At 44.0% G+C, this 125,598-nt stretch overlaps 7 protein-coding genes across 7 annotated transcripts; 5 read left to right on the top strand and 2 right to left on the bottom strand.

Annotated features, from left to right (window-relative positions):
* The first annotated feature begins 28,288 nt into the window (after nt 1–28,288).
* On the top strand, nt 28,289–30,870 carry LOC146614835 (cadherin-like and PC-esterase domain-containing protein 1). The gene is made up of 7 exons (XM_085375838.1): nt 28,289–28,479; nt 28,587–28,723; nt 28,830–29,050; nt 29,139–29,240; nt 29,499–29,586; nt 29,661–29,807; nt 29,879–30,870. Exons 1-7 carry the CDS (start codon nt 28,365–28,367, stop codon nt 30,098–30,100), a joined length of 1,032 nt encoding a protein of 343 aa, XP_085231964.1. The 5' UTR covers nt 28,289–28,364; the 3' UTR covers nt 30,101–30,870.
* A 971-nt stretch (nt 30,871–31,841) lies between these two features.
* wnt16 (wingless-type MMTV integration site family, member 16) lies at nt 31,842–37,472 on the top strand. The gene is made up of 4 exons (XM_085375666.1): nt 31,842–31,933; nt 32,873–33,099; nt 36,646–36,935; nt 37,014–37,472. Exons 1-4 carry the CDS (start codon nt 31,842–31,844, stop codon nt 37,470–37,472), a joined length of 1,068 nt encoding a protein of 355 aa, XP_085231792.1.
* A 3,317-nt stretch (nt 37,473–40,789) lies between these two features.
* On the top strand, nt 40,790–77,383 carry stab2 (stabilin 2). Its single transcript, XM_085376695.1, has 69 exons — nt 40,790–40,879; nt 42,192–42,316; nt 42,719–42,834; nt 44,644–44,729; nt 45,543–45,609; nt 45,693–45,788; nt 45,979–46,101; nt 46,253–46,449; nt 46,577–46,704; nt 46,814–46,947; nt 47,519–47,598; nt 47,805–47,954; nt 48,479–48,622; nt 48,732–48,794; nt 49,323–49,439; nt 49,518–49,571; nt 49,653–49,733; nt 50,345–50,497; nt 52,407–52,466; nt 52,563–52,664; nt 52,781–52,867; nt 53,060–53,171; nt 53,246–53,426; nt 53,530–53,623; nt 53,709–53,867; nt 54,758–54,853; nt 55,249–55,341; nt 55,416–55,463; nt 55,892–56,025; nt 56,124–56,226; nt 56,644–56,721; nt 56,811–56,900; nt 56,985–57,092; nt 57,378–57,509; nt 57,604–57,732; nt 57,848–57,910; nt 59,682–59,783; nt 59,856–60,051; nt 60,129–60,224; nt 60,347–60,404; nt 60,493–60,566; nt 60,679–60,804; nt 61,462–61,535; nt 61,623–61,694; nt 62,292–62,411; nt 62,478–62,522; nt 62,588–62,674; nt 62,799–62,939; nt 63,088–63,216; nt 63,586–63,657; nt 69,147–69,323; nt 69,537–69,626; nt 69,711–69,857; nt 70,290–70,349; nt 70,430–70,553; nt 72,956–73,105; nt 73,181–73,285; nt 73,459–73,566; nt 73,931–74,124; nt 74,226–74,367; nt 74,955–75,088; nt 75,179–75,344; nt 75,630–75,736; nt 75,811–75,930; nt 76,008–76,154; nt 76,483–76,593; nt 76,670–76,801; nt 76,948–77,058; nt 77,244–77,383. Exons 1-69 carry the CDS (start codon nt 40,790–40,792, stop codon nt 77,301–77,303), a joined length of 7,650 nt encoding a protein of 2,549 aa, XP_085232821.1. The 3' UTR covers nt 77,304–77,383.
* Nucleotides 71,235–72,104, bottom strand: LOC146614833 (zinc finger BED domain-containing protein 4-like). Its single transcript, XM_085376585.1, has 2 exons — nt 72,013–72,104; nt 71,235–71,757 (listed from the first exon to the last, which is right to left on the bottom strand). Exons 1-2 carry the CDS (start codon nt 72,102–72,104, stop codon nt 71,235–71,237), a joined length of 615 nt encoding a protein of 204 aa, XP_085232711.1.
* Nucleotides 77,384–85,277: 7,894 nt separating the features above from the next.
* ovch1 (ovochymase 1) lies at nt 85,278–91,962 on the bottom strand. The gene is made up of 13 exons (XM_085376344.1): nt 91,923–91,962; nt 91,603–91,698; nt 90,433–90,616; nt 88,806–88,881; nt 88,197–88,386; nt 87,976–88,115; nt 87,694–87,844; nt 87,576–87,617; nt 87,226–87,445; nt 86,946–87,103; nt 86,761–86,859; nt 86,486–86,619; nt 85,278–85,439 (listed from the first exon to the last, which is right to left on the bottom strand). Exons 1-13 carry the CDS (start codon nt 91,960–91,962, stop codon nt 85,278–85,280), a joined length of 1,692 nt encoding a protein of 563 aa, XP_085232470.1.
* Nucleotides 91,963–94,901: 2,939 nt separating this feature from the next.
* parp12b (poly (ADP-ribose) polymerase family, member 12b) lies at nt 94,902–109,425 on the top strand. The gene is made up of 8 exons (XM_085376396.1): nt 94,902–95,249; nt 105,062–105,197; nt 106,741–107,005; nt 107,450–107,521; nt 108,164–108,290; nt 108,365–108,533; nt 108,640–108,760; nt 109,084–109,425. The coding sequence occupies exons 1-8, from the start codon at nt 94,915–94,917 to the stop codon at nt 109,191–109,193; spliced, it is 1,335 nt and encodes a 444-aa protein (XP_085232522.1). The 5' UTR covers nt 94,902–94,914; the 3' UTR covers nt 109,194–109,425.
* A 3,823-nt stretch (nt 109,426–113,248) lies between these two features.
* LOC146614829 (UPF0606 protein KIAA1549) lies at nt 113,249–125,387 on the top strand. Its single transcript, XM_085376150.1, has 20 exons — nt 113,249–113,396; nt 116,226–117,497; nt 117,591–117,673; nt 118,434–118,733; nt 118,806–118,992; nt 119,082–119,141; nt 119,252–119,403; nt 119,501–119,678; nt 119,771–119,955; nt 120,108–120,313; nt 120,615–120,742; nt 120,864–120,878; nt 121,779–121,987; nt 122,074–122,309; nt 123,222–123,393; nt 123,631–123,915; nt 124,004–124,056; nt 124,138–124,265; nt 124,922–125,076; nt 125,163–125,387. The coding sequence occupies exons 1-20, from the start codon at nt 113,249–113,251 to the stop codon at nt 125,385–125,387; spliced, it is 4,377 nt and encodes a 1,458-aa protein (XP_085232276.1).
* Nucleotides 125,388–125,598: the final 211 nt, after the last annotated feature.

Below are 125,598 nucleotides of genomic sequence, written 5' to 3'. Positions count from 1 at the left end.
GACATTTAACGGAGTTAGAAGTTAGCAGGGAGTTAGCTTGCTAGCTTCTATCTAAATACAATATAGCATGTCCTGACTGCGGGGTTTTGGAAACAAATTAAAACGTACAGCTCTGTTATCACTTCCAGCATAAATGAAGACAGAAAACTAAAAAGCAGTGACTGAAGTTTGGCTAGGTGGTATATAATGATGTGCTACGTGACCGCTAGCGACACAGCTATGTTAGCATAATATAAACAAGCTAACTTTTTTCCAACTCGATAAAAGTTAACGTGAGTGTTCTCGGTGGTCAGGAACAAATGTAATCACATGGCAGGATGCTGTAAAAGGACCAAACTTCAGCCAGGAGAACAACTGAGATAATCCATCCACAATACGAGGTTAGTCATTCATATACTGCTGCATGGGCTGGGCTGTAGTTACATAGTAAGGTTTTAAAAACTGAGCTTAAATAAATGATTAGCGGTAATAAAAGCCGAGGGAGGTCAACAATGATCACTGACTGTTTTAGGAGCTTTTTGAGATTAAATAGAAGAAAATACAAAGCATTAAACATGTTAACAACACAAAAGCCATATTAAACGCAAACTACTTTAGACCCGGAAGTAGGATTCGTCACGTCATCACTGAACAACCGGATAGATGTATTATATATAAGAGACAAATATTGTTCTTTTAATATGTTGGCATTACTAAATTTGGCTCAATGCTTACATATATGTGTAAAAAGAAAATGTACAAGCTGTGATAACTGTTTCTGATAAAATGAAGAGTAGACTGATATATGAAATATTCCTTTATTGGGTGAGAAAATCAGATCATGTCATAACTGCTTTAAGTCATACAGAATAGATATCAGAGCCTTAAACAGGCTGACTTCTGCTAAATGGGTCAAACTGGGCAGAAAGTCTACAAACACATAACATCCTTATAGAATATGGTGTAACACTATAGATCAACTTACCTCAGAATATATAAAGCATATAAACAATTACAGCAATATGATGCAACAAACACAGCAGTGCTACTAATCCAAAATACTCAAAGCTTCATAGAACTGGAACAAACATTTATTTTTAGCTCCATTCTGCTGCTGATACAGACTTTAGGTTTCTGAACATTAAAGTCGTTGCTGCCTTTCATAGTGTGTAACTTTAAGGCCCTGAGTACTTTCTCCCACACTGAAAACACTGGAATGATAATATTATTTGAACATTACCTAATAAGACTGATTCAGGACAGACAATTAGTTATTTTAAACTTTCCTAGCAGTCCTTCACAAACAGGGAACAGTCTGTCTATTCTCTCCATCTGTCAGCTGCTGCTGGCTCTTCCTTCTCCTCTTCCTCACACACTGCTGAGTTTGTCCTGGTGGATCATCAGGGGTGCAAAGCCTCACAGATGATGTGCAGCAGTGGGTCCCTCAGTCTGTCCTCACTCTGGACATTTGCAGTTGTCACACATGGAAATCAAATGTGTGATAAGCTGCAGGATTCAAACACAAGTGTAACTTATAAACACATGTTCATACTTTTATTACACAATCAGAGAGAAAGAAACAGAGAGAGAGTGCAGGACAGACAGACAGGTGACAGTCTCAGGTGTATACACTGCTACAAACAGGAGGATTTAGTGTTTGTGTTATTACAAGTGCTAAACAAGAAGAGTTCCCAGATGGTACAGTGGACACATGTGTGACTCCTGTGATTAAAGCATCTTTCTTCCAGCTTAACGAGTGAACCGTCAGCTCGTTCAAACACACGTTAAAGTCCGTTTGGCTCGACACCACCGAACAGAGGCAGCAATATAACATAGCTAACATTAACAGTGCAGTGAATCCTGCTTGTGCCATGATATTCAGGACTGCAAACCGAGCAGCATCACTGACTTTCAGCCTGTTGTGTTTGTGGATATATGACTGACTTTAATTATCCATAGAATCATCACATTCTCTGTAGGATTAAGGTCAACTATTGAACGGCATATAAAGTAAAGGCTTTAAAACAAAGTTAACCCAAAGTACAAACATCGCTAATGTCACATAACTTTGCCGGCATGTGGCCAACAGCAATGTTTTAATGTTCTTCATTATTAAACATTTGCACATAAATAAGTGACATAATATTCAGAACTTACTTTTGAAAGTTTACTCTTTGGCCGCTCCGCTTCCACTTCTTTGAAGTGTCTCCCTGTCCCAGTGCACTTGTTAGCATGTTTTGGTTCGTGCAACTGGTCCGTCCGCTTATTGTGTCCCCAGAAACATTTCCGTTGTGTTGTGTGTGCTTTTGCAGCATTTTTCTTTTTGCACCATTTTTCTTTTTGCACCATTTTTCTTTTTGGAGGTGTTTTTTTCTTTTTGCAGCATTTTTCTTTTTGCAAGTGTTTTCTGAAGTTGCAGTCCGTTTGGCCTCTCACGGCCACCGTAAAGAAAAGCTAAATTTGAGTGAACAAACTTCATTGCTGCGTGCAAAAAATGTATTTCAGTGTTTGCTATTATCCATACACACACACAATAGCAGCCCCTCTCGCTCAGGTTTTGCATTTGCGCTCGCTCGCAATGTGTCAGCAATGTGTTGCTTGCGCTCTCAACATTTCTGCCCATGCACGCTCAACTCTTTCTGTCTTACTTCCAATAGTGTTAACATACTACAAAGGTCATGAACAAGATTTTTTTTTAATATTTTCATTGTAAGTGGGCTAAAGCAGTTAATTAAAAGTAGTCTAACATAAATGTAAATGCTGTAATTTGATTATTTTAATAAACCATGTAACTTGGATGGATTCGATGCTGGTGTGACCACAGTGCACACGCCTGCTGTTGCTCACAGTGCTTCAAGGGACCGCTCAGGGAGTTTGTGTGTTCGCTCAGACACATGAAAAATTAGAGGGAACATTGGTTATATCATCAGTCTGATCAGGTCTGCTGAAGCTGCTCTCGTCACGTTAGTCACCAAAGATGAAGCTAACAGAGGACACAGAGGACTTCCTGTTTCAGAATCCCGGAAGAGCCCCGAAATGTTACGTTACCCTGAAAAATCCAGACGATAACAATAAGGCCTAATTCCCACCTGGCTTCCCACTCTGTGATAGTTTGATTGAATAATCCCTGAAAGCTAAATGGTGAGAAACACAGCAGCAAGCTCTTCGATGCCGTTGATGGAAATGGAAACAACCAATCAGGAAATTTCAGAGAGCTTTGAGAGAGTTAATACCCTACAGCTTATGACAAAATTTGATCCGAAGTGATTGATGGCCCTAATCACGACCTTTTGACCTCCCGCCCCTCCCCCCCCCCCCCCGGAAGCGTGTAATGAGCGTGACGAATCGCATCCGGAGAAGGGGGGTGGGAAACCCCCCGCGTGACGAATCGCATCCGGAGAAGGGGGGGTGAACCCCGGAAGCGCGCCATCTGTTGCTAACCGTGTCGAATTGCATCCTGAGAAGGGAGGGGGGAAACCTCCGGAAGCGCGTCATCTGTTGTTGGAAAAAAAGTTTTTAGAGGGAGGGGGAAACCTCCGGAAGCGCGCCATCTGTTGGAGGAGAATAAAAAAAGCAGAGAGGAGGAGTCCGTCACAATTTCTAAGTCACAGACACACAAGATGGATTTCCTTCTGCAGCCCAGCAGCGTTCCTGTGTCCGATGAGATCTGCTCTCCCAAAGAAGAAGGCTTTGAATATGACATATTCAAATACAGCATATTTACTATGGAAGGCCTCGATCCGGACCTTATGACCCTACCGGAAATACTCCGGAAGTGTCTAGTCATTTTCAGACCTGATGCGTCATGTTCCCTAAGCACAGCGGTGATGCAGCAGATGATTCTGTGATGTATAGAGAGACAGAGCGGATGTAATTTTACTTTCTTAAGCTGCACCGGCGTTTGTAATGGAAATAAAGAGTGACTTCCTGTAGAGATTTCAATAGTATTTTATTTTCCTATAATACAGACGCTGTAAAAAACCTTTAAGATACACCATAGCTTGTGATGAAAAGAAGAACTTTCTATCCGCTTGTAACCTACAGGCTGTCTATGTGTAAAAAATGAATAAATATCCCTTAGTGAATACTACTTTTCCTTTTGAGAGACTGAAAAACAAACCATAATTGCCGTGACAGGCGATCTTGTTTCACGCACACACCGCGGGTCAAGGAGGAATGAGACGGCGGAAGAGTTTTTTTCTTCATTACTTTTACAATGGGTTTTCTCAATAGACAGAAAATGATGATGCTGAGGAGTCAACAGCCGATATTATCATTGCTTGTAACCCGGTAAATAATTTCGTACATCTCCCAATAAAATAAGTCTTAGTGGAAAAAAGATCATATTCGAATAAGTTTATTAAAGCACCCCCCTCTGTGGGAAAGAGTTTTTTTTCTCAGAGTCAAGTTTAAACCATGAGGAGAGTTTTGTCAACAGGAGACGGGTTTTGTCCATTTGGTAAAACAAATATCCGCCTCAAAGTCGTATTTTACCGTTGCAGAATGTGGAAAACAGACGGCGTTCGCAAGAAGGCAATCAAAAAAAAAAAAAAAAAAAAAAAAGGAAATTGGATACCTCCAACTCTCCCGACTGCGCGCGCGCACACACACACACACACACACACACACACACACACACACACACACACACACACACGCTTGCATAGATAAACTCTGAATATAGTAGTGGGACTTCAGCTGTTTATGTAACTTACTATCTTAAGACTTTTGTGTCTACAATAATTAGTTTCCTTGGAACCAGATCCCTACCTGTTAATAATTCTCCACTGTACCCATGGTTCAGAAAATTACAGTCAGCCTGCCAGGGACACGTCACTCAGAGATAGCTGTCAATGTGGGATTTTTTTCTCCCCTTTTGTTCAGTTAAAGCTGCCTTTCATTCTTCAACACAGCTTAAACTCTAATAGGTAAACTTTCTTGTAATTTCTTAGTTCTGCAGGCTTCTTGAAAGACATCCGAGACTCTTCTTTGGATGCTGGCTGCCTTTTGTTTTGTTTTCTGTCAAGATGATCCCACACCGCTTCGATTATCTTGAGGTTCGAACCCTGGAGAGATCAATCCATGACTGATGCGTTGTTTCATCCAGGCATACTTTGACTACATTGGCAGTATGTTTGCGATCATTGTCGTACTGAAAAATGAAGTTGCTGCCAATCAGACACTACGTGGTAATACATGGTCGATCAAAATCTGGTGGAACTTTTCTACATTCATAATTTGATTAATTTGGATAAGAGCTCCAACAACACTGGCTGAAATCCAGCCTCAAAGCACGGTAGAGTATCCACGCTGTGTTAAAGACGGCTATAGACATTCACTGTTGTATCTCTCTTCGGACCTCTTCCGTGCATATTTCAAATTTGGATTCATTACTCCATAAGCCATATTACAGCTGATTTCTTTTTCCAGTCAATTTCTTGTGTAATTTGGCACACCTCAGCCTTATTTTTCTCTGTTCTCCTTCCTTAAGAATGGCTTATTAACAGTCACCCTTCCAACTCAGATAACTTTTGATGAGGTTTCATGAAATGTTTACAGCACTTGAGTTACTCGCCACGGCCATCCTAAATGCTAAGAACACTAAACTTTAATTCTAAATTACGTAATTAACGTTAACCAGAAAAAACAAGCCAAAGTCGAAATGTTGCTGAGCTGACCTGTGGTATGCTATGTCTTCTAAAGCACGTATAATGTAAACAGAACTGGTCTTTGCACAGAAGCCTGTGGAGCTTCATAATTAACCTCAGTGTGTGAAGAGGACTCTCCATTTAATAATAGCTGTAATAAAATGTTCTGGCCGACGGTGTTAAACGCTGCACTTGGGTCTAGCAGGGAAGATTTCAACTTTTCAATACGAATGAAGGCTGAAAACTGATTAGATTAATGTCTGATGATCTTTTCTGTGCTTCTTCAAGTTTGTAACACCAAACATATTAAAGGATGATGTAAGGCTCACAGGAAGAGTTTAATTAGACACACATTTACTATTTTTCTTTATACTCTTTCTTTCTTGACATGTTTAATATGCTTACTATCAGAGGAGAAAATAACCCTTGTGTAGTTTAAAAACTTTTTATTTAATCAAACTGTAATGTTGTTGAACTCTGACGGACGTGTCTTTTAATCTTGTCAACAAATCCTTAATCATCTAAATCTGCCATTTATCATCTAGTAAAATGTTCCCTCTGCTTCTGTTGCACATCTCCCCGGACACTCTCTGCTTCACCTGTCCTGTGCAGCTGGTTCAACCCCTGCCTGCCTCCTTAAACTGGGGTGTTTAAATCTCTTTACCTCTGTTGTGAACTTCACACAAAGTTTGTGGTAACAAAATCAAACTGACGAGGATCTCGTTTGAAAAACACACACTCACGAGACAAAATAAAAACAGACTGCTCAAAGCAAAAGCAGAGCCCTCACAGCTGGTAGTACAAACATAGTGACAACATGCGTATCAGATACCCTCAGTGCCAAAAGCATAAATATGAAAAAATGTGATCACCAAGAATATCCTAACAACGGCATTGAGGTGGGTGTTACAGTAAAAAAAAAAAAAAAAAAAAAAAAAGCAGCCAAATTTTCATCTGAAAATGTTGAATTTTAGTAAAAACAATGCTCTGTAGTTTGATACTGTCGTTACAGACTAAGCAGATGTTTAAAGCCTTTGGACGCACATTTGAAACGCACTCATTCTCCTTATCAGCTGGAAACATTAAAGCCGTAAAATGACTTTTTCAAACGGATAAAAACTATTGAACAGCAGCAATGTTGAGCCTGTTCCAAAATTTGAATGTACATGTGTTGAAGGTGCGGGTCTTGTTGAATTATTAAACATACATTCTTTAATTTTTCGAGCCACAAAAACAACAACTTTTAATTTTCTTCTGCTTGAGTATCGGCCTCGGGTAGCTCTACTTATCATTGCTCAGTCAGTCGTCTGTTTGTGCTACTTTTTTTTCAAGGAGCAGTGGATTATTGGTAAGGGTGACTTTATGTGTTTAGTTACTTAAGTGGAAGTACTGTGGATAGTTTTACCTTACATACATAGATCTACCAATACAGCTTCTGAGGTAACTGTTTACAAAATGTTATAATCTATTCAAAGGTTCTTTGCAATTTTACATTGATAAACATTATCCTTAACACATTTGGCCCACATAAAGTACTATGGCCATCACACTGTCATTTAGAATTGTTTAAATAACTCGTGTCTTAAGTCCTTCCATCAAACAGAAAATTAAAAAAAAAAAAAAAAAACATGGTTCGCTTTTACATCACAAAATGTTAGAAATATAAGTCGTTCATAACAAACTGAAAGGTTGGGAGTTTAAAAATGCAAACCGATGGAAGAATCAGAATCAGAATACTTTATTGATCCCTGGGGGAAATTATTTTTTGTTACAGTGCTCCATTTTAAACCAACATTAAGACAAGACAGACAATACACTAACTAAGAATAGTACAATATATACATACGTCACTCATAAATAAATAGCTGGAAAGAAACATGTGTAGTTGTAGCAGCAAACAGTGTGTTAAGTGGATGCGTTGTACAGGGAGCCACAGGCAGGAATGATTTCCTGTGTCGTTCAGTGGTGCTTTTTGGTAATCTCAGTCTCTCACTGAACGAGCTCCTGTGACTGACCAGCATGTCATGGAGTGGGTGGAAGGTGTTATCCAACATTGTCTTTATCTTGGACAGCATCCGCCTCTCCGACACCACCTTGAGGGAGTCCAGCTCCATCCCCACAACATTGCTGGCCTTACGGATCAGTTTATTAAGTCTGTTGGCATCTGCGACCCTCAGCCTGCTCCCCCAGCATGCAACAGCATAGAGGATCGCACTGGCCACAACAGACTCATAGAAAACTCATAGAAAATAGGAAGCAGAAGTAGAAGACTATAACGTCTCAGAGCACACGGTGTCTATTATTGTGTAGACATGTATAAATAAGAGCTTAATAAAGATGCTTAATTTCTTAAGAAATAAACAGGTGGAGGGATCTTTATCAAAAGTGGATGTTGCATCTGTGGCTAAACCACTGTACCCAAAAACTTTAAAAATCTACTGTGTGTGAGGCTGTGTAAGTAAAGCTTGCCCTTCACACCCGCGTGTAACAAACCATTTGTTGGGGGTTGTGGATTTGGCACCTCAGCATTGTGAAAGTGGGGAAACATGTTTCTGACTGTGCATAAGATTCCTCCTTACAACTTAGAATCTCAGTTCTAAATGAAATTCAGATGTTTTTTTAAGTATGGCTAATGTATTATTTGACTTCTAAGGCGCGCACACACACACACACACACACACACACACACACACACACACACACACACACACACACACACACACACACAAGAACAACACAGAGAAGAAGAAGAGGGGGTCGTTTTACTACGCATCATAAAAACTCAATCATTCATCTTCCAACTGTATCTTTCTGTTCTGGCTTTAGAATCATCGGTTGTTTACTGAGCCGTACTTTGGGAGTCATACTGTTGTGATACTGGGGAGAAAAGGGTAAGGTTTGATAGACTAAACCCTTACACACAAAACTTGAATAACCTAAAGAGTGTGTGAGACTGCTAGCTGTGTTGTTCAGCAATAAACTCATCTACAAATGTGTTAGTAAAGAGCGACTTGTACTTCTGTCCCATTAAGCAACGGTTTAACAAATTTCACTGCAAACTATAAAAGGAATCTGGATTTATATAGAACATAGTAGTGATGGATTAAGTGCAGGAAACACTAGTATAAGGTGTCTATGGAACAAATCTCCTTCAGCGTTCGAAATGACCAAAGTGAGGACCACAGGCGTTTCTCTCAGTTGGTTGTGTTTAGGGAAAAAGCAGCTAAATACACTGAGATTGCTCCACATTGTTAGTGAGTTAACTCTGGATATCTGTAGGTTTTGTCAAACTTGGAGTGAACAAAAGCAGAAAAACAGTAAAAGATGCAGACGGTGAAAGTCTGGTTTATTTCATGAACACAATGAAACATTTTACAGTCCACAGAGCAAAGTAGCATACATGATAAATAGATACACATAACACGGACAGTGAGAAGTAAAACTCGTCGTCTTACCACATGTTATATTCTGTAAACTTAAAATAACCACAGAAATTAGAGTTTAGTGTTTTAAAGTCATTATTAAAAACATGAGTCAACATTACTGAAGTGACGCTTTAACGATGCGTCTTATCACCGTGTTTATGATGATAAAACATGTTCTCTCGTTAGTAGATGTCTGCGCTGTCACTTGTCATGAAAATGTCCAGAGCCAGGGTTCCTCTTTAATCACCATTGATCATTAATAGGGTCACAAAAGATTTGTCACATTATCCCCATAAACAAAATGCTTTTATAGAAATCATTGTGATACAAATATTTAGATTCTTGATTCACAATGTGCACGAACTCAAAATCTTTAGAGGTTCATATTTATAAAGTATCGCAAATAATACATTTATACCATTGTATGAGCTACTTCTTGTAAAAACTGATTGAAAAAAGCTCCTGTCGTGACCTTCCTTCTGTGAGGACACACACACACACAGAGAGAGAGAGAGGGGGAAGATCATTAGGATTGGAGGCGTTTTTGGATTTTCACTTATTGTTGGCTTTACAGTCACATAAAATTCATTCCAATTTTTTTGCCTTTGCTTCAATTAAGGTGTTTCTTTAAATCTACAGCAGCTTCCTTTTCAAAAAGTTTACTGACATAGTAAGGAAGTAGCTAGGGAACTCAGTAAGTATGAGCAACAACAGCTTAGGGACTGTTTCTACAATAAAGAGGAATTCATCATCATCTGCAGTTCATCAAAAAAAAAAAAAGTGCCATTAAAAACAATTCAGCAGATCCTCAAAGTATGGATACAATCTGTTTTCAGCTGTAGAGGTACGCTTCATGTACTTATCAACATGCAGTTTAGAGGCTTGCATTAGAGTGCTTTGGTACTTGGGCCTCTTTTATTTAGCACGGTTATACCATTGTGTATTTAGCTATATAAATATGCTCAAGAGTCTATTGTATGTTTGTCATGCAATTAAAAATTCAAAAATATAATTTTTAAATCAGTAACTTTGCAAATTTAGCGCGGACCCTCACCCCTCCCTCCGGCTCCCACGGCCCCGCTGTCACCGTAAGACTCATACTCTTCCCCCACGTATGCTGCTATTTCCCCGCGCCCCAATAATTCTTGTCCTTTTTCTGTTGCAGCCTCCCACAGTCCCGTTTTCGGCGTTCCTGCGCGACTCATCTCCCGGTCCCTTGGTTTCTCGAGTTTCACGCAACAGTTAGACAGAGTTGGTTTCAGTTAGGCCCTCAACAGTCAGCAAAACAAGTCATAAAACAATAAAAGAGGCTCCCTTATCAAGAGCATCCCAGCACTGTAGTTCCATTACAATCAGTTTCCTTTATTTTATCTTATCATGTCAGAGGCCAACTGAAACCAACTCTGTCTAACTGTTGCAGAGTTAAGAATCTGTAGTTTTTAGAAGTAACACAAGAAAAGTTTATTTCTAAAGGAATACCTGTTGTTTGTGGTGCTCTATTTAAAACTATTAGTGTCATGAACCAAAGTTCAGCGCACAAGCTGGACCCAGAAGCAGAGCCAACACACACAGGAGTACGAGAAAATAAACTTTATTTTAACTGAAGGTGTCCCGGGAGGGTAGAAGGAAAACACGCGTGAAACTCGAGAAACCAAGGGACCGGGAGATGAGTCGCGCAGGAACGCCGAAAACGGGACTGTGGGAGGCTGCAACAGAAAAAGGACAAGAATTATTGGGGCACGGGGAAATAGCAGCATACGTGGGGGAAGAGTATGAGTCTTACGGTGACAGCGGGGCCGTGGGAGCCGGAGGGAGGGGTGAGGGTCCGCGCTAAATTTGCAAAGTTACTGATTTAAAAATTATATTTTTGAATTTTTAATTGCATGACAAACATACAATAGACTCTTGAGCATATTTATATAGCTAAATACACAATGGTATAACCGTGCTAAATAAAAGAGGCCCAAGTACCAAAGCACTCTAATGCAAGCCTCTAAACTGCATGTTGATAAGTACATGAAGCGTACCTCTACAGCTGAAAACAGATTGTATCCATACTTTGAGGATCTGCTGAATTGTTTTTAATGGCACTTTTTTTTTTTTTGATGAACTGCAGATGATGATGAATTCCTCTTTATTGTAGAAACAGTCCCTAAGCTGTTGTTGCTCATACTTACTGAGTTCCCTAGCTACTTCCTTACTATGTCAGTAAACTTTTTGAAAAGGAAGCTGCTGTAGATTTAAAGAAACACCTTAATTGAAGCAAAGGCAAAAAAATTGGAATGAATTTTATGTGACTGTAAAGCCAACAATAAGTGAAAATCCAAAAACGCCTCCAATCCTAATGATCTTCCCCCTCTCTCTCTCTCTGTGTGTGTGTGTGTCCTCACAGAAGGAAGGTCACGACAGGAGCTTTTTTCAATCAGTTTTTACAAGAAGTAGCTCATACAATGGTATAAATGTATTATTTGCGATACTTTATAAATATGAACCTCTAAAGATTTTGAGTTCGTGCACATTGTGAATCAAGAATCTAAATATTTGTATCACAATGATTTCTATAAAAGCATTTTGTTTATGGGGATAATGTGACAAATCTTTTGTGACCCTATTAATGATCAATGGTGATTAAAGAGGAACCCTGGCTCTGGACATTTTCATGACAAGTGACAGCGCAGACAACTACTAACGAGAGAACATGTTTTATCATCATAAACACGGTGATAAGACGCATCGTTAAAGCGTCACTTCAGTAATGTTGACTCATGTTTTTAATAATGACTTTAAAACACTAAACTCTAATTTCTGTGGTTATTTTAAGTTTACAGAATATAACATGTGGTAAGACGACGAGTTTTACTTCTCACTGTCCGTGTTATGTGTATCTATTTATCATGTATGCTACTTTGCTCTGTGGACTGTAAAATGTTTCATTGTGTTCATGAAATAAACCAGACTTTCACTGTCTGCATCTTTTACTGTTTTTCTGCTTTTGTTCACTCCAAGTTTGACAAAACCTACAGATATCCAGAGTTAACTCACTAACAATGTGGAGCAATCTCAGTGTATTTAGCTGCTTTTTCCCTAAACACAACCAACTGAGAGAAACGCCTGTGGTCCTCACTTTGGTCATTTCGAACGCTGAAGGAGATTTGTTCCATAGACACCTTATACTAGTGTTTCCTGCACTTAATCCATCACTACTATGTTCTATATAAATCCAGATTCCTTTTATAGTTTGCAGTGAAATTTGTTAAACCGTTGCTTAATGGGACAGAAGTACAAGTCGCTCTTTACTAACACATTTGTAGATGAGTTTATTGCTGAACAACACAGCTAGCAGTCTCACACACTCTTTAGGTTATTCAAGTTTTGTGTGTAAGGGTTTAAACCTTACCCTTTTCTCCCCAGTATCACAACAGTATGACTCCCAAAGTACGGCTCAGTAAACAACCGATGATTCTAAAGCCAGAACAGAAAGATACAGTTGGAAGATGAATGATTGAGTTTTTATGATGCGTAGTAAAACGACCCCCTCTTCTTCTTCTCTGTGTTGTTCTTGTGTGTGTGTGTGTGTGTGTGTGTGTGTGTGTGTGTGTGTGTGTGTGCGCGCCTTAGAAGTCAAATAATACATTAGCCATACTTAAAAAAACATCTGAATTTCATTTAGAACTGAGATTCTAAGTTGTAAGGAGGAATCTTATGCACAGTCAGAAACATGTTTCCCCACTTTCACAATGCTGAGGTGTCAAATCCACAACCCCCAACAAATGGTTTGTTACACGCGGGTGTGAAGGGCAAGCTTTACTTACACAGCCTCACACACAGTAGATTTTTAAAGTTTTTGGGTACAGTGGTTTAGCCACAGATGCAACATCCACTTTTGATAAAGATCCCTCCACCTGTTTATTTCTTAAGAAATTAAGCATCTTTATTAAGCTCTTATTTATACATGTCTACACAATAATAGACACCGTGTGCTCTGAGACGTTATAGTCTTCTACTTCTGCTTCCTATTTTCTATGAGTTTTCTATGAGTCTGTTGTGGCCAGTGCGATCCTCTATGCTGTTGCATGCTGGGGGAGCAGGCTGAGGGTCGCAGATGCCAACAGACTTAATAAACTGATCCGTAAGGCCAGCAATGTTGTGGGGATGGAGCTGGACTCCCTCAAGGTGGTGTCGGAGAGGCGGATGCTGTCCAAGATAAAGACAATGTTGGATAACACCTCCCACCCACTCCATGACATGTTGGTCAGTCACAGGAGCTCGTTCAGTGAGAGACTGAGATTACCAAAAAGCACCACTGAACGACACAGGAAATCATTCCTGCCTGTGGCTCCCTGTACAACGCATCCACTTAACACACTGTTTGCTGCTACAACTACACATGTTTCTTTCCAGCTATTTATTTATGAGTGACGTATGTATATATTGTACTATTCTTAGTTAGTGTATTGTCTGTCTTGTCTTAATGTTGGTTTAAAATGGAGCACTGTAACAAAAAATAATTTCCCCCAGGGATCAATAAAGTATTCTGATTCTGATTCTTCCATCGGTTTGCATTTTTAAACTCCCAACCTTTCAGTTTGTTATGAACGACTTATATTTCTAACATTTTGTGATGTAAAAGCGAACCATGTTTTTTTTTTTTTTTTTTAATTTTCTGTTTGATGGAAGGACTTAAGACACGAGTTATTTAAACAATTCTAAATGACCGTGTGATGGCCATAGTACTTTATGTGGGCCAAATGTGTTAAGGATAATGTTTATCAATGTAAAATTGCAAAGAACCTTTGAATAGATTATAACATTTTGTAAACAGTTACCTCAGAAGCTGTATTGGTAGATCTATGTATGTAAGGTAAAACTATCCACAGTACTTCCACTTAAGTAACTAAACACATAAAGTCACCCTTACCAATAATCCACTGCTCCTTGAAAAAAAAGTAGCACAAACAGACAACTGACTGAGCAATGATAAGTAGAGCTACCCGAGGCCGATACTCAAGCAGAAGAAAATTAAAAGTTGTTGTTTTTGTGGCTCGAAAAATTAAAGAATGTATGTTTAATAATTCAACAAGACCCGCACCTTCAACACATGTACATTCAAATTTTGGAACAGGCTCAACATTGCTGCTGTTCAATAGTTTTTATCCGTTTGAAAAAGTCATTTTACGGCTTTAATGTTTCCAGCTGATAAGGAGAATGAGTGCGTTTCAAATGTGCGTCCAAAGGCTTTAAACATCTGCTTAGTCTGTAACGACAGTATCAAACTACAGAGCATTGTTTTTACTAAAATTCAACATTTTCAGATGAAAATTTGGCTGCTTTTTTTTTTTTTTTTTTTTTTACTGTAACACCCACCTCAATGCCGTTGTTAGGATATTCTTGGTGATCACATTTTTTCATATTTATGCTTTTGGCACTGAGGGTATCTAATACGCATGTTGTCACTATGTTTGTACTACCAGCTGTGAGGGCTCTGCTTTTGCTTTGAGCAGTCTGTTTTTATTTTGTCTCGTGAGTGTGTGTGTTTTTCAAACGAGATCCTCGTCAGTTTGATTTTGTTACCACAAACTTTGTGTGAAGTTCACAACAGAGGTAAAGAGATTTAAACACCCCAGTTTAAGGAGGCAGGCAAGGGTTGAACCAGCTGCACAGGACAGGTGAAGCAGAGAGTGTCCGGGGAGATGTGCAACAGAAGCAGAGGGAACATTTTACTAGATGATAAATGGCAGATTTAGATGATTAAGGATTTGTTGACAAGATTAAAAGACACGTCCGTCAGAGTTCAACAACATTACAGTTTGATTAAATAAAAAGTTTTTAAACTACACAAGGGTTATTTTCTCCTCTGATAGTAAGCATATTAAACATGTCAAGAAAGAAAGAGTATAAAGAAAAATAGTAAATGTGTGTCTAATTAAACTCTTCCTGTGAGCCTTACATCATCCTTTAATATGTTTGGTGTTACAAACTTGAAGAAGCATAGAAAAGATCATCAGACATTAATCTAATCAGTTTTCAGCCTTCATTCGTATTGAAAAGTTGAAATCTTCCCTGCTAGACCCAAGTGCAGCGTTTAACACCGTCGGCCAGAACATTTTATTACAGCTATTATTAAATGGAGAGTCCTCTTCACACACTGAGGTTAATTATGAAGCTCCACAGGCTTCTGTGCAAAGACCAGTTCTGTTTACATTATACGTGCTTTAGAAGACATAGCATACCACAGGTCAGCTCAGCAACATTTCGACTTTGGCTTGTTTTTTCTGGTTAACGTTAATTACGTAATTTAGAATTAAAGTTTAGTGTTCTTAGCATTTAGGATGGCCGTGGCGAGTAACTCAAGTGCTGTAAACATTTCATGAAACCTCATCAAAAGTTATCTGAGTTGGAAGGGTGACTGTTAATAAGCCATTCTTAAGGAAGGAGAACAGAGAAAAATAAGGCTGAGGTGTGCCAAATTACACAAGAAATTGACTGGAAAAAGAAATCAGCTGTAATATGTCTTATGGAGTAATGAATCCAAATTTGAAATATGCACGGAAGAGGTCCGAAGAGAGATACAACAGTGAATGTCTATAGCTGTCTTTAACACAGCGTGGATACTCTACCGTGCTTTGAGGCTGGATTTCAGCCAGTGTTGTTGGAGCTCTTATCCAAATTAATCAAATTATGAATGTAGAAAAGTTCCACCAGATTTTGATCGACCATGTATTACCACGTAGTGTCTGATTGGCAGCAACTTCATTTTTCAGTACGACAATGATCGCAAACATACTGCCAATGTAGTCAAAGTATGCCTGGATGAAACAACGCATCAGTCATGGATTGATCTCTCCAGGGTTCGAACCTCAAGATAATCGAAGCGGTGTGGGATCATCTTGACAGAAAACAAAACAAAAGGCAGCCAGCATCCAAAGAAGAGTCTCGGATGTCTTTCAAGAAGCCTGCAGAACTAAGAAATTACAAGAAAGCTTACCTATTAGAGTTTAAGCTGTGTTGAAGAATGAAAGGCAGCTTTAACTGAACAAAAGGGGAGAAAAAAATCCCACATTGACAGCTATCTCTGAGTGACGTGTCCCTGGCAGGCTGACTGTAATTTTCTGAACCATGGGTACAGTGGAGAATTATTAACAGGTAGGGATCTGGTTCCAAGGAAACTAATTATTGTAGACACAAAAGTCTTAAGATAGTAAGTTACATAAACAGCTGAAGTCCCACTACTATATTCAGAGTTTATCTATGCAAGCGTGTGTGTGTGTGTGTGTGTGTGTGTGTGTGTGTGTGTGTGTGTGTGTGTGTGTGCAGTCGGGAGAGTTGGAGGTATCCAATTTCCTTTTTTTTTTTTTTTTTTTTTTTTTGATTGCCTTCTTGCGAACGCCGTCTGTTTTCCACATTCTGCAACGGTAAAATACGACTTTGAGGCGGATATTTGTTTTACCAAATGGACAAAACCCGTCTCCTGTTGACAAAACTCTCCTCATGGTTTAAACTTGACTCTGAGAAAAAAAACTCTTTCCCACAGAGGGGGGTGCTTTAATAAACTTATTCGAATATGAGCTTTTTTCCACTAAGACTTATTTTATTGGGAGATGTACGAAATTATTTACCGGGTTACAAGCAATGATAATATCGGCTGTTGACTCCTCAGCATCATCATTTTCTGTCTATTGAGAAAACCCATTGTAAAAGTAATGAAGAAAAAAACTCTTCCGCCGTCTCATTCCTCCTTGACCCGCGGTGTGTGCGTGAAACAAGATCGCCTGTCACGGCAATTATGGTTTGTTTTTCAGTCTCTCAAAAGGAAAAGTAGTATTCACTAAGGGATATTTATTCATTTTTTACACATAGACAGCCTGTAGGTTACAAGCGGATAGAAAGTTCTTCTTTTCATCACAAGCTATGGTGTATCTTAAAGGTTTTTTACAGCGTCTGTATTATAGGAAAATAAAATACTATTGAAATCTCTACAGGAAGTCACTCTTTATTTCCATTACAAACGCCGGTGCAGCTTAAGAAAGTAAAATTACATCCGCTCTGTCTCTCTATACATCACAGAATCATCTGCTGCATCACCGCTGTGCTTAGGGAACATGACGCATCAGGTCTGAAAATGACTAGACACTTCCGGAGTATTTCCGGTAGGGTCATAAGGTCCGGATCGAGGCCTTCCATAGTAAATATGCTGTATTTGAATATGTCATATTCAAAGCCTTCTTCTTTGGGAGAGCAGATCTCATCGGACACAGGAACGCTGCTGGGCTGCAGAAGGAAATCCATCTTGTGTGTCTGTGACTTAGAAATTGTGACGGACTCCTCCTCTCTGCTTTTTTTATTCTCCTCCAACAGATGGCGCGCTTCCGGAGGTTTCCCCCTCCCTCTAAAAACTTTTTTTCCAACAACAGATGACGCGCTTCCGGAGGTTTCCCCCCTCCCTTCTCAGGATGCAATTCGACACGCTTAGCAACAGATGACGCGCTTCCGGAGGTTTCCCCCCTCCCTTCTCAGGATGCAATTCGACACGGTTAGCAACAGATGGCGCACTTCCGGGGTTCACCCCCCCTTCTCCGGATGCGATTCGTCACGCGGGGGGTTTCCCACCCCCCTTCTCCGGATGCGATTCGTCACGCTCATTACACGCTTCCGGGGGGGGCGGGAGGTCAAAAGGTCGTGATTAGGGCCATCAATCACTTCGGATCAAATTTTGTCATAAGCTGTAGGGTATTAACTCTCTGCTTTGTTATCAGGATGTTCATCATTTACAGCAAAATGCACAAATTCTGGTCCAATTACAGCAACGTTTTGCCACAGTCTGGCTGAAGCAGACTGTGTGGAGTGAGGAGGTGGACCCAAGTGCAGAGAACACAAAGCGTGGAGACAAACTTGATATTTACTGAACACGAGCCGTTTGTTAAAGGCTGGTTTTAAAAATACCAAACAAGGGGCAAAGGCAAAACTAAACACTAACCTAAACTGGGTGAACTAAGGCTAAACATTAAACAACTCTGAACATAAACAGGAAACCCTGATATGAAAAACCTTAAACGCAACAACTTGGCATGTAGACCTGGGAACATGGCATGACAGCAGACGATCAGATGAGGAATGAATGAAAACACACACACTAAATGCACACAGGAGGTTATCAGGGGAAGTGGAAACAGATGGGGAAACAGCTGACTGGAATGAACATAATGACAACTAGGGATGGGTACCAGTATGTTCTGACATAAGCGGTAGTAACCAGACCGAAAAGCAGCGCACATTTCGGTGCTTTTTTCCTGAGATGTCATACACTTTGGATTCTAGCCAATCATTTTACCTTTCCCAGGATAGTAGGCAGGCCCAGGTACGTACGTTCTTTTAGAGCAGAGCTACGGATTAAACATGCTCAAGGCGAAGCAGTCAAAAGTCTGGCTGTACTTCACAGCAAAAGATGCAAACTCAGCAGCCTGCAACAAGTGCTTTAAGGTGATACTGTGCAAAGGAGGTAACACCTCGAATCTGATGAAACACCTGGCGTAGCATAGCGTTTTTTTCCCAATATTTTATTTTAATTTTTTCAGCATAGAAAACCCCATCAACAAACAAATACAGCTCAGGCGCTGAGATGATAGGGCAAGAAATAGCACAATAATAATAATCTATAGAGAAAGACAAAAGAAAAAGAAAGAAAACATTAAAATTAGAAACTACCAGTATCCATAATGAATTAAATGTCATGAATATGTAATAAACAGGGAAATTGCAGTGCCATGGTACATGTTTATACAACGTGAGCTTTCTCAAGGTGAGTACAAAACGGAGTCCAGGATTTTGAGAAAACATTTGCTGCAGGTGTTTGTAGGTATCAAACTTTTTCCAGCTGAATGACTGATAACATGTCATTGAGCCAGACACTGAAGGAGGGAGGAGCAGCAGACTTCCATTCCTTTAGAAAAAGTCTTTTCGCAATCATCATTCCAAGGTCGATTGGCACCCGCACAGTCGCAGGGATAGTTCTGGAACGTACACAGCCAAAAACTGCAATTTCTGGATTGGGTGAGATGGAAATCCCATAAGCTTTAGAGTACCAATTAAATATTTTGGACCAAAAATTGATCAATGAGGGGCAATGCCAGAAAGCGTGAGCCAATGTGCTCTCTGATGTTTTACATCTGTCACATATGGGGGAAGTTGAAGGATAAATTTTGTGTATCCGAACCTTGGAATAATGTAGCCGATGGACAATTTTAAATTGTATTAATTGATGTCTGCTGTTAACAGAGCAGGAATGAATTTTTGATAGGCATTTGTCCTACATTGACTCTGATATTTCCATGCCCAATTCCTCCCTCCAAGCATCTCTTATCCTCGTAGTCTGCACTTCAATGCTGGAGCATTGAAGTGCACTTCAAACAAATGTACAATTGTAGAAATCAAATGTTTGGAGTAAGGAGGGCTCAGGAACACCTTAAAAAGGTTATGTTCGTGTGGAATATCTTGGTAATTCTTCATATTGGATTGCATAAAATGACTTGTAGGTAACAGTAAAAATGTGAATGCGGTAAATCGAACTTTTGCTTAAACTGATTAAATGATGCAAATTTTCCATCTATATAAAGATCTTTGAATTTTATTAAACCCTTCTCCTTCCAAACATAGTAGGATTTATCATCCCAAGGAGGCAAAAAGGCATGGTTATCACATATTGGTGCCTGCACAGAGGAGTTTGGCAGTTCAAAAAAACCTCTAATTTGGTTTAAAATCTGCACAGATTGTTTCAGAACAAACCCCAGTTTCTTAAGACTCTCAGCCCTCCCTACTTTTGAGAAAAGCAGGGCCTTTAGAGAGGAGTCCCTTACAATGTCAGCCTCCATTTTAACCCAAAAGGGGATGTTGAAATCACCAAGAACTGGGGATGTCTGTTGCCAGAAGGTCAAGGCTCTTAGATTTGCAGCCCAGTAATAATGTTTAAATATTGGTAAACTCAGACCTCCCTCCAATTTGGATTTTTGTAGATGTAGTTTTTAAATCCTAGGATTCTTGTTGTTTCATATGTAAGAAGTAATAATTGAGTCCAACTCCTTAAAGAAAGAGGAAGTAAGATAAATAGGAAGATTTTGGCAAAGATACAGAAATCTAGGAAGAGAGACCATTTTTATGGAATTTATACGACCGACCATAGATAGGGGAAGAATTTTCCATGACTCGATGTTATGCTTTAATGTTGATAAGAATTCAGCAAAGTTCAAGCTAAAAATTAATTTGGGATCTTTAGGAACAGTTAATCCAAGGTATGTGAGATGGTCGTTAACTATTTTGAATGGAACATTACAAAGAAAACTTGGCAAACCGGTTTTAGATAAAGGCACAAGTTCACTTTTAACCCAGTTAATTGTATATCCTGAAATTTTGCTAAATGAGGTGACCAGATTAAGAAGGGATGGTACAGATTCTTCTGCATTACGCAGGTATAATAGTACATCGTCTGCGTACAAACTAATAACAGTTTCAACCCCTCCGACCAAGAGCCCTTGTATTTTTGGATGTGCTCTTATCTTAATCGCAAGGGGCTCTAATGCCAGAGCAAATAGAGCAGGGGACAGGGGGTAGCCCTGCTGAACAGAGCGCTGCAAAGGAAATGGCACGGACCTCTCTCCATTTGTGAGAACTGAACAGATTGAATTTGCGTATACTAATTTTACCCAAGATATAAATATTTCACCAAACCCAAACTTCCGTAATGACTCGAACATATAAAACCACTCAACCTGATCAAAGGCTTTGTATGCATCAAGAGCTAAAATTGCTGCTCCTCTTGAATTACCATGGTCAGAATAGATGGTGTTGAGAAGACATAGCGTTTTTTTTAAAAACCGAGAAATGCACCATATTTGATAGCTTGCTGCAAGACCTCACACCGAGCACGTCTACTGCGGGTGTGGTGCTTGTTATCGGACCTGGTGTTAGCAACATCCCCCAAGAACCCGAAGAGTAGAGTCCTGGCCCCTAGCCCTGCCAGTGTAGCAGAAATGATGACGGATGATGATGGCAGCAGCAGCCCGTTTAAGCACCGGCACCGTTTCAAAAGTACCGGTTTGGCACCGGTATCAGATAAAACCCATCCCTAATGACAACACAGGGGAAGTGAAACTAAACACAATGAACATGGGACACCAGACCTCTTCGAAATAAAACAGGAAACATAATGAGACACAGACACAACACAAGCTTGGACACACAGACATGAAACACAAAGGGCGAGGGAAATGTAAACACACCAGGTGAAGACACTAGGGTAATCTAATAAACAATGAACAATAACAGCCACCTAGGCATAATAAAAATGAACTTATATAACCTAATGAACTTAAACATAAACCATAAACATCAAAATATATTAAAACTCAAAATGCTGAGTCAAATGACCCAGGATAGGGGCACATGTATTTGTTGTTTATTATTTTGTGTTGATTATTACATCAGTTTCACAGGCATACAGAATTCACTGTTATTTTTATAATAATTATTTTATTTCATTCTGCCTTCCTTGATGCTTCACCCCTCCATTATAAGAATTATATGACTTGGGGGTTTGTCCGGGATTTTGTAAAACAAGGTTGGAACAGGTGTATTTTGTGTGTTACGTCTGATTTCAAACCTTCTGCTTACTCCAGTTAGACAAAGTGAGTTGTTGCCTGGATGTTTGAGCCCTTTTTGAGTTTCCAGTGTTTGCAAAGGTAGGACAGGTGAGTGTCTGCCTGAGCTCTGTTGGGTTGTTTTTTGGCTCTTTTTGTTATCTTTTATCTGGTTTTTAGAGTAAGTCAGGGTACAGATAAGGTGAAGAGATGAGTTTGGCAGGATCTGCTGGTCATTTATTGTAACTATGATTGTCAGAGAGCAACACAGCAGAGCAGGCCTGGCACAGAAAACTCTGTCTGTCTTGACATCTGTTTCCTTCACACTTTACTGCTTCAGTAAATCTGATTGAATCTGATCAGCCTGATAAAAAAGCTCTGGGCTTTGCTCCAGGTCTCAGTAAACCATCTCGACGTGACCTCGACACTCTGAGAAGAATTAAATGTTGGCTCCGTTTGTTTCTGCCTTTAAATTCCTCTCACATCCCTTTGCGGCGCTAACAGCTCGACGCCCGCGGCGAAGCGTGAGCAAGCATTCGCAAAGCTGATGCTTCTCCAACATCTGCACTCATTTCCATCAACTTCTCCTCTGTGACCTCAGATGGATGTTTCTCAGGACTGCACAAGAACATCTGCAGAATGAAGCGAAGTGTGTGAGGAGCTGCTGGTGTTCGGCTCAGGGTGTAGAGGATTCAGGTTTTCTGTCTCTAACGTTCAGATGATGTTCTTCAGGTAACCTGTAAGTCTTTTCTGTCACAGTTAAATCTCCAGTGAGCAAACAGCTCCCAGCTTTCAGTCTGTTCAGGAAGAAGACGGTAATCTGCTTTAATCTGGATCAGTTTCAGGTCCTGAACAGGTGATCTTACCTGATGCAGGTTAAAGCTGTGTGGGGCCCCACGTAGCCCCAATCCCTCTCAGATTCATGTTTTCATCTCCCTCCAGCTGCCCCCCTCTCATCCACCTTTGATCCACCTGTGAGCCTCAATTAGAGCTAAAGAGGGCGGAGTTCAGCGGGCTTGGTTGGCCCCTGAGAACACAGCGCTCATTGATGCTCAACCAGCAGGCTCATCAGGTCACCAGTAACTTATCCAGGATCAGTAGTCAGAGTCAGAGTCAGTGTAGATGTTTGCTGATATGTGCATGAATGTGAGCTTGTGTTTAGCATGTGTTTTCTATGCATCACACACTCAAAGACTAATAACTAAACTCAGACAGGAAGACATAACGGGAGAAATACTGAAGTGTGATGACTCTGTGGAGTGCTCAGGAGTGGGCGTTGGCTGCTTCTCTCTGCAGACAATCTGCAGCTCCAGCAGGTGGGAGCAGAGTCACACTGGAATCAAACCTGTACTCACATTTAAAAGTAAAACGTCGAGTCTGCTGACGAGAACTAAAGATAACACTGCATCAAAGCAAAAACATAAAAACAACAACAATAAAAATAACAAAATTAATAATTATTTTTATTTTTATTACAATAAGAGTTTTGAGGCCTCGGGAGTTTCTGCAGGTTAAACTGAGTGAAGACAAAGACTCACTATAAACACTCCTGCGTATGTGTGTGTGTGAGTGTATCATGTTACAATCATGTCTTCATTGGTTATCTGATGGAGCTGCTGAGCTTAATCTTTGTGTCTGTGCTCACCTGAAGACATGTGACCCTGGATCCTAAGCTGCTGCCAATCAGAGTCCAGAGACGTGTGCTGATTGTGAGGATTGTAGTTGTTGTTTGAAGCTCATTGTGAGTCTGAATAAATCACTTCTAGCTGGTCCCCCCACCCACCCACTCCTTCAGCTCCTCTGTGAGAGCAGTAGCTCAGTCCAGATGTGTCATCCAGATGTTTCATTGTTGCAGATGTTCATGTCCTGATTGGTCAGCTAAAGACAGACGAACACTGGCCGGCTCAGAGACATACAGTGTTTGTGATGCTGGAGCTCTGTGAGGACATCTCACCTGTGAATCTCTCTGAGAACACCTGTGCACACCAGCACGTCTCAGACCTCCGGCCTGTCTCTGCAGGCGGGTGAGCCAGAGCTGATGGATCAGTATCAGAAACATCATGCTCTGGAGGCTCTGCCTCCTCCCTCTCTGGACTGTGTGGGATGTGGAGTGGTAGCGTGAAGCAGCTTTTCATTCGTAACCTAAACAGAACAAAATGTTTTGGCTGCAACTCTCTGACCTTTGACCTCGTGTCTGCAGCATGATCCCATTAGGCCTGTTTGTTTCTGTGGAAATGCAGAGCAGCAGCTTATTTATCAACTTTCAGATGATGCTGAGCTCAGAGAACGACCACAAAGCCACTCCCAAGCCCTGAGCTGCACCCAGCTCCGCGCTTGCCCTCCGCCCTCACCTGTCATGATCCTGGGTTTTGTACCTGGATTTTTTCTCTTTTGGATTTTTGATTTTGGTTTATATAATATTCTGAGGTGAAGGTCCTTGCTTTGGTTATACTTTTGATATCTGTTTGTATCCCCAGATCTCAGCTTGTTATCGGAGGTTTTCTTTTTTCATTCCCCGTCCTCTTGTGTCTAGTTTCCTGTCCCAGTGTCCTTCTTTGAACTCAGTCTTTTCTCCATGTTAAGTTGTCTGTTTCCCTGTTATTTCACTGTGTAGCCCAACATGTCTGGTAATTTATGTTTGTCTTTCTCTCCTCCCCTCACACTGTCTCTCCATCCCTCGCTCTCTCTCTCTGTCCCTCGCTCTTACCTTGGTTTTTACTTTGATAGTCTCCTGGCCTGTGTGCAGGATGTTGTGTTTGGCTTCCCTGTCTTATTAGTTAGACTATGTTTAGCTGTGCTCTGTTCCCTCATTTGCCTTGTGTATTTAAAGTCTGCATCTTCCACTGCTCGTTGTCGTGATCTTCCTCAATGCCGTGTTCTGCTATTGCCCTCCGCCCTCCACCCGCCTCAGAGCTGATGAGGCTTTTGAAGCGCTGGTCTGAGTCCAGCTGTCTCCACCCACTCATGTCCACCTCTGCTCCAGCTCTGGGTTACAGGCCTGCATGAGCCTCCCCACTGCATGTGCACTAATGGTTCAGTCCAAGCATCTTGTGTGAATGCCTCCACACCTCCACTTCTCCAGTTATGAACCCCATCAGCAGGCAGATGTTGCTGCAGATGTTTCTTTGAATGTATTTGGACTGCTGCGTGTGTGTTTGATTCTTCTCAATTGGTTTGGTCAGACCTCCTCCTCTCCCATCTCCACCCACTGCTCCGTTTGGAGGTCTGAGTTTCCCACAGGAGGCGGCGGCGGCTCAGATGATCTAATGAGCGCTGATCCGGATTTACCAAGATTCTCAGACCTGAGATCAGTTCTGCAATCACATGGGAGGATTATCGGAGTGTTTCTGCTCCTCTATGATGGATTCCAGCTGACACCACACAAACAGCCCACCCCACCCACACCTCATTCCTGCAGGCGGAGAAAAAACTCAGAATCCTCTTTTCATGTTCAGCAGTTTGTCTTTTTCTCTTTTATTTATTCACACTCACACACACACATTCTCACATGGTTAATACGCGGCATTCCTTTGTTACAACACTACCAGCGTTAGCTGTTAAATAAAAGAAGCAAAAACAGAGAACATGGTGTTGAACTACGACTCAAACACACCGCTGTGTGTAAATTAGTGTACGGTACTAGAACAAACTTTCGTGACAGTATGAATGCTTAAGGAACAGTTACCGTGTGAAAAGCATTTAGGTCTGAAAGCTTTTTTATTATGTGTATAAAAATCAGTGCCAGTGTGTGTGTGTACATTCTTAATCCCTTTCACAGTTATGATAAATGGATGTTGGTTGTCCTGAAGTGCAAATCGGTGCCATGTTATAACAAGTTGTCTCAGCAGCGTTAGAGTTCGACACTTCTGTGGCAGGTTTTTTTTTCTTTTGCTTCTCTTTGCCTTCATTCCTCACTGACATATTCTTTCTTGCATTTTTGCTTCTCCTTCCTCGTCTGTCTTTTGAACCTGAAACAAAGAAAGAATAGCACTTAATGTACCTTGACACAAAAAGCTTTTCTGTTGCTGAGGCAGCTATGCTAGTATTCTCTGCCTTGTCATCTTGCCTGACGTGGAGTCAGTCCATGACACGGGTCTGCTGCTTGGCTGGTTCTCCTGTGCTTCACAGAAAACTTTATTGCTGCTCCTGTAACCAGTACGGGGAAGATTGTTGGGCCGCTGTTGTGTCAGCGTTTGCAATGATTTGCAGTATCAGCTCATTGTGTTCCTTCATCACTGATCTGACTGAAGAGTGAGTCAGTCAAATATCAGCAGGTACACCTCTCGGTCCATGTTTCCATGTTACAATCCACCCCACCCCTGTCAGTCATTGTTTAGTTAATTGTATTAGCATAGTGGTTTGAAACTAGCAAGTGCTTCACTAAGTACTAATGTACTCTAAGTCATATCATATTTAATCTTCAGCTGTGTGAAAAAATTATTTTCCTGTTCTTGTTTTCTCAGTAATATCCGCATATGCCTGTGACAACCCCCATTTAAAATCAGGGATAGAAGTGGGTGAACCCTGATGTCTCATCCCTAATCGGTGCAACTCCTGCTGCTGCAACTCTTCCCATGTTATAACCACACCTGGTCTCCCCTGTTTCTATTCTTGTTTTATTAGAAATTATTTAAAAGTAAATAATGTACATCATAAACATCTAGTGTATGTGAAATGAACTATAGTGTGATCATTAAAAAATCAAATATTTATTTACTAAAAATAAAAACTGCACTGATTTCCAAAATGAAGGAAAATATTGTTTACAAACTGATGAAATATCCAAAAAATTAACCTGTTCAGGAATAATAATAAGGTTTAAGCATGAAACAGCACGTCACATTCATTATCAGCAGGAAATTACGGCACTCTGACACATTAAACACATTCATTTACAAATTCATTTAGTTTTTAATGTTTGACGAGTGTTTCAGACCTGTGATCTGGCGTTTGCTCTGTGGCACTCTATCAGCTCTGTCCTATCCTGTGGACACGAGATTTGAAAATGATTTATTATATTTGCATATTTAAACTCCCAGTTGATAATAAATAAAAAAATAAAATACAGTTTTCTTTTATCATCCAGGCAAAAAGCAAAAAGCCCTGCCTCTGAAGTTATAAAAATGATTCTGACAAAGAAAATCATTTTTTACTGCACATCATATCTGACATCATCAGGCTTCAGTAGCTGCTTTTACACAAAAGCTGACGCCATGGTTAAACTGACATTTGTGCTCTCTCGTCGCGTTGTGATAGAGTTTGAAGCAGAAATTAAATTCTGATCAGAAGGAAAGGCTCACATCTCTCTCAGTTTTAAAAGCTGTAGTTCTTGTTGCTGTTCTGAGTCCGAGTGAGGAAGAGGAGCGCGTGGCCGCGGCCTCGATGAAGTCAGAGTTGGGGGCGACGTGGCGGCGGCGAGGCCTCAAACGGTCCGCTGCTGCTGGAGGCGGTGTGTTTGGAGATGATCTCGGAGCAGCGTGTACACTGAGCACAGGTACGAACAAGAAAATCCCTGTTAAGTTTTCTTGTCGCACTTTGTTGCGAGCTGTGCCGCTGACGTGAGGAATGTGACGCCGCCACGACGAAACCTGCAACAGCAGCAGAAGAAGAAGAGCCAGCGTTTGTGATGGCGGTGGCTGTGAAGTCTGCGCCAGACCTGGAGGCTCCCACGGGGACTCTGAGGTGAGCGTGGATCGCTTTGCTTGACTCCTGACCTCTGAGCAGAGGAGGACGGGGACGGATCCACAGAGGAGGATGAAAGAGAAGCTCTGAGGGAGGAAGCAGCGAGCACATGAAGAAGAAGACGTGGTGTTTGACAGCGAGAAGCTTCAGATCTCAAACAGCAGATTTACTTTCAGAGGCCAAAGCTCACTGGGATGGACACGACCTCTGACCCTGCAGGGAATCAAACTCAGTGATTAAAACTAAAGATGGTGCAGTCATGTGTTTAAGTTTTTCATGTGTAATTTTCTATGAGTAGAAAACAGAATCTATTCGATTTACCAATGTAACCAGCTGTAAAGTGTTTATTAAACAAAATAGTAAAAACTCGTTTCAGTTTCAGGTTTTAAAGGAAACTTCAGACTGACGCTTCCTCTGAGGGTTCCTTTGTTTCCTCTTCATCTGTGTCCAGAACATCTCAATTCCTCCACTATTACTGTTCTGGGTGGTAAAGTGTGTTATTTGGGGTGGCTGTAGCTCAGGTGGTAGAGCAGATCACCTACTTATCAGTAGGTGGTTTGATCCCCATCTGCTTTAGTCTGTGTGCTCTTCGATGCATCCATCGGAGTTTGAATGCGTATGAATGTTAGATAGAAAGTACTTACACGAAAGGGCATCGAAAAAAGTGCTTGTGATTAAGGCAATTTGTGTAAAATGCTTTGAGTGCTCAGATACAGAAGAAAAATGCTATATAAGAAGTTAATAAAATGTATCTATATAGCGCTTTTCACAGATAAAATTCTGTGAAATAAAAATCATAAAGTGCTTAATTTTCACAAAATTAAAAAGAATAAAAATACAACAAATAACAATATAAAACAATAAAATAAAGTATAAAAAAGACCCAGTCCATTTGCCATTTTATATTTACAGTTTGTAGTATTTGCAGAGTACTGCAGTCAGAAATCGCACACAGGAGGTTCAGAACTTCCTGGAAGTGCTGATTGCAAATTTGTCACAGTTTGATGTCTGTTGTTCAGGACTGCGGTCTGCTGGTCCAGCCAGATCGCTCCTGCGGTCTTCAGCCCCACAGCGAATCCCAGAGTCAACGTAATGCCTGCAGCTCGGGACACGTGTCAGGTCTGAGGTCCTGCCGGTGGACTGCTTCCTTAAGATAATACATCAAATTTAAGTCAAGTGACTTTTTGTTCTCGCCACCTCACCTGTGTGTCTCACCTGCCTGACAGGACGCTGGGTTGTTCCATGCCTCAGTTGTTCTGACAACAGGACGTGCGACTGGAGGGAAGTTTCCTGGCAGGCAGATGGTTGTTATCACCCAATAGTGGACCACCCACTGCTGCAGGACTGTATGAAGGACAGAAAGGTAAGGTCACCTGATCAGCTGATTTGAACCAGTCCATCTCAGATGTCTCAGTTTGTGGCAGTCGTCCTGATGGAGGTACATCACCAGCTCTCTCATTGCTCCTCAGCTGTTGTTTATCGGGGACTCAACAAATCGTGGGATGATGTACTTCCTGATGGAGAGGGTGAACTCCACCCTGGAGGACTGGGACAAAGCTCACGACACGCTGGTCTACAGGAACCTGAACAGAGGACGGACTCTGGTCAGCTACTCGTACTATCCTCAGTTCTGGCTGGAGAAGAAGCAGCGACCCACGTTCAGGGAGGCTCTGCAGCAGCTGCTCAACAGGTGAGGTCCTAACAATCCACTTTTGAGGCATGTTACATGAAGCCGTGAGATGTTTAACAGGTGACTTTTCTTGTTCTTGTCTGTTAAGGTCTCAGCCTCTGGTGAACTCTAACCAAACAGTTCTGGTTGTGGGAGGAGTCCAGTGGCTCAACACCAATCACCTGAGGACAGTCAGTGAAGTGCTGGACAAGTGAGGAGACACAGTGTAACACCACCTACATACAGTATAAACCACAGTGTTATCTCCATATGGGCTTACACTGATCTAAAGAACAGAGGACCTAACGCTGATCCCTGAGGTTCACCTGTACTCCAGTCCTGCATTTCCTGTAACATGAGAAACCCTTTCAGTAAAGACAGTAACCCGGGGTTTAGCGTTCGGGATTAGCAATGTTATTGAGGACTCTGGTTTCTATGGTAACGTGAGGTTACTTCTGTCCCTCCTCAGTAAATCTCTCAGTAACATCCTGGTGGTGGTGAAGTCTTTAGGGATGGGCTTCCATCTGCCTGTGGACGGGATCAGGTCTCTCAGTCTGGTAGGTTCCTGTTCCTGCTGTCATTCATACCCCTCTATGGGAATTAAAGCTGCTTTCTTTGATCAATATTTCAGACAGAGATACAGGACCTGTACAGGGAGAACGACGACATCATCACCACCGCCAAGCATCATGGGTACGAAGTGATTGACACGTTCAGCATCACGATGGGTCGATACAAAGAGTTCCTGCAGGGACGCTGTGCCTGTCACTTTCACGAGGTAACACAACTTGTGCTTCCAGTGGTCAGGGCTGCAGTCCTCACAGCTGATGTTCTGCTCTGTTTTCTCAGGTGGAGAAGTTTTGGTCCACAAAACTTTCCAGTGACAGAACGTCCACCGCGAACACGACCAGAACAGAGAGAACTGTACATACACTCGGCAGCCAATCAACCCTGCCAGACACGGAGCAGGAGGCGGGGTCTCAACCCACAACCTATCGTGTTAGAGGACCAGTGAACCAAGTATACTCTGAGATCCTTCTGAGCCGCCTGTGTCCCATTACCCGAAACTGAACACCTAGGAGGGGCCAGGTGAATCCTTCGGGAGAGTCACCTGGCCCCCTCCAGGACGTGGACTTCAGAGAGGGGTGGGGGACTCAATGGTGGAGGTGGATTATTCAGAATGAACAGAAGCCTCACTGTGCAGCTCAGGAGCACCAATCCGACGAGACGCTGAGGGTCTCAGACTCAGCTGCTGGCTTCTAATAAGCAGAGGTTACTCGAGATATCGCTCAGCTGGTTCCTGCTGCTCGCAGATGTTTAAAGTTTTCAGCATTTCAGTCCCAGCAGCAGGACTGTTAATCTCTGACCTTCTGCTGGGATTTTCCATTTCAGAACCAGAAAAATCCTCTACCATAATTCTGCTGACTGCACCAGCTGCTTCTCGCTGGCCCGTGTGTTTAACAGTGATATGAGTTAGCGTGGATTCAAGCAGCTGCTTCCTGATTCAGACTTAGCCTCAGGCCTCACTGATTGATCGATTCTGTATGTCAGACCAGTTTTAACTCCAAAGACTTGATGAAAGCTCTTCATCACGTGACAGAAGCATCTTTTATGACTCTGCTTATATTTCTATATTTTTCTACAGATGTATAATGTGTCTTTTTATAAGCTGAAAACAGAAGAAATTAATATTTGTTATGACTGTGCTCATTCTGCTCTTCATACAAAAAACAAAAAGTCAAACAAAAGTTTTTAATCCTGAACTGTGAACACATTCACAACCACAACCACTCAGTCTTTTAAACACCGTCTCACTTATGGCTTTATAACATTTAATAAAACACCAGTGGACAAAACTCATCTTTTTCTCTTTATTATTATTATTATTATTATTATTATTGTTATTATCATCTCTAGCTTCATCAGGACAGATTTTAGGTTGTTGAATAACTTTTGGAGGTCCACAGAGGAGGCTGAAAGCTCCAGAATTAGGAAATAAATTGTTTTTTATTTATTGCATTTTTTGGTCATATTGACAAAAGTTGCTTTAAGAAAATTTTCTTTACGTTTTTTTGACAAGCATTCTTCAAAAAAAAAAATCCAACAACAGAGTTATTGTTTCCTAAATATTGTTTATTTTTTATTTCATTTAGACTTTTTCGTTTTAGTTCAGTTTAGTTTCCAGGGAGAATTTACTCCTTTAGTTTTCATTATTTCAAAAATGTTTCGTTTTTAATAGTTTCGGTGTTATTAGTTAGTTTTAATCTTTATTAAGTACAGGCACTACAATATAAACTCTGAACTTTCTGAAAGCAGTGACTCTCAGCAAACACGTTTTCTCATCAGTTGTAATGAAATCTGATCTCAGATATTAAAAGCATATTTCCTCCGTATCGTTTTTGCATTTTGGTTTGCTTTCTAAGTTCACAAAATCGTTTCAGTTTTAATCTTTTAAAGTTTTATTTTTACATAACTAAATGTTTTCACCAAACCTCATTCAAAAATCAGCCACTTTTAGATTTTTTTTTCTACTGTGTTCCGTCGTTTATTTGCTTTTCGGGGATCAGATGTCAGCACGAAGTTTTTTTTTATCATGAAGCCTCTCACCCATCCAGCCAGTTATAGCCCAGCTCTGACGTCAGCTGCTGAGTCCTGAGTTAGTCCAATGAGAACCGTCCGGGACTGGGACTGGTCCAAGGTGCTTCTCCTCTCCTGCAGATCGAGGAAAGCACAGTAGCGAAAGGACTCCTTCAGCGGGATTCAGGAGCCTGCTCCGGGCCGGGTCGCTGTCAGCATGCGGAGCTGAGCAGGGATGGAGGCGCGGAACTGCGGAGTACGACACATGAACGCTCTGAGTCTGCTGCTGGTGTGCGTGTGCCCGCTGTGCTGCAGGGGCAGCTGGATGTAAGTATGTTACAAAATACACACACACACACACACACACACACACACACACACACACACACACACACACACGCTAAATAAAAGCCCAAAAGTTTTCTTCAGCTGTCTCGTGCCAAAGCGCGCGCTGGCACGGAGCCGTCAGAGTCATGCGTGAAGACGTTTATGGAGATGAAGCTCCCGGAGGAGCACACGGAGCCAGCTGGCTGTGAGCTGCAGGGCAGCGGAGAACTTGAGTGCAGAGTCCGCCTGGAAAACAGCGAATTCACCGGCTCAGCCTACAGGAGCATTAACGGTGTCGTTAAAGAGCGCCTCTTCTTTCGTGCTCATTAAAAGCTTCTCGCGCTCACAGAAATGCGCGCAGACTCGGTGTGACCTCTCTGTGACCCTCACACACTCAGCTGATGAGGTTTGGATCTCGTTTTTGGCTGAAACGCGCGGATTTTCCACGGTAATGTCCAAGAATCCGAATTTTGCGCGTGCACAGACCGTTTCTAATCCGCAGCAGCAGCGCACGCGCGCAAGAGACCTGCTCTACGCCAAGAGCCTGATAAAAGGCGCAGATGAGCGCCGAGCCGGGGGGGTTGGGCTCGGAAATCAGATGGGGGGCACACATACACAGCGACCACTTTCTCTAATATGTGTTTTATTTTAGTATAAATACAGCAAGTATTTACACGTTTCATATAAGCACACTCTCGAAGTTTCTTATCGATTTCGGCCCGAATAACGGAACATCTCAGGTACATACAAGCGTTCATTTAGATGTTACGCTGTATGATAAGCAACCCCGCAGCCAGGAACGCTGCACAACGTGACGTCAGAGTTAGTGCTTCACTTCACACCTGTGCAGGATGGACAGGTAATAAATGAATAAATCAGAGGTGTGCTGTCTGAACTTTTCCTTATTTTAAATAAAGTTTTGCTGATTTCTGTCGACAGGTGGCTCGGTGTGACGTCACCGGGGTTGGTGGAGAAGCTGGGGTGTTCCAACCTGTCTCTGAGCCCCCGGCAGCGCGAGCTGTGCAGCAGGAAGTCCATCCTGCTGCCGGGAGTCCGGGAGGGCGCGCGCCTCGGGGTGGCCGAGTGTCAGAGACAGTTCAGGCACGAGCGCTGGAACTGTTCCACCAATCAGAAGGTGCCCGTGTTCGGGCACGAGCTCACGAGCGGTGAGTAAGATCACTTAACTGGGGTGGGGACTCCTCCCTCTGATTCACCTGGAAGCGTGACTGCTCAGGTGAAGCAGGACCGTCATGGAGCAAATACAGGCTTCACTCATCGACAGAGATGGGCAGTTACGCGCGTTCCGATTACTTTTTTCAAGTAATGATTATAGTAAAGGATTACTATTGTAAAAATGCAATTAGATTAGTGTTACTTTCCCGTAAGAACGCTGTATTCAGTAGCGGTTTTTAATACGGGCGACACGGGCGACATCGTGGTGGGGGGCGGCATCAGGGGCATCGGCAAAAAAATAAAATAAAAAATTGCTCGTACTCATGCTGCCCCCACATCAGCCAGCGCATATTGGGAATGGCATAGGCACCGATCGGTTTTCTATCGCCCATTTGCTGGGAGTAAGGGCGCCCTCCGTTTGCGAGGTGCGCCTGCTGCTTGCGGCACAGGGAGGAGAGGGCGGGGCGGCGGGGGATTCACTGACTGGCTGGAGCAGCATCTAATAACCAACTCGCAGAATAAAACAAAACAAAAACAAACCAACAAACACGAAAACACCAGACATTATGATACAGACTTATAATTTGCACCGATGTTTTTCCTCGGTGCACCTGCTCGCTGCTGAAGTCAAAGTAAACTTTATTGTCATCTCCGCTACATACAGTCCAGTATATAGAGAGACGAGACGACGAGGCTCCAGTTACAGCAGTGCAAGTAAACAAACAATAAATATAAGAAGAGTAAGAAAATAAATATACACTTTAGGACCAGGGGTAAAGGGACCAATAACAATTTAAAATTTATAATTTATAGTTTGATGATTTAAAGTCTCACACACAACCCGTCGAAAAGGGAGGGGCCGGCTGCTTCCAAATAGTGCACATTTCATTCATAATGATGTAAATCCAAGCCCATTATGTATTCATGATTTGAATCCTGGGTTGTGTGAAATCCCAGAAATAAACCCTAGACAAAGTGAATCTGTGAACTAAGGTGTAGGTGTGTTAGATCATGTTGTGGTGATCCTCGAGCTGGGGGATATGTGTTCATACTGGAGTGCAAAATTAAAACCAACGTAAGATGGACAAGAAAAGTTCAAAGTCATCAGGTGCTCAGTTTAGAAAAAATAGAAAAGAAGAGGAAGAGAAACGAGCAAAACATACAGGTAAGCAGATGTGTCATTGGATAATGGCAGGTCATCCTGAAACAATCAGAATCAGTATACTTTATTAATCCCTAAGGAAATTATGTGCGTTACAGTTGCTCCAAGAAGAAATGGTAAAAATAGTAACAGTAACAGACTAAACTCCAAACAATACATTATGTTACAGATTTTAATATTAATTAGTCTTTGTCAGTTGTTGATTCATCCTGTTCTCATTGTATGACGAATTATGATGGCTGCTGCGCCCGGGGCGCCAAACAGGCTAGGACCGCCACTGGCTGTATTACTGGGTTACTAAACCCTGATTTTGTTTGTCAGTGTCTTATGACAGTGACGTAATAGCATGCGACGTCCGTGGCAGCAACAGACGTGTGCAGATCAACAGTGCGGGAGAGAGTGCGACCGTGCGGTGTTTAAAGCTTGGAAGTACTTACCTTACTTTGAGTTTGATTCTGTAAGAAGTGTCTGCTGTACACTCTGCGTGTGAAAAAAACTTCTTTCTACAGCAAAAAATTAAACTACAAATCATAGCAAGCACCCAGCACGCTGCCACAGGAATGTGAAATTCACAGAGAAATCCCCAGATCCTCCCCATTGACATGACTGCTGCAGCACTGGGAAAACCTGCGACGGCCCCACTCCTGCGAAACTGGTGAAAATAAGATTTAAGAGCGACAGGGCTAAGTGATGCTGAATCTTCGATTTTATTCATTTTTTGCTGTGTTTAACTTGCATTTATTTGAAAGAGTGATTGTAAACACAAAAAATAATTTATTTTATATGCTGGAATATGCAGATTGGTTTAAATCTGGTTTTCAAATCTGGTTTAAATGTAAAAAGAAATTCTTCTAGTCAGAGACAGTTGAATATAATTTAGTTTTTGCTTGATGAAATGTGCACAAAGTTAAAAGATTAAAACTAATAAAACAAGTTTTAAAAAGAGAATTTTCAATATTATATGATGGATTATGCAGAAAAAAATAGAATTAGGCTGAAAGGTCTATTGCTTTATTACATATTCAGGTTGTTTATCATGTTTTTAAAAAGTAACTAAGTAATAAAGTAACTAATTACTTTTGAAAATAAGTAATCACTAAAGTAAAGGGATTCGGAGAAATAAAGTGATTTGGAGAAGTAACTAATTACTGTTTTTAAGTAACTTGACCACCACTGCTCACTGAAACTTTATTTGTTCCAAAGCTCTCCAAAAGCAGCCACAGAATCCTACTGAACAGTGGCCGTTTTAGCTTGCTTCTGATTGGCTGAAATGAATCTGACTGAAACCATGTATTTTTTTCCACTCAGGCGTGTGTTAGCTCAGCTTCTCTGAGAATAGATTCGATTTTTGTATAATGTGCGCCAGGTGAGTTTAATTAGGGGACAAACTCCAGAGCCAACCAGTCGAGAGACAGTAAAAGAGGAAACAAAATAAGTCTGGTTAGGTGAGGCAGAGTGAGGAAAAGGGTAAATAGAGTAGGAATTTTTACAACAACAAGGCATTCAGTAACACCATCAAGGGTCACAGTGTGAGAGGTCAGAGGTCGCTGAGAGTAAAATCAGCTTTTACAGTCTGAGGAAAAACACTGGTTAACAAACTTATGTATATCTGTGATGGTCAGAGTGCACATAAACCCATAATGTAGTCACATGACCTCATTTCATTCAATGACTTGTAAATTAAATTCATCAAAGAGAGAAATTTTCTCCTTCAGTTAAATTTTCAGACTTCAAAGCAGAAAATTCAGGTTTCAGAAATCGTTTAAATCTTTTTCTGCAGTTCCTGTCTCTGCCTGTAGAGGGCAGCGCTCCCTTTAGCACCAATACCAGTCTTAGCGATAAATGATTTCTTCACTTCCTCAATGTGACCAGAATACTTCAGACAGCGCGTCTGAATATGAGACTTTACAGAGACTACAGACTGTGAAACTCACAGAGACTGCACCTCAGTCTGAAAAACCCTCCATCCATATATCCATCCATTTTCTTCTGATGATGAAAATGTATGTGAAGTGATGATATGAAATTAAAATAAGCATAAATATTAAAACATTTACACAGACTTTAAATATTTTATTTTAATACACTTTTAAATATAAAATCTATTAATTATATATTAAATTATTAGATAGCCAGTGAATTTTAACTGACAGGACTTTGCCTGTGTGCTAACACTGACTGCTTTTAGTTTTGGACTGAAAGATAAAAGCAGCTGGAGTGTGACCAGTACAGAGTGGTTCTGCCTTCATTTCTGAGGGGTACTCTGAATCAGGTGAAGATTGTTAACCAATGAGCAAAGAAGCATCTGAGACGATGAAAGTATACCTCATGAAACCTCCTGAAATAAGTGTCATGTCTGCCCATTCTGTCACTGCAGGAACCAAAGAGACAGCGTTCATCTATGCGGTGATGGCAGCAGGGCTCGTCCATGCCGTCACGCGCTCCTGCAGCCAGGGCAACATGACGGAGTGCGGCTGCGATGCTCGGCTGCGGGGCGGCGGCTCAGCAGCAGAGGGCTGGCACTGGGGCGGCTGCTCAGATCACATCCAGTACGGGATGTGGTTCAGCCGCAAGTTCATGGACCACACCTTGAAGAACATGTCGACGAGCCGCAGCAGCTACACGCTGAGCACCATGAACCAGCACAACAGCGAGGCCGGGCGACAGGTGAACGTCGACGACTCAAACTAAAGCTGAAAGTCTAAAGGTCCAAGGTGTGATTAACTTTCTGTTTGCATCCTGCAGGCGATCAACAGGACGATGTCCACAGACTGTCGTTGTCACGGTGTTTCTGGCTCCTGCGCGGTGAAGACATGCTGGAGGACGATGGCGCCGTTTCAGCGGGTCGGGACGTATCTGAAGGACAGATACGAGCACAGCATGCAGGTGACGGAGCGATCCAAGAGGAAGATGAAGTGGAAGGACCAGCGGCGTCTCCATGTGGACAAACACCAGCTCATCTTCCTCAACAAGTCTCCAAACTACTGTCTGGAGGACAGGCGGCGGGGCATCGCGGGCACCAGAGGGCGCCGGTGCAACCGGACATCCACGGGGCCGGACAGCTGTAACCTGCTGTGCTGCGGCAGAGGATACAACACACACGTGGTCAGACACGTCCAGCGCTGCGAGTGCAAGTTTGTGTGGTGCTGCTACGTCCATTGCAGGCGCTGCGAGAGCATGAACGACATGCACACCTGTAAGTAACACACCTGGAAACAGAAACACGTGGAACACGTAGCTTACCTTCATTCACCTCAGCATGATACCTGGTAATAGAAGAACACCTGGAATAAAAGAAGGATTTGTGGGAAGAGACAAATTGGACATCTGGATCTGAAAGAGTGTAAACATAAGAAGGACTGAACCTCTCAGGTGAAGACAGATCCTCCTTGGACCAATCTGAGGTCAGCAGTACTTGGTACATTTACAGCAGCACATGGCACAGCTTCACCTTCTCTCTTGATAACATCACCATTAGAGTAAACCTGCAGAAGAGTCACAGAAGAAATGGGTGAGCAGCTGCCTGAGGGCCGAGCAGTGAAGGTGAAGCCTTAAGTTTACCTGTCGATGTGGCGAGGAGCTCAGAGCGGAGCTGCTGCTCCATGTGGAAAGATCCAGGTGAGCCACGTGACAGCCTCCTGCATGCCTCCTGTGTGAGCTGTTTCATGTTCACCTGTGAGCAGCAGACCCAGGACAGGACTTTACTGCCTGAACGTTTAAATGTTTCAGACTGGACAGACTTCTCCAACGTGATGTTTCTGAAGCATTCAGAGTGCCACCAGGAGGAGGATCAGTGCTGCTGCACACTCAATCTGAAGATCTAAATGACTGAAGCACACCAGATGGACTCCTGATCAGTCTCACCAGTTCTGCAGCCCACAGACTGATTTCATATTTTAAAATAAAGATATTTATGTGTAAATAATTTTTAAAAGTTGATTATTTGGTATGGAATCATATTTTTATAATTTCTGTCCAAAAAGAATCAAACTGACATCAGAAGGTGAAATGATCCCGTAAATGTGGACGTGAAGAGTTCCTTGTTCAATTTCTGTTGGCAAACTTTATTAACAAAAACATGAAAACAACAGAACAAAAAGCTGTGAGTCTGTTTAAAGGTTCCACACAAATACGGTTTATTATACTTTGACTAATAAAAAATAAAATGCCTGGTAGAGAAAATGTTAGAGGAGATTTGGTTCAGTTTGTCTTTAACAAACCATAAAACTCCTCACAAGATATTCCAGAAACATTCCCAAAAAGGCATCCTGAAAGAAGGAAACCTTGTGAATAATCCAGAAACAGGAAATACTACATTCCAGCTGGAAGTACAGCAGTATAGCTGTACAGGCAGCTGATGATGTAGAGTAAAAGTACTTCATTACATCTGATCACAGAAGGCCCTGCCTATTCTGCCTCCACCTCACCCAAGAAGAGTCTTCTTTTTGATTTTTGAATAAAAGAATGATTAAAGACATCAGAAAGATGTAAATATAACAAGCATATAAAACATATTAAGCCTGCACAGCTTTGTTCACATGGATGTGTTTAAATAAAGTTAGGAGAAAGTATCCTGTCTGTCAGTTGGTGATGAACGCATCCATCACTTCTTTCATTTGACAGTTTAAACAGCAGGAACAAAAGAACAGCTGATGAAACATCAGACCGTAGAAACAATTTGAGAAACATTCAAACTGATCTGAACTGTGCACAGCTCTCTGAGCTCTGCAGCAGCTCGATTCTTTTCTGTTTCAGCCGTTCAGTTGCAAATTTGCTGCTGTGCTTGGATCTTTGTCCTGCTGATGACCCAGGTTGGTCCCAACTTTATCTGTGGGACAGATGGCCTCACACTGAAGAACCACAAAAGAAGTTCAAGGTGCACTTAGATCATCATCCCTTCTCCACCGTGCTGACACTTGATCCAAGCTGTTTGCTGTGCGTGATGGACAAACATCTACATTTGGTCTCATCTGTCAAAGGATGTTGTTCCTGAAGTCTTTGTTCAGATGCAGCTTTACAAACCCGATCCCTGCTGTTATGTCCTCTTACTGAGAAGAGGCTTTCTCCTCCAGCCCCTCTGAACAGCCATTCCTGTTCTGCCTTTTTCTAACCATGCTGTCATGAACTCTAACCTTTAACCTGCTAACTGAAGCCTGTAGAGTCTGAGATGTAGCTCTTGGAATGTAGTTTTTTATTTTTTTGATCAGTCTAACCCTGTAAATAATTTACTGTAACATAAACGCCTGAATGGACCACACCTTCAAACTGCTAAAATGTGTCCTTTGGTAGAGGAGCTCAGACCGACGATGACGATCAGTTAATCAGTGCATTGATCATCAGCACATGGATGCAGTAAGGCTGGACTCTGCAACAGACAGACACCACAGTGCCCTGAGTTTTAGGATCTGTGCATTCCCAGAGTGTAAATTAGGGGTGTAAATGAGGGGTGTAACGTCTGTAACATCAAAAAAATGATCGTCCTGCTCAGCTGATCTCTGAGCTCAGTGAACTTTCTCCTGACCAATTTCAGTTCTGACTGAATCCAACATGGAGTTCATTTTGTTCGAGTAGCACAGCAAGGACTGATCGTGTGTACCTCAGATAAACTATTTAAACTTTGTACTTATTCATTATTCTTATATTCAGGCCTTCAAACCTTCAGGCATAGTTGCAGGGTTCAGGTTTGGGTTGAGGCCGCGGTCTCGTTGCATGTTGCTGAGTCAGAGAGGGTCCTCACAAAGACAGGAGTGTGTGTTATCAGCAGTGTATGATGATGAGGCAGAAAGATTTGGGGAAAAAGTGAAAACATGTTCTTATTTACACTCCAGGATTTCCTGCCATTCTTACTGCACATTACTGAACAGGGTATGCCAGGCACAGATCCAGGGGCCCACAGGGTCAGGGGTCACACCCAGGCTCCTGTGTGTGATCATCTGCTGCCCTCAGCTTCTCCTCAGAAATCAAACATCTGCATTCCTGCGTGTTCACATTCACACATTCATACACACAGAAACTTTATAGCGAGCATGTCGACCGCGGCACTGCCGTCGGTGTGAGGTCAACGCAGGAGTGACGATTATGGCAACCTGAGACCAACTGAACTGTGTATGTGTGTGTGTGTGTGCGTGCGCCGGTGTGTTTGTGTGTGAGTGTGTTTCTGTATATGTGTTTGTGTATGTGGGAGTGTATCTGTGTGTCTCTGTGTATGTGTGTGTGTGTGTGTGTGTGTGTGTGTGTGTGTGTGTGTGTCTCTGTTTTTAAGGTCTGAAACACAGACACACAGAGTGTTGATTTTGTGTGTGTGTGTGTGTGTGTGTGTGTGTGTGTGTGTGTGTGTGTGTGTGTGTGTGTGTGTGTGTGTGTGTGTGTGCATGTATGGGTCAGTGTGTACCTCGGACTCGGCAGTTTCCTTTGAGTTTGGTTTTTCAGGAAACACATGAGGGATGATAAAGGAGGAGGAGGCGGCTCAGAGGCGCAGGAGCTGAAAAGAGTTGGCGGGGATAAGTTGGAGGGCAGAAGAGATGGAGGTCCTGCAGAGCGTCCGGCTGCTGTGTGTCTCTCTGATGATGATGATGATGATGAGTGAGCTGAAGATGTCAGCTGCTGCACAGGTAAGCTCGTCCGCCTGTTTTTATTCATGGAGTTCGTTCAGCTTCAAACTCAAAAACTGAACTCGGCGGTTCAGATGTAAAAATCTACATGAGCTTCAGGATGTAAAAGTTTGGACACTGGTTGTCGTGCGTCAGCGTCTCTGTGAAACTTTGAGTAGATGAATCTGAGAGCCCTTCCTCACATCAGCTCAGAAAGAGCTCCATTTATTTTAGTTGTGCTGTCCTGTTTGAAGCTTCATCTGTGATAACTTCTGGTTTTCTGATATCTTACATAGCGATGTGTTCTCTGACTGAAATATTATGAGCTGCAGACTGAAGCACTGCTCACATCATTTGCTCTGACGTTCACTTTCTGGGGAGGGGGAGTCACCTGAGAGTGTGGACGCAGTGGGAATAGCCCCAACCCTCATTCAAGAAGCTTTACATTCACATAAACAATGTGAGAAATAACTAGTGTGGGGTACTCAAGCAGAATGTTGCCATGGTTACAGGCAGTACTGTGTAGTATTATGTGCTCTGTATAAACAGATCTTCAGTCTGATATGTGCTGGTGCAGCCAACAGCTGGAGTATGAGGTACCTGCAGCAGCCTGCTCAGGTCTGCAGAGCTGCAAACAAAGAAACACAGCAGAGACTGCAGGAAGAAGCCGCACATGCCAAAGACTAAAGCTCCGCCCACACAGGAATAGCTGTGCAGCAATGCGATGACTGTTGAACTTCAGTGAAGTTGGCGACTTATAGAGATGACACAGAGCGGATCGATTAGTGGAAGCCGCGTGTTTAGATAAGCTGATACTGGAAACTGAGCGGGAATCACATCAGAGGTTATCTCAACAGCCAGAGCCCGCTGACAAGCAACTGTCACCGAGCAAAGGCAAAAAGGAACCAGTTTATCTGTCAGCAGCTGATTCCCATCTGAACCTGCAGGCTGTAACAGGAAGTCATCATCGGCCCAGGAACTCCGTGTCCTGTTTGCCTCCTTTGACCGTTTCCTGGGTGGAGCTGATGGAGCAGATAACCACAGCTGCTATTACAGTTATTACACTTACTTCCTGTTCCAGTCGAGCCACCAGCAGCAGTCTTTGGTTTTCAGGTCCAGAGGAGGAGGTTTAATAGTTTTACAAAGTGATGAGTTGAACTTTTCCACACTGCTACCTTCTAGTTTACCTGCACGCTGACAGTGTGTGGAGCACTGAGCTCCTGATTGGTTGGAAATCGTCCTGCTAAGAGCTGCAGCCACACACTGCCAGCACAGTTTCACTCACACAGCGTAGACATTGATGAAAGACACTTTTCTTTTCTTTTTTTTTCAGAACTTTTGCTCCAACTCGACAGTGCTCCGCACTCGCACGATGTGCCACTCCTGCACCATCAGCCAGCTGATCCTATGCCCATCAGGATTCAAACCCACGCCCAGATCCAACGCCCAGGACTGCAAGTGAGCACCACATAGCACAGGTCCACTCAAAGTCCTCATTGTGGTTCAACTGATGGTTGAAACAATAAACTGTGATTAGCTTCTTTGCACAAATTCAAATACCTCCACAATTTCACATCAAACATCACAACTCACACAAGAAACTTTAAAAGATCTCCACATCACCTCTTTAATAATTTTCTATTGAATTTACAGTTAACAGTTCTGCTGTCGAGTCAGGGTTCAAAACAGTCCTTCTGCGTATCACACTGAGCCACAGAGCAGCCTCTCCGTCTGAATCATGCTATATAAGGACCCCTCCCCTCCCTCACCCACCTCCACCTCTAAGAGGAGAGAGCCTTGCTGTCCTGGATCCCAACATCAGCAGCCACTTTACCTCCAGTCTGTCTGTCTGTTCTGCAGGTACTACATCAACACTCCCAGCATGAAGCTGCCCCTCAGTGGTTGCTCCTTCGAGTGCTACAAGGAGGTGGAAATAAAGAGCTGCTGTCCAGGTTACTGGGGCCCCGACTGCATCGGTCAGTACCGACACACCAGCTCGTCCTCAAAGAGCCAAAAAGCTTTTATTTAATCATTATGTTATATTCAAAAGAGGCTGTATGAATGTGTGAGAAGCATGTTGTATAAAGTGATTTGAGTGCTCATAGTAGAAAGGTGCTGTACAAGAATCAGTCCGTTTACCACATATAATGTTAAAAGGCTGCAAAATAACAGGCCTAACATTTGTAGTGGGGAGTCTATTGTATTAAAGAATGGAAAAATGATCCTGTTACCACAGGTGTGTAAAGTCCAGCACCGCAACGCAGTCTGCCTTTACAAATGTGTGAGAGAGAGCAGGTGTGGATGTTGCTGTGAGGCAGGCTGTGAACTTTCTTCAGCTTTCAGGCGCCTCAGCGGCTCAGACAAGAAGTAAAGGAGCATGCGAAGTTACAGAGCGGTGCCATCGAGTGCGTAAAAGTTGTGAGTGTAAAAGTCCTGCTGACTCAGGAGCTGCTGAGCTTCAAACCTCCTCCAGCGTTAACATCAGCACAGAGACTTCACAGCCGAGCAGCTTCTGTAAGGGTGATGTGAGGGTGGACGGGCGCTTTGGTCCATGTGCTACATTTAATTCAATACGTTTAAATTTAAAGAAGTTTAAAATGTAAATTTGTGACTGTGATAATTTTTGTATTCACTCATTGGTCATAGCATGCTAGCAGCAGCACACTCGGTCTGTCCAGAAATTCACTACAAGACTTCTCGGTGGTCTAAAGAAACTGAGCTCTGGCTTCCAGGTGACTTGTGTCACATTTTCAGTTCTGTAGGAACCAGATCGTCCTGCAGGAACCAGAAACTTCCTCCCCATTTCCTCTGGTCAGACGCTGTCAGCAGGACTGGAATCTGCTTACTCAGTGGACACCCCCCCCCCCCCCCCCCCCCCCCTCCATGCGTCTCATGCCTGCTTTATCTGTTCAAAGCAGAAAAGTAATGCTCAGTTTTTTCTGCTCCTGAGAGCTGACACACCTGAACCTGGGGTCTTCTAGGACTTTGCTTGTCCTCCATCCACCCCCAGCTCCACCTTCACTGAAGACTCTGCCACTAGAAACGCAAAAAAGAAAAAAAAATCACTGAAACTCTTACAAAGTTTTCACAGAAAACCCCAAAGCAATCCTCCAACAAGTGGAGGAAGTCGTTGTTACGTAAAAGTACCTTTAAAAGTAAAAGTCCTGATACTCATGTGAAAGTATGAGTAATATCATAAAAAATACTTAATTATAACAAGTAAAATGTCTCCTGAGTATGAGAACCAGTATATATTTGATGGTCATCGCTGTGCAGTCATGTGAAAACAGATTTTTTTTTTAAACTATGTTCACTTTCAAATGTTTGGTATCAAACAGAAGTTATTTTCATTATGAACTGTTGATCATTTCTCTGGTCCAGCTCCGACCTTCTGGTCCTAAGTGACGCTGCCATAAACTGACTTAGCATCAAAGTAATGATAAAATAATACAGGCACATGTTCAAATACTTAAAAATATAAGAAGGATTTCTTCATAACTTTCAAAGAGGAAAAAAAACACCCAGGAATGAACGATCCTGGTATCCGTGCTTCCTGCGATGCTATCCTGTGATGCTGTGGTGGTTATTTGTTCTGTGAGCGGAAGAGGGGAAGGGAAACAGATGATGGTGATGTGATGACATGAAGGAGGATGGCAGGAAGTGTGTGTGTGTGTGTGTGTGTGTGTGTGGGGGGGGTCTGTTTCCTCATAGAAAACACAACAGCAGCGCTCCACAATCATGAAGCGTCAGCTTCCTGTTCACACCATGTGCCCGTTCTCTTTCAGAGTGTCCTGACCAGGCCGCCAGACCCTGCAGCGGCAGAGGCATCTGCTCTGCTGGACTGGGAGGGAATGGGACCTGCAGCTGCCAGGTGACCTCACACACCTGTTCTCACCTTACACACCTGCTCTAACTGTACATCACACTCCTGCTCTCACACACCTGCTCTCATAGAATAGATGTTTATTTTCGCTGTTACAAGAACAATGAAAGACAGTGTCACCTCACACACCTGCTCTCACATCACGTCACACACCTGGTGACAAAAATCAGCTGATTTGCAGGTAAATTGGAGTGAGAAAGCAAAGCTGATTGGAACACAGACAAACCAAAAAATAAAACAAACTACAATAACGTGAAAGCAGACTGACACAATCACTGTAATCTGCAGTCTTCACGTGAGTTTGTGTCCATATAAATGTATATTTAGGACGTAATCATATATCTGGGTTTATTGTCATAAAGAAGGCATAATATTAGAACCTTGAACAACACTCACTGTCCACAGAACCAACAGTAAATGACCTCAGAGCTTCTAGATTCTAGAGCCCTTTAGAACCTTAGATCTCAGACTGTTACAGGAACCCAAGAACCCTGTGAATAATCAAACCCCATAAATGTCTGTGTTGCATCGGTGGTTGGCTGAAAGGTTTAAATAATTAATGACCGTAAAAGCAGAACCCCTCCACCTTTGAAAAATACATCGGTATACAGGTTCCTGTAACAGGACCCAGCAGCAAACTGTTTGCATTACAAATCTGTCTCTCTACAGGCCAGAACCACGGCTCTCTTAAAGTTTACCCATGATGTCACATCCTGTTTATCATTGTTTTTAATTGTGTGTGTGTGTGTGTGTGTGTGTGTGTGTGTGTGTGTGTGTGTGTGTGTGTGTGTGTGTGTCCAGGAGGGCTTTGCAGGAACTGCCTGTGAGGACTGTGCACCTGGACGGTACAGCCCCACCTGTAGCTCAGGTAACGTCATCTCCAGCTGTGACAGATGCACTGAGTTCTCAGGAACCTCTGACCCACCGTAATTCTGTTTACACTGTTTGCAGTCTGCTCCTGTGTCCACGGCCTCTGTGCTTCTGGAATAGTGGGCGACGGCCGATGCACCTGTTTCTCTGGATACACGGGTCCCAACTGTGACCAAGGTCAGTCCTCCTGCTGGTACCTTTACATTCACAGGTAACTCCACCTGCAGCAGGTGTCCCGCTGTGTTGTCTGGTCCTTCTCCTGATTTGGTAACATGTCAGCTTATCTTTTCCTGTTTCCTGTTACCTATACAGTTTCTGCATTTGCCTGCACCCTGTCACCTGTGCTAACACCTGTATTGTGTTTCAGAGTTACCAGAGTGTGCAGCTCTCAGCTGTCAGCAGAACTCTCGCTGTATTGAAGAAGCTCTGACGGGGCAGTTAGTGTGCCAGTGTCTACCCGGCTACCAGAGAGCAGGAGCCAAGTGTTTATGTGAGCTTATATGTACCCCCTTGGTGCTCTCTCTCTCTCTCTCACACCTCTAGTTCTCTCTCCCGTCTGTGGTCAGTGTAAATGTCACAGTCTTTGAGTCTCTGTGTGCTCCAGCTTTGTCTTTCTCACTTTGTCACTTTGTCTTTCTCAGCCATAAATCCGTGTCTGCAGCGGGTGTGTCACGCTCAGGCCTCCTGTGTCCACACTGGACCAAACCAGCACCTGTGTACCTGCAATGAGGGCTACAGCGGGGACGGGCGGGTCTGCATGGCCATTGACCCGTGTCAGACCGATCGTGGCGGCTGCGCCGCTGAGTCTGCCCGCTGTGTGTACGATGGACCGGGCAGGGTAAAACATTTTGGCTGACCTTTCACATCATGTGTGTAACGAGCTGTGGCCCACAGGGGGCAGCGGCTTGCTGTCAGATGACCTTGTCAGTGACCTCTGAATCTGCTGTGCTCTGTGCTCTGTTCAGTCCCACTGTGAGTGCCTCTCTGGGTTTGACACTCTGTCGGGCGGTGGCTGCAGCCTAAAGAACTCCTGCACACCTGATTCCTGCCACCGGAACGCCAACTGCAGCACCGTGGGACCTGGACAAGTTGAGTCAGTCACTTTACTTTACTGAATGTCTGCATGGACCAATACCTGAATCTGCAGGCAGCAAGTAGCAGAGCTGCAGAACTGAGCCGTCACTTGCTGCTCTGTCCCTCAGGTGCGCCTGTCTCCAGGGCTACATTGGTAATGGTAAAGTCTGCATTGGGAACATCATGGAGCGTCTGAATGACCTGAACACAGAACCAGGAGGCCAGTGGACGGGTCAGCTGAGCAATGCCATCACTCTGTTTGGTATGTGGATTCAGTTTGAGGTGATTTGGTCCATAAAAAGCAGAAAACTTTCACTTCCTCAGCTTTAGCTCTCTGTGCAGGGACACATGTAAGCTTTTCCCTCTGGCCTACGGTGTTCTGGTGTGACCTGCCCAGTGACAGATATATTAAATAAAACTCAGTAAATAAACTAGCATTCATAAAAATTAAACTGATACAGAAAAATTATTTCAAGTTTCTCCTTTAAGCACTTTTATTTACCACATCCAGGACTTTTTTTTATAAGTGAGTTTTAAAATGTTTAATCTGGGTTCTGCACGGTCGCCCCTAAAGTAGCCTTCCTGTTCGATCCTGCTCTGTTTATTCTCCAGAACACATGACATAACCGACGTATCCCATGGTAAAACATAGGAGCGATGCTCAATTACTGCTCCGCTTTATTGGCAATGACAAGTCGTCAGCTGATGCACAACTTGTTTTTTGGAGGTATTCAGATGCGATCTGTGTAGTGAGACATTTTACAGATGGTCAATGAAGTCGTCTCACATGAAAAGAACTAATGTTGATGATTGTGTTTGTGTGTGTTTTGCAGGATCTTTGTCGTGGCCGCTGCAGAATTTGGGTCCGTTCACCGTTTTCATCCCGATAAATAAAGGCTTCAAGGGAACGCCGGTACGAATCCCTTCAAATAAACTGATCCACTTTTATCAGCAGCTAGTTTTAGCTTCCTTTTAACTTTAGAGCCACTTTTATGTTTCTTTCACACCCTGGCTTTGTTTTGGGAGCTCATCGTTCTTTGAGCTCCAGAGGAAAAAACACAATTCAATCAAAACGGGTTCAGTCAGGATTCAAACATCTGCCTTTACTCCTCTTACTAGGTGAGGACTCTGATAGCGGACAGGTCCAAAGCTACATACCTGTGTAAGATGCATCTGGTCGCTGGGATGATGCAGTTTGACACACTGAAGAAAACTGATGTCTTCTACACACTGACGGGAAAATCAGCAGAGACGGACACATCAGAGGGGGTGAGAGGCTTCATCACCAGCAGATTGATACAACATGAAGTGTAAACATGTCAGGGCACGAAGCAAAAAAATTAGGAAATATAAAAAAGATTTGAAACAATTTGAGGAAAGTGAGTGATGACTTGTTTTTTCACATAAGAAACAAACCAACCCAAAGCAAAATGCTAACCCAGAACCCGAACTAGAACCTGACCGAGACCCAAACTCAGACCCTTTCCCTAAGCAATTAAACAAATAACTTGACTGAATCCTGTTTTTAAACCCTTGGAAACACAATAAAGATGACAATAAATAGAGCATTCACAGACTTGGCTTACATCTGTTTATTGTAAGAATGAATTAAGATTTATAATCAAATAAGTGATGCACACAGTGGACACCAAGTCCAGTCTTAAGTACTTCAGAGACTTTTGATAACATGTGAAACTGTTACGGTCTTCACACTTCCAAATGTTAAAGTGGTAAGCCTCCAATGGCTTTGATAGAATTTTGTATTGTCAGATCTTCCTCTGGTTTCATTCCAGGACGCTCAAACCAAAATCCGTATCCATGGCGGCAGGAAGAAAGGTGTAATCATCCAGTCTAATGTTGTTGCATCTAATGGGATCATCCATATCATCAATAGGCTGATGGAAAGCGTGCCTCCCATCGTAGAAAGCAACACTGAGGTGGCAAGACTGAAAGATTTTAGTTTGGGTGTAAATGTGCTCAGCAAAGATAAACCTGTTCATTATGTCTCCATTCATCTCATTACATGAACACTTTGTTGTTCCACAGGAGAACCTGATGAAGATCGTTTCTGACTATGGCAAGTTTCAGACTTTCACCAGTTTATTACAGGTATAGACTTCTTTTCTTCAATACCAGGAACATCAGGCCATGAATACATGCAGACGCCAACTTTTTTATTCTCAGTTTAGAAGTTAATCACATCCTGTAACTTCCTGTATTGAGTCAATAACAAGTTGAACACTGGAAGACATTTTATTGCATGTCCCAATGTCCCAGTCACATTCCTGCCCACCAGAGGATGGGATCATTACATTATTACACTGGATCAGGGCTTTGTGTCAACACTGACACAGAAGATGTTTGGAGTGTGATATTTCTATGATCAGTTTTAGGTTCTGAACACAGATTAAATAGGAAATATTGCACTGATTTGTGGTCCTGCAGGATTAGACGTCTCTGATGTTCATGCTGCAGGAAGAAATGTGTAAATATTAGCAGAGTCAGGACCGAGAGTCGCCTGAATCCCACCTCAAACACGGTGCATGAGCATTTATCTTAGTAACACATTCGGGTGCATGAGGACCTGGTTCTTAAGTTTCTAAATTGATCAAACTGGACAATTTGTGCTCACTGCAGAAAACTCCTCTGGCATCTTTGCTGGACCAGCCGGGACCAATCACTGTGCTTGCACCCACCACTGCAGCATTTGATGCAATGATAGAAGAACATCTGAAGTATCTCATCAGCCCTGACGTAAGGATGGACACAAAAACTGACAAATTTGTAGTCTGTCATGAATAATTCACCAGACGATTGGTTCTGAATCCTCAGGGTCACAGCAAACTGCTGGAGTTTCTCAGGAACCACATTATTCCGGCCACTGCGGTGAGAGCGACAGTCCGCTGACTCGTTAATAATTCACGTTTGTTCCCTCTGACAGTTTTTTTTTATCTCCCTGTTATGCAGCTGGAGATCTACAATGCTGTGTCAACCCCAAGATACGTGACAATGGCCAATCAGGTTCTGACAATCACCGTGATGGAAAATGTAAGTGTGGATTTCCACCATCTGTAACCCCCAACATCACCCCAAATCTCTGTCACAGTCACTGTTGAATACTTAAATAATATCATGAATCTTATAAAATAACAAAGGAGGGTGGAAAGTGTTTGGTTCTAAGTATGCTATAATACTGACATTATTGTTCCAATATCCTTTCTGTGTGTGTGTGTTAGTGCTGTTCATGCAGATTTAGTCTCTTTAATAAGCTTGCAGATCTTTTTAAATATTGCTGAAATTTATTTCACTTTCAACTTGAACATTTGAAATCTTGACATTAATAGAGTTTATTAATATTATTAATAGAGTTTAAAATACAATCCAGATAACAAAAATCCCTAAAAGTGCAGCGTTTTTATTTCTGTAATCATTTTCTGGAGAAATGAGTGTAATCAGTAAATATTCACCATGGATCCTGTAAGGAATACAGCCGTGTGACTTAAAGCTGACTGAACATCAGCTCCTGGTTTCTGTGTCAAACCTTCATCATCTAAAGAAAAGTTGAATTCACTCCTATTATCCGCATTTTAGTAAGACTGTTTTCCACACTTTCAACATGAGCTCAGGATTTCTGTCCGGTCGTCGTTTCACTGTTTCAGGGCCAGATCTTGGTTAATGGTGCAGCCGTGTTGGAGGCAGCTGTGGAGGCAAAAAATGGACGTCTTTATGTGATGGATGGAGTTTTGACTCCGCCCTCCATCGAACCTGTGTTGCCCAGTAGATGTGACATCACAGAGACTAAAATCATCATGGTGAGTTTAACGTCTAATGACATGATCGATTGACCCTAAATGTATACAGTGGGGCAAAAAAGTATTTAGTCAGCCACCGATTGTGCAAGTTCCCCCACCTAAAATGATGACAGAGGTCAGTAATTTGCACCAGAGGTACACTTCAACTGTGAGAGACAGAATGTGAAAAAAAAAAATCCATGAATTCACATGGTAGGATTTGTAAAGAATTTATTCGTAAATCAGGGTGGAAAATAAGTATTTGGTCAATAACAAAAATACAACTCAATACTTTGTAACATAACCTTTGTTGGCAATAACAGAGGTCAAACGTTTACTATAGGTCTTTACCAGGTTTGCACACACAGTAGCTGGTATTTTGGCCCATTCCTCCATGCAGATCTTCTCGAGAGCAGTGATGTTTTGGGGCTGTCGCCGAGCAACACGGACTTTCAACTCCCGCCACAGATTTTCTGGAGACTGGAGACTGGCTAGGCCACTCCAGGACTTTCAAATGCTTCTTACGGAGCCACTCCTTTGTTGCCCGGGCGGTGTGTTTTGGATCATTGTCATGTTGGAAGACCCAGCCTCGTTTCCTCTTCAAAGTTCTCACTGATGGAAGGAGGTTTTGGCTCAAAATCTCACGATACATGGCCCCATTCATTCTGTCCTTAACACGGATCAGTCGTCCTGTCCCCTTGGCAGACAAACAGCCCCATAGCATGATGTTTCCACCCCCATGCTTCACAGTAGGTATGGTGTTCTTGGGATGCAACTCAGTATTCTTCTTCCTCCAAACACGACGAGTTGAGTTTATACCAAAAAGTTCTACTTTGGTTTCATCTGACCACATGACATTCTCCCAATCCTCTGCTGTATCATCCATGTGCTCTCTGGCAAACTTCAGACGGGCCTGGACATGCACTGGCTTCAGCAGCGGAACACGTCTGGCACTGCGGGATTTGATTCCCTGCCGTTGTAGTGTGTTACTGATGGTGACCTTTGTTACTTTGGTCCCAGCTCTCTGCAGGTCATTCACCAGGTCCCCCCGTGTGGTTCTGGGATCTTTGCTCACCGTTCTCATGATCATTTTGACCCCACGGGATGAGATCTTGCGTGGAGCCCCAGATCGAGGGAGATTATCAGTGGTCTTGTATGTCTTCCATTTTCTGATGATTGCTCCCACAGTTGATTTTTTCACACCAAGCTGCTTGCCTATTGTAGATTCACTCTTCCCAGTCTGGTGCAGGTCTACAATACTTTTCCTGGTGTCCTTCGAAAGCTCTTTGGTCTTGGCCATGGCGGAGTTTGGAGTCTGACTGTTTGAGGCTGTGGACAGGTGTCTTTTATACAGATGATGAGTTCAAACAGGTGCCATTCATACAGGTAACGAGTGGGGGACAGAAAAGCTTCTTACAGAAGACGTTACAGGTCTGTGAGAGCCAGAGATTTTCCTTGTTTGAGGTGACCAAATACTTATTTTCCACCCTGATTTACGAATAAATTCTTTACAAATCCTACCATGTGAATTCATGGATTTTTTTTTCACATTCGGTCTCTCACAGTTGAAGTGTACCTCTGGTGCAAATTACTGACCTCTGTCATCATTTTAAGTGGGGGAACTTGCACAATCGGTGGCTGACTAAATACTTTTTTGCCCCACTGTATGTGCAGCGTATGAGGCTCAGTGTGAAAACAAAAGGCACTGAGCTCATGGAGCTCACATAGTTGGATCATCACACCATGCTACACTGTTGGACTCTGCCTCCATTGGATGAGTAAATGTATTTGATCAGTGAGGTGACTTTATCCCAGGAACAGAAACACGAGGACACTGCGAGATTCTGCCCCTTCACCTTTGAGCCCGCCCTAAAACACTGAAGCCCTTTGAGTGTGTTTGAGATATTTGATCAACTCATGTGTTTTTCAGGGTGAATGTGTCGCGTGTTCAAAGCTAATAATGACCCAATGCTCTTCTGGAGTTTTTACAGTAAGACTGAACTCACTGTGAAGCATCTGGATATTTATTCACTTCCCTTTCTTACTTTGAGCTGATTTAAAATATGATTATGCTGTCTTTATCCAGGGCTCTTCCACATTTGGATGTTCTTATATTTTCACCAAGGGCAACCCATCTGTTAAAGTCCCAGTGAAAGGCTGCTCTGCACACTGCAACTCAACGGTCACGGTACACACTTTAGTAAAACCGGGCAGTTTACTTCATGTTGGAACAGAAAGACACTGAAGCCTAGAAGATGTAACTTTGTAGAGGCCGTCAGAATAACCTCGTGTATATCCGTTCAGATTCCAGCGTGCTGTAAAGGTTTCTACGGTCCAGACTGCAGACCATGTCCAGGTGGATACCAGACGCCCTGCTCTGGACACGGGCAGGTCAGACATTCCCATAATTCCTTAATTACTTTATTTGGAAGAAGCTTTAGTGCTTTCTGTTCTTTGAACAGACTTTTTCCTGTTTGCAGTCCAGCGGTGACGGAAGAAAACTGAAATGTTTCAGTGTTTGCAGGGAAAGTGAGGTGTTTGGTTTATGGAGGAGGAACCTAAAGTGTGTTTTGTGCTTTTCAGTGTTCGGAGGGGGTTTCAAGAAATGGAACATGCAGCTGTGAACCGAACTTCAGCGGCTCACGCTGTCAGTACTGCTCCTCCTCCAACAAATATGGACCAAACTGTGACAGAAGTAAGTCTGACTCATACTTTGTGACGTCACACAGGCAGACATGATGTAAAGATGATGTACTTGTCTATCCTCAGCCTGCCCCTGTATCCACGGGCAGTGTGATAACCGTCCGGATTCAGACGGTCGGTGTAAAGTGGACTCGTGTCAGCAGGGTTACACCGGTCCTTTGTGTGATCGACAGACGGCCGCCTGCGGCGCTCAGGCTCAGTTTTGCCACGCACATGCTGACTGTGACTTCAGCCAGGGAACAGTCAAGTGAGTTTACCTGGATGGAGTCTGAGCTTTAACCCTGAGTCAGACGTCTGTAGTGAACAGTTATCTCGTACCACACATTATTCTGTACTGTGTCTTATTTTAGGTGTATTTGTAAAACTGGTTTCCAAGGTGATGGGATCACCTGTGTGGCATCTGACCCGTGTGCTCCACCCCACCGAGGTGGCTGCAGCCTGAACGTAAGTCTCCAGTTTTTATAGTGTAACTGTAAAAAACGCAGTCTGTTTCCTCACTGCTGCCCGTGCTGCATTCTGCCCCTTGCAGGCTAAATGTATAAAGACAGGCCCTGGGACTCACGTCTGTCAGTGTCTGACTGGATGGAGGGAGGATGGGGATGAGTGTCAACCAATCAACAACTGCAACAGTCCTGACAGAGGCGGCTGCCACCCCAACGCCACCTGTGTCTATGTGGGACCCGGACAGGTAAGGACACTGATATCAGCTGAGACGTGAATGTGGAGATGTCACTGACGGATGGTTTATCTCATTAATGTGCTCTTACCCTGGGAATGCACCACTTCAGTCCGTCCTTAGGGTGGCAGTAAGGAGTGCAGTATTATTAAAACATGAGAGGGCCAGAAAATGTGAATCCTGAAATGTGGTTGATTATTCAAACTTACACTGGCCTATTTAAACTGGGGCCGTGCGGACCTCGGGGGGAATATTTCTTTTATCTCAGTTTTTTAACACGTTGTCGGTCAGTTTGTTCTTAATGATGTCACATCATTGTTTTTGGGAACCCCCCAGTCAAAAGCACCCAATTTTGCAGTTTCAATAAATGGAACTATTTATTCAGTTAATGTTTGCCACGTGGCAGTTTGTTAGTCTCAGGATCTTGCTGCTTCCTTTTGTAGATGATGTGGTTCTGTCAGCTTTATTTGCCTTCTGTAAAGATCTGGCACCTCTAATTCTGAGCCCATGGTTCATGGTTCCTCAGAAAAAAGTGGGGTGCCCACTTCAGACTGGAATTTTGTCCTGCTAGACCTCAGTGGAGTGTTCAATACTGTTGATCATAATATTCTATTAGAGCGACTAGAGCATGCTGTAGGTGTTACAGGTACGGTGCTGCAGTGGTTCGTATCATACCTCTCTGATAGACTCCAGTTTGTTCATGTAAATGGAGAGTCCTCTTCACACACTAAGATTAATTATGAAGTTCCACAGGGCTCTGTGCTAAGATCAATTCTGTTTACATTATACATGCCGCCTTTAGGCAGTATCATCAGAAGTGATTTGTGATCTGGTCCACCAGCACCAAAGAGTGAAGCTGTCTCCGCAGCAGTAATGTCCTGTTGTTATCTGCTCCTGTTCAGAGTGACTGCACCTGTAAGGCCGGTTACCAGGGCAGCGGGCAGGACTGTGAACCTGTGAACCAGTGTGTGACTGCAGACGGAGGCTGTCACTACTTTGTGAGTAGCAAAAACCAAGCAAATCCACTGAAAGCATCTTTTCTGCTAAAATCATTATGGGTCATACCAACAGCAACATAAAACAGGTCTTTTGCTTTGATGTCATTTGCCTGCAGCGCTGTGATCAGGGTGTCAAAGCCAGATTTGACTCCTTTAACTATATCTTCAATTTGACCATACCTGGTCAAACTGGTCTGTAGATTCACTCCTAGTAACTAAACCAGCCAATCATCGTTCCTCAGAGCCAATCAGAGGCTCTGCAGAGCTTCACTGAATTCCTTTAATTTTTTCAAAGTAAAAGACGTCTTGTGCATGATGTCTGTCTTGTACTGATAAAAATGACCGAAGCTAGGCCCTCGGTGACCGTGTCCCTGTTTAACTGTTTGTGTGTGCAGGCCAGCTGTCTCCTGCTGTCCTCTCAGTGGACGTGTGTCTGCGATGAAGGATATGTTGGAAATGGACACGTGTGTTACGGTACAGTTGAACAGGTGAGTGATGGCCAGGTTCAGTCGGCAGGATCGTGTCTTTGCTTCCAGCTGACTTTGTTTCCTGGTGATTTCAGGAGCTCAGCATCCTGCCTGAGGCCTCAGACTTCTTCACATGGATGACTGTGAGTATGTCACGTTTTACAGATGCATTATGTGCAGATTGTCATCACTTTGATTATTATACAATAAATGAAACGTGCAGTATATCACAAACTAACTCACACGTTTAGCACATGCTTCACATGCAGACTAGGCACCGTAATTATGCCACTGTAAACACAGTGTATCATATTCACTGATATTCATTCATACCACATGAAAACCCAATTAGAGCACATAAATATGGGTACAGAAAAATTATACATTTATGAATACTCTTAGCAATGTTAAGCTCACACTGTGGGGGTTATCGGTTCGTGCCACCATGCTTCATTTTTTAATAACCATGCAGTTTACAAGACTGACTTCCCCTGTGGTCTTTCATGTACCAGCAGCTATTTTTAATACCAACCTGAGCAAAGATTGTGTTTGTGTTCATACGCTCTGTTAGGATTCGGATCTGTCTCCGTCTCTGTTGGATCAGAACCTCACCCTCCTGGTTCCATCCTCAGCAGCCATCAGCAAAATGTCCTCAGAAGACAAAAACTTCTGGACGTTGAGGGGAAACCTGCCGAGTCTCATCAGGTTACAGCTCCGCAGGATTTAAAGTGACATCATTTTATTTTGGGGCTTTTATATGAATATATGTAACAGCTGTGCTGCGATCTGTCCCCTTCTAACAGAAATCACATGATCGCTGGTGACTACCCCTTATCTAGCCTCTGGAACATGTCGTCTGTGACGTCCCTTCTGGGAACAACACTTCGTGTTTCTACAAACGACGAGGTAACGCTTTCTGTGTGAGGATTTCTGCACACAGAGAGAATTTTGATCTTTCATTGAGCCCGTGCAGCTCAGGTGTTTCACATAAACTCCACACGGCCATCGCTGCTCATCCTCGGGCTGATCTAACTGCCTTTTGGCTGGCTCTCATCTTTCTGAGGTTCTGTCAAATGCTTATAAAGTTACAGGTTGTTAAAATAACCTTATCTGGTATCAGGCACATAAATGTATAATCTCTGTGAGCCAAAATATTGCTCTTAAAAAAAAAAAAAAAAAAAAAAGTTTGGACTGAATCATGTGAGCATACTTGAGTGGAGTCCCAGAATAAAAATGTGGACTTTCGTCCACTTTCAGTATATGGCTGTAAACTTGGTGCTTTTCTCTAATTTTACTTAAAAAATAAAATGGTTGTTTGTGCAGATCACTTCTGTTGGTGGAGCTCTCATCGGCACGTCAAACGTTGCTGCTACAAACGGACTGATCCATTTAATCGATAAGGTAAAAAGAAATACTACAAAAACAACACCCAGCAAGTTTTTTTGTACCCATTACCGATTTCAGCCTCTTTTTTTTTTTTTAAAATAAAGGTTTTGGTTCCCGACAGAACACTGAGTGAAGGTCTGCTGGCCACGCTCGCTCTCAGGCCGGAGTTCTCACTCTTCAGATCGTATCTCATCGTACGACCTCTCAAACACGCTCACACCATGCTTAAATGTTTAATGTTTCCTTACATGTTGTGCTTTCTCTGGCTTTTTGTTTAGGATTATAACCTGACCAATGATATCGAACAGGCTGATGAATTCACCATCTTTGCTCCGACAGACGCCGCCGTCACTGAGTACCTGAAGAAAATGGCAGCCACTGCCCTGGTATACAATTTAGGCTTCAGTTTGTCTGCATTTTCATTTGAAGCTGAATCAAAAAGTTTGTATTTGACCCGATTAGTCTTTTTACTCACTGCTGACATTGTTGAAATTTTTACATATTTTAAAATGGATTAAGTGGGCAACACTCAGTTCTGTTATTTCATTCGACATTTAAAGCAGATGGTAAATATAGAACTAAACTCTGTAATTAAAGACTTTGACCTCGTCCTCGGGTTTATTTATTTACTTCCTTCAAATTAGTTGTGCTTTTATTTTGTCACTGAACAGGATGTGAAGACCACTCGTTACCACGTGGTGGCATCGCAGCGTCTGTTAAAAACAGACCTTCAGCTCGGAGGTTACAAAGAGACGATGCTTGGGTTTTCCTTCCAGCTCGGCATTTTCCCACGAGACGGAAAGGTCTCATCATGAAATATTGATTCTGTTGCATCTGATCGCATGACAGTCTAAACAACACGATACAAACCACCTGACCTGTGTTTTCCTCATGCAGCTGTTTGTGAATGATGCTCAGATGAACTCCTCTGACATCCTGAGCGGTAAAGGAGTGATCCACGGTCTGTCAGCTGTTCTTCAGATCAACAGAAATCGCTGCGATGATCTCACGTACACAAAAGTCATGGTAAGGTCCTCAGCCACCAGTTAAGTCCTGCAGATACTTCAGCGCCTCCAATCCAGTTCAATGAATGGAGAAACAATCGCATGATAAATATCAACGTTTTCTTTCTGCTCCAAAGGGGAACTGTGTCGACTGCTTATTCCACCAAAACAAGATCTGCCCCAATGACACCATCCCAGATGTAAGTTTTCGGACTTTTTCTGATCATCGTTAATCTTTCAAAGCTTAGACCTTTTTAACCACCAGGCTCTCTAAACAAACTTTTATACCAAACTAGAATCGGATAAATGCAGCTACTACAGAAAATCTGTTTGCAGATGATTCGATTTTAAGTTATGAAAGATGGAAAATTCTCCCCAAAGTCAAAAGAATTACGTTCAGTTTGTCCGACTTTACAAGACTAACAAGAAGTAGGAGAAGATCTAGAGAGGACTTCATGGTATTCCACTAAAGTAATTTCATGACCTCCCAGTGATCACTGACCACTTTACTGTTTGTGCTCTTGTGCCAGTTACAGATTGAATTTCTTTCAGTTTACTGTGACAGTACTAAAGTAACATTAAAAAACAAAACGTATTTTAAGTATAATTGTGCTGAAAAGTAAATTGCTCTTTAACAGCTGTGGGAAAACTGGTATCATTTAGTTGTATTTCATATCGAATTTGACATCTTCAAAAATAAACCAGCGTTTTATTCAATGGAGCGTAAAAATGTTTTTCTTTTTGTGGTGTCGCGATAGAGGAATAACCGGGGACGGTAACTAAGATATTGACAACGCTACCTGGGGGAGGGCGTTACACCCCAGGAAAGATTTCTCTAGCCAATGTACGTGTTGCACTGGCTACCAAAGCCCACAGACTCGTTATTAACGGCAGAGGTGAGACAAAGGAAGTTTACAAATCAAAATTTATTAAGAGGAACTACTAAAAACATAACTATAAAATCAGGAAGGCACCTAGGGTAGCAGGGTTGAGACGGCAAAATAGTTCATTGAAACACTTTAACAAACGATGATTAAAATGACCAGACTCCCTACCACGATGCTACCCTAAAACAATCACAGCATGATAAAAGAATAACTAAACAAAATAGTGGCGACCGGCCACTTGAGGCAACCTACGGGGGAGGAGTGCCCAAGGGTGCCACCAATTACTCACCCGTGTAACTTCACTCCAGACCTCACTGTCACTCACACTAAACGGTGCAATCTACCTATGCCCGGTGTGTACACTCGCATGCGTCGGGAAGGGGATTCCACCTCACGTGCCTAGCCCCTCAGCAAGCGGCCGCACCTCCACTAAAGCAATAAAACAAAGCATAAAACGTTACACACATTAATAAAAGATCTACATAAAACAAATACACCCCAAAGTACTGTTCATTATAAAAGCATCACATAACAAACAAAACAGCATGACAAGACAGCAGCAGTATAGTGCAAACCTGCAACAAAAGAGGGAAACAGTTGTCAAAGTCCACCCTACTATATGCCACGTTATGATGAACACAAGAGTCCCACTTACCACAGGGCAATACTAAACTGAGTGGCTTTCCTTGAGAGATCTGCAGTGCTCAACTGCCTAATGCTCTCAGCCACCTTGGATGGACAAGACTGCCAAATGCCTCCTTCTGGTAGTGAAGCGCAGCTGTTTCTTATAAGCCTGCTAATTGTCAACTGGGAAGGTGTGGATGTTAGTGGTGCGTTTGTGGACATCGTGTAAAATCCTACCCCAGAATCTACTTCACTACATTTTGTAAGTTAGGTGAACTGAAATGAAGAGTTTTATTTTCACTGCTCTATCGCTTCACGCGGATAACTGGTTATACTGTGTAAATATTTTCTTGAAACATGCGTTGTAGAAAATGCTGAAATTAATACTCAGCTCAGATGCACAGCCTGGTCCATGAGAAGCTAAAGTCAAAGTAAGAAGTTGGTGTTTTGCTCTGTGCAGAAATCGGTGAGGAGGACGAGAAAGTGCATGTTCACCCGCACGTTTGAGGGCGAGTGGCTCCCGAGAGTCGGCTGCAGAGCCACCTGCCTCCAGAAGAAGATCGTACGTTTCCTGCTCATTTCAGGGTAAGCATCCTCGGCAGTGTGGCACACTAGAACTCTTCTGTGCTTTCAGGAGCGGAGGTGCTGTGCAGGGTTTTTCGGGGAGCACTGCGAGGCATGCCCCGGTCCAAAGGGTCGGCCCTGCTTCGATAATGGAGTGTGTGTGGACGGGACAAACGGGACCGGAGTGTGTCGGTGTAACGAAGGCTTCAACGGGACCGCCTGTGAAACCTGCCAGAGCGGCAAATACGGAGTCCACTGTGACCAAGGTTCAGTACGTTTCATTAGTCAGCACATGATCTGTCATCTTCATCCTCACCTTCATCGTCACGTGTTGTCTGCTCAGAGTGCGAATGCAAGAACGGACAGTGTAACGAGGGACTGAAGGGCGATGGGACCTGCGAATGTGACGTGGACTGGAGGGGAGTCCACTGTGACCAAAGTAAGGCTGAATGTAGAGAAAAGTGAACGCTGTGATTTAGAACAACAAAATCTCATTTATGAGATCATTTTTAGAAATACTGTTTTTGTCATTTGTGCTGAGCTGCATCCGTGTCGTTGCAGAGATCGAAGCCAAAGCTGACGAGCAGTGCGGCTCGGTGAGATGCCACGGCAGTGCAAAGTAAGTCTGCACAAGTTTAACCGTTACTCTGCGTGCAGGACGCTGGAGGATTTATGCTTCCTGTTAAAACTTTAATCTGGTTTTATAGCTGTGTGACCGGCTCGTCCGGCCCTCAGTGTATCTGTGCTGCCGGCTTCAAAGGAAACGGGACTTTCTGTCAAGGTAACACATGTTATGAGCTCTGCAGGTCACTTACCTGCGGCTTTGGTCTGAGCTTTTTAAAGAGGATTCCTGTGAACCGCAAAGTTTACTGAACACTTTGTGACTCATGCAGCCATAGATCCGTGCGTGGTGGATAACGGCGGCTGCAGTCTGTACGCTCTCTGTAAGAGGACTCGACCCGGCCGAAGAGACTGTGTCTGTAATGCCGGCTACGCGGGCGACGGACTTGTGTGTGTCGGTAAACTCACTTGCCACAACTGCTCACACCTGCTCACAGCTGCTCTGGCTTAGTTATAGTTGGTACAAGGAGTCAAAACGATTTTTAAAAAGGAAAATTTAATTATTCCGAGTCAACATTAACTTGTTCAGATCAGTTTATATAAATTTTTTTTTTTTAAAAGCAAAAATTAGCTAAGAGGCAATCACACTGAGGATTACAGGGGACATGAAAGAGTGCAAAATACAATCGTGAAAGTTAAAGCAAAAGCATTGACAATAAATCCAGTAATACTAGAAGGGTGTGCTTTGTAGTGTAATGGTCTGACTATGGTGGACAAAGTCTGCAGTAATGCAAAACTTAAAAAGCATTTTGTGAAAGTTCTGCGAAGTTAAAGCAAAAATACCAATGCAAAATATTCCAGATATTAGTTCTTCCAGCATCACAGCAAAAAAGGATTCCAGACAATCAGAAAAGCCTTCAGAGCCAGCAAAATGACTGAAATTAAGTAGCTCTGCTGATTTGCGTGGTTTGTGGTATTGTTGTGCTGTGAGGAATTTAAAAGCTCTGGCTCAGCATCGATCCTTGGCAGCAGCTCAAGTTATCAGACACACGATAAAAAGCTTGAACGCATCGTGAATCCGAGATAACCAGGTGGAGTTTTGTGTTTCTCCACAGAGATAAATCCCTGCCTGAAAGGAAACGGGGGTTGCCATGCCAATGCAGACTGCATTCACGTTGGACCGAACAAAGTAAAACTAGCTAACCTCTACAGTCTGACTTTAAGCACAGCTCTCTGCTGACAGTGGCGCTAAATGTGACTTTGTTTTCCTCGGCAGACTTCCTGTGTCTGCAGGGAATTTTACACCGGTGACGGGAAGAACTGCAACATCATCGACTTGTGCCAAAAGGTGAGTTTGTCTTCACTCTGGCTGGTTTCAAGCTGTGGGAAAGATGAGTGATTCAGAATCAGATGATTACATCATTCAGCTAATAATCACACATACAGCCCATAGTAGCACCAAATCACAGCAGCACTCATCTTGGTGCACTTTCCCTGTAAGAAAACACCAACTGCGAGGCAAGAGTTACACCCATAAGTCCTATTGTGAAGGAGGAAGCTTGTTAGGCTGCTCTATTCAGTGTTCCCAGGACAATAATAATGTCCTCGCCTCCTTTAGCACAGGAACTGTGGTAGTCGTGTTTTCAGTCAGTGCTCTGGCTCTGGTAAGGCTCACCTGGCTGAGCTGGTGACCCAGGTATGCTGCAGAAGAGCAGCATACAGCCACCTGTCTGCTGTCCTGTCAAGACAGCAAAAACAACCCTGAAAGCTGTCTGAGGCTGATGTGCTTCCTTTTCTGGTCACTGAAGCTGAGGTTGAGCGTTGCACATACAGTTCTAGGTTTTCATGCTGCTCCTGTCTCTGTCAAAGGTTTCTTACTTTTATGCTGTAAAGACCACATCAATTCAAGCTGTTACCCTCTCACGTGTTGATGCTGATGTTCCAGAACAATGGCGGCTGTCATCGGAATGCCCGGTGCAACATGACAGGTCTAGGCACTCAAAGCTGCACCTGCAGGCAAAATTTCATTGGCGACGGTGTGACCTGCAAAGGCACTGTGGCGAGGGTGAGCAGCTGAAATACAATGAAAGCGGCGCCGCAGGGCTTTGCACTAACTGTTGTCTCGTTACAGGAAATAGAGACACGTCGTCACACGGACTTTTACTTTGGTCTGATGGTGAGTAGTGCTCCCCTCTGTCGCCCCCTGCTGGTGGAATTGCATTAACAGAACTCTGTTTTCAGATAATGGAGATTTCCCTGCAAGGGCGAGGGCCATTCACTGTCTTCATTCCAGACCCCGAGGCCTTCAGGACAAACACTTCACGCGAGGTCAGACCTTTGGTTACTGCTGGACAAACATCAGCGTGTCTTTGAAGACACACTGTAATTACATCAGAGTCTGGTCAGCTCAGGATGAATCAGAAATTAACAAGTTTGTAATTTTATCTTTTAGATGAGACGGAAGAGAGAGCGGTACGCTAATGTCCTGCGCAGCCACATCGTCATGTGTCACACTCTCCTGGCTGCTGACCTGAGCCAACCACGAAACCTGACATCGCTGTCTGGACTCGTGCTGACCACCAGCATCACCCAGGTCAGCCCTCAGCTGGTTTAATAGATTTATATCTATATTTATGAATCCTGCCAATAAACAAAGGCCGAATCGATGCTTTATTATAAACAAGCATTCTTCAGTTTTATTTCTGTTATTGGGACACTTTGTGTTTGGCTTTTTTTTTCAGGGCAGTGTCTTCATCAACCAGGCAAATGTGACAAAGAGCGATGACCTCAGTGTGAATGGAATCATCCATGAAATTGACAGGATTCTGTATCCTCCAGATGTGGACAAAGACAGTTTTATGCTCGCCCCTGTAAGTATCCATCAGGTCATTTTGGAATAAGGAATCAGGGAAGCTGATGCTGAATGGATCGACTGGTTAGAGCTTTATTATCATATAAAACAATGACCATTGTTACTGAATTATAAAATGATCACTGAATGCTTTACTGTTACAGTGACATGTTAGTTAATAAGCTGTCTATTATTTCATGACCTGTTTAATTACTGTTTATTAAATAACATGTAATAGGCTAAATATATTCTAAAATCTATTTATTGGTATAATAGCATTTTTTTCTAGCTCATTGAAACTGTGAGCAGCTGTCTGACTGTAGACTTTCTGGATGTTATGTTTTCTGTAATGTTTCATGCACACCTTCATTCTGATGGTTTCCTGCAGGATGACTCTCAGCTGAACCTGACCGATGTGGCTGCACGTCACGGTTATCGAACCTTCTACAAACTGCTACAGGTAACACGCTACAACTTCCCCTTCTTCCTTCTCACTGACAACAAGAGCTGCTTATAGAGAATTAGCTGGTTGTGTGTGTTTTTACTCTAATATTGTATTTTAATATTGCACTTTAAGGTGACTGTTGTTCTGAAGTGGTGCACCAATAACATATATTACAGCCAAAGTGCTTAAACCAATATATCAATGTTAACAGAGCAAAAGAAGTGTGTCACTGTTGTTCACTTTGTCCGATCATTGCTCAAACATGTGGAGCACAACAATACTATAACTAATATCAGCAAAGCTCATGTTAAAATGAGATACTACACAACAACAAGCAGCATTAACACAACATTTAGACAAGCTGCACAATGACATCACTTCCTCTGGGTTTTGTAACAAACGAACACCTAGACTACAACATCAGGACACACATGCAAACTCCCTCACACACTCACACACATATAATAATAATAATAATAATAATAATAATAATAATAATAATAATAATAATAATAATAATTTATTTTATTTGAGGGCGCCTTTCAGAAACCCAATGTCACCTTACAAAGAACACAATTAATAAAAGGAACAACAGTCATAAAATACATAAAATAAGTTAAAATTACAAAACAGAGCTTGACAACAGATAAAATCAGCATTAAAGCAAATAAGCCAGTTTAAACAGATGTGTTTTGAGCTGTGTCTTAAATACGGAGAGGGAGTCAATATTTCTTAGTGCAGGAGGAAGAGAGTTCCAGAGCTGAGGAGCAGAGCGACTGAAAGCTCTGTTCCCCATAGTGATAAGGTGTGAGGACGAAACAGTAAGATGAATAGCAGATGATGATCTGAGAGGGCGGGAAACAGTGGTGATATGGAGCAGGTCACACAAATATGAAGGCGCAGATTTATGGATACACTTGTATGTAAGGAGTAAGATTTCTATGGGCAACCAGTGAAGCTGCTGAAGAACTGGGGTAATACGAGCTCTTAACGGAGTGCAAGTTATGACCCGAGCTGCAGAATTTTGAAGGAGCTGGAGTTTATGAAGGGACCTTTTAGGGAGACCAAATAGGAGGGAATTACAGTAATCAATACGGGATGTAATAAGACTATGGACAAGGATGGCAGCAGCATGAGGAGTAAGGAAGGGACAGAGTCGGTTAATATTACGTAAATGGAAGTAAGCAGACCGGGTTATGTAATTAATGTGAGACTGGAATGAAAGAGTATTATCAAGTATGACACCCAAACTCTTAACCTGAGGGGAGGGAAGGGTAGGAGAATCTTCAATGTTAATGGAAAAACTGTGGAATTTGGTTAAGATAGATGGTGTACCAACAAGTAAAACTTCAGTTTTATTACTGTTTAGTTTGAGGAAATTGGAGGAGAACCAGGATCTAATCTCAATAAGACAGTCTGAGAGATAGGTAGGTGGGAGAGATGAATTGGGTTTAGAAGAAAGGTAGAGCTGGGTGTCATCAGCATAACAGTGAAAATTTATATTATATTTTCGGAATATATAACCAAGAGGAAGCATATAAATAATGAATAAAAGAGGCCCCAATACTGAACCCTGGGGCACACCAGCAGAAACAGGATAGAGAGTTGAAGAATGGGATTTAAATTGGATAAACTGAGTGCGGTCTGAGAGATAGGAGGTGAACCAGGCAAGGGGGGTGTGACTAATACCAATGGAAGCTAACCGGTTCAGGAGAATATTGTGAGAAATGGTATCAAACGCCGCACTAAGATCAAGAAGGATGAGGATGGATAGGAGACCAGAATCAGCTGCCATCAGAAGGTCATTGGTAATTCTTAACAGAGCAGTTTCTGTGCTATGATTGAGGCAGAAATCCGATTGAAATTGTTCATGGAGATTATGGTCACTGAGATGTAAATGAAGCTGGGCGGCGACAACTTTTTCAAGAATTTTTGAAATAAAGAGGAGATTTGATATAGGGCGAAGATTATCAAAGTTATTGGGGTCTGCACCAGGCTTTTTGAGAATTGGGATAACAGAAGCCTTTTTCAGTGCTTCAGGAACAATTCCAGTGTTCAGGGAGGAATGAATAATATTGGTTATGAGAGGTGCGAACGAGGGAAGACAGGCTTTAACTACAGGGAGTGCAGAATTATTAGGCAAATGAGTATTTTGTCCACATCATCCTCTTCATGCATGTTGTCTTACTCCAAGCTGTATAGGCTCGAAAGCCTACTACCAATCAAGCATATTAGGTGATGTGCATCTCTGTAATGAGAAGGGGTGTGGTCTAATGACATCAACACCCTATATCAGGTGTGCATAATTATTAGGCAACGTCCTTTCCTTTGGCAAAATGGGTCAAAAGAAGGACTTGACAGGCTCAGAAAAGTCAAAAATAGTGAGATATCTTGCAGAGGGATGCAGCAGTCTCAAAATTGCAAAGCTTCTGAAGCATGATCATCGAACAATCAAGCGTTTCATTCAAAATAGCCAACAGGGTCACAAGAAGCGTGTGGAAAAACCAAGGCGCAAAATAACTGCCCATGAACTGAGAAAAGTCAAGCGTGCAGCTGCCAAGATGCCACTTGCCACCAGTTTGGCCATATTTCAGAGCTGCAACATCACTGGAGTGCCCAAAAGCACAAGGTGTGCAATACTCAGAGACATGGCCAAGGTAAGAAAGGCTGAAAGACGACCACCACTGAACAAGACACACAAGCTGAAACGTCAAGACTGGGCCAAGAAATATCTCAAGACTGATTTTTCTAAGGTTTTATGGACTGATGAAATGAGAGTGAGTCTTGATGGGCCAGATGGATGGGCCCGTGGTTGGATTGGTAAAGGGCAGAGAGCTCCAGTCCGACTCAGACGCCAGCAAGGTGGAGGTGGAGTACTGGTTTGGGCTGGTATCATCAAAGATGAGCTTGTGGGGCCTTTTCGGGTTGAGGATGGAGTCAAGCTCAACTCCCAGTCCTACTGCCAGTTTCTGGAAGACACCTTCTTCAAGCAGTGGTACAGGAAGAAGTCTGCATCCTTCAAGAAAAACATGATTTTCATGCAGGACAATGCTCCATCACACGCGTCCAAGTACTCCACAGCGTGGCTGGCAAGAAAGGGTATAAAAGAAGAAAAACTAATGACATGGCCACCTTGTTCACCTGATCTGAACCCCATTGAGAACCTGTGGTCCATCATCAAATGTGAGATTTACAAGGAGGGAAAACAGTACACCTCTCTGAACAGTGTCTGGGAGGCTGTGGTTGCTGCTGCACGCAGTGTTGATGGTGAACAGATCAAAACACTGACAGAATCCATGGATGGCAGGCTTTTGAGTGTCCTTGCAAAGAAAGGTGGCTATATTGGTCGCTGATTGGTTTTTGTTTTGTTTTTGAATGTCAGAAATGTATATTTGTGAATGTGGAGATGTTATATTGGTTTCACTGGTAAAAATAAATGATTGAAATGGGTATATATTTATTTTTTGTTAAATTGCCTAATAATTATGCACAGTAATAGTCACCTGCACACACAGATATCTCCCTAAAATAGCTAAAACTAAAAACAAACTAAAAACTACTTCCAAAAACATTCAGCTTTGATATTAATGAGTTTTTTGGGTTCATTGAGAACATGGTTGTTGTTCAATAATAAAATTATTCCTCAAAAATACAACTTGCCTAATAATTCTGCACTCCCTGTAACACAGTAGGGAGAGGGTCAAGTTGACAGGCGGATGACTTAGATTTTTTAATGAGATTAGATACGTCAGTTATGGAGGGAAGAGTAAAGCTTGAAAATAACAGACAGGAAGACAGTGGGGGAACCAGGAAGTCTACTTCAGAGTCAGGAGCTCCTAAAGACTTAACTTGATGGTGAATGTCTGAGATTTTACAAGTGAAAAAAGAGATAAGAGAGTTGCTAAAATCAACAGAATACATCTGAGAGGGGAATGTGTCTGGAGGTTTTGTAATTTTACTGAACAATGAATAGAGGGACCTGGAGTTACCTTCATTAGAACTAATTAAACCAGAGTAGTAAGCAGATTTGGCTGAGGCAATGCAGTCCTTATAGAACAAAATATGATCATTGTGCATTTCTTTATGTACAGCAAGTCTGGTTTTCTTGAATAGACGTTCGAGTTGGCATCCTTTAGCTTTAAGGTGACACAGGTCGGAGGTAAACCATGGAGCTGAACAGGAAAATGAGACTGTTCGATGTTTAAGGGGAGCAAATATGTTAAGAAGGTTATAAAGGTTGACATTATAATGACAAACGAGTTCATGAGGGGTTGAGGAGCAGTGGATAGATGGAAGGTCATGAGCGGCAGATGAAAAAACAGCTGGGTTAATATTACTAATTTTCCTAAAAGTGATATTACGAGAGATACAGTTTTTGGAAGCGGTTATGTTTGCATCAAAAGAAATAAACATATGATCAGACTGGGGAAACAATGTGGCTTTACAATGGGTGGGGGTAATGCCAGAACAACAGACCAAATCCAGGATATGACCTTTAGAGTGGGTAGGAAATTTTATGTACTGTAGAAGCCCAAAACTTTCCAGGCAGGAGGTAAAATCTCTGGAAAGAGGGATTTTATCATTGTCCATATGAATATTGAAGTCACCAGCAATGATCAGATTTGGAAAAAGTACAGAGAAATGAGTGAGAAGAGCAGAAAATTCATTTAAAAACTCCTTGTTTGGCTTAGGTGGCCGATAAACAGTACATATGATGGTGGGGGTAGATCCAGGGAGCTGTAGTGCAATGTATTCAGATGAATGGGAGTTAAGGGCAGAGACAGGGAGTACTTTTCCAGTGCTTCCGGTGAATTATTGCGAGATCTCCGCCCCTCCCCGAGATGCGAGGTTGACAGGTGTAAACAAACTCAGATGGAGTGGAGTCATTGAGAGAAACAAAGTCATTGGGCTGTTGCCATGTTTCAGTCAAACAAAGAAAGTCCAACTTACGATCACAGAGGAGATCATGTACGAGATGTCCCTTACCAGTGACAGAGCGGATGTTTAATAGACCAAACTTGATGCTGGAGTTGCCATGCCTGACAGTAGGCTTAGTTGATTTAGCCAGGTGGGCCAGCACACTGTGGTCAACAGCCCGGTCAGTCTTGCAGGGAGGACGACGAGTTTTTGACCAGATGGAAAATATTGAGTTAGTGTCACTGATGTTGAACTTCCACGGAAGCCCTCGGTGGATATACCTGCGGCGGGCTGGAAGGCGATGTCCAGGTAGAAGTATAGAGCCACAGGTGGAGAGACAGCCAGGCAAAAACGAAGCCGCAAAAGATCTGTAGCAGAGTACTGGAGAAGAGCTGTCGCCGGGTGATGAATGATGGATAAAAAAAAATCCCAGGTGAGCACGAGCCACACCAACACCCTGTGGATCCGCATCTTAAGCCACCAATATACTCACACATAGATGGATGGAGTGGACTGTGGAGTGAACTAGCAGAAGGGCTGGTGTCCTGTTAGCCAGTTTTATTCGCATGAAATCTCATGTTTTTCAGGACACAGGTGTAATGGACCTGGTGAATGATATCATGTACCAGCCGGTGACAATCTTCCTGCCGTCAGACGGTGTCATGGCATCTCTGCCGCAGGAACAGAAGGACTTCCTGTTCCACCAACACAATCGACCCCAGCTGATGGAGTACCTGAAATACCACATCCTGCACAGCCAGAAGGTAAAACTTCTTTAGAGGGTACTTTTAGAGAAGCGTTAGACACTTTACAGCATGGCAGCTGGAAGAACAGCTCTGAAAGATTTGATAACTGGGATAAAATGTGAGGGTGCCTCAGGGAGGTTATCGCAGAACAAACATGGTGCTGTGGAGGTAAAAACGCTGAAGCAGGTCAGGTGGTTTCTCAGGTTTAGTTTAAAATGCCTTTAATCTCAGGTTTACGCTGAAGGACTGATCTTCCTGGACTCGGCTCGGAGTTTGCAGGGTTCGCCGCTCTCCTTCTCCTGTGGTGGGACAGACAACATTGTGAGTACTACAGTAAGAGAAATCTACAGAGAAGACAAACAAGACAAACATGGACTCCAAATAACCAACTGTCTTTTTGAACAGGGAGAAATCTTCATCAACAACAGGAAGTGTCGGATTGTTCAGAGACACCTCATCTTTAAAGCGGGCATTGCCTACGGGATCGACTGCTTGCTAACTCCTCCCAGCCTCGGAGGACGCTGTGATGAACAAAGAACCTTTGACCTTCCGGTGAATCCTCACTTTACTGTCTGAGATGCATCTGAATGCTACCTGGAACAACCAGACATACTGATTCTGACTGTGTAAACTGTTAATGCTGATGGTGTTGGAGCACGGGTTGTGTGTAACTCGTAGGCTTGAAGTGTACTCACACAGTGAAAGTAACGGTGAGAGCCTGGCCTAATCTACAGTCTTAGAGGCCTGCTGTGTTCATGTTTTAGTTTCTGGTTATTTTTCCTGTAGCGGTGAACAGTCTGAAAAATGATTTAGAGCACCGAGAGCCTGGCAGTGGAGTGTGACACAACTCCACACTAGTGTGGGTTTAAAAAAGCTAGATGGTCCTAAAATCAGTCAAACATTTCCCACAGCAGCAGAAATAAAAAGATTTTTGCAGGTGAGCTGATGGTTCATTTGATCTTTTCTTTTCTTCTTCTGTGGTAGACAAGCTGTGGAGTATGCAGCTTTTCTTCCACTCGCTGTCCTGCGGGAGGCATTCGTAAGGTCTGAGTCCCATCTTTAACAAACTCACTGCCTCTGTCAGGCTGAGCCTCGAAGGAAACGTCTCTGTTTTTTGTGTTCAGGAGGTTCAGAAGTGTGATCTGCCCACCTTTTCCTTTGCTAAGAACACCGGCTGTCGCCCCATCTGCACCTTTAACATGTGGGAGCCAAAGTGTTGTCGTGGTTACTACGGACGAGACTGTCTGGGTGAGATAACAACGTCATCCTCATATTAAAACCATTTCTTCAGTCTTTCTTAAATTTTTTGAAACTTTTTTAGGTGAAATTGAACAGTTTTTGTTGTGTGACAGAATATTCAGCTTTTTATATCGTTAATTAAAACCAAAGAATAAATATCCTGATTGGCTGCGGTTAGAGTTAGGGTTGGTGCTGAGGTTATCACTGATAATGATTTGAGGGTCTGTCCCAGTGAGAGGTAGGGTACACCTGGATAGGTCACCAGTAGGGATGCACCGAAACCACTTTTTTGGAAACGAGTACGAGTACTTGCATTTCAGTACTCGCCGATACCGATACCGAGTACTTAATAAAAACATGATTTAAATTTACAGGTAACAGCTTTAGTCCTATAATTTAACAAAAAACAAACAAGGCATGGTTTGGAATTAAAAACATTTATTTAAAATGAAAAGCATGTTGTATGCAACATATTACAGAATAAATAATTATGAAAAAAAAAATTTAAACAGTGACAGTGCAACTCAAGTATTTTTTTCAGTTTATTGTAAACTCTGCCACTTTGGACAACACAAGGGGCATTAATAAACATCTTTGCTATTTAGTGCACAATATTTGAATAAACTAACAACATCCACCAACATAGAACTGTGGCAGTCAGTGCAACTGAGGTAGGTATTAACATCAAGTCTAAGATGACTCACTTAGTGGAGAGAAAAAGTGAGTGGCAGGGTTTTTTTTAAAGAAAAGTAGCTTTTCTGCATTATCAGCAGTCAGACTGTTTCTGTTTTCATCTATAATGTGTGACACTGAGCTAAAAAGCCTTTCACTTTCCACACTGCTACATGGGGCTGAGAGGTATTTACGGGCTATTTTAGCCAAAGTGGGGAACCTGATTTTGTTGACACCCCAGTACTTCAGAGGACTGTCTTCACGAGGGCTTGGGGCCTCTCCGAGGTATGTGTCGAGCTCAATGGCAGCACCTGCTGCCAGCGGCTGTGCTGCCTGGGGCTGCTCCTTAGCGATTTCGTCAAATACAGTGTCCAGACTGCTGCTAGTGCTGGCCTGGGCCTTGAGGAACAGTTTAGTAGGAGGTTCTGCAGCTTCTGCCCGACTCCCCTCTGCCTCAGCTCTGGACATCATCTGCAGCTCCTGCTTCAGGTGCAGCTTGGCCTCTGGAGCAGTGTTGTTGGCGAAGAAGCGATCTTTATACCTGCACAAAATTCATAAATGTATTAATATGTGGAAAAATAGGAGTGATTTTAGTTTCCCCTAAACCACTGTGACAAATGCCAGCCATTTGACTTTCTGGTAATAATAAGGGAAATGTATTTCATATTATATATATATTGCATACATTTGTATTTGTGTATTTTAGTTACAAATATATAATATTTCAGATGTAAAATAATCTTACATTTAGTACTGTAGCTATACTCATTGAATACCTATAGCACACAGACTTTACCTTGGGTCAAGTATGGTGGAGATGAAGTACAGTGGGTTGGTCTCGACGTCACTGAAGCGCTTCTTGACAGCTGCCAGTAAGGTTGCTTTCATTGCCTTGACTCTGTGGTCCTAGTCTGTTTCTCTGTTTAGAAGTCTCACTAGCACAGTCACAGCTGGGATGACATCAGAGGCTAGTGCGTCGTAGCTGCTCACTTTTTTAGTTAGTTCCTCAAAGGGGGCGAGGATGGCAACAGTCTTCTCCATAAGAGCCCATTGGTGAGCGGTGAGATAGTCAGGGAGTTCGTGCTCGGACACATACACCCCCAGCACTCGCTTTTGCTCAATGAGGGACTGGAGCATGTAATACGTGCTGTTCCAGCGCGTCTGTACGTCCTGCTGCAGTCTCTTTATTGGCTGGTTGAGCTGTCCCTGAATGTCATCGAGGCGGGAGTAGGTTAAGGCGGAATGTTTAAAATGCCCAACTATTTTCCGTCCCACTGCTATAGCATCAGCTTTGCTCCTCTGTGCTAATAAGCGTGGGTAAACTCTTTCGCTGAGCACAATTTGCCTTTGTTTTCGCGTCTTTGTTCACTTTGAAATAGTTCCACACGGCTGACTTGTCTCGCCTCGCCTTCTCCCAGCTCTGAGCTGCAGCCGGGGCCTGGGGGCGGGCACTCGGCGCCTGTGATTAACCCCTTACATGCCGCTCAAACATAGACAGGTCTCAGACCGTGGTATCGGTCCCCGGTATCGGGGGACTTTTAACGAGTACTGGTACTTTAGAAAATGTGGTATCGAGGCCGATACCAGATATCGGTATCGGTGCATCCCTTCTCACCAGTACTTCAGTGAGCATTTCAAAATGCAAATGATCTCAGTGACATATAAATGAGCAGGTTACGTCACTGATTGATTTGATTGATTCAGCTACTGATGGACTGCCTTCTCTGCTCTCTGTGCAGGGTGTCCTGGGGGGTTCAGATCTCCCTGCAATAACCGTGGGAAATGTGATGACGGTCAGCTTGGTAACGGTACCTGTACCTGCGACACAGGTTTCAGAGGCACGTCCTGTGAGCTGTGCAGTGATGGATTCTATGGACCCACCTGTAAAGGTGAGTAATAGACGGGGTTTTCTCTGCGGCGTCAGATTGTAACACTCTTACTATCCTGACTTGCTTGTTTTTCAGCCTGTAACTGCTCAGAGCATGGGTCATGTGACGACGGGTGGAAAGGTACGGGTTTGTGTTTCTGTGAGGCCGGATGGACCGGAGACCGCTGTGACGTTCAGCAGAGTGAGTTCATTTCCTTCGTTGGCTTAGACTGAATTAGATAAAACCGATCAGTCCTAAAGACACTCGCCAGCTCTCAGCGCAGTTCAGACCAAACCCAAGAATAAAAATACTCAGGTATGAAAAGTAGATGTTTGTGCACTTTAATCACGCTCATGTTTCTGTGTCTCCTCCAGCTGAGATCTTTCAATGTTCTCCAGCCTGCTCTCCAAAAGCCGTCTGTAAGGCAAACAACACCTGTGAGTGCCGGCCTTTTCATGAGGGTGACGGATTCACTTGCACAGGTAACAGTGGACCAGCATGAGGTGCCATCTCTCTTTTAACCTCTTTCAATCTCATTTAACCCGAACTCTTTCATGGCATGCATTTTTAATTTCTCTGTGCTATATTTGCTATACTTAGTTGAGTAATGATGTGCAAAACTCTTTATTTGATGTCTGAATATAGCAGAATTTTTCCGAGTACAAAAAGAAAATGAGAAACAACAATTGTGCTCCTTTGAGCAATATGGGTCATTTAAAAGCCATTTGAAAGAGCAAAATTTAGTTTTGTGATCTAGACAACCCAAAATGTGATGTCCCCATATGTGGATGCCAGGTCCTTGGAGGTTAAATGACGGTAGCTGAGTGTGTACATCTTTCCCTGCAGTGGTGGACATCTGTCAGATCTGGAATGGAGGCTGTGCTAAGGGGGCCAAGTGCTCACAGAATGGAGGTAAGGTGAGCTGCACCTGTCCCAAAGATCACACTGGAGACGGGTTCACCTGTCAGCCCATCGACCCCTGTGCATTAGGAGACAATGGAGGCTGCCATGAACACGCTGTATGCACCATGACGGCTCCGGTAAGGACGACATGGGACTTGTTTTCTAAGGTTACACCATCAGGTCCTACTTACCTGTAAACTGTGTGTGTGTGTGTGTGTGTGTGTGTGTGTGCGCACAGGGGAGGAGGAAGTGCATGTGTAAGAACAACTACATCGGAGACGGAGTGACCTGTGAGGTCAGACAGCTGCCTATCAGCCGCTGTCTGCAAAACAACGGCCAGTGTCATCGCGACGCCAAATGCACCGACCTCCACTTTGAAGGTACACGTGAACGTCATTCAAGTGGAAGCTCATTGGATGATGAAGTATTGAGCAGGAGTGTTTCTTGCAGGGTGAATGCATATTGTTATTGTGAGCGAGGTCATGACGTTTGCTTACAGCAGCCGATTTAACCCTCGGAGCTCGAACCCTGACTTTTTTTTGAAGTGGAGCAGAAAGTTTGTGTCTGTTGTGATGTGTTTACAAAGATTAATATTTTCCTGCTGATCGTCAAATCTTTCAATTCAAATTTCTCTGAGCCTCATTTGTGTCAGCAGCAGCTACACACCAGGGGTGTTGCTGCACAGAGTAGCGGGTATTTACTAAAACATACATGGAGTGTTTAAGAAATTGACTGTTGTTTCAAATGAATCATCAATGAATGAATAACTCTCAGAATATCTCTAATTATACTTGAATCATAACTTTTTGTACCTTCATGGAAAAAGAAGACATGGATGAATTCATTAATCTGTGTTCCTTTTTCTTCCCTGTAGGTGGAGCTGAGTGTTCCCTTCACTGATAACCTTGACATGCTGAACTTCTCCCTCACTATTTTTCGTACATTCTGATATTTATGTGTTGTGCAGATTCGATGCTCGGTGTGTTCCACTATCGTTCCAAGAAAGGTCAGTACAAACTGAACTACACGGCAGCTGAGCAGGCCTGCGCTGCAGAGGGAGGCCGCCTGGCCACGTACACTCAACTGGCCTACGCTCAGCAGGTCAGTGAACACATCACAGTAGCTCCCAGACAATTGACGTCAGCCCCTGGCACTCCTGCTGAAACATGTCGGCTGTGTGTGGCTCTGCAGGGCGGGCTGAACATGTGTGCTGCTGGCTGGTTGGACCAGGCCCGGGTGGCGTACCCCACCACCTACTCCAACCCAAAGTGTGGCTTCGGACACGTGGGCATCGTGGACTACGGCACCCGCAAAAACCTGAGCGAGACCTGGGACACCTTCTGTTACAGGATGCAAGGTGAGGGAGGAAGATGATGACACGTCTGGCTTCATGTGAACACGAGTGAAAGTAAATCTGTTTGTCAGATTTCTATAATGCAGACAGTGTGTTTATTAAGATATGAGCAGGTGAGGTGCACTTTATTTAAACTTTGTAAATACTTAGTAAAATTTGGCTGTGAGGGAAAAGGCACATTTGTTCCTTCACAGTAGCTGGAAGTCTGCACAGACTAGGTTTGTTAGTTGAAGCGTGCTCAGTGCCATGGTTACGTGCAGATGATCGGCCCGTATATCTTTGTTTCAGAGGTGAAGTGCGAGTGCAAACGAGGTTACACTGGGGACGGTTTCAGCTGTACTGGAAATCTGCTGCAGGTCCTGAGATCCACGCCGAGCTTCTCAAACTTCCTCACCGTAAGTGACGTCAGATCGCTCAGATGCCACTGATCATTGCCTGCACGTGTACAATCCTATCCCTCCTTCTGCAGCAAATCCTGAACTGCTCCCAGGCTTCCGAGTCGGGGAAGCAGCTCGTGCAGCGTCTCAGTAACCTGACTGTCCAGTCCACTCTGTTCGTACCTGACAACCGCGGCCTGCCCAGCAACCAGGTGAGCCATTCACCAGGGCCCTTTAATTTTGTCACACATACAGTTACATCGGTGTGCTCACCTGTGCGTTCCTCCAGACTCTGTCTCTGCGTGACATCGAGTTCCACCTGTCGGAGGGTCAGGCTTTCCCTCTGAGCCAGCTGAAGAACGGCAGCCGGATCAGAACTCGAGTCGGCAGTCTGACCGTCCTCGGAGTCGCCGACCAGCTTGACCCGTCGGCTCTGGTCAGAAACAAGCTCATGCAATTGTCATGCACCGCTACACTAACACGCCTCTCTCCTCCTGCTCACTGCGTCAATCTGAATCAGAGGAGACCAAAAGTCTTCTGCAGCACAGTGATCTGACCTAAACGTGCTCAGAGTGTCCCCCTCATGTTTATGGGCTACCTTTGCTAAAGCGCCGCCTTTCCAACTCATTTAGGTGTCTGAGAGAGCAAACAGAACTGTCCTGTCTCTGTGTGTATGTGTCTGAGTGTGTGTGTGTCTCTGAGTGTGTGTTTGTGTGTTGTTTCAGTTGTTTGTATGAAGTTCTAATCTGGTTTCGTTCTCTCAGTCGTTTCGTTACATCAACGACCACTTCGTCAGCGACTCTGACATTATGGCTGCCAACGGGATCATCCACGTCATTCAGGGACCCCTAAAGGCCCCGGCCCCTCACCCACAGGTGAGTCCGACCTGCCTCCATAATCAGAATGCACACTCCTTATCTGACCCCCTGAATTCTCTGATTGGCTCTGCAGATGCATGTGGCGCACAAAGCTGGGATGGGCATCGGCGTGGTGCTGCTGATCGCGTTGGTGGGCGGAGCCATCTTTGTGGGATACCGCTTCTACCGTAACAACACCAAACCCTTCCAGTTCCACTACTTCAAGGTCAGACTGGAACTTTGCACTGAGGCTAAGGTTCCAGGGGAGTGCTGTCAGTGTGACGCACCTCATCATGACATTTTTATTTGACGCAGCTTCACTATCGATCTTCACTCGTGTAACTCGAGTTACTCCTGTGGTTGCTCTGACAGGAGGATGACGGGGAGGAAGAAGCTCCGCCCACAAACAGCAGCCGCAACATCTGTAACCCGGTGTATGAAGCGGCGCCAGCGGCTGGCGAGTCCAGTGCGTCGGCGGTCACGGTGAGTCATCGGCGGACGTTTGTGCAGCTCAGAATGAAAGCTGTGACCAACGACCAGACTGCAGTCTGCTCTCGGTTTACAGCACACTCTGTTTCATTCAAACCTTTCAGGCTCTCACTCTGACGACTGAGAGGAGGATTTTATTCGCTTTAATGAGCAGTCAGGTGATTACACTGTGTTTGCAGGTGGACGACAAACACGAGGTGGAGAACGCAGGAAGTTACGACCTGCTGCAGATCAGCTGAGAGGGAAGTGGAACCTTGGCTGATGTCTTTACCCCTCGGTGGACTGGGACCTCTGTGGCCAGCTGGGTCTCCGACACTGCCGGTGCAGTCCCGTTTCAGGCTTCTCTCTGTGAACTGAAGGACTGCTTCACCCAAAACTTAAAGTTCGCCTAGCAGAGTTGGAAACAACACAACAATGCTTTTCATTTTCTCTGCAGTCTCTCATTTTTGAAATGATTCCTGTATAAAAAATATTTTACAGCAGATATGTTTAAATTAACAGATATAAATGAAAAACTGCAAATAAAGCCGAGCTGAATGGGAATGCTGTCGTTTCATGGCCTCCATCTGCCTGTCAGAGAGTCGTCCTCATGACTAAATACACTGAATGTGGATACTTTGATGTAGTGATGTCACTAAACGCACAAACACACACGAGTGCAATAGGCAGAAATGTAAAATATGAGAATCTGTGATGAATGGATTAATTTCCTTGAGTTTTTCTGTGATTGTCCCAGAAACACTAGGCTGGGTTTGCTGTTCAGGTAAAACAACCAGGTGTGAACCGGCTTCACTGACACAGCCAGGAAGGAACTCATAGTGGGACTGAACAGAACACTGCAGGATTCAGAGGTCACTGACGGACCATTGCCCCCTGCAGGCCACAGCTCGTTACACACTTAATGTGAAATGTAATGTTTTACCCGGTCGGTCGTACGCACAGCGGGCAGACTAGGAGCAGCTGGTTATAATCCAGTTTCCCTGCATGTGCACGTGAAAGGGGCGGTGTTGGCACCATCTGACTAATCTACAAGGGGCATTTCATAAGTCACATGACTATGGCACCTACACCAGAAACATACCAGTTTAAGTGAGCTGGACACTGTGGGGCCCATGTGGGTGTGACCACAGTGTCTGCTTGGTGGTTTCTGTTAATTATTCTGCACCAAACTTCTTTTACCACAAAGAAATGTACTTTTTACTTCACTCCTACATTTGCTTGACAGGTGTATCTGCTGCCACCTCCTCTTCAGCACAAACTGATATTTTCACTCACCCACTCAGATGGGTACGTGTCAGATAATAACACATACCCATCACAGTCTGCTTCTCAGTCACAAATCTGAGAACCACACGATACAATATTAAACACATTCAGAAGGCTGTGCTTTCAAAACATACAAACGTGAGTGCTACAAAACTAATCTGTGTGAATAAAAAAATGACCTCAATAAACAGAGAGCTGATCATAGTGTACTTATGTAGTGAAAAACAATTACATTTATATAAAAGTGATCTATGGTCAGTTTCATGCGACATACTGTGAGATTTACATGAAAAGTAAATACAGGAACTTCAGTTGTATTTATTACTGATATAATACAGAGGAACCCCAACAATCACATAACCCCATGAGCATGCACTTTGGTGACAACTCCCATTTAACAGGAAGAAATGTCCAGCAGATCCAGGCTCAGCTAGGGGCGGCCATCTGAGACACCGGTAAGAGAAAGAAGACAGGACAAAGACATGCTGTGGAAGAGAGCCAGAGATGAACAATAACTAATGATTAAATGCAGAGAAGTGAGTGAAGAAGAAACACTGCATCATGGGAATCCCCTGGCAGCTTACACCTATTGCACCATAACTAAGAGAGGATTGAGGGTCACCTGATCCAGCCCTAACTGTATGCTTTAGCAAAAACGAAAGTTTGAAGCCTAATCTTAAAAGTAGAGATAGTGTCTGTCTCCCAAATCCAAACTGGAAGCTATTTCCACAGAAGAGGGGCCTGAAAGTTGAAGGCTCTGTCTCCAATTCTACTTTTAAATACTCTAAGAACTACAATTAAACCTGCAGACTGAGAGCAAAGTGCTCTAATTGGGTGCTACGGTACTATCAGGTCATTAAGATAAGATGGGGCCTGATTATTCAAGACCTTGTGAGGAGAAGGATTTGAAATTGTGGATTTAACAGGGAGCCAATAAAGAGAAGCCAGTATAGGAGAATCTATCTCTACTCCTGTGTAATCCATAACTGTAAATTTAAATATTATAGGTGGTTTTCAGGAAACACTTAAATGTTCCGTTTTATGCCACATGTCACAACTGGAGTGTGATTAAAGTGGTGGGTGGGCTCTTTCACATTTTGCCTTGTTTTAGTTTAATATTATATTAAGCGTAATGCTGAGGCTGTCATTTTTAGAATCTACATGGATGTTAAAATCACCCACAATAATTATTTTATCTGAGCTGAGCACTAAATCAGATAAAATCTGAGAATCTGTCACAGTAACTGGTTGAGGGTGAAGTTCAATAAGTCCATGACAGCATAAATCTGTACATGATGGCAAACACAGGTAAAAAACAAGAGGACGATGCAACGAAGTCTGAGGCTATAAATCATTGAGGATCATTAGAGAGACAAAGGAAATAAAACTAAATGCAAGACACAAGGAGCCTACCAAAATAAAACAGTAAGTAATATAATGGAGACTGAAGATGAAGACACAGAAATACAAGGGAGGCACAATAAACAGAAACTAAAGGAATTGAATATGAACAAAACTATAACCACAAAAAGAAAAAAACAAGATGGCGCCGGTGAGGTCGGCTGCCGTCACGACTGCTCCGACCACTTTTTCTTTGTCTTTGTTTTTTAAGTTAGTTTTCAGCGTTTCTAAATCGGCAAAATCATCACCATTGGGTACATTAGGTATGACAGTGACACTCTTGTTTCTATTGGTTTACAATGTACTCACAATTCGAAGTTTTTAACTCCGGATCCGAGCTGGCCGAGTGAGATCTCGAGGGAGAACAAAGGGAAGCGGCGGCGGCCTAGAGGGAAGCGAGCCGGCGTCAGGAACAGGCTGAGAGCTCGTGCACACCGCACACCTCTGCCTAGCATCCTGCTCGCCAACGTCCAGTCACTGGAGAACAAGCTTGACGACCTCAGGGCCAGGGTAGAGTTCCAGAGAGACATTCGGGACTGCAATCTCCTCTGCTTCACCGAGACATGGCTGAACCCAGCGGTGCCGGACCACGCCATCCAGCCGGCCGAGTTCTTCTCGGTTCACCGCATGGACAGGACACGGGACTCGGGGAAGTCAAGGGGAGGCGGCGTGTGTTTAATGGTGAACAACAACTGGTGCAACAGTGCGAACGTTGTTCCTCTCACACGCTCCTGCACACCAAATCTGGAACTACTGTCCATCATGTGTCGTCCTTTTTATCTACCTCGGGAATTTACATCGGTCATTGTAAGTGCCGTTTATATTCCACCACAAGCGGACATGGTCACCGCCTTATGCGAGCTGCATGAGGCACTCACACAGCACCAGACACAACACCGGGACGCTGCGCTTATTGTGACGGGGGACTTTAATAGCGCCAACCTCAAACGCGCAGCGCCGAACTTTTATCAACACATCACCTGCCCCACCAGAGGTGAAAGGACACTGGACCACTGCTACACTACGGTCAAGGACGGTTACAAGGCACAACCCCGCCCCCCGTTTGGCAAATCTGATCACGCCGCCATCTTCCTCATGCCAAAATACAAACAAAGGCTGAAACAGGAAGTTCCGGTTCAGAGGAAGGTCGCGCGCTGGACTGATCAATCGGTGGCCTCGTTCCAGGACGCACTCTATGACGCAGACTGGGGCATGTTCAGAAACAGCTCCGATGATGATGTCAACGTGTTTACGGAAGCGGTTGTGGGATTCATCGGGAAACTAGCGGATGATACCGTGGAGACAAAGACTATCACAACGTTTCCCAACCAGAAGCCGTGGGTGGATAAAACCATCCGCGACGCTCTGAGATCCCGCACCGCTGCCTACAACACGGGACTCACGACGGGGGACATGGACCCGTACAAAGCCGCGTCATATAACGTGCGGAGGGCGGTGAAAGAGGCGAAGCAGCGCTACGGGAGGAAACTAGAGTCACAACTCCAACAGAGTGACTCTAGGAGCCTGTGGCGGGGACTAAGGACAATAACGGACTATAAAGCACCAACAACCGGTATGACGAACGCGGCCGTGACTCTGGCAGACGAGCTGAACACTTTCTATGCTCGCTTCGAGGCTGCAGCTAAGGTCTCCAACAATGCTAGTGTTAGCGGCGCTAACGGCTGCAGACAGGAAGATACTGCCAGCACCGGAAATGTGCTCGTCATCTCCGAGCATGAAGTAAGGAGAGCCTTCAAAAGAGTGAACACCAGGAAAGCAGCAGGACCAGATGGCATCCCAGGTCGTATCCTAAGAGACTGCGCACACCAGCTAGCTCCTGTGTTCACTGAGATATTCAACATCTCTTTATCTCAGTCGGTGATCCCCACATGCTTCAAAGAGTCCATCATTGTTCCTGTCCCGAAGAAACCCCACCCTGCTTCTCTCAATGACTATCGCCCTGTAGCCCTCACCTCAGTAGTGATGAAGTGCTTTGAACGCCTGGTCAGAGACTTCATCATTTCTTCACTACCAGACACACTGGACCCACTACAGTTCGCTTACCGTCCAAATCGTTCCACAGACGATGCCATCTCTCATCTCCTCCACACATCACTCACTCACTTGGACACTAGAAGGGGGAATTATGTTAAAATGCTCTTCATAGACTACAGCTCTGCATTTAACACCATAATTCCCTCCACACTCACCACCAAGCTGGAGCATCTGGGACTCAGCTCATCTATGTGTCAGTGGATCTCCAACTTCCTAACTGGCAGACCACAGGCAGTAAGGATGGGCGGACATGTCTCAGCCTCCACCACTCTCAGCACTGGAGCCCCCCAGGGGTGTGTCCTGAGCCCCCTGCTGTGCTCTTTGTACACATATGACTGTGTGGCCACTACCAGCTCCACCACCATCATCAAGTTCGCTGACGACACCGTCGTGGTGGGCCTGATCTCTGATAACAACGAGACGGCCTACCTGAAGGAGATTAGGAATCTGGAGAACTGGTGCCAGAGGAACAACCTCCTTCTAAACGTCAGTAAGACAAAAGAGCTGATAGTGGACTTCAGCACTAAGCAGGAGAGGAACTACCAGACCCCCGTCATCAACGAGTGCCCAGTGGAGAGAGTGGACAGCTTCAAATACCTCGGAGTTCACATCACGCAGGACCTGTCATGGTCCTGTCACATCAACACCGTGGTGAAAAAGGCCCGTCAGCGTCTCTACCACCTCAGACGCTTGAGAGACTTCCAACTGCCCTCCAAGGTGCTCAGGAACTTTTACTCCTGCACCATAGAGAGCATCCTGGCGGGAAACATCTTAACCTGGTTCGGAAACAGCACCATGCAGGACAGACGAGCTCTACAGAGGGTTGTGCGGTCAGCTGAGCGCACCATCCGCTCCGAGCTCCCTGACCTGCACTCAATCTACAGCAGGCGGTGCTGGACCAAGGCCAGGAAGATGGTGAAGGACCTCAGCCATCCCAACAACAGACTGTTCTCTCTGTTGAGGTCAGGAAAGCGATTCCGCTCCCTGAAGACCAACACAGAGAGACTGAGGAGGAGCTTCTTCCCGCAGGCGATACGGTCTCTCAATCACACCACCACACAGTCCTGACCCACACATACAGTTCTTACACACACACTGGACTTTCTGGACTTTGTTTTCACTTCATCACTTAAATCACTTTAAGCATATTTGCACTGCAGAAGACATAATGTGGATTGCACAACACTGGACACTATATTCTTCATTTCCAGTTAATACTTGTACAGCTGCTGTTATTGTGTATATATTTATTTATATTTCTTCATACGTTCTTATATAGTTCTATATTGTGTATTTTGTTGTACAGTTATTTTATTTTCAACTTTAATTTATATATTTTATCTTATTCTTTCCCAGTTAAATTTACCCTTCATTCTAATTTGTGTTGTACAGTTATTTCATTTTTAACCTTAATTTATATTTTATTCCTTCCTAGTAAAATTTACCCTTTTTAATTTTTCATATTTATTTCCCTTTTTAATTTTTCATATTTATTTCCTATCTTATTCATAGCCTTTTCCTTTTTTTTTTGTTTTCTTTAGGTCACGAGCAGTTGTCCAAGCATTTCACTGCATATCGTACTGTGTATGACTGTGTACGTGACAAATAAAATTTGAATTTGAATTTGAATTTGAAGAACTAGATGTGCAATAAAAACATGAGAATATAAACATAAAAAAAGGAAATACAGTTGTGATATTTTTGCTGGTTTCTAGCTTGCTTTTAGTTGGTCTGGGAGCAGACGCAGGCTCTAAGGGGCAACTCTAGATAGTCACGTTTGGGAGGTTTTAATAAATTTGGCCAAATTTCTAGAAATATTGATTTCATAATCATTACTGCTGACGTGAACTATATTTTTTACTGAATTTATGTTTACCCTTAGTCAGCAGTTTGAAATTTCTCACAGCTCCCTGCTGGGGCCCCTGGATTGACTCTGGTTGCTGGTGTCTCTAGCGTCACATGTTTTAGACTCAACTGAATCAACTTCAGCTTTGGTTTTCATTACATATATTTTATTAATAACTAAACTTCATTTCCATCCATTTAATATAATAGCTAGTCTGTGAGCTAACAGGAAAGGGAAATGGATTTGAAAATGAGTGGAACTGGCATGTTAAATAAATCTTTATTTCTCTTTTTAAATTGAATTTAAAAAAAATCTGTTTGCTAATTTGGGATTTAAAAATTGTTTTTTGAAATGAGATTTTTATTGAGAGTTTAATAATATTTTGTGAAATCCAACATGGATTTGAAGTATTTATTAATGGATTAATCATTCATTTTAAGTGTTTTAATTTTAAACTAAATTGTTAAATAATAAATTACTGTATTAAATAAATACAATTAAAAATTAATTTATAAATGCATATTTTATTGCATCCCTCTGGACTGGAATAGCTGTTGTCTTTACATTAGAAAGCCCCTTGTTGTGATTTGTTGCTCTATAAATAAAGCTAAGTTGGCTTTACAGTCACATAAACAGCATACTCTGCTTCTATGATCAAGTGTAAATTCTATGATTATCAGTGTGTTGCAGCTTCACCCTGTGGAGTGATGGAGAACTGCAGGTAATCTTCACTTTAAATCCTCAGAGGTGGATGTGTTATTTTTACGTTTAGATGTAACTGATTAATTTGACCATTATAACCTGTCAGGAGTTGGTCTGTTGATTCATGTTGTTGGTTACACACATATAAAAGAAGCTCTGAAAAAAAGCTTGAATTACACAGTTAAAAAAAAGAAAAAAAGCAAATATGATATCATAAAGTTATAGCTTCAGATGAAGTGAAGACTCAAAGTTGCCTGTCTCAAAGTCAGAGTTTGTTCTACCTCCGTTTCTTCCCCTTTTCATCTCCACTTTACCTCAGTAGTTATTTTGCCTGTCAATGAGGTGATTTTACTCGCATCAGAAGAGTTGGAGGAGGCGGCTGGCACAAAGAGGTCTGGGAGTCTGCTTGGACTATGGAAGGACCCGGAGAAGCAGCAGAAAATAATGGATTTATAGACATGCATTTACTATAATTACCCTAAAACACTTAATAAGGACTTATTGGTGAGTTTGAGCCAAGTCTTTTCTACAAAGTTGCAGCTTTTGTTTTGGGTGTTATTTAAGGCATTTCCTGCTGTGCCTGTGGTTGGCATGAAAAGAGGATGATGCAGCATCTGTAACCCGGTTTATGAAGCTGCTCCAGAGTCCAACGCATCAGCATTTAAAAAAAATCAAATCCAGATTCAGACTCAAAGACGCGACTGTATTTAAGAAAAACAAAGACGTGTCAAGGAAAACGTTTCTGATCCTTTTTATAGCAAGGATCAATGATCTGCTTCCACAGACCGAAACTGACAGATTGAAGAGATTTATAATAAAAACAAAAATCTAATTTAAAACTTGGAACCATGGCTGACCAACCAACCAGATGTAAAACTGGAACATCTGGACTGAATGTGTGATGAAGAGTAAAAGTCAGCTTGATTAAAGAGTTTATTTTCAGTCAGAATTTGAAAATCATCTTTCTGATCCACGACTGATAATCTGACACTCTGGTGAAGATGGCTGGCTTCTCTGAGTCGCAGTGCCAGCTGCCCCATGTGGCAACACCAAACAGGAAGTAGGTGCCATATTTCTGACAGAAGAGTGGTGCTCCAGCGTCTCCCTGCAGAGACAAAGAGTGAGTTTCTCCTGATGGTTATCATCACACACACACACACACACACACACACACACACACACACACACACACGATGAGGGCTGAAGGTCTTCCACGTCAGCCATGTTGGATCCATAAATATTTGGACAATGTTTTTGTTAATCAACATTGAAGTGAAGACTTTTAGCTCTAAATCAAGAGGTTTAACAAAATATTACAGTAACTGTTTATGAAGTACAGACATTTTTATACTCAGCAGGCCTAACCTTCACAGCCAAGACACAAAATATGAATGATGAACATTTATTGATAATGAAGCAGCAAACTAGACCCTCAGTTGGGCATTAAATACCAAACTGAAGGCAGAGAGCCAGAAAGCATCTGAAAGTGCTGAAGTAAAGACCTGCACAGCATCACGAGGAGGAAACACAGCAAGTAGTCAACGGGGATTTTTATAAATTTGAGAAATTGTTCTTATATTTATGCTATTGTTCAAGTACTTATGGACCCAGCTGGAGCTACAGGCTCATGAACCTCAGACTTGGAACATTTCCTTCTGGAAGAAACACTGATTAAGGTAAAACCCAAGCAACTTTTGTAAAGAGTTAAAGAACAGCTTATGATTACAGAGAGGCACCACAGACTGGACATGAGATCGTGGAGTTTAGAGTCGATCACAGTCCCTAACAATGAGGAGTGTCCAGATCATCAAAATAGCTTTAGGATTTAAAAAATAAAAATTTGTTTATCCTCCCTGATAAATGTTTAAAATGGAAAATCCACAACCTGAAATCACCTAAAGCACCTCAGTGATGTCATTTCTCTTTCTTCACAAAGCTTGTGTTCAGTGATGCATCTTTAAGGGAAGAGGATGTTTCACTGATAAATTACATGGATGGATATCCATCCTGTATTAATAGCTTTACAGGTGGTCAAAACAGCTCCCACCAACACTGAACATTAATGGTATCCACTGCTGTGTGCAGTAGATGAAGTTGTGCCGGACAGCTGTGCTTTGAAAGGAACACCAAACCGATGTCGGGTTTAGTTACCATACAGGATGTGGAGCCTGCAGGATGTGAACAGATGTGAGAGTCAGTGACGAAGCCTCCCCATTTCTGCCTGCAGGAGGTTGCGTTGACGAGTGTGAGCCCAGCGTGATGCAGCCGGTCTGGATCAACACCCTCTACCAAATTAAGAAGGGTCAGTGTAAAGTACGATCAGGATACACAGGTCTGAAGTCCTGTCACATGACTCAGTCTGATCACACACCAAACTACTGGTTGTTCCTGTTCTGTACACTATGCAGGAGGAATGAGGATGTTACCTTTCGCTTTAGTTGCTCCCCAGCCAGCTGTGATACAAGACCAGGTGTCATCCAGGTCATCATCCTCATCAGGGACACAAACTGGAGACACTTCAGAACCTGTAGACAGAGTCAGGGCACAGTGAAGATTTCTCAGACACAGTGAAGACTTCTCAGAGTCAAATCTCCTGAAGGTTCAGGCTCACCAAGTCTGGCAGCACTGCTCAGGTGAAGCAGTGCCAGGTTAGACTTTGGGGGGAAGCCCGTTTTCTGCGGCGGGTTAAAGACTTTGTCCACCAGGATGGTTTGAACTGGCAGGAACTTGATGTCATGAAGCCCCAAAACTGCCACATCCGCTTTAGCCCTGCAGTAGTAGTAGTAGTAGTCGTCGTCGTCGTCGTCGTCGTCAGTAGGAACATTAGCAGAGCTGACACGTGACAGATTACACTGCAGTACTGGAGCCAGTATTAATGGTAGCAGGACTACCTGACACCGCAGTGTTTGGCGGTGATAACCCAGTGGGGGTGGATCAGAGCGCCGCTGCAGTAGTGGCGACCATTAAACTGTAGGCTGACCTGCCAGGGCCAGAGGAAGGGGCAGGACTCAGTCACATTCACCACGGACAACACGCCGTCCACGGACAGCGAGATTTCGGCGAGGCCGGGAGTCTGATCACAGCCGGAGCTCTGCTGCTTACCGCACTCCTCTGTTACCCCCACATGCAGGAAGGGACAAAATAGAAACACCTGAACTACATGTTGATACACTGACTGGTGGATCTTCTGTTGCAGCTTAAAGATGGTGTGATTAAAAAAAAGAAAAAAGAAAAAGCTTACCTTCCTCTATGAGGTCATCTTCAGACACTTGAGCCTGATCACCTGGAAATGGAAGAAGTCCTTCAGAACAGACTCCACCTGCTGCAGGTGTAGAAAGGTCGTGGACTCTGAAACTCACCCATGGTGTCAGACATCCACTGAACATGCTGCTGCACTCTGGTGTACACTCCAGGTCTTTTGGCACGACCACAACCCACCCCCCAACTCACCAAACCTGCCAGCTCATACCTGGTGCCTGTGAAGCAGGACAGAGGACCTCCAGAGTCCCCCTGACACACATACAGGAACACAGACACCACACGAGTTTCTCAATACTATCCAGATACATGCTGACTGAGGTTTCCTGGTCCACATGATGAACATTCCTTGTTTTCAGGCTGCACAGATGTTCAGCTTGTACCTGACAGGCATCCAGTCCCCCTTCATCCTTCCCAGCACAAAACATGGAGGGCCTGATCCTGCCTAGGTAGTACTGGTTGCAGGTATCCGAGGGCAGGATGGTCACATTCACTTCCTGCAGTCTGTTGACTCGAGGGCCATCTGGCGATGGAGAAAGAACACAAAGGCTCAGATCACACCTGAAGAACCCCAGCTTCCTGTGTACAGCAAACATTTCCTCACTCTCTCGGGTGGAGCCCCAGCCAGTGATGGTGCATTTCATGAGCAGAGGCAGCGGCGTCATCCAGATGTCGATGGGTCTGACGAAGTGGTTGAACTCCAGTGGTTTCTCCAGCTTCACCAGAGCAATGTCGCTCTCTTTAGACTCAGTGTTGTAGCTGTGATGAATGAAGATCATGGAGACTCCCACCAGCTAAGCAGAGAGATGGGAACATTTTCTCATTTCACATCAGGACGATTGTCTGTGCTACCTCCAAGGAACCAAAGAACCAAGAGAACACAGCCTGGAGCCTAACTCCGATCCCACCCAGATATCCACAGACTGAGGCTCCTCAGCAACCCAACAATAAATGACAATGAAAAGCAATCATATTATTATTCCTCCTTAAAACATCATAAGCTATGCAGTCAATGTCTTAGGTTATTACTGCTGTTTTTGCAAAGTGACAAAAATCCTTGTGCAGTGTGTTAGCACATGATGGTATGACCCACATTTTAAGTTTTGTTCTAAACCCTGGACACAGAGTCACTGCTGTCTGCAATGCTGCTCGACTGATCAGCCTTCAGCTGACGTTTTTGATGACAAACAGAGTTTACAGTTCAGTGCCTGACCTGCTCCTGAGGCTCCTCAGCTTTATCCAGGTCATGTTTTCCAGCAAGAACCATCCACAAGGATACTTTATTATGCCTGTAACACAAGTCATGACATAATACTTAGTACTGATGTATTATTGTACAGTCTTTACATTCCAACATAAAACACCTCGGGGTGACTGTTACTATTATACCATATAAATAAAGTTGCTGACTTAGTTTGATGTGTACTCAGTAAGATAAGATATAAGATAAGACTGTATTGATCCCACAGCAGGGAAATTTGTGCATTTCCTCAGCTCAGGTACAGATATCAGAAGAAAAACACAAAAAATACAAATAAAACACAATAAATACAAAATAAGTAAAATAATACACTATAACGGCACACACAGTATGTGATTATGGATAGAGGGTTGTGAAAATATGCAAGACACAAATTTCACTATTCTACCATATCTATTACTAAGTAATAGATATCTATGAGTATAGACAAGTACACACTAAATATACATATGTATACATACACATACACCTGCACATGTCCATACATATAAAGGTACATTATGCATGAGTTGTGACCGTAGATGTTCACAATGTCCAGTGACTCATGACATTGTGATTGAGGAGTTATAGAGTCAAACTGCTGTTGGGATGAATGATCTGCGAAAGCGCTCCTTCCTGCAGCGAGGGTGTTTCAGTCTCTGACTAAAGGAGCTGCTCAGCACACTCACAGACTCATGTAGAGGGAGATGTTGGTTGTTCATGATGAATGTCAGCTTTACTAAGATCCTCCTCTTGCCCACTGGCTCCAGAGGACATCCCAGCACAGAATAAGACCTCCACACCAGTTTGTCAGTCCTGCTCCTGTCCATGCATCCGCTCCCCAGCAGGCCACTGCATAGAAAAAGGCAGATGCTACCACAGTGTCATAGAATGTCCTTAACAGAGTCCTGCAGACTCCGAAGGACCTCAGTCTCCTCAGCAGGTGGCGTTGACTCTGGCCCTGCTTATACAGGACATTTGTATTTTTAGTCCAGGCCAGTTTATTGCTGAGGTGAACAACCAGGTACTTGTAAAAGTCCACAATCTCAGTGTCTTCTCCTTGGATGTTAACCAGTGTTTGTAGGGGTTTACTTCCTCCTGAAGTCTATGACCATCTCCTTTGTCTTGCTGGCGTTGATTTGGAGTGCGTTGGTCTCATACCAGCCAACAAAGTCAGTGATGACCCTCATCTATTCCTGATCATTCCTGTATGATATGCATCCGTTGATGGCTGTATCATCTGAGAAATTCTGTTGGTGGCAATGGTCCAAATTATAACAGAAGTCCGAAGTATACAGGCTAAACAGGAAGGGTGAGAGAACCGTGCCCTGTAGCACCCCTGTGCTGCAGATTACCACGTCAAACACAGAGGTGATAAACCTGATCCTGGATCTGTCCTGGTGTCAGAGAAGGTTGTTCTGAGCCAAAAACGCTCTAAATGTATTACATGTACTACTGCTACCATCTGACCAGGTCTAACACTGGAACCCTCTCTGAACATCTCAAACTATTCTAAACTATTTACAAAAAAAAAAAAAAGAAAAAAGAAAAAAAAAAAGCCAACTGCAGAGGCTGCGACAAAACAAACGTGACCTCTGACCTTACGAAGCAGTGGGCAGCAGAGATGACCCACAGCGGGCTGACGATAGCACCCCCGCAGGCTGGCATGGAGGCGAGCTGCAGGGAAACCTGCCAGGGCCACGAGTGAGCCCAGGCCTCCTGACCCCCGATGATTCGGGTTTCCAGCTCCTGCTCCAGCATGAAGGAGCGCACCCCGGCGAGGTCTGAGGGCAGAGGTCAGAAGAGAGCTCAGCTAATTATTTCAGATAAAAACTGTTCAACCGCCAATGTTACAGAAAAATGACCATAAATACATAAATAAGCCAACGGGTTTAAGGAGAAACTTCAAAATAAAAGCACAGGCAGCATGGTACAACATATAAAGAGTTAAAATATTTTCAGCACCAATTTAAAAACATGAAACATTTTTATTTGTCAGTGAAGATCTGGCAGGGTTTCACAGGATTTTACTGTTTTAATACAAACTTACATACTTTAAAGTAACATTTCTAAATTATCTTTAAAAAAGCATTTTAAAAAAATGTTTAAATCATATGCGTATGATTCTTCCTCTTCAAAAACTAAAATATTTCCATTTTAATACTATTACAAGCCTATAACGATAAGAAAATAAAAATATTTGTAAAAGAAACTTGTTTTTTAATATATATATATATATATATATATATATATATATATATATATATATTTTTTTTTTTTTTTTCTTTTCTTTTCATGAGGTCATTTTATTTCTCATTTTACTGAGCATCTTTCATATCACCCATGGAGCGCCAGGACTGCCATAATGAATTAATTAAATACACCATTAAATAATTAATTAAATGTGGCAATAATTAATTAAAATTGGAATTAATTAATTAAATAAATAGTTATGACATGTAATTGATTAATCATTGACACATTTAATTAATTATTGACATATTTAATTAATTAATTATTGACACATTAATTATTGACACGTTTAATTTATTAATTATTGACACATTAATTATTGACACATTTAATTAATTAATTATTGACACATTTAATTAAATATTCATGTATTTCACAGTTTAATTAATTATTCACACATTTAATTAATTATTTAATGGTGTATTTAATTAATTCATTATGGCAGTCCTGGCACTCCATAATCACCGGGTTCCCACGTGTAACGTAAAAACCTCGGACTCGTTAACGCGTGGATCACCTGTGAAGCCGAAGCGTGCGGAGAACAGCGAGCTTTCCTGCGCAGTTCCATTTACAGTGGGGTTCCGCTGATTCTGGATCTGTGTCGAACCTCCAGCTGCAAACAAAATATTAACAGCTGTAACGCACAGCAAACATAAAAACCATTTAAAACGGTTTTGGAGTCGCTGTGTCTTCAGGACACTCGAGGACACCCTCAGGTGTAATAGTTGTAAACTCTGCATCCAAAAATAGTCCTACTAGCAGGTGACTGATCAGGCTGCACAAACACAAACCAGCAGTGTGTGTGTGTGTGTGTGGTGGGGGGGAGACTTGTCTCACCTGTGTAGACCGACAGAACACAGACGACCAGCAGCAGCATGTCTGTCTCACGTTCACCCTCAGAAGACTTACAGGCTTCACGCTGCTGAGCTTCACCTTCATCAGCCTGACCTGTGTGATTGCACACACCTGTACGAGACCCCTCCCCCCACTGTCAATCTGCAGCATTCAGTGTGACAACAGGTGGGAGACAGGTGAGTCCTCCAGTGTCTGTGTTGTCCCTTTTCCACTGAGGATTTCAGTTCGGACCCACTTGCATTAGAAGACTGGTACTGCTGATGTCAGCGTCAGTGGGAGGAGCTTCTACCAGAAATTGTAGCTGGAGCTGGCTTTGCGTGTGCACGCGTCACTGGATGGAACAGGCATAAAATCAAAGAGAGCGCAGTCCCGCTGATGGTGCTGGAGGTGAGTAGAGTGCGCAGCTGTTTTTGTGTGTTGCTGCAGCAGCCACATCACGGCGTGGGGCCGTTTGAAACAGCAGGTTTTTGTGCGTGACGCTGCTGACTGACACAAAAGCCTCTGAATATCCCACCATTCAGAAACGATAGCATGACATCAAGTCCGAGGTCTGAGTGGAGCATCAGGGCCCTGTTTCAGGAAGCCGGTATAGTGCAAACTCTGAGTAAGTATACCCTGAGTTAACGAAAACTCTGGGTTTTCGGTTTCACAAAGCGAGTTTAGATTAATTCTGAGTGAGTTACTATGACGACACACTCCGTGAAGCTAACCTGCCCCCTAGCAGGTTTACTTCAACTAACCCTGACCTTCTCCGCCTCTTTGTCGGAAACCTGACTGTAGGAAGTGTCAGACATGGCGTGTCCCTTCCTTGAAGAGCCAGTAGATGTTGAAGCCCAAATTCTCCGCAGAGCTCTCCGCCGGGAGAGAGTGATTAGAGCGCGTTTGGACATTTTATCATTTCCTGATGATTTCCTGTGTGAACGTTACCGTTTTTCAGCACAATCTATAATTTATTTGAATAACATCCTCAGGACTAATATTGCTCATGTGACACATCGCGGACATCCTCTCAGTTCTGTACATATTATTTGTATTGCACTTCGGTTTTTTGCAAACGGGAGCTTTCTGTATAATATTGGTGACGCTGAGCACGTTTCCAAGGCTACCGTCTGTCGGGCAGTCAGGAATGTTACAGTTGCACTGAAACGTCTCCTGTACTCGTTTGTGGTGTTCCCCGGTCATAGACCCACAAGATTTATCAAAGAGGGATTCCACAAAATTGCAGGTAGCAGGATGAACAAAACTTAATTCATGATGTGGTGATACTTGAACTACTACTTAAATGTTACATTTATTCCCACGGTTCCCAGGTGTGATTGGCTGTATAGATGGCACTCACATTCCAATCATTGCTCCTTCAGTAAATGAAGGAGACTATGTGAACAGGAAGTCTTTCCACAGCATTAATGTACAGGTACATAGTTCCCTGTAGCATTTCAAACTAACAAATTATTTCATTATAGTAATGGATGCTAATTTGTGTTCTCTGCACTGTGAAGATCATATGTGATGCTGCCAACATTATCACAAATGTGGAAGCCAACTGCTCAGCCTCTGTGAGTGGTGGTGGTGGAGGACCCCCACCTGTTTTTCGGGCCTCCACTTTTTTTCTAGTGGCTATAACGGGTCGCATATGAGCATACAGAGTAAGCAAATATGTACTTGTAATGTGCTCAGATAATTTCAATAAGTGCTTACAGAAAGAAAATTAATGTAGCCTCTAACTGCAATTGATTTACATCGGACAAACAGACCAAGCACTATGGCTCATAATACAATTACACCTTACCTGTTTGGACTATATTTTTATATTTCATTTTTACTTGCTGCCAGGAATGTTTGGGGCCTGTTGGGTTGCACCTGCGCTCACATCACATCACAAAATAAAATGTATGAAATAAAAAATAAAATAAAATATAATAAAATAAAATAACGTGTTAAATGGGTGGGAAATCCCTAGATCAATGTTTAAATTAACACTCACACTCTGTCGGCTATGTTTTGCCATGCATGCTCTCTTTCTTTTGCAGCTGAGGCTGTGTTACTTTTTTTCCGCAAAATTTGCATGTTATCTGCATATACTGCCATCAGAATTTCGGCCTCAAGCGCTGTAAGATACATTGACCGCGCCTTCTTTCCCTCCGTCTCCATGGTGACTCGCTTAATCTGCGCTCCACTAATCAGGGCTTTATGTATCCTCGTGCGCGCGCTTAATTTGGGGTTAAAGCAACTCCGCGTTGACTGAACTTATTGTTATCAGCCTTTCTGAAACCGAATATTCCGAGTTGGACAGTTCGGGGTTACTCAACCCCGTGTATCATTTTTAACTCTGAGTTTTCTAAACCGGCTTCCTGAAATAGGGCCCAGGTGTTGTCACCGGTAACACAGTAAAATGGACCGTGACAGTCATTTTATGAAGAGTTTCAATTTATGGTTCATGGCGCTTGCACACAAATTAGACAAAGCTAAACGTTCACGACAACCACGAGCTCAGACTGAAGTAACGACGTCTCTCGTGGTGGTCCTTTGACGGAGCGAGCAGTGTAAACACGTCTGCACAGACACGCCGTACACTGCTGCACAGACAACTGGATGATGACATGGTGAAATAAATCCTGCATGTAAGCTTTATGAACTCTTTCAGTGAAACACTGAGTGACGCGTTTACTGGCGCTCATAAATTAAGTGATGATCCAGTGATGAAGGACCAGAGCTGTGCTCGAACCAGGACTCACCTGCTCCGGAGAGAGAGGCAGACACTTGGGTTTGCAGTTTGTTTATTAATGTGACTGACATGTATTTTACTTTATTTCCGGTTGTGTTATATGGTGCTCGCCTGTATTTATTATTGTGGCAGTGACAAACTGATGAGGCTCCGCGATTAAACGTCACTGAGAGCGGAAGCCCGGCTGTCACATGCTTGTCGGTCCGCCTCCCCCGTCCTCAGTCGGAGTCTGGACGCCGAGCAGAGAGCATGTCTGGGTGCGACCGAGTGATCTTTGAGGCCACTAGGCTGCTGTGCGCCGCCGGAGGAGCTCTGCGGCTCCCGCAGCTATACGAGGAGCTGCGGCGACTCTGTCGTGTCTCCGAGGAGCTCCTCTGCAAGCTGGTCTATGGGCATCCCCGCTTCCTGCTGGTCCGTGGGCCGGAGACGGATGGCTGGCTACGCCCCGAGGACTGCACGGTGCTGGCGCAGACGTCACTGCGCGTGTGCGTGAGCCACCGGCTCGGGGAGCCGTGCGCAGACTGTGACCAACTGCACCTTTGCAGATTCTACATCTACGGAACCTGCAAGTTCGGCAAGGGCAGGTGTGTGTGTGTGTGTGTGCGTGCGTGCGTGCGTGCGTGTGTGTGTCTCTCTCTCTTTCTCTCTCTCACACACACACACACACACACACACACACACACACACACACACAGAGAGGCTGAACGAAAGTTAAGGAAATGAAACAGAAACAAAAGTTTCCGCCGCAACAGAGACATCCTTATCTTTATCATCCACACATCATCCTTATTACCATCTTCATCATTATTCTTATTGTTGTTGTTGTTGTTGTTATTGTCGGTGGTGGGTGTTGTCTCTAAAGCTGACAGGAAACAAGCTGACACCTGCTGCCAGACGTCACTGTGACGTCAGCAACCAGCTGATTGTCAGATGAGTTTTGTTTTCCTGAGAAATGAGACCACAGGAACAGGGGCGGATCTAGAGAAATTTTCTTAGGGTGGCAAAGAAATCAAATGGGGTGGCAAAATCAAAGCCTTTTTTTTTTTTTTTTTTTTCTCAAACACATATGCAGGTGGTTACGTATGGTTAAAATCAAATGCAGTAAGTATACACGTTTTTCATATAAATATAGTCTATAACTTAATTATTGTCTGTAGCCCACATAATTACACACTTTAGTTACATAAAACATGTGAGTTTTGATGTTATGTGCTGTATAGCCTGTATAATAAATAAATATGTAGCCCAATAAGTATAAAATCCAGAAAGCTACACAACATGGGGCGGTTCATTTACAAACACAAGTCTAACTTAAGTTTCACACTGTTTTTTGTTAGAAAACAATCACATTGTTAGATGCTTAAATTACACAATGTCAGAAATCTGCACTGTCATGAAAATTTAAACCTAATTTTTCATGATTTGTTGGATTCACCCACTGAGGTCTGAAATACAAACGGCCATTTTTGACTCCTTTTGAGTTTACATTTGTATTTCACCCTCAGATTGTTTCATTTTATTTTTTTCCCCTTGCCTTGTTTGGTATCATTCTTTTCAGCTCAACTGAATTTAGTTGTTTGTTTTTTTTCCACTGACATACTGCATTAGTATTACTGATCTGAAATCACACAAAGAACTTAAAATCCTAGTAGTATTTCTTTACTGTAAAAAAAACACAGACATGTTGAGTACATTTTTATAACTTGAAATGCAAATATAAAATGTACATTTTGTAAACATAAACAACAATTTATCTATAAAAATTATATTAAACTATATTATAAAAATGCAGCCAATACACCTGCCGTTTTGTTTTTTCATTTTTGTACAACCATTTTAAAATATTACTAAAACTAAAATGAGAGAACAATCAGGTATTGCAATAAGATGTGTGCCAGTAAAAAAAAAAAAAATACACTCCACACTAAATGTCACAAATCTCCCACATCTTAAAACTCTCTCGCTCGCTCTCTCTCGCTCTGTCTCGCTGCCGTTACGTCACTCCCAAAACTCTCCCCTCTTCCTAAACAGCTGTTACGAGTTCAAAATTGGGGATGGAGACAAGAGGAAAAACCACAATAACAACACTGGTCCGGCCGGGTTAAGTCAAACGATGATTTTAATAGTCACACGCGTGGGAGATGGACACTGTATGCAGACAGCCTCAGATCTCAAAATGGTGGAGCATTGATCAAACTCTTATAGCCTCTGGTGTCCCCACCTTATCATAAAAGCCTAAACATTCACATGCTTTCTCTCACACGGCGCCTAAGCTACGACCTTGGCTCCCTGTTTATCTGCTCCTGCTGAGATGGGGCAGAAAACTCCAGCATGTTCCGTTCTCTTCTAATCAGACAAATAAGGCGATGACTTTCTGCGAACAGTATTTCTTATAACATCATAAAACAATATCATTCATCCACAATAAATCAGCAGTCTAATGTAATGCAAATCAATTTAACGAATGCAATAGTTATCAGTTTCTTCTAATTCAGGAGAATAATGCAAACTAAGACTACATAATAATTCACAGCCTTTAATTAGGGGTATAACATGGCATAAAATAATATTATAATTTAACACAACCAAATCCCACGTGCTGACTTTTTTTTTTTTTTTTTTTTTTTTTTTTTTAAATTGGTCGACATGGTACGTTTTTCCACCGATAGGAAACATGTGGCTTTATTTCTTTCTTTACGGTTTTCGTGCTGTCCTTAGAAAACGCTTAAAACACACACAAAAACGTGACGACAGTATTTAGAAAAAAGCGTGGCTTATATATATTATCATAATTCTGGATTTACTGGCCTGTAATTAAAATGTAAAAACTTTGAAGTCCGAACTTTCAATGAGGGCTGAAATAGAGACTGAGCGTGGCTGCAGCTTGTTGCTATGTCAGCTTACATCAGTCATGTGCAGTGGGGCGGACCTGTTTGGTGCCCTGGGCGGACACTCCCCCCCCCCCCCCCCCCCCCCCCCCCCCCCACACACACACACACACACAGACAAAACATATTAAGTATTGAAAAAAACAACTCTCAAATGACATCCTGTACTTGTGTACAACTTAGCTCAGAGAATAACTTCACAGCCTCGCCTCTGTCAGTGCGCCCCAGGGTGGCTGTGGCTACAATGTAGCTTGTCATCACCAGTGTGTGAATGTGTGTGTGAATGGGTGGATGACTGGATGTGTAAAGCGCTTTGGGGTCCTTAGGGACTAGTAAAGCGCTGTACAAACACAGGCCATTTACCATTTATTGTACATTAACATAAAACTGTTGTACACACACACACACACACACACACACACACACACACACATATGAAGAGAGAGAGAGTATGCATAGTATGCAAACAGCTACCAAACAGCCATCATAATTCGTCATACAATGAGAACAGGACGAATCAACAATTAACAATGACTAGTTAATATTAAAATCTGTAACATAATGTATTGTTTGGAGTTTAGTCTGTTACTGTTACTATTTTTACCATTTCTTCTTGGAGCAACTGTAACGCACATAATTTCCTTAGGGATTAATAAAGTATTCTGATTCTGATTGTTTCAGGATGACCTGCCATTATCCAATGACACGTCTGCTTACCTGCATCTTTTGCTCGTTTCTCCTCCTCTTCTTTTCTCTTTTTCTAAACTGAGCACCTGATGGCTTTGAACTTTTCTTGTCCATCTTACGTTGGTTTTAATTTTGCACTCCAGTATGAGCACCCATCCCTCAACCAAAGGATCACTACAATATAATCTAACACACCTACACCTTAGTTCACAGATTCACTTTGTCTAGGGTGCATTTCTGAGATTTTACACAACCCAGGATTCAAATCATGAATACATAATGGGCTTGGATTTACATCATTGTGAATGAAATGTGCTCTATTTGGAAGCAGCAAGGCTCTCCTCCCCTTTCGACGGGTTGTGTGTGAGACTTTAAATCATCAAACTGTAAATATTAAATTGTTATTGATCCCTTTACCCCTGGTCCTAAAGTGTATATTTATTTTCTTACTCTTCTTATATCGTCTCTCTATATACTGGCCTGTATGTAGCGGAGATGACAATAAAGTTTACTTTGACTTCAGCAGCGAGCAGGCGCACCGAGGGCTCTCGCGCTCACTTTTCATGTATAGAATTTCGAAAAAACATCGGTGCAAATTATAAGTCTGTATCATAATGTCTGGTGTTTTCGTGTTTGTTGGTTTGCTTTTGTGATATCCTAAGACTAAGGAACCACGGAGACCATGTTTAGCTCACAGTTACTTCTTTATTAAGAGAACCGGGACATGCGCCCCACAGAGTGAAAGCTCTCCAACAACTGTTGCCCCCTGGTGGACAAATCCCTGCCACAACATAACATTCCTCCCCCCTTAAACTGGAACTACTCTGTAGTTTTAATCACTACAGAAAATACCCATAAACAAAAACTTCACCTTTATTAAAATGCAACAACCCCGTCCCCAGCCTTTATTTAAATTTCTTTAAAACCTTTAGTCCAACAGTCTTAGGTTAACCTATAACAGTTCACCGTAATCACGGCACAAAGTCTCTCAGGTGCTCCGGCGGTCTCTTGGTTCTTTGCGATCGCCGTAACCCAGTGGCAGGTGATTCCAGTGAATCACTACTCTCCATATGTGGCTTCACCACTGGTGTAACTTGCACCTCCATGTGTCTCTCATCCTCGTCTCCTGTCTCAGCGCTGATGTTTGGGGCTGCCTTTGGGGGCTCGCCTGGGTGGCCTTCAGGCATTCCTGCTGCCAGGCACGGCTCCAGGCGGGCAAACAGCTGATCGACGTGACGCCTCACCACTGTCCCATTGCCCAGCATCACCAAGTAGGAAACAGGCCCCGTCATCTCCTGTATAAGTCCTGGTATCCATTTGGGTCCTCTGCCATAGTTTCTGGTATATACTGTGTCTCCAATAACAAACATGCGCTCCTTGGCATGTCTATCATGATACAGTCTTTGGCTATCTTGTTTTGCTGTCACTTTCTGTTTCAAGTCAGGGTGTATGAGATCAAGAGTACACCTCAACTTCCGGCCCATCATCAACTCAGCGGGAGACTTCCCTGTTGTGGACTGTGGTGTGATTCTGTAACTAAACAGAGCCCTGTTTAACTTGGTTGCCAGTGTGTCTCCAGTACTCTTTTTCATGAGTTCTTTGAACGTTTGCACTGCTCTTTCTGCTAACCCATTGGATGCTGGGTGATATGGAGCAGAGGTGACGTGAGTGATTCCGTTCTTTGCCATGAACTCTTTAGTTTGTGCCCTTACAAAATACTGGGCATTATCTGAGACCACCATCTCAGGAAGGCCGTGCGTGCTGAAACAGTTTCTCAGGCAGTCTATGGTTGCAGCTGCTGTAGCGGATGGAACTGGATACACATCTAACCATTTGGAGTGGGCGTCCACTATTACTAAGAACATTTTACCCAAAAACGGGCCTGCATAATCGATATGTATCCTTCTCCAGGGCTTTTCTGGCCACTCCCAGGGGTGTAGCGGTGCCTCTTGCGGCCTGTGTCTATGTTCTTGACATGTACTGCAGGACCTCACCTTGTCTTCAATGTCATTCTCCATATGCGGCCACCACATGTAGCTTCTGGCCAGGCCCTTCATGCGGCTCATTCCTGGGTGTGACTGATGTAGCTGTTCCAAAAGGGGGCGTCGACGTCGTTCTGGTATCACCACCCTCGCCCCCCACAGCACACACCCATCCTGCACACTCAGCTCCTGTTGTCTCTGTCTGTAGGGCTGAAAATTAGGATGCTGCGTAGTGGGCCATCCTCTCAAAGCATACTCACGCACTCTGGAGAGTATGGGATCTTTGGTTGTCCATCTTTGCAGCTGCTCAGATGTCATCACGCCCTCCTGGTCCTGATCTACCATCAACACTTGGTCCTCAGCTGCCACCTCTTTAGGGAGGTTCTCTGGAAGAGGGAGACGACTCAGACCATCAGCATTACTGTTATTTTTGCCTTCTCTGTATTTAATGACATACTCATAGGCTCTTAATAACACCGCCCATCGCATGATCCTCTGTGATGCCATCTGAGGGACGGCCTTCAACTCATGGAACAAACTTATCAATGGCTTATGATCCGTGATAATCATGAACTTCCTGCCGTACAGGTACGTATGAAAATACTGTACACCAAATATTACAGCCAATCCTTCTTCATCCAGCTGTGAGTAGTTTTTTTTCTGCTGTATTCAGGGTACGCGATGCAAACCCAATGGGTTTTTCCTGACCATCTGGCATGCGGTGAGCTAGTACTGCTCCCACTCCATAGGGGGACGCATCGCAAGAAAGAATTAAATCCTTTTGCTCATCATAGTGTACCAATACACTGCTTGACTGCAACAGTTCCTTTGATTTGCAGAAAACCTTCTCCTGTGTTGGTCCCCAACACCATGGTTCCCCCTTTCTCAGAAGCTTGTGCAGTGGGGCCAACAGTGTGGACAAGTTTGGCAAGAACTTATTATAGAAGTTCAACAACCCCAAATAAGCTTTGAGCTCTGTCACTGATTTTGGGGGTGGCGCCTCCTGCACTGCTTTCACTTTTGCTGGCACTGGATGTAAACCGGTCTTATCTACCCGATGTCCTAAAAATGTCACTTCCTTCTCCATGAATTGACATTTGCTCCTTTTTAAGCGCAGGCCCGCCTCCTCCAACTGCTGCAGCACTCCATCCAGTGTTTGAAGATGTTCTTTGTCATTCTTTCCCGTCAGGATGATGTCATCCAGATACACTGCGACATTGGTCAGACCTTGCAACTAGAGCAGGGCGATATGGCCAAAAATATTTATCACGATATATATTTGAAAATTTGCGATAACGATATAACCGACGATATAATTGATGCAAGACAAAATACAACTCCACAACATTACTAGCGCAAAAAGACAACCTTCCATTTATATTCACTTAAACAAGAAGCTGGTTTTTATGTACATTAAAGCTTTATAAAAATGTAACAGTACAAATGCAAATTGCTTGCTGAAAGTTTAACCAAAAGGCATTTCCACTAGAAATGGGCTGACATGTCCTGAGCATAACCATGTATAATATCCACTGAAGTTAAAAAGAGGTGCTTTGCAACATTAAACTGCAGTGTGCAGTACGCATTTTTTGGACCATAAGGTGCACGGGATTATAAGGCACATTAAGCGAAACAAAGCAGTCAGATAAATCAAACTTTATTAAACTCATTCTTCTTCCTTCCTCCATTTCTGTACCATTGATTCCTTAATGTTGAATTCTCTGGCAGCTGCTCTATTCCCATGTTGTTGCAGTATATTAATGACTAACCTCGTATTGTGGATGGATTATCTCAGTTGTTCTCCTGACTGAAGTTTGGTCCGTTTACAGCATCCTGCCATGCGATTGCATTTGTCTCTAACCATGAAGAACCTTCACGTTAACTTTTATAAGTGGAAAAGTGTTAGTGTTCGTCTTCCAGCTTCACTGTTTATGTTATGCTAACATAGCTGTGTCGCTAGCGATCACGTAGCACATCATTATATACCAGCTAGCCCAACTTCAGTAACCCTACAAACGTCACTGCTGTTTAGTTTCCTGTCTTCATTTATGTTGGAAGTGATAGCAGAGGTGTACGTTTGATTTTTTTCAGAAATCTCTCAGTCAGAACATGCAATATCATGCTTAGGTAACTAGCGAAACTAGCGAGCTAACTTCCGCTAGCTTCCTGCTAACTTCTAACTCCGTTAAATGTAATAACTTTTGTTTTCATGGATGCCTGGAAGTTAAACTTTATAGTTACACCTCGTAAAGCAGCAATGCTGATCGTTTTATTAAAGATGAAAGAATTTAGACAGTTTTTAACTCTAAGTGATGCTGCAGTGTTGTTTGACCTGAAGCATACGGAGTTTAGGACCCAGATTACTCCCAGATTTAAGAGCATCTTAGTCCGACAAATACGACAATAACAACGGCCGCTTGCATGTTCTGCAAAAAAATGTGCTTTGTTGTGTATCTGACGGACAAACACCAAACCAGTTCCACATCACGGAAGTTGCACCATTTTTACAAACCAATTCTGGATCATCTGTTTCACTCAACAATCGGCCATGTGCGTATGTAAACAAAGGCACTGCGCATGCGCGTTTTACTCCCATTCTATCGCGATATTTCATTTTCCTATCGTTGCCTAACATTATACCGGTATTACCGTGAACGGTATAATATGGCCCAGCCCTACTTGCAACACACTCTCCATGGTGCGCTTAAAAATGGCAGGACTTGAACTCACACCAAATGGCAACCTGGTGTATGTAAACAAACCCCTGTGTGTGTTCACTGTGACATACTTTCTAGATTCCTCATCAAGTACAACCTGTTGTATGCGTGACTCATATCTAACTTGGTGTATTTTTCTCCTCCCGCCAGCCCCGCTATCATGTCCTCCATTCGTGGAATGGGGTATTGTTCTACAGGCGACACCTTGTTAACAGTCAGTTTGTAGTCACCACAAATTCTGGCGCTGGAGTCTGGCTTTAGTGTGGGTACAATGGGTGCGGCCCACTCTGAGAATTTCACTGGTTGGATGATCTTCTCCTCCAACAGTCTCTCCAGTTCCTGCTCCACTTTCTTTTTCATAGCAAACGGAACTGATCGGGGCTTATAGAAGCACGGTTTGGCATCACTGGCTACATGTATCTTTGCTGCAAACCCCTTCAGCGTTCCCAACTCATCCTTAAACACTGTTTCATGTCTGGCCAGTATCCGCTGTAAGGCATCATCTCTGCCTTCTATCTTATGTACAGGTTGCCAGTCTAATTGGAGGGCCTTAATCCATCCCCGACCCATCAAACTAGTTCCAGCCCCTTCAACCACCACCACATCCAGTGTTTTCTTACTGTCTCTGAATTCCACCTGCACTTGGGCTGCTCCCCACACGGGTACCTTGTGGCCTCCATACGTTCTCAGTTTGATTCCACACTTGCTTACTTTGGGCGCATTACTGCCTTCAAAAAGTTTTTTTTAATGACTCCTTCGACATGATAGTGTAACCACAGCCTGTGTCTACTTCAAATGTCACATTCTGTCCATTTACTTTTAGCTTCTGTCTGATGGGTTCTTCCCTTGGGATGCTAATCTCCTCATGCACATTATACATAGTCACACTTGCCTTTATGTGGTGCATTTCAGCTCCTTCTTCCTCACTCTCCACATTCTCCTCTTCCAAGAAATGGGCTTGTTTACCTTGTCTGCCACGCCCTCCTTTTTGTTCCATTTTCATTCGGCAGACCCTTTTTATGTGTTCCACCTTTCCACAGTTGTGGCATTTTTCTGAAACAAACCTGCAGTCCTTGGCCACATGATTTAGCCCTCCACATCTGTAGCACTTCCTGACAACCTGTTGTGACGTCGAGCCGCCGTCCTCCATCTTGTTCACCGCTCCTAATCCTTTAGTGAATCGCGACTGTTCCGTCATGCTCTTCAAATCCACAATGTCTCTGTTAGCAGCCTCCATTGCTTGAGCAAACTTCAGCGCCTTTTCAAATGTTAGCAAATCCTCTGCTAACAATCTGTGCTGTATTCTGTCGTCGCTTATTCCACATATTAAACGATCCCGCAGCATCACCGTCAGGGAGTCTCCAAAGTTAGTCCTGTGCGAGCTTCCTTAGCTCCGCTACATAATCGCCCACACTTTCCTCCGGCCTTCTATTCCGTGTGTTAAACTTCCACCGCTGCACAGTTTCACTCGGCTTAGGGTGAAAATGATTGTTCAATAATCCCACCAACTCAGCATAAGAACGATCCCCTGGCTTGACCGGACTGAGTAGGTTCCTAATCAGGGCATAGGTCTGTGCCTTCCATTTCCACAGTGTAACATCCAACCACCTGTGTAAAAAGCGAAATTCCCATGGTGTTGTTCAAAATGTGCTCTGGCACAAGCATAACCATCGCTTGCTACTGAAAACAAGAAAAAAGCCGGTCCCGCTATGGGCTGAACCATTTGTTAATGGTGGAGGGGAGAACACTATGCAATATATTCAGTTTTAGCATTTATATTCACTGTAACTACGCTCAAACTGTTAATGCTATCTTATTTTAATAAACAACACTGTCATATGCAAAACTGGGGTGGCACTTGGGGTGGCAAGGGATTCTTTTAGGGTAGCACTTGCCACTAGGAAGTTTCACTTCCTACGTGTTTGCATCACCATGCTAACTGATTCTGCAGACGATCATCACAAACCAGCTTCAGTCCTGAAAACACTCACCTGCTACAGCATGCACCACTGATCCATTATCTATCTGTCTGACTGATTGATTGACTGATGGACTGATTGGTTGATTGACTGGTATTGACAGCGGGGTGAGAGGAGCTGATGGTAAATGTACCTCCTCACAGGAAACCATGTCGATCATCCCACGACCTGCGGTCTGATCATAACTCCAGGCTGCTGAAAGAGTGCTCGCTGCAGCAGCTAAACGAGGACGAGCTCTTCCTGCTGCTGCTGCTCAACGACCCGGCGCTGCTGCCCGAGGTAACGCCCACACCTCACTCACCTGACGTCACAGGCTGTTCCTCAGGAGACGTGCTCAGTGTTAGCAGATGAAACGACTCTGCCCTTTACACAAGAAACGCAACTGTGCACAGATTCGTGGGACGCTCCTGAAGAAAAAAAAAGTGAATAAGAAAGTGATGAAACGCAGCATGTATGAGATCACCATGGCAACAGACTCACCATTTGTTTGCCTCACATGAGGACACAGAGCTTCTTTAGTCACGTAACATCCACAGAAGAAGAAACTGAAACTGAAAGTAAAACAAAAAAAAAAAAATCAAAAATGAAAAATGAAAAATAAAAAATCGAAAGTTGGACATGACCGAGGATCCTCAGGTAACCAGAAACTAATGCAGGGGGGTCATTTTACACAGCGGGCCACATAAAGCGAACTTTGACCTTTTAAGTGGGTTGGACCACTTAAAAGGCTGAAGACCCGACTCCCGCGTACTGACCCGCCTTTCCCTGTTAATGCCCTACCTGGCCCCCTGGCAAAACTTTGCTAGACCCGCCCCTGAACAGTTACCAGCTGTCAGCTATGTAGAACAAGATCCTGGTGTTATTTGCCTCTCAGAAACAGTTCATAACTTCCCTTCAAATCATTCCTGTCACCTAAAAGGTAAACCTGTTTCTCCACCACCTGTTCAACTCTGATGATTCAGTAAGGACATCTCCTGGTTTCATCTTCACCACATATCCAAACCAGCAGCTGTTACAGCTGTGGCTCCAACAAACATCAGCTGATACTAGAAATTAATATTAAATAAATTCTAACAACAGCTGATCAAGCTTAAACGTGCTGCTGTTGTTTAGCGCAACATCTGGTGGTTTCCTCTTTCTGGTGCAAAGTGGGCCAAACAGGTGGGCCAAAGAGAGATGAGACTTGAGACAGAAAAGCCAATCAGCTGATCATTGATCAGTTTCATGGTTGAAGTAGCAACATGAGAGGGAAGGGGAGAGAATGAGAGAAGAAGAGGCAGCTGACAGCGTAAAGACACAGTATAACTCCAGCGTTGTCTCTTTTTTCATTCTAGCTGAAGTACGGGACAAATCGCTTTCCTTTTCACCGCAATACGGATGTATTGTAATTGGTCCAGCCCAGAGTAGATCATGACTAATTGGCCAATCCACCACCTTCCATTGTTTATACCGTTACAAAACAAACAAACAACCCAAAACAAACATCGGCCCATTAAAAGCGAGAAATCACCATCCACCCATCGGGCAAATGGAATGCCCGATGGCCAGTCCAGCTGTGACTGGCATATGAATGTATCTCACGGGCTGTAAGTTTGACAACCCTTACTCTAATCATTTATGTATCCTATTTAGCCGAGTCTGCATTTACTTCATCACTTCAACATTTGTGACGTTTGTGACAAACACTGCTTTTAAGGGACTTTCAGTAAAAATGTGATTGACAGCTGGATCCTTAAAAAAATCACACACACTCTCTCTAACCCAATCATGAAGGCTCTGTATGTTTTCTCTCTCTCTCGCTCTCGCTTGCTCGCTCGCTCAGGTGTGTGTGCACTATAACAAAGGCTCGGGGCCTCACGGCTGCTGTAGTTTCCAGGGCGACTGCACCAAAGTGCACCTGTGCCAGCACTTCGTGCAGGGTGACTGCATCTTTGGAAAAAAGTGCAAACGGTTGCATGCCGTTGACGAGCACGGGCGCCACATGCTGGAGGAGAGAGGACTGAGCTGTGACATCATCCACAACCTGCCTTCCATCTACAGCAACATCCACCAGCTCAGAGCGGCCTCCACCTCCACCACCTCCATGGGTGAGACTGAAGCCTGAAACAGAACCTGCTGATCCTGAGAACCTTGACCGTCTAATCACTGTGAGGATAGAGGAGGAAACCTGCAGATCAGGAAAAGTCAGATCAGTATTAGAAATCTGCTCCATAAAGAGGAGAAAATAATTCCATAAATATGGAAGAAAAAAAGCCTTTTATACAAGCGACTACTGCCTCACAGACACAACAATGTCTCCTCACTGAAGTCATAATTGCCAAAAATATAAATAATGTTACGAAGCTGGTGTTTCAGTGTGATAATCTGATAATGCTACACAAATATGAGGAGGTTATCCATAAACATGACACAAGATTCAGATTTCATACATGGCGTTCAGTGTCTATGTGTGTGTTATTACCTGATTACATGTTACTGACGTGAACACAAGGAGGCGCTCTGTACCGTGACTTCGGCTCTTTATGTTTCAGACATTGTTCCTGAGCCGTCTCACTCTCTGGAGATCTGCCTGCACTTCTTCAGGAACAGATGCAAGTTTCAGGGTGAGTTCTCCTACTTTCTTCATGCGAGGATCTGATTGGCTGAGAGGAAACTGCACACAGGAAGTCTCTTTCAGCCTCCCGCTGTGCACTTAGTCGTGTGCATCCAGTAGGTGGCAGCACAGGGTAGAAGTACAGACTCCAACATGAAGCTGACTCACTCTTTATAAATAAAGATTTATTTGTTTTCTCACTAAAACCTAAAATATTTTTCGTGCCTTGCTGGCATCTGATTGGTTTCTCTGGAAACATACAGTTTAAAATATCAAATTTTCTTTTATTTAATCTTCTTCAGTGCAAATATTTAATGTATATACATGACATCATGTTCAAAAGAGTTGAAGTTTATAAATTATAATTTATTCAAATTTGTCTTCCTAGATAACGTTTTCTGTCAAATCTGCCAGTGGGGGAAAAATGTATTATTTTGTGCTCATTGTTTTGATTTCCTTTATTTTTCATCTGTACAGTCCTGTTTGATTGTTATTTATTTTTAATTATTAATATTTTATTATTAATATCATTTTTGTTATTTTGTGATTGTATGATTGTGTGATTTTTATGATTTCCTGCTGGTTGCGCTGAGTTTTCTGTGGGCGTGTTCGTGCTCATTGGCCTCGCCTCAGTCTTTCGGTCTCTCTGCAGACTCGTGCCTGCAGGTGCACTTCCACCTGCCGTATAAGTGGGAGGTTCTAGATGGCAGCACCTGGACGGAGCTGCAGAACATGGAGGACATTGAGCGAGACTTCTGTGACCCGTCCAGGACTGAGAGGTCAGAGGTCACAATGAGTGCAAGTTGTTGATGTTTTTCATGCATCAGCCACTCACAGCTGCCATGTTTTTCAGCGCTGGTGTTCAGACCATCGACTTCATCACGATGACTCGAGGGATGCAGCCTGTTCGCCGTCTCTCCACAGTTTCCTCCGTGAAGAAGCCGTTATACTACACACTGACCACCAAATGGCTGTGGTACTACAAGGGGGACCATGGGAACTGGGTGGAATATGGAGAGTTGGTGAGTTGGAGCACCTTTAGGATCACTGTGTGGGAGCGAGCTGTAGAGGAATACAGAAAATGTTTATTTAGCTCCAGGTCTGATGTCTGTCTCGTACGTCCTTCAGGATGAGAAGCTGCGCTCCACATCGGAGACATCCTGCACTCTGGAGAAGAAGTACCTGTCTGACAGAAGAGCTAAAGTCAGAGTGGTGAAAGGCTACAGAGAGTACATCATCAGCTTCAAAGGTACTACTTCCTGTCACCTGCATCCCAGGTGTAACTGTGAGTTAATGAAGTGGTCAGGTTAGGCCCAGAACAAGTCCAGCATCCCTCCATGTGGGGACTCACAGTTCCACAGTGAGTGCCACAGTCAGGGCAGGAAAGTCAGAGGTGACGATTCCAACAGAAACTTCCAGAATCCCAGAATGAATTTTGGGAATGTCCCAGACACAATGGCATGCCCTGATTCAGCACATAGACACATCCCAGCCTTTAGGCTTCAGGTCCCAGTGTGTTCCTCTGTTACCGCTTCCTGATGGTGTCTAAGCATGTTCTCTCTCTCTCTGCAGACATGTACCAGAGGAACCACAAGCACAACACCAAGAGGAAAGTCCGCCGTCGCCCTCGCTTCGTCTCCCGGGAGGAGGTGGAGAGGCCGGTGTTAGGAAGTCAAATGTGACCCGATTATGTTGACTGGACCAGGCTGGGTGCCTTATCACAGTAGCAGGTGCTGCTGCTCAAGATTTCATCACTTCCTGGACGTCTGTAAATGATTACTGATGCATTCACTGAGCATGTTAACCACTTCTATTATTTTCTGCTTCTCTGTGTGTATGTGCCTGTGTGGGGGAAATTTATTCTACCTGTATTTCTATTTTTGTATGGGCTTTAGGCAATATAAAGCACCTTGAGGTCACTGTTGTTAATTTGGTGCTGTAAATAAAATGGAGTGATTCTTATTGGAGCCTTTTATTAATGTCTTTAGTTTGAGCTCTGTGGCTCTCTCAGCTGCAGGACGATCTGGTGTCAGAGACTCTGAGTCTACCTTTCTTTTTATTTGGTGTCCTCATCCATAATTTCCTTAAACCAACAGTTTGAAAATTGAGTCATGTGATCACAGAATCCTGGTGACCCCTCACAGACCCAAAGAAACGGCCGCGATCGTTAACTGAACTAAATATGAAACATTACTGCAGTTACTGCAGACTCAAACTTCAGCACAGACTGGAACGCCCGTGACGTCGGTCCGTTCAGAGCAGGCTTCCTCTATTATGGCTGCACTGTTGTCGAGTATCAGCTGTTCTCTGTAGGAGTGCTCAGTTCATCTTTAAGGTGAAAATACGGAGGGTGACCTTCAACAGAAACAGCAGCATTCAAATAAACTGGTTGGTATCTTAATCTTTTCCAGTCTAACTGACCAATCAGAGCACTTTATTACTCACATTCACACACCTGAATTAAGTCAGCTGTTACCAAACACACACGCAGAGCCCAACTGACCACGGGATTCAAACCCACAACCTTCCTGCTAACCAGTGTACCGCTGTGCCCGTGGCCCAGGTCTGCATGAAGCATAAAACATGAGCAGAGTCTGTGCGTTTGTGTGTGTGTGTGTGCGAGAGAGAGAGAGAGAGTGTGTGTGCGTGCGTGCGAGAGAGAGAGAGAGAGCGAGAGAGAGAGAGTGTGTGTGCGTGCGTGCGAGAGAGAGAGAGAGTGTGTGTGCGTGCGAGAGAGAAAGAGAGAGAGAGAGTGTGTGCGTGCGTGAGAGAGAGAGAGAGAGAGAGAGAGAGAGTGTGTGTGTGTTTTTGTTGGCTTCATAAAATAAAAGCTGAGCAGTTCTCTGCTGTTTCATTTTCATGGTCAGATCCGGCTGTCCTGGCCCTGTGCCGGTGCCGGTTCAAATAACGGTCCGTGTGTGAGAAGAAGCGCTTTGACTTGCAGGTCGGGTCAGATGATGCTGGGAGGGGCCGGCTGGACTGGTACCGGAACCGGACGCGCTGTGAATGTGACGGGTTCGGACAGCACCGACACCACCGGGCGGTGGAGGCTGATTGCTGCTGTTTCCGAGGAGGAGAAGAGGAGGAGGTGTGATTCTGCGGGGACTCTCCGCCTCCTTCTTCTTCCCCACGCAGGGAGCGCGCTGCGCGGCTTGGAGAGGCGTGACGCGCCCGAACCGCATCTCCAGGATGGCAGGTAGGTCTCCGCCGTGGCAGAGACTCAGTGAGAATAGCCCGGCTCGGCCCGGCCCGGCCCGGCTTGCAGTCTGAATGTGATCCCGGGTCTGCGGCTCTGTGTGTCCGCGGCCGCTATAAGAAGCGAGGCTCCTTCAGCCGTGCACCGGAGGCAGCGTCGTCCTCACGGTAAACTGGGCCGTGCCGGACCGGACCGGAGCGTGCCGGGGGAAGGGGGAGGGGGGCATATCAGCCCCGGACACGAACATGCGGGGCGGATGCAGCCTCCACCTCGCGGACTCGGCGGGCGGGTGGAGGCAGTTAGCATCTGTCCGATAATGGGGTCAATCTGAGAGGAGGCCGAGCCGGGCCAGACCGGCAGAGGAGTGAGTGTTCTGGAAACGGAGCCGAGCAGAGCACAAAAACCCGGACTGACAGAGAATATACCAACCTGTCACTTTATTAGGCACAGTTGTGAAAGCCGGTCAGACAAACAGCTGGATACCTTTTAAATATTCACCGTCACGTCTTTGTGGTTTCACTTATTGATCGATGGTTGATTTATTGACTGATTGATCATTTTTGAAGGTTCTTTATGCAAATCCTTCAAACCGACATTTTCATGTTTTGCGCAAACAGAAAAATCCCCGCAGGTGGAGGCGAGCCTGAAGCCTCCTGCTTCAGCCGCACACCCTCGTAGGCTCCGGGGTCTGGGACAGTGACCCATTTGTAATCGTGCTCTGCAGAGAAAGCAGAGCTCCCTTTTTGCTCGGTACTGAGGGGCTGTGAGGAGCAGCAGGGATCACGTGACACTGCGTGTAATCTCTTTATTAATATTACCTGAGAGCTGTCCTCAGCTCAGCCTGGTTACGATGAGCTGACTCACAGGGAAGTGCTGATGTTAAAGTTGAGACGAGATCAGAAATATGTGCAGATTAAAGCCCCGCTAGCCTTCATCACAAACCTGGACAATGAAGTAATAAGTCAGTGGTCCAGATGCTCCACCCGCAGGTTGGAGCAGGTCTTCATCATCTTCACAGAGAAAGTGTTTCAGGTTCAGAGTTAGACTGTAGCCTAAGCCTAGATGTTCTGGGTTTATGTCCTCCACCCTTCCAGAATGAAGGATGTGAAGCTGCTGAAATCAGGTGATTCGGGTGTGAGGGTCCAGCAGCAGGTACATGTTTAACTGACCTTCTGATGGTGTGGCAGCCCTGATCCTGACCCCGCTCTGCATGCTGTCAGAAATGTCAGCTGTGATCTTCATTCAGACCTGAGCTGCTCTCGAAGCAACATCAGAGCATTTTTAGCGCTCCGTGTTTCAGTTTCAGAGGGGTTTTATCCAGGCTGAACAGCCCCAGTTTAAGGTACCCAATTCTTTACGAGTACAGTTTGAAATATTAGACTAACATCATTCTGTGTCTTTGTTGTCCCGTCCATCCACCCGACCTCCTCCCTGCAGCCTTCAGCAGAACACCCTAAAACCAAATGAATGAGCATGTTCCACAGTCTTTAGGTCGTGGGTTTGTTATGGGGTGGCTTTAGACGTTTTCATGCTGTCCTCCAAAATAAGACATCAGGACATCAGGACACCAAGCACCAAGCACTTCCACCACTAGAGGGCACAGTCACAGTAAAATGTTTGCTGCAGGGTCTACAGCACGTAAAAACCTTCAGATCCTTTAAGCAGAGGATTTTGGGGGATTTTACCCCTGAACCGTAAAAGTCCGATGGGGTATGTCGTCATGGCACTGGGGGGCAGCGAGGACACCCAAGTTTGTAAATGTAATAACTCAAGAATGAGGTGATGTAGGAGTTTGTTTATGACATACGTGCATCTACTTGGAGTCTTTTGAGTCTTTGCTGCAAGTCTTTGTCTGTTTTCAAAGCAGCACGTCTGCTTCACAATGAATGCTTCTGCAGCACCGCCTGTCCCTGGGTTCCTACTTTTTCACTGCTTCAGAGTCTTCTCAGCTTCATGCTGGACTGTAATGAGGCACTTTAGTGTTTTTCTTTCATCACTGTTACCTTTGCAGCAAAGCTCTCACAGACGGTGTGCATCGAGAATATTGGTCTCTCTCCTATCTGACAGCGTCAGTCCATAAACACTGGTTTCAGCATCAGACCTAAACATCCACAGCAGGCCAGCTGTAGTCTGAGTTGGAGCAGGGAGGAGGTCAGGGTGGATGGAAGGGTATCAGAACTTGCTGGGACTTTAGTTCGGAGACAAAAGCTAATGCGTCAGGCTGATAGTTAGATTTGTTATTTCAAACTTTGATGAATTGTTTCAACTATGAACCTTCCCATCAGAGGGTCACACACTACTCCACACAACTTTACAGCCTTTATTTTTAAAGTAACTAACGATGAAGGTAAAAAAGAGTTTTAGCTGAATCTTTCCTGATCCGTTTGATGATGTCATCATCCAGCAGGAGAATGTTCTCCTGTGCTCGGTGAGAACCCTGCAGGACACACATTTTCTGACTGCTGTTCTATGCTACTCAGGTCCTCCTGAGGGGCCTTCGGCTCTTTGTAGTGGGACCGCACCGCCGGTCCTTTGAGGACGATGGACGCTGTGACCTCGCCAGGCCCCAGCTCCAGCACCAGGACCAGGATGGAACGCAGAACCTCGGCCTGCAGACAAACACTAGGTGTGGTCCTGCTGGTGGCTGGCACATTGGTTTCCATGGTGACCTCAAGTTCACCTGCTGCAGGTAACCTTGCTAGGTGCTGTTAGCTGTTAATGTTGACCTCTGACCTCTGAGCCATCTGTACACAGCAGGAAATGAACATGGACTTCCTCAAAAGGACTGCAGTGCAGGAATCTTCTTCTGAGTCTCATTTTAGCTCCATATTGTCATCCTCCCACATTACTGACTCACGCACACACAGAGTCACATGACCTGCTGATGTCAGACTGTGGAGGTTTACACTGACATCAGCTGATCAGATGTAGGCAGCAGGAAGCTGCTTCATCACAAACAGCTCTCAGAGGTCAGCTGGTTGTGACTGTGTTGGTGTGATGTCACTTTTAGTCCTGAAACGTCACTCGACATTTCAGGACTTGTGTTAGAGATGACAGATTCGGGGAGTGTGTGTTTATTATAGTGCCCTCTGTGGATCACATGTTGCATTATGGATGTCAGATTTCAACCCATGGCTGTGTTTTAATTCAGACTGAAGAAGAGTTTTTCCAACCTGATGAAGACGTAGAAACTTGTTTCAGTGCACTGAAAGAAAAACCACAAACATCACATGGTCATACATCCACAATGAAATGTAGCTCAATTCCCTGGGCTAATTTTTTTATTCTCCACCTGCTCTTCTATAGAGCACCTGTGCCATGAGACGTCAGAGCTACGCAGATGTGAAATAAAACAGATGTGAGAGCTCAGCAAGCACATAATGAACGCTTAGTGAATAAAAAAACTGTAAATAAACAAAGTGAAGTGGGAAGCCTGAGATGGTCTAAGCATGGGCAGAGGATGAAGATGGAGGAGAAAAGGAACACCTCAGAGGAGGTTCATAGATGTAGTGAAGGAGGACTGCTGAGTTGTCAGTGTGAGAGGAGGATGCTGGGAGATGGAGGCAGATGATCCACTTTGGCACCCCCTAATGGAAGCAGGTGAAAGAAGAATAAGGTTTACTGCTGAGGAGATTATCTATAATACTATCGTGTCATATTTGAGTAGATTTATATTTTAGACTGCAAATCAGAAGGACCCAACGCTTTAAAATAAATGTGATGGAGTACAGAAGCAGATGTGCTGCCATAAAACACCTCAGCCACAGCTGTTCTGTGAGGGCACCTCAGAGTCAGGAATAACAGGAGATGTTTCTCAGAGCTGAGAGCAGTAAATACAGGAGCTCAGATAAATGCAGGTTAGCAGTTAGCCTAGTGCATCAATCTGAAGAGATTCTTTATAATTAAAAAATGATAAATATTTTCTGCATCTATCGATCAGTCTGTCTGTCTGTGTGTGAGAGGGCGTCGTCTCCTGAATACCAATGACTCGTCTCTGTTCTGCATGTGATGCTGCCGCAAAGCACGGCGTCACCACGGCAACAAGGCCAAGACCAGATGAAAGAGACCCAGTCAAGGCTGTGTGTGTGTGTGTGTGTGTGTGTGTGTGTGTGTGTGTGTGTGCGTGCGTACGTCATAAAGACAAATGGTTTTAAAGAGACTGCAAGGGAGGAAAAAGAGGAGTGTGTTTCTGCTGTGTGAATGAATGCTGTAAAGAAGCTGAACCAGCTCAGTCTCATTAAGGTGATCTGTGTTTGTGACGCTTTGTCATTTCAGAGTTTATTCTTTATTTTGTGCTGTGATCAGTTTCAAATCATAATTCAAAAATACTAATATGTTTGTAAAAACGAGTGTGCCACTGGCAGAGGTCAAAAGAAATGAAGTGCAAATACTTCATTACTGTACTTACTTACAGATTTTAGGTATCTGCACTTTTTTTTTTCTGACGACTTTTTACTTTTACTCCCTACATTTTAAATAAGTATCTGAGATTTCTATTCCTTACATTTTCAAAACAGGCTCATTAGTTTCGGTTTACAGCCCTTTCTTTGAGCTGCTGTATTTCACAGGGAGAGAAAAGAAAGCTTACATGTTTTTGAATCAGATATTGGGTTTGCACATGTGAAATTATGTTTCTTCATATTGCGAATCATGCTGCTAAACAAACTGAGGTAGACTTAACTGAGTTATTTAAAGGCTGCATGAAAATCCTCTGCAAGTTAGTGCAGGATAAGCAGGTTAGTTTGCTGAACTGTGATGGATTTAATGTAGAAAACAATGATATAAACGATATAAAGACAGCATAAACAGTGTACTGTCAGTGTATGGAAATCAGCCAGAACAACTCATGAAACATCTGCTCACATCTGGTTGAATTCAGGTGTGTAAATCCGCAAAGAGCAGCAGGTCAGCTGATCACAGCCTGTACATTAAGAAAATCTACTGGAGCTCTCAGTAGAAAGTATTGTGAGTTTGATTTTTTTCCTCACACTGAGCCACTAAAACTGATTTTTTAGTGTTCCCCCACCTGCTGAATCCACTTTAACCCGTGACTGTTGTCATTTCCTGTTTAGAGCAAAGTCACCCTCTACAATGCAGGCACCAGAAAACGGAGATATATTTTTTATTTTCCTTCTTTTTGTTCAGATTAAAGCTGACTGCAATTAGAATAAAAAACAGAATAAAGTTTGTGTTCCCATCTACAGATACTATTTTACCTTTATGTTAATATAGCACAAAGTTCAGTTAGATTTGCACAAAAATAGAAACGTCCTCCATAGATCTGCTTTTACTTTCTTACTTTTTACTTAGGTTTATTCAGGGTCCCTAGGTTCTTACCAGTCCTCAGGTTTATTCGGGTCTTCAGGGTCTTCAGATTTGTTCATGTTTATCAGTTTCTTTCAGGGTCCTTCAGGTTTATTCCCTCGTGTTTGGTAACAATCTGGTTATGGCACACGCTCACTCTTGAGGTATAATGTTGAGCTTTTAAATTCACGACTTCTGTCCTTCTGGCCCACAGTTGTGCTGGAATTCAACAGAACGACTGATTCTTCGTCACATCCGTCATCACCATCATCATCCTCCACCTCTTCTAGACCCTCACCTCCCAGCCACCCCTCAGACTCTGGATACCACAGTAACGGTGGTGGTGCAGGCTCAGCAGAGGACCCAGACTCTGGTGCTCAGGGGATCCACCTCCTCCTGAGACCTCCAGACCTCCTGTCCCCCAGTCTACCTCCACCACTTCCCCCACATAGCCAGCCCACCCTCACTCCTCCTCCCCCCTGGGAACAGGGGCCCTCACTGGAGGAGGCCTGGGGGTCTGGGGACTACCTGGAGACTCTGTCCTTCATGGTACCTGAAGGTGACGAGATGGCCCTCGCCACGCCACTGCCCAGCCACCCCTATGATGGGGACAATGGGGGGGACTGGGTCTCTTATGACACCTCCTTTCCTGCTCGCCCCACCCTCTCACTGTCATCCAAACTTCCCCTCTCCCCCTCCTCCTCAACCCCCAACATTCCCCTTCACACTCAGCCTGCCCATCCAGATGTCTTCCCCACCTGGGATGAGGACTATGACTTGGAGGACATGATCCCACTGGAGCCGACGGAGTTGCTGCTGCCTGACATGAACAGTCTGGAGTACTACACAAACCTGTTGGCTCGGGAGAGGGAGAAGGAGAGGGAGAGGGAGAAGGAGAGGGAAAAGGTAAATGAGAACGACTCCAAACCTGTCCTTACACCTACAGCAACACACACCCACCATCCTCCTTCTACCCCATCCTCGAGCCCCATTGCTCCTCTAGGATTGGAGCCTAAGCATCCCCCAAGACAGCCCACACCTCCCCTCATCCTTACACCTATCCTCACAGGTGAGGAGAAGACACCTGCTCCATCAGCCACCCCCAAGATCCCTTCCACCCCTACTGCTCTTGCTCCAAAACACAAAGACTATGTCTCGGTCCCAAGCAGGCACCCTTCCCGACCCCCGTCCAACACCACCAGCTGGGTGCCTCCCCCTCCACCACTGGGACCCCCCACCCGCCCTGAGAGGCCAGAGAGGCCCACAGTGGTCACTGAGATGCCAGCAAAGGCTCCTCCCACCAAGGCCGCAACCACTACTAAGGCTACCACGACAACAACCACCGCCATCATCACCACCACCCAAATCACAGCCATCAGCCTGACCAGAGCCCCTCCAGTCACCACACCCAGAGTGGCCCAGACACCACCCACCAGACAATACCTGTGCAATGTCACCAAGCCAGAAATGTACCTGGTCAGAGTAGGTAAGAGTCTTAGAAGGTCATGTGACCGTACCTCCAGGTGCTGCACATGTTCTGTCTAATCACTGATGTCTTCCATGTTTGTGTGCCCTGCAGTCAGCTCCAAAGGCTCGTCTGCTGGTTTCAGTCAGGTCCGAGATCTTCTGAAAAAAGACTTCAACCGCTCAGTGGAGCTGCAGGTACAAACAGAATCGCTGCTTCTCAGATCTGCATGATTCCGTCCTGCTGATGCTGACTGTGGTTTCCCCTCACAGTCAAGCTCCTGCTTCACAGACTTCACATGAAACAGGCTAATCCCAGCCCGTCCTCTAATGTTCTCGCTCTGAAGTGTTTGTTTTTAGCTCATTCGGCTGCAGTCACAAGAATCACTACTCTATCTGCAGTACTGGTCAGAATTTAGTCAAACACACAGACAATGATCGGCTAATATTTGTCTTTCTCACTGGATTTTCTTCCTCATTAGTTTGTCCAAAGCAACCAACCAATGACCAGAGACTGATCTCTGTGTGTTACTGTGTCACTGACGTTCTGGTTCATGCTTATGTGGAGTTTGCGTTGTGCTGGGAGCCAGTCATTTATTAACTTTGTAATAGTGAACTCTGTTTCTAAGCTAATGTTAGCTTGTTGTTTACTGGGAGCAGAGGCATCGAGACACTCGGAGTATAAACCTGACATCCTTTAGATTTTAGTCTTTCACATAGAAATCAGTCCATAGACTGTTAGAGGCAGCAGGAGAAGGTCCAAGCTTTTAAATTACACAAAAATCAATAAAAACCATTTAATCCATGAAAATATGCCATCTGATGCATACTTTTCTTTATTTTTTTAATGCCTTCTCTTTCATTTATTCATTTACTTTACTGAATCCTTATTAGATATTAAGCTAAACTTAAAAATTGTTAATAACTTTCCACTCTTCCCTGGTTGTTTCCTTTTCAGTTCCTAAGAACTCCATCCAGTTTTGCCTTTCGTGTTGTGTCGGGACCGCTGATCTTCACTGCCATGTCCGTCATCAATGCCCTCCGCCGACCGCCGCCACGCTTCGGCCCCATTCCCACAGTTTCACCACTGTACACCATACCTGACCTCAGGTATCAGATCCACTCTGTGCTGCAGTTTGTTCCCACTCATGTTGACATCCGAGTCTGCAACTTCAGTGAACGGGTGGAGAGAGGGCTCACCATGGCGTACGCAGAGACACGGAAGAGATTACATGAGGGAGGGAACGCCACCGTACAGGTGAGTCTGCCTCGTGTGTGGTCACCATTTAAAGCCGTTCGCTTTTCTAATTTCTTTTACTTCTTCACACAGTTGCTGAACATCACCATAAGCGTGGCCTGGCCAGCGGTGGAGCAGAAGGTTCCCGTCGACATCACGTTTGCGGTGCGGGATGGCCGGGGCTACCTGCCGGGGTCAGAGGTCAGTGAACACCTGAGGAAGCTCAGCCTGGTGGAGTTCAGCTTCTACGTGGGATTTCCTGCGCTGCAGATCGCTGAACGTACGAGACGATACACAAACCCATCACATGTCACAATAAACATTAAACCGACAATATGTAAAGCGTTTTTATCAAACTTCTGTTAACAGCCTTTCACTACCCTGAGCTCAACACTTCACACCACCTGCGCTCCACCTGGGTCCGTACAGGTAAGAAACCCACTCTCTTTTTTTTACATTTTGGTATGATGTTTTTGTACTGTGTGGATGATGGTATGTGTTAGCTTCGCTCTGACGAACTCCCCTTTGTGTGGTATCAGTCCTGCTGGGAGTTCAGGAGCAGCTGGTGGCTGAGAGAAGCTTTAAGGCTCGTCTGGAGAGACGCCTGGCTCTGCTGTTGGAGGAGGGACTGCAGGAAACCAGTAGGAGGCGCTGGAAGAGAGCCACAGCAGTGGGCAACAACAGTCTACAGGTACACGCACAAGGCAATGATGGCTGATGTAATGCCACCAGACAGAGGTGTGTGTACCTGTACAATGTGAATGTGCACTGAACTGGTTGTGTCTCAGGTGGTGCGGGTCTCCAGGCTGTCAGGGGCAGAGCGCCCTCTGGAGGTCTTTTACTTTGTGGAGGGTCCCGGTGGAGAGAGGGTCCCTGCTGAGGTGACCGCCGCCACTCTGAACCGTGTGGACCTTCAAAGGGCCGCCATTGTCCTTGGACACCGTGTGCAGAGACCGCTGGCCCAACGTGAGTCCAATGCTGAGTGTGTCCAAACTGCTTCTGATTGGTTCAGAAAGTGTCATATTGATAAAGTTTGATCTTTTTGATTCTGTTTCCAGCTGTGGAGACGATCTCTGTCCCTCCAGCTGAGACTCAGAGCAGCAGCATCTGGCTGATTGTCGGTGTTGTTGTCCCGGTTGTACTGGCCGTCTTCATCATCATCATCCTGTACTGGAAGCTCTGCGGTTCCGAGAAGCTTGAGTTCCAGCCGGACGCCATTAACACCATCCAGCAGAGGCAAAAGGTCAGAGGTCAACAAAAAGGACTGGCACTTTAAAATTAACAGGCGATGACACCTGGTGTTTTTCTGTCCTCTGTGTCTGCAATCTTAGGATTTTAGCCACCAACATGATGTTTTTGTTACCTTACTGACCCCTGATCCATATCCTCTGTCAGCTTCAGGCTCCCAGCGTTAAAGGCTTCGACTTTGCAAAGCTTCACCTGGGTCAGCACAGTAAGGATGACATCATGGTGATCCAGGAGTCCGGTCCACTTCCTGCACCAGTAAAGGAAGCCACGCCCTCCGATGGCGGAGACCTCAACACCCCCAAATCCAAAGGATCATCCACCAAGGTGTCGCGGCTGAGCCGCCGCAGGGGGAGGTTAGGAATATGTTGTGACTTATTAAACAAACTTGTTAAAAAATATAGAATATGAACTTCACTGGCTCGTTGACACGATTATTTTTCATTCAGAGAAATCGTCGACATCGAACATTTTTACTGAAGTATCTCAAAATTTTACTTAATCCGGCAGCTGTGGCTACAATGTAGCTTGCCATCGCCAGTGTGTGAATGGGTGAATGACTGAATGTAGTGTGAAGCGCTTTGGGGTCCTTAGGGACTAGAAAAGCGCTATACAAATGCAGGCCATTTACCATTTACCTGTTGTGTCCATTGTCAGGCTCAGCCCATCAGACGGCGACTCGTTAGGAAGCGACCAATCGAGCGGCAGGGAGTCAGCAGAAGAAAGCACCCGACCTGTGGCCACACCCAGCGAGGGGAAACAGCACAGGAAGACACCCAAAAATGGTGAGAGCCACAGTGACATAATCAGCTTTAGTATTTGTAATGAATAGGCTGTAAACAAAGGATGGAGGCTCTGCTCTGTTCAAACTTTGTCTTTTCTGTTTAATGCACTGCCTACTTGAAGGGAGGAGCAAAATGGGTACGTTACCATGCCAACACATTACCACCTTCTCACACACCGATCTCCAATCCACATTTCCTATCAACACGTGAAGCATTGCGATGCTGCAGAGACAAGAGCTCAACCTTTAAATTCACAGATTAAACAATAATAATAATTAATCTGTGACTGTGTCAAATCGATCCGTCTCCAGTAATCACAGTACCAGCGACAACAATACCTTAACTCATAAAGGGAAGAACAGGTCCTGGTTTATGAGGCGAGTCATCAGCAGTAAGCTAAATCTGAATACTGATCATCACTAAATGATGGAGCGAATTTTACTTTCCACTCTTACTTTATTAACTTCTCTTTTTTATTATTCTTGTACACTTGGAATATACATGCTTGTTGTCTAAATGTTTATATTCAGACTTCTCTATAGTTTGAAGGTTATTTCTGGTAAAATAATTTCTCTGACAGTAACAAACACAACCCTGAGTAATGCTGAAGATCTGACCGCAGTTGTCAGCCTCCTGGATGTCCTCTGCATATGACCTCTGACCTCTGTGCTGGGGGTCTTGGTCTGTCTGAGGGATTTCCCTCATTCTCTCTTTGTTTCTTCTGCTGCTTATTCTGGGAAAAAGTTTTTTTCTCCCACTTTTTCATCATTATCCTTATCATCGCCATCTTCATCTCCTTGTTGGTTGCTTGTCACTTTTTATCCTTCTGCAGTAACTGCAGCTCTGCACACATAAACACGTTTATTTCTGCTGTAAAGCTTTAACATGGATGTCTATGGGACTGACCTACTCGCTCTGCAAGCTTTCAGTAGATGGTCACTGGTGAAATGCATCCTGGGAGTCTGAGCTTTCACTTCTCTGTTGGTCTTTAAGTCTCCTTTCACTTTTTTCTGTCCTCTGACCTCTCCTTCCACAGGTGCTCCATCAGGCAGCGGCCCGGACGAACTGCTGTCCTCGTCCTCCATCTTTGACCATGTGGACCGCCTGTCCCGCGGGTCATCTGACGGCACCCGTCGTCAGGCCAACAAGGTGCAGCTCATCGCCATGCAGCCACGTCCGAGCCCACCGCAGCCACATGCCCCATCACAGCCAAGCCCCTCCCTCACTGAAAAGGTCAACACAGAGGTGAGTTGACAACAAAAATACATCCAGTCACAGCTTGCCATGAGGTCATCATCATTAACTGTAGTCAACCGTCTCTGTTCCTGCAGGTGGCGCTGCGGCACAAGTCAGAGATCGAGCATCACCGGAACAAACTGCGACAGCGTGCTAAGAGGCGGGGCCAGTGCGAGTTTCCCTCCATGGATGACATCATGGACGCATTTGGAGATGGTCCAGTTCAGAGTGAGGTGGCACAGCGACTCTACAGCTCTGCCCACGACCACATGGACTGCATCCTGCAGGCCGATGCTGCCTCACCCCCAACTCCCACCGACTCCAGGAAAAGGTCAGACCCTACCTGAGGTGAAAAAAGAATATTTCATTCTCCATGAACAGCTGCTTCTGTGTGACTAAAGCGAAAGCTGACTCAGTTCCCTCAAAGACAAACGTGTTCTCAGACTTCCTTGACGCATGCTCAGTCACACAGGTAAGGAAATCCCAGAAAGTTGATTCTGTTCATCTGGACATAGCATTACATTTGCATAATGACCAAAACTTGCAGCACTGATTTAATTGATTGTACAGTTTATAAGGTTGGGGGAACCTGCAGGCAGCAAAGACAGAAGAAGTGGATGATGATGAAATGTTTCTCTCACTGAAAACACTACATCCAGATGAATGGGACTGATGTCCTCAGAAGGACACATAGTCAATACTCTTGTCAGTCCTTCAGGGTTGGTGCATGTCTTTGATCCTGTAGGTAATATTCATGAACATGACCTCAAAGGGTAGCCAGGGTGAAGAAGGTGTGCATTTTGGGAATCTTAGCATTTTATCCCTGCTCTTTGCAAATGATGTAGGTCTTGGAGGCTGTGTGGACAATAGCTGATTTTTCTCTTTGGGCTCGCGGACAAAGGGGAAGGTGGAGCTTGAGATGGACTGGTGGATTGGTGCTCCATGCAGGAGTTGTACCGTACTGCTGCTGTGAGGTTAAGAAAGAGAGCTTAGCTCGAAGATGTCCGTTTCAACCTGACACAGGAGGAGCTCAGAATCGAGCCGTGCTCCTTCTCAGTCTGATCAGTGCCTCCTGAGCACCTCCAGACATGCCCAGTTGGGAGGAGGCCCTGCAGGAGACCTCAAACTCTAGAGAAATCATATTTAAGACATACCAACCGCATCCCTGTTAGCACCAAAGCTAAGCTCATTATTGTCCCATCTGTTTCCAGCCTGACTGTAAACTCCTGTGTTTTTTTGCCAGAGGGAGGCGCTCTCCTAGGAGTCGGCGGGCTCAGCCAGGACCTGGAAGTCTTCCTGACACAGACAGAGACCGGCTGCTCACCGATCAGAGCGCCACCTACAGGAAATACCCCGGACTCAACAACGTGGCCTACATGGTGAGGCAAACAAAATTTAACCATCAAATAAGCAAGGTAGGTGTGAGCTGGATATGTTGCCTGTTCTAAGCATTCACAGACACACATAATGTTTGAGTGTTTGGAGGTACACGGCTGATCTGATCTGTTACTGATGGTGTCGTCAGCATGACGTGGACAGAGCTGTACACTGTTACTGAACTCTGAGTGACACAGGAAGTCTTTTTGAGCCCTGTGGACTTTTTTTGTAAGACAGCAGAGCGCTGACTTGATGTTCTACTTCATTTCCTACAGTCAGACCCCGACCTGCCCCCGGACCACGGCAGCCCCTCCCCCACTGACGAGGTCTTTGACCCTGCCCCGGCCCCGCCACCCTACATGCCCCCCCAGCCCTCCATTGAAGAGGCCCGGCAGCAGATGCACTCTCTTCTGGATGACGCCTTCGCCCTGGTGTCGCCGTCCTCGCAGGGCAGCGCCGGGGTAAGCTCTGCCCTGCCCAGCCCCTCCCCTCAGAGCTGGCCCCCAAACCAGCAGTGGGGCTCTTACCCAGCAGCCCCCCCTCACAGCCCCTTCTCTGCAGTGAGTGTGTGGACCTGCAGATGAAGCAGATACTTCTGTCAGGAACTCGTGCTCTGGTTTAATTCTCTTCTTTCTCTTCTTCCTGCAGAGATATGCAGAGCTGGGGATGTCCCCCACCTCAGTCCAGGGCCTCCTGCAGAGGTTAGTATCAGAATACAGAAGACTTGGTCCAGTCTGAGTACTAGGTCAGAACCAGAGCTCATTCTCTGTGTGTTTCTACAGGCAGGGGCTGAGCTCAGGAGGGTATGTGTCTACTGGAGATCAGCTGCAGGAGTCCATTTACTCCAACAGGGGGCAGTATGAGGACCCACCCTCCTCCTCTAGACCTCGACCTGTAGGAGGGAGCACAGGTACAGTCACAGCCATCAACAAATAACAGCTCACCGTGCGTTCAGTTTATATGACCTGACAGCAGGTATCTACTTTTCATGATGGGGGGTTCATAGAAGTCACTGCAGCTATATACATGACCGGCCCCCTGCTGGGCAGCGACAGCACTGAGGATGGCCTCAGTGAGTCAATAAATACATTCAGTTCTGTAACTTTATGCCATGAAATATACAGATTAAAGTAAAATGAATGAATCAAATCTGAGTCTAAAATATTCTCCTCTTATTTTCACTTTCTGACGTGTTTTAGATCCTGAACTTGTCTCAAACAGTCAAAATGTGCAGAGGTAACGCATAATTCAGCTGACTGGTCATGCGGTAGAGGCTGCCCTCTGGTGGTGCCATACACTACAACAAATATACAGCATTTCTAACAGTTTAGGAAAGAAAGAATTATCATTCTCTCAAGATTTCTGAAAAGAATCATATTGTGTGTGAATACCCAGAGACTGTAGATTAGGTTAGTTAATGTGGGACGAGGCATTTTTTTCTCATGACTCTGACAATAAAGCCAAAGGTAACAAACCTCACATGACTTTGTCTGTATTCAGTTTGTTTCCACACAGGCTGATGATTTACTAATGTTGTATCTGCTGACTGGTTTCACTGACCTCCAGGTGCACAGCTCCATCACCTGACCCAGGTGGGTCTGTCCAGTCAGATTGGAGCATACCCTGGGGTGGGTCGCAGCATGTCGGGCCCCACTGGCTCTAGCTGGAATCAGCAGCATTCAGACCAGGACCTTTCCAGGCCGGGAGCCAGCAGAGAGAGCGTGAGTGGTGAAATCAGTAAAGAAAATAGCTTGGTGGTGCACAGGTGGAGCTGAAATGTCTCACCCTTTCTCCTTTCTTTTCACAGGTGATGTCCTTTCCTGAGTTCTCCTCTTCCTCTGTTTTCCAGATGCCCAGCTCCTCATTGCGGGACCCGTCAGCTCCACCTCTCCTCCTGACCTCACCTACTCCAGAATATCCGCCTGAGGATGCATCACCATCCGCCCACACCTCCGCCTCTCTTATAAAGGCCATCAGGGAGGAGCTGCGACGTCTCGCACAGAAACAGGCGGCAGTGACCAGCTACCCGTAAACTGGTTTGGACCTCTTTGGATCAGGACTCAGCTGGTTTTGAAAGTTTTAAACCACATAGAACCTGAAAGGTCTAAGGGAAACCATGAAACTAACCAATTTACACTCTGGGCTCTGTTGAGCTAGTGTACGTCTGTGCCGGTAAACCCAAAACAAGTCTGGACCACAATCCATGTCTGAAAACTTGGACGTCTCTCCTGGAGACCTCCGGT

This window comes from Diplotaxodon limnothrissa, linkage group LG17, assembly GCF_057381915.1.
Source record: "Diplotaxodon limnothrissa isolate DT_005_m linkage group LG17, D_limnothrissa_male_GT1.1, whole genome shotgun sequence".
In the NCBI taxonomy this organism is placed as follows: Eukaryota; Metazoa; Chordata; class Actinopteri; order Cichliformes; family Cichlidae; genus Diplotaxodon; species Diplotaxodon limnothrissa.
Note: the sequence above shows the minus strand (reverse complement) of the source record. Positions and strands in the feature narration are given on the sequence as shown.

Coding starts and splice junctions, on each gene's coding strand:
- ovch1 (XM_085376344.1), bottom strand. CDS start 91,962: ATGCTGCTGCTGGTCGTCTGTGTTCTGTCGGTCTACACAG. Junction 91,699..91,922: donor TGTTCTGTCGGTCTACACAG/GTGAGACAAGTC, acceptor TTTTGTTTGCAG/CTGGAGGTTCGACACAGATC. Junction 88,387..88,805: donor CTGAGGAGCCTCAGGAGCAG/GTCAGGCACTGA, acceptor CTCTCTGCTTAG/CTGGTGGGAGTCTCCATGAT.
- parp12b (XM_085376396.1), top strand. CDS start 94,915: ATGTCTGGGTGCGACCGAGTGATCTTTGAGGCCACTAGGCTGCTGTGC. Junction 107,522..108,163: donor GAACAGATGCAAGTTTCAGG/GTGAGTTCTCCT, acceptor GTCTCTCTGCAG/ACTCGTGCCTGCAGGTGCAC. Junction 108,291..108,364: donor GACCCGTCCAGGACTGAGAG/GTCAGAGGTCAC, acceptor CATGTTTTTCAG/CGCTGGTGTTCAGACCATCG.
- wnt16 (XM_085375666.1), top strand. CDS start 31,842: ATGGAGGCGCGGAACTGCGGAGTACGACACATGAACGCTCTGAGTCTG. Junction 31,934..32,872: donor TGCTGCAGGGGCAGCTGGAT/GTAAGTATGTTA, acceptor TTCTGTCGACAG/GTGGCTCGGTGTGACGTCAC. Junction 33,100..36,645: donor CGGGCACGAGCTCACGAGCG/GTGAGTAAGATC, acceptor CTGTCACTGCAG/GAACCAAAGAGACAGCGTTC.
- stab2 (XM_085376695.1), top strand. CDS start 40,790: ATGGAGGTCCTGCAGAGCGTCCGGCTGCTGTGTGTCTCTCTGATGATG. Junction 56,227..56,643: donor GTGTTTCTACAAACGACGAG/GTAACGCTTTCT, acceptor TTGTTTGTGCAG/ATCACTTCTGTTGGTGGAGC. Junction 76,802..76,947: donor TCCAGTTCCACTACTTCAAG/GTCAGACTGGAA, acceptor TTGCTCTGACAG/GAGGATGACGGGGAGGAAGA.
- LOC146614835 (XM_085375838.1), top strand. CDS start 28,365: ATGTCTGTTGTTCAGGACTGCGGTCTGCTGGTCCAGCCAGATCGCTCC. Junction 28,724..28,829: donor ACTGTATGAAGGACAGAAAG/GTAAGGTCACCT, acceptor ATTGCTCCTCAG/CTGTTGTTTATCGGGGACTC. Junction 29,241..29,498: donor GTCAGTGAAGTGCTGGACAA/GTGAGGAGACAC, acceptor GTCCCTCCTCAG/TAAATCTCTCAGTAACATCC.
- LOC146614833 (XM_085376585.1), bottom strand. CDS start 72,104: ATGAAAGCAACCTTACTGGCAGCTGTCAAGAAGCGCTTCAGTGACGTC. Junction 71,758..72,012: donor TCCACCATACTTGACCCAAG/GTAAAGTCTGTG, acceptor AATTTTGTGCAG/GTATAAAGATCGCTTCTTCG.
- LOC146614829 (XM_085376150.1), top strand. CDS start 113,249: ATGGACGCTGTGACCTCGCCAGGCCCCAGCTCCAGCACCAGGACCAGG. Junction 122,310..123,221: donor CCCACCGACTCCAGGAAAAG/GTCAGACCCTAC, acceptor TTTTTTTGCCAG/AGGGAGGCGCTCTCCTAGGA. Junction 125,077..125,162: donor CGGGAGCCAGCAGAGAGAGC/GTGAGTGGTGAA, acceptor TTCTTTTCACAG/GTGATGTCCTTTCCTGAGTT.